General features: G+C 45.0%; 2 protein-coding genes and 1 non-coding gene across 3 annotated transcripts; 2 read left to right on the plus strand and 1 right to left on the minus strand.

Moving 5' to 3' along the window:
* The first annotated feature begins 40,238 nt into the window (after nucleotides 1-40,238).
* Nucleotides 40,239-93,565, plus strand: dram1 (DNA-damage regulated autophagy modulator 1). The gene is made up of 8 exons (XM_072267404.1): nucleotides 40,239-40,543; nucleotides 57,856-57,923; nucleotides 64,370-64,512; nucleotides 73,661-73,838; nucleotides 80,592-80,650; nucleotides 84,933-85,025; nucleotides 88,245-88,344; nucleotides 89,333-93,565. The coding sequence occupies exons 1-7, from the start codon at nucleotides 40,413-40,415 to the stop codon at nucleotides 88,329-88,331; spliced, it is 759 nt and encodes a 252-aa protein (XP_072123505.1). The 5' UTR covers nucleotides 40,239-40,412; the 3' UTR covers nucleotides 88,332-88,344; nucleotides 89,333-93,565.
* On the plus strand, nucleotides 46,356-46,519 carry LOC140203522 (U1 spliceosomal RNA). The gene has a single exon (XR_011887392.1). It is a non-coding gene; the product is annotated as a U1 spliceosomal RNA (small nuclear RNA).
* Nucleotides 93,566-103,992: 10,427 nt separating the features above from the next.
* washc3 (WASH complex subunit 3) lies at nucleotides 103,993-121,615 on the minus strand. Its single transcript, XM_072267405.1, has 7 exons — nucleotides 121,526-121,615; nucleotides 121,272-121,370; nucleotides 118,800-118,865; nucleotides 117,672-117,779; nucleotides 114,800-114,913; nucleotides 112,052-112,116; nucleotides 103,993-104,773 (listed from the first exon to the last, which is right to left on the minus strand). Exons 1-7 carry the CDS (start codon nucleotides 121,574-121,576, stop codon nucleotides 104,692-104,694), a joined length of 585 nt encoding a protein of 194 aa, XP_072123506.1. The 5' UTR covers nucleotides 121,577-121,615; the 3' UTR covers nucleotides 103,993-104,691.
* Between the last annotated feature and the right edge of the window lie 6,368 nt (nucleotides 121,616-127,983).

Raw genomic sequence — 127,983 nt, forward strand, 5'->3', positions numbered from 1 at the left:
AGGTTGGCAGAACAACACCTTATTCTGTTTGGGTAGCCTCCAACCTGATGTGAGCAGAATTATCTGCAGATTAATGTGAAAAAGACTAAGGAGCTGGTGCTAGACCTGAGGAGAGCTAAGGTGCCGGTGACCCCTGTTTCCATCCAGGGGGTCAGTGTGGACATGGTGGAGGATTACAAATACCTGGGGATACGAATTGACAATAAACTGGACTGGTCAAAGAACACTGAAGCTGTCTACAAGAAGGGTCAGAGCCGTCTCTATTTCCTGAGGAGACTGAGGTCCTTTAACATCTGTCGGACAATGCTGAGGATGTTCTACGAGTCTGTGGTGGCCAGTGCGATCATGTTTACTGTTGTGTGCTGGGGCAGCAGGCTGAGGGTAGCAGACACCAACAGAATCAACAAACTCATTCGTAAGGCCAGTGATGTTGTGGGGATGGAACTGGACTCTCCGACAGTGGTGTCTGAAAAGAGGATGCTGTCCAAGTTGCATGCCATCTTGGTCAATGTCTCCCATCCACTACATAATGTACTGGTTGGGCACAGGAGTAGATTCAGCCAGAGACTCATTCCACAGAGATGTAGCACTGAGCGTCATAGGAAGTCATTCCTGCCTGTGGCCATCAAACTTTACAACTCCTCCCTTGGAGGGTCAGACACCCTGAGCCAATAGGCTGGTCCTGGACTTATTTCCTGGCATAATTTACATATTACTATATAACTATTTATGGTTTTATTACTATTCATTATTTATGGCGCAACTGTAACGAAAACCAATTTCCCCCGGGATCAGTAAAGTGTGACTATGACTATGACAATGGCACGAACATCAATTTCTCAAGCTTCCAGTAGTGTCTCCCCCCTACCCTTCACCATTTCCCATGTCCCTCCCTCAGGTTATCTCCTTGCCCGCCCATCGCCTCCCTCTGGCGCTCCTCCGCTGCCCCCCTCCGCCTTTTTTCTTTGTTCCTTGGTCTTCTGTCTCTTTCACCAATCAACTCCCTAGCTCTTTGCTTCATCCTTCCCACTCCAAGTTTCACCTATCGCCTGATATTTCTCTCTCCCCTCCTCCCACCTTTCAAATCTATTCCTCGGCTTTTTTTTCCAGTCCTGCTGAAGGGTCTCAGCCTGAAATGTCGATTGTGCTTTTTTCCACAGATGCCGCCTGGCCTGCTGAGTTCCTCCAGCATTTTGTGTGTATTCCTCGGATTTGCAGCGTCTGCAGATCTTCTCTTGTTCATGACAGATCAGTGATAATAAACCAGAGTCTGACTCCGATTCGTCATATGTGAACGGGTCACAGTTCTGCATATCATAGAATTCTGTACATCTCTTTCTAGTCTATTATCAATGTTCCCTGCAAGGAGGACAGTGCAGGTCACTCTTGTATTAAGTTTCTGCCGAACTCTGCACAGAACCATTCATGAAAATCTTAAACACAAGAGATTCTGCAAACGCTGGAAATCCACTCAACAATTCAGGAACAGTTTCTTCCTCTCTGCCATCCGATTTCTGAATGGACATTGAACCCATGAACACTGCCTCACTACCTTTTTTATTTCCTATTTTTGCACTTCTTATTTAATTTAACTATTTAATATATACCGTCATAGCAGGCGATTTTAACTATGTGAACCTGAAGACAATCCTGCCTAAATTCCACCAGTTGGTTTTTGCTACCAGGGGTGAAAATACACTATAGCTGGTTTGCACTAACATACTGGCTGCCTATAAAGCAGTCCTTCCACCCCACATTGGACTGTCAGATCACTTATCTGAAAAATTACTTCCAGCATGCAGGCCAGTGTTCAAATGGGTCAAAGCAGTTCTAACGGTGGTGAAAACCTGGCCCGAGGGGGCAATCTTTGCACTGCAGGACTGCTTTGATCATACGAACTGGAGAACGTTCAGGGAGGCTGCTAGCTATGGAAATCATGTTAACATCAAGGAACCTGTGGATTCTGTGACCGGCTACATAGAGAAGTGTGCTGAGGCTTTTATCATCACCAAACTCATCCTGGTGAGGGAAATCAGGAGCGATGGCTCACCGCAGAGGGCCGTGCATGGCTGACTAATGGTGATGCAGCCTTTAGATCAGGGGATGCAGCAGCTCACAGGAAAGCAAGAACCGTGCTTTCCCACTCCATCAGAAAGGGGAAATGGAGCATTCCCAGAGAATTTACAGTCACTTCTGTGATACCAGATACACGAGGCACTTGTGGCAGGAAATTCAGAAGATTTTACAGTCGACCCTGCGTGTCAGTGACCAGGATGCTTCACTCCCTAAGAGGCTGAATATCTTCTACATCTAGTCTGATACAGAACAAAGTGCTGGCGAGGAAGGCACCCCTCCCCCCTGGGGAGCAGACACTCCGTCTGGCTGAAGCTGAGGTGAGGAAAACCCTGGTCAGAGTCAACCCACGTAAAACTGCGGGGCCCGATAACATACCAGCTCTGGTTGTGAAATACTGCACAGCCCAGCTGACAGAAGTGCTGACTGATATATTTAACATCTTTCTGGAACAATCCATTGTCCCCTCAGTTTTCAAGGCAGCAACATCATTCCGGTGCCATAGAAGATGACAGTAACCTGCCTAAATGCCTATTGTCCAGTGGCATTAACATCAACCATTATGAAATGCTTTGAGCAGCTGGTCATGGAGCACATTAAAGCCTTTCTCCTGGGTACACTGGACCCTTTCCAGTTCGCTTATCACTCAAACCGATCCACTGATGATACAATAGCCTCTGCCCTACACTCTGTCCTGTCCCCCGTGGAAAATGGGGTCTCATATGCCAGACTGCTGTTTATAGACTTCAGTTCAGCGTTCAACACCATCATACCCCAGAAACTGGTGGGAAACTGTCCTCGCTGGTCTCAACACCTCCCTCTGCAATTGGATTCTGAACTTCTTCACAGTAATGCCACAGTCAGTCCGTGTGAGCAGCAACGTCTCTGGCCCCATTATGCTGAGCACCGGCGCTCCCCAAGGCTGTGTGTTCAGCCCACTGCTGTTCACACTGGCGAAGCGTGACTGTATCACAGGATCCAGCTCATCGAGCTTGCGGATGACGCAACAGTGGTTGGCCTTATCAAGAATGATGAGGAGACGGAGCATGGAGGGAAAGTGGAGCGGCTGGTGGATTGTTGTGAGAAAACAACCTAAACCTGAGCAAAGGAAATCTTTGTGGACTCAGGAAGGGTCAGACAAGCCATCCCACTTTGCGAATACATTGCTCCTCGTAGAGAGGGTTAGGTGCACCAAGTTCCTGGGAGTTCACATCACAGGTGACCTCTGTTCCCTTAATATCACCTCCCTGAACAAGAAGGCACAGCAGTGCCTCCACTTCCTAAGGAGATTGAGACATGCAAGGCTCCATCCTCCCATCTTTAATACACTTACAGGAGCACCATTGAGAGGGTCCTGACAAGTTGTATCTCCATCTGGTATGGGAGCAGTCGAGCATCGGACCAGGAGTCCCTACAAAGGACTGTGAGAACAGCTGAGAGGATCATGGGGGTTTCTCTACCATCCATCAGGACATTTATCAGGAGCGCTGTGTACACAGGGCCCTTAGTATTATTAAGAATCCCACCCATCCATCCAGCATCCTCTTTGACTTTCTAACTTCAGGCAGGAGACTACGATGCATAAAAGCAAGAGCGGTCAGGAGGGAAACAGTTTCTTCCCTAAGGCTGTTAGGCTTCTGAACTCCCTGCCATTGGTTAATCTGTTCTGCAGCTTACAATATTTAATATCAATGCACAAACACGAGGAATTCTGCAGATGCTGGAATTTCAAGCAACACACATCAAAGTTGCTGGCGAACGCAGCAGGCCAGGCAGCATCTCTAGGAAGAGGTACAGTCGACGTTTCAGGCCGAGACCCTTCATCGGGACTCTTCCTGACGAAGGGTCTCAGCCCGAAACGTTGACTATACCTCTTCCTACAGATGCCTCCTGGCCTGCTGCATTCACCAGCAACTTTGATGTGTGTTGCTAATATTAATGCACTTGAGTTTGTTATTTATGTAGATTTTATACTTACCTTCATAAATTATCATGTGTTATGTGTGCTACTGCACTTTACACCCTGTAGAGACATATACTTACTGTAATTCACAATTTTCTCTTTCTCTCTATTTTCATGTAATGCTTTGTAGTGCTGCCACAAAGTTAACAGATTTCATGACATTTGCCATTGATTTTAAACCCGATTCTGATTCCAGAGTAACCCACACACAAAATGCCAGAGGAAATCAGCAACTCTGGACATGAATAAACAGTCGCTGTTTTCAGCTGCGACCCTTCATCAGGACGGGAAAGGAGAAGCCAGAATAAAAAGGTAGGGGGGGAGAAGGTGTACAAGCTAGATACATGACCGTGGTAGCGAGTCTGGGTGGGCCCATGGTCGGAGAGTCAGCGGGCAGCAGAGGTCACAGAGGGTGAGTAGACAGAGAATTCCCGTCAAAGAGAAGATTTAAATTTCATCTGGGTAGGCACCCCTTGAAGAGACTTCACAGTGGAGCAGCAAATCATAAACAAAAGAGATTCTGCAGATGCAGGAAATCCAGAGTAACAAATAGACAATAATTCCTGCAGCTCCTCTACATCTTCCTCATACCACCGCAGCCCAGTGGTGTCAGTGTTACTGAGACAAGTTTAAATGAAATGAATTTAAATAGTGAAAGAGAGAATGCCACAGGATCTTCCACAGGACCAGGGACATCAGATGATAGTAAGTTCCTCTAATGCTGAGCACTGGAGTGAAATATACAGCAAAGACCCGTGACTCAGACACACAAGCACTTACCACTAAACTGCGTGTGTAGCTACAATTTGGCTCAGGAAACATCATGGGAAATTCCTGACAACCAGCGTAACCCATGACAACAGGATGTGCACATACTGGAACGGTGGTTCAGTGAGTAACATTCCTAACAATTTGTGTCAGTTTTGTGTCAGAGATAGAGATAGAGAGAGAGAGAAAGAGAGATTAGATTATGAGGACACGCAGTCCTCGTTTATTGTCATTTAGTAATGCATGCGTTAAGAAATGATACAATGTTCCTCCAGAATGATATCACAGAAACACAAGACAAACCAAGACTAAAACTGACAAAACCACATAATTATAACATATAGTTACAACAGTGCAAAGCAATACTGTAATTTGATAAAGCAGACCATGGGCACGGTAAAAAAAAAGTCTCAAAGTCCCGATAGCCCCATCATCTCACGCAGATGGTAGAAGGAAGAAAAACTCTCCCTGCCATGAACCTCCAGCGCCGCAAACTTGCCGATGCAGCACCCTGGAAGCACCCGACCACAGCCGACTCTGAGTCCGTCTGAGAACTTCGAGCCTCCGACCAGCCCTCTGACATCGAACACTGAGCACCATCTCTGCCGAGCGCTTCAACCCTGCCCTGGCCGTCGAGCAACAAGCAAAGCCGAGGACTCGGGGCCTTCCCCTCCGGAGATTCTGGAACACACAGTAGCAGCGGCAGCGAAGCAGGCATCTCAGAAGTTTCTCCAGATGTTCCTCCGTGCTTCTCACGTCCGTCTCCATCAAATCAGGATTGTGCACGGCCCCTATTTAACAAATAACAGATATTCATCACCGGAGTGGCTGCTGCGAGCTGCGATGCATCAGAGAGAGAGAGAGAGAGACCCCCTTTGGCCTTCAAACACTGCGACAACATTCAAACATCTATTTCTACCATTCTACACAAAGTCATGGAATCATAGAGTACAGAATAGAAACAGGTCCTTCAGCCCATCTGGTCCATGCTAAAACTAGTTAAGCTGCCTACTCTCTTCGTCCTGCACCATATAACAATATAACAATTACAGCACAGAAACAGGCCATTTCGGCCCTTCTAGTTCGTGCCGAACTCCTACTCTCACCTAGTCCCACTGACCTGCACTCGGTCCATAACCCTTCATTCCTTTCCTGTCCATATATCTATCCAATTTAACTTTAAACATCAACATCGAACCTGCCTCAACCACTTCTGCTGGAAGCTCGTTCCACACAGCTACCACTCTCTGAGTAAAGAAGTTCCCCCTCATGTTACCCCTAAACTTTTGCCCTTTAACTCTCAACTCATGTCCTCTTGTTTGAATCTCCCCCACTCTCAATGGAAAAAGCCTATCCACGTCAACTCTATCAATCCCCCTCATAATCTTAAATACCTTTATCAAGTCCCCTCTCAACCTTCTACGCTCCAAAGAATAAAGAAACAACTTATTCAACCTTTTTCTGTAACTTAGAAGATGAATCCCAGGCAACATTTTAGTAAACCTCCTCTGTACTCTCTCAATTTTGTTGACATCTTTCCTATAATTCGGTGACCAGAACTGCACACAATACTCCAAATTTGGCCTTACCAATGCCTTATACAATTTCAACATTACATCCCAATTCCTATACTTACTGCTCTGATTAATAAAGGCCAGCATACCAAAAGCTTTCTTCACCACCCTATCCACATGAGATTCCACCCTCAGGGAACTATGCACCAGTATTCCTAGATCCCTCTGTTCTACTACATTCTTCAATGCCCTGCCATTTACCACGTATGTCCTATTTTGATTAGTCCTACCAAAATGTAGCACCTCAGATTTTTCAGCATTAAACTCCATCTGCCATCTTTCAGCCCACTCTTCTAACTGGCCTAAATCTCTCTGCAAGCTTTGAAAACCTACTTCATTACCCACAACGCCACCTATCTTAGTATCATCTGTATACTTACTCATCCAATTTACCACCCCATCATCCAGATCATTAATACATATGACAAACAACATTGGACCCAGTACAGATCCCTGAGGCACACCACTAGTCACCGGCCTCCAATCTGACACATAGTTATCCACCATTACTCTCTGGCGTCTCCCATCCAGCCACTGCTGAATCCATTTTACTACTTCCATATTAATGCCTAACGATTGAACCTTCCTAACTAACCTGCTGTGTGGAACCTTGTCAAAGGCCTTACTGAAGTCCAAATAGACAACATCCACCGCTTTACCCTCGTCAACTTTCCTAGTAACCTCATCAAAAAATTCAGTAAGATTTGTCAAACATGACCTTCCACGCACAAATCCATGTTGACTGTTCCTAATCAGACCCTGTCTATCCAGATAATTATATATACCATCTCTGAGAATACTTTCCATCAATTTACCCACCACTGGCATCAAACTCACAGGCTGATAATTGCCAGGTTTACTCTTAGAACCCTTTTTAAACAATGGAACCACATGAGCAAACGCCAATCCTCCAGCACCATCCCCATTTCTAATGATATTTGAAATACTTCTGTCAGAGCCCCTGCTATTTCCACACTAACTTCCCTCAAGGTCCTAGGGAATATCTTGTCCGGACCTGGAAACTTATCCACTTTTATATTCCTTAAAAGCGCCAGTACTTCCTCTTCTTTAATCGTCATACTTTCCCTAACTACTCTTCTTGTTTCCTTTACCTTACACAATTGAATATCCTTCTCCTTAGTGGGTACCAAAGAAAAGAAATTGTTCAAAATCTCCCCCATCTCTTTTGGCTCCGCACATAGCTGTCCACTCTGATTCTCTAAGGGACCAATTTTATCCCTCACTATCCTTTTGGCTATTTATATAACTGTAGAAACCCTTTGGATTTATTTTCACCTTACTTGCTAAAGCTGCCTCGTATCTTCTTTCAGCTTTTCTAATTTCTTTCTTTTTACATTCTTTATATTCCTCAGGCACCTCATTAACTCCAAGCTGCCTATTTTTATTGTAAATCCCTCTCTTTTTCTGAACCAAGTTTCCTATATCCCTTGAAAACCATGGCTCTCTCAAACTTTTAACCTTTCCTTTCAACCTAACAGGAACATAAAGATCCTGTACCCTCAAAATTTCACCTTTAAATGACCTCCATTTCTCTATTACATCCTTCCCATAAAACAAATTGTCCCAACCCACTCCTTCTAAATCCTTTCGCATCTCCTCAAAGTTAGCCTTTCTCCAATCAAAAATCTCAACCTTGGGTCCAGTCCTATCCTTCTCCATAATTATATTGAAACTAATGGTATTGTGGTCACTGGACCCGAAGTGCTCCCCAACACATACCTCCGTCACCTGCCCTGTCTCATTTCCTAACAGGAGATCCAACACTGCCCCTTCTCTGGTTGGTACCTCTATGTATTGCTGCAAAAAACTATCCTGCACACATTTGACAAACTCCAAACCATTTAGCCCTTTTACAGTATGGGCTTCCCAGTCTATGTGTAGAAAATTAAAATCTCCCACAATCACAACCTTGTGCTTACTACAAATATCTGCTATCTCCTTACAAATTTGCTCCTCCAGTTCTCTGTCCCCATTAGGTGGTCTATAATACACCCCTATAAGCATCACTACACCTTTCCTATTCCTCAATTCCACCCAAATAGCCTCCCTAGACAAGTCCACTAATCTATCCTGCCAGAGGGCCGCTGTTATATTTTCTCTGACAAGCAATGCAACACCTCCCCCTCTTTCCCTTCCTATTCTATCACACCTGAAGCAACGAAATCCTGGAATATTTAGTTGCCAATCACACCCCTCCTGCAACCACGTTTCACTAATAGCTACAACATCATATTTCCAGGTATCAATCCATGCTCTAAGCTCATCCACCTTTCTTACAATGCTCCTAGCATTAAAATAGATGCATTTAAGAAACTCTCCACCTCTTACTCTCTTTTTATCCTTAATGGAGCAAACAACTTTGTTATCTTTTTCTTCCTTCTCCCCTACATCTTTGGTCTGAGTGCTCCTGATCTCTGCCCTTAAACTTTTCACCTTTCACCCAGCCTCAGTGGGAATAGCCTGCTTACATTAACGCTATCTATACCTCTCATTAATTTGTATAACACTATCAAATGTCCTCTCAATCTTCTACGTTCTAAAGAATACAGTCCTAACCTATTCAATCTTTCCTTATAACTGAAGACCTCCAGACCAGGCAACTTTCAAGCTCGTTGACATCTTTCCTGTAGGTAAGTGACCAAAACTGCACACAGTACTCCAAATTAGGCCTCACCAATGTCTTATGTAACTTCAACATAACATCCCACCTCCTGTGCTCAATAGATTGATTTATGAAGGCCATTGTGCCACTTTCAATGAACTATGGACCTGTCTTCCCAGATCCTTTTGTTCTACCACACTTCCTCAGTGCCCTAGCGTTCACTGTGTAAGACTTACCTTGGCTGGCCCTACCGATGTCCAAAACCTTGTACTTGTCTGCATTAAGTTCCATCTGCCACTGTTCAGCCGAGGCAGATCTCTCTGCAAGCCACTGTCCATGACACCCCCAATCTTGGTGTCATCTGCAAACTTGCTGATCCTATTAACCACATTATCAAAAAGATCACTGATATAGTTGACAAACAAGGGACTTAGCACTGATCCCTGTGGCACACCACTAGTCACCACATTAACCTTGTTTAATCCTCCCCACATCTGTCAACTCTTGCCCCCACCCCAGGTTTTACAACTCGGTTTAGTTGATTTCACACCATTTTCAGCACAGATATTGTGCGCCAAAGAAGGAACAGGAGCCTCAGGACCTACACCACCAGGTTTAGGAACAGTTATTACCCCTCATCCATCAGGCTCCTGAACCAGTGGGGATAACTTCACTTGTCCCATCACTGAACTGTTCCCAAGACCTATGGACTCACTTTCAAGGAGTCTTCATCTCTTGTTCTTGATATTTATTGCTTATTTATTTATTATGATTATTTATTTTTGTAGTTGCACATTGGGTGCTGTTCATCCTGTCACATAGTTTTTCATTAATTCTGTTGTATTTCTTGTATTTACTATATATGCCCACAAGAAAATGAATCTCAGAGTTGTATTTGGTGACATATATGTATTTTGATAATAAATTTGCATTAATCTTTGAACTTCTGTTCGTGTTGAAAAAAGAGGAAAAAATAAAGAGCTCTACATGTGCTACAAGTCACAGTGGCCAATTAATCCAGCAACCCACACTCACTGGGATGTGGGAACATACATGGTCACAGAGGGAGAGTGTAAACTCCACACAGAGAGTGCCAAAGTCACAATCAAACGTGGGTCACTGGGGTTCTGAAGCTGTGCCTCTGCCTGCAGCACATCCAGGTCTCAGCCCTCGAACCTGTGGTTTGGTATCAGAACGGCAAACTTTCTGGTGTGAAATCTCCCCCCGTCATCTGTGCACTGATAACCCTCTCCATTCCCCAAGCCTTCCACTTTTATTTATTTATCTGTTTATTTACAGTATATTTATTTATCCACAGTATGTATTTATTCCTCAAGTATTATCAGCAGTGTTCTAGATAAAAGTTGTGAACCTAAGATTCATTTACCTGCAGTAATGTCATGAAGGATCCCACCCACCCTGTTAATGCCAAGCAAGAGAAAATATGCAGATGCTGGAAATCCGAGCAACACACACAAAATGCCGGAGGAACTCAGCAGGCCAGGCAGCATCTGTGGAGAAAAGCACAGTCAATGTTTTGGGCCAAAACCCTTCGGCGGGACTGGCAAAAGGTTCTGGCCCGAAACATTGACTGTACTCTTTTCCTAGGTGCTGCCCGGCCTGCTGAATTCCTCCAGCACTTTGTGTGTGTGTTGCTCAGATTTCCAGCATCTGCAGATTTTCTCTTGTTTGTGACTACTTTATCATTTCCTGTCAGAGTCACCTTATGTACCAACACTCCTGTGCCTAGTGTCACTTTATGGACAAACAATCAATCTATGAATATAAACTATCTTATGTATTTATTTATTGTGCTTTTTAGCATCACTGCCTGTTTCGGAAATTGCACCATCTCGGATCGCAAGACCCTGCAGCAGATAGTGAGGTCAACTGAGAAGATCATCGGGGTCTCTCTTCCCGCCATTACAGACACTTACACCACACGCTACATCCGCAAAGCAACCAGTATTATGAAGGACCCCATGCACCCCTCATACAATCTCTTCTCCCTCCTGCCATCTGGCAAAAGGCACTGAAGCATTCGTGCACTCACGACCAGACTATGTAACAGTTTCTTCCCCCAAGCCATCAGACTCCTCAATACCCAGAGCCTGGACTGACACCAACCTACTGCCCTCTACTGTGCCTATTGTCCTGTTTATTATTTATTGTAATGCCTGCACTGTTTTGTGCACTTTATGCAGTCCTGGGCAGGTCTGTAGTCTAGTGTAGTTTTTGTGTTGTTTTTACGTAGTTCAGTGTAGTTTTTGTATTGTTTCATGTGGCACCATGGTCCTGAAAAACGTTGTCTTGTTTTTACTGTGTACCGTACCAGCAGTTATGGTCGAAATGACAATAAAAAGTGACTTGACTTGATTTTACATTAATATCATAAGACCATAACTCATAGGGGTGGAATTGGGCTAATCAATCAAGACTGCTTTACCTGGCGTACTGTGCTCAGTTCTGGTCACCTCACTACAGGAAACTTGCTTTATGTTCTGACTGAACTCCATTCTTCTGCCTTTCCCACCTTGCAAATGGATTGTAAAACTCCTGAAGGATTGCACTCCTGCAGATCACCACGCAACTTTGCCATTTTTCTTCATCCTGTATCCTCAACAAACATCTGCTTCTTACAATTGCTTCTATTCCATCTGACCCAGCCAGTTAGATAAATAAAAGAGAAGGACCATGTTTTCATTTTGCTGCTATACACATAATACCTGAGGTCCCATCCTATTGATTCACAAAACACTGTGGGCCGAATGGCCTTTTCCTGTGCTGTATGGATCTACGTTCTGTTCTGTCAGAGAGTGCTGACCCTCGAGAGTTGCCTGACCCAGAGATACAGCTCAGTAACCTTCCAGCCCAACAAGCGCAAGCTGCCCAATTACACCCATATTCCTACGGATGAACTGTGGAGACCGTACTGACTTGTTGCATCACTGTCTGGTATGGAGGGGCCACTGCACAGTGAGGCAGGAGGCTACAGACCATTGTACACTCAACAGGATTCATCAGGGGCAAAACCCTCCTTGCCTTCAATGACATAGAACATAGAAAACCTACAGCACAATACAGGCCCTTCAGCCCACAAAGTTGTGCCAAACATGTCCCTACCTTAGAAGTTACTAGGCTTAACTATAGCCCTCTTATTTTTCTAAGCTCCATGTACCTATCCAAAAGTCTCTTAAAAGATCCTATCGTATCCGCCTCCACCACCGTTGCCAGCAGCTCATTCCACGTACTCTGAGTAAAAAACTTACCCCTGACATCTCCTCTGTACCTACTCCCCAGCACCTTAAAACTGTGCCCTCTTGTGGCAACCATTTCGGTCCTGGGAAAAAGCCTCTGACTCGTCGTGGTTATCCCTCGAGGTTGAGGATGATGGTCTTCGTTCTGTTGATTTACTTATGAGCTCTCAAGTGGCTTATGACTGTCTATCCACACAATCAATGCCTCTCATCATCTTATACACCTCTATCAGGTCACCTCTCATCCTCCGTCGCTCCAAGGAGAAAAGGCCGAGTTCACTCAACCTATTCTCATAAGACATGCTCCCCAATCCAGGAAACATCCTTGTAGATCTCCTCTGCACCCTTTCTATGATTTCCATGTCCTTCCTGTAGTGGGGCGACCAGAATTGAGCACAGTACTCCAGTGGGTCTGACCTGGGTCCTATATAGCTGCAACATTACCTCTTGGCTCCTAATTTCAATTCCATGCTTGATGCAGGCCAATGCACCGTATGCTTTCTTAACCACAGAGTCAACCCGCACAGCTGCTTTGAGCAGTCTATGGACTTGGACCCCAAGATCCCTCTGATCCTCCACACTGTCAGGTCTTATCATTAGTAGACAATAGACAATAGACAATAGGTGCAGGAGTAGGCCATTCGGCCCTTCGAGCCAGCACCGCCATTCACTGTGATCATGGCTGATCATCCACAATCAGTATCCAGTTCCTGCCTTATCCCCATACCTTTGATTCCGCTATCTTTAAGAGCTCTATCCATCTTTCTTGAGAGCATCCAGAGACTTGGCCTCCACAGCCTTCTGGGGCAGAGCATTCCACATATCCATCACTCTCTGGGTGAAAAAGTTTTTCCTCAGCTCCGTTCTAAATGGTCTCTCCCTTATTTTTAAACTGTGGCCTCTGGTTCTGGACTCACCCATCAGCGGGAACATGCTTCCTGCCTGCAGCGTATCCAATCCCTTAATAATCTTGTATGTTTCAATCAGATCCCCTCTCATCCTTCTAAATTCCAGTGTATACAAGCCCAGCCGCTCCAATCTTTCAACATATGACAGTCCCGCCATCCTGGGAATTAACCTTGTGAACCTACACTGTAGATTAATACTATAATCTGCCATCATATTTGACCCACCAAAATGAACCACTTCACACTTATCTGGGTTGAACTCCATCTGCCACTTCTCAGCCCGTTTTGCATCCTATCGATGTCCTGCTGTAACCTCTGACAGCCCTCCACACTATCCACAACACCGTCAACCTTTGTATCATCAGCAAACTTACTAACCCATCCCTCCACTTCCTCATCCAGGTCATTTATTAAAATCACAAAGAGTAGGGGTCCCAGAACAGATCCCTGAGGCACTCCACTGGTGACCGACCTCCATGCAGAATATGACCAGTCTACAACCACTCTTTGCCTTCTGTGGGCAAGCCAGTTCTGGATCCACAAAGCAATGTCCCCTTGGATCCCATGCCTCCTTACTTTCTCAATAAGCCTTGCATGGCGTATCTTGTCAAATGCCTTGCTGAAATCCATATACACTTCATCTACTGCTCTACCTTCATCAATGTGTTTAGTCACACCCTCAAAAAATTCAATCAGGCTCGTAAAATACCACCTGCCTTTGACAAAGCCATGCTGACTATTTCTAATCATATTATGCCTCTCCAAATGTTCATAAATCCTGCCTCTCAAGATCTTTTCCATCAATTTACCAACCACTGAAGTAAGACTCACTGGTCTATAATTTTCAGGGCTATCTCTACTCCCTTTCTTGAATAAAGGAACAACATCCGCCACCCTCCAATCCTCCGGAACCTCTCCTGTCCCCATTGATGATGCAAAGATCATCGCCAGAGGCTCAGCAATCTCCTCCTTCGCCTCCCACAGTAGCCTGGGGAACATCTTGTCCGGTTCCGGTGACTTATCCAACTTGATGCTTTCCAAAAGCTCCAGCACATTCTCTTTCTTAATATCTACATGCTCAAGCTTTTCAGTCTGCTGCAAGTCATCACTACAACCACCAAGGTCCTTTTCCATAGTGAATACTGAAGTAAAGTACTCATTAATACCTCTGCTTTTTTTTTTTACTGCTTTTTTGTTGTTGTTGCGTTGTAGAAACTTCTAAAAAAACGAATTAAAAAAAAGTACCTCTGGTATTTCCTCTGGTTCCATACACACTTTCCCACTGTCACACTTGATAGGTCCTATTCTTTCACGTCTTATCCTCTTGTTCTTGTACATACTTGTAGAATGCCTTGGGGTTTTCCTTAATCCTGCTCACCAAGGCCTTCTCATGGCCCCTTCTGGCTTTCCTAATTTCCTTTTTAAGCTCCTTCCTGTTAGCCTTATAATCTTCTAGATCCCTAACTTTACCTAACTCTCTGAACCTTTCATAAGCTTTTCTTTTCTTCTTGACTAGATTTATTACAGTCTTTGTACACCACGGTTCCTGTACCTTACCATAACCTCCCTGTCTCATTGGAAAGTACCTATGCAGAACTCCACACAAATGTCCCCTGAACATTTGCCACATTTCTTCCGTACCTTTCCCTGAGAACATCTGTTCCCAATTTAAGCTTCCATATTTCCTGCTTGATAGCTTCATAATTCCCCTTACTCCAATTAAATGGTTTTCTAACTTGTCTGTTCCTATCTCTCTCCAATGCTATTGTAAAGGAGATAGAATTATGATCACTATCTCCAAAATACTTTATACTTTATTGTCGCCAAACAATTGATACTAGAACGTACAATCATCACAGCGATATTTGATTCTACACTTCCTGCTCCCTGGATTAGAAATCGATAGTAAATATTTAAAATTTAAATTATAAATCGTAAATAGAAAATAGAAAAATGGAAAGTAAGGTAGTGCAAAAAAAACCAAGAGGCAGCTCCAGATATTTGGAGGTTACAGCCCAGATCTGGGTCAGGATCTCCCACTGAGAGATCTGACACCTGACCAGGTTCATTTCCCAATACCAAATCAAGTACAGTCTCTCCTCTTGTAGGCTTATCTACATATTGTGTCAAGAAACCTTCCTGAACACACTTAACAAACACCACCCAATCTAAACCCCTTGCTCTAGGAAGATGCCAATCGATATTTGGGAAATTAAAATCTCCCATCATGACAACTCTGTTATTATTACATCTTTCCAGGATCTGTTTCCCTATCTCCTCTTTGATATCCCTGTTACTATTGGGCGGCCTATAAAAAACACCCAGTAAAGTTATTGACCCCTTCTTGTTCCTAACCTCCACCCACAGAGACTCAGTAGACAATCCCTCCATGACTTCCTCCTTTTCTGCAGCCGTGACACTATCTCTGATCAACAGTGCCACACTTCCACCTCTTTTGCCTCCCTCCCTGTCCTTTCTGAAACATCTAAAGCCTGCCACTTGCAGTAACCATTCCTGCCCCTGAGCCATCCAAGTCTCTGTAATGGCCACCACATCATAGCTCCAAGTACTGATCTTCAAAAGATGATTCTTCAAGAGGGACTAAGGACCCTCACTATCCAAGACATGTATTTTTCTCATTTTCGCATTAGGGAAATGATACAGAAGCCTGAAGACCCACACTCAGTGAGTCAGGAACAGCTTCTTCTCCTCCAACTTCATATATCTGAATGGTCCACAAAGTCCTCTTACGCACTATCTGTTGTAACTTAAATGTATTGTGCTGTACTGCTGCCACAAAACAACTAATTTAATGTCATATAAATCAGTGACAGTTAATCTGACTCTGAATATAAATATTCTGGATTATCAGGTTACCAGCTAAACTAGCACCAACAATACCTGCACAGCCCCCATTCTTTAGAATAGAGTTCCATAAGAGTGCCCTGGTAGCATCGCAGTTAACGAGACACTATTAAAGCTCGGACGTCAGAGTTCACCGGTCTTCCGGAAGTAAGCTTGTACGTTCTTTCCCATGTGTGCTTGGGTTTCCTCCAGGTATCCTGGTTTCCTCCCACAGCCTAAAGATGTACTGGTTAGGAGGCTGACTGGTCATTGTAAATTGGGCACGGGGTAAATTGGTGGTTTGTTGGTCCGAGCAGCTCACTGGGCTGGAAGGGTCTGTTCCACACTGTATCTCTAAATAAACAGACAAATAGAACAAGAAAATGGGAAAACATGGGACATAATTCTCCGAAAGCTGTGGGCAGTTCTCGTTTGTATTACCCTGGGACTCAGTTCTTCATAAAGGCCATACCTCAGTCATGAATTAGGCGTTCTGCTCAATCATTAACCAATGTTGTTCCATAATTAGAGGACTTATTGAAGTTCAAGGTTAATAGATTACCAATTAAAACAGAAAATTTGGAGGTGCATTGTCAACAACAGTACTTATTAATAGATTCGGAGCTTACTCTACACAGGTGAGCAGAGATCAAAGTTTTTCCTAAGTTAATGATGTATTTTGAGAAACACAAGGTTCCACAGATGTTGGAAATCCAGAGCAACACACACAAAATGCTGGAGGAACTCAGAAGGTCAGGCAGCATTTATGAGAATAAGTAGCCAGTCGAGGCTTTGGGCCAAGACCCTTCATTAGGATTGGTAAAGAAGGGGCAAGATGCCAGAATAAAAAGATGGGGGGAGGGGATGGAGGACAGCTGGAAGGTGAGAGGTGAAGCCAGGTAGGTGGGAAAGAAAAAGTGCTGGAGAAGAAGGAATCTGAAAGGAGAGAAGAATGGACTATAGGAGAAAGGGTCCCTGGGGCAGGTGATGGGCAGTTGAGAAGAGTTAAGAGGCCAGAGTGGGGAATAGAAGAGTGAAGGAAAGGGAGAAAAAGGAAAAAAATTACCGGAAGGGGAAATGGATGTTCATGCCATCAGGTAGGAGACTACCTAGATGGAATATGGGATGTCACATGTCCTCCATTTCCCAAACATTTGCCATTACCTCATATTTCTACTGCCTTAACAGGGATAGAATGCCTCTTGTCCTCACCTACAGCTCCATGAGCCTCTGCATACAACACATCATCCTCCACAACCTCCGCCATCTTTAACAAGATCATACCACCGAACACATCTTGCCCTCCTCCCCTGTCGGAACCCAAGGGCAGAGGAACTATAAACTCTGATGTAGAGACAGTGACAAGAGTTTGTTCATAAGAATTCCAACAGAACATCGGGTACTCGGCCGAGTGACACTGTGAGATGTAAGATTCCCAACATGAAGACCCTCTCCACAATTAATGGGGCATCTGCGTAAATAACACATATAACACGGAATCCCCAGATCTATCAAAATAAACTTAACAAGTTTAAACTGAAGGCACTAGGAGACCACATTACAAAGAGAGGGTCACTTGAGAAAATCACAAAGAACTCTAAATGATTAATGACTCTAGTTAAATAACAATTAACCTATTCAAGTACTCCAGAAACCTTGGAGCCCAACGCCATCTGGCCCTGCACAAGCCTGAAGAGCTCTTTGGGTGACCTTATTGAAATCTATCGAATGGCGAAAAGCCTTGATAGAGTGGATGTGGAGAGGAAGTTTCTATGGTGGGAGAGTCTCAGACCAGAGGACACAGGCTCAGAATAAAGGGGCATCCATTTAGAATGGAGATGAGGAGGAATTTCTTTAGCCAGAAAGCGGTGAATCTGTGGAATTCGGGCAGCTTTGGAGGCCAAGTCTTTATTTATATTTAAGGCAGAGATTGATTGATTCTTGATTGGTCAGGGCATGAAGGGACACGATGAGAAGGCAGGAGATTGGGGCTGAGAGGGAAATTGGATCAGCCATGATGAAATGGCGGAGCAGATTCGATGGACCAAATGGCCTAATTCTGCTCTTATATCTTATGGTCTTATGATATTATTACACTCTCCACTCTCTGCTTTCTGCAGAGATTGCTCCTTGTCCATTAATCCCTCGCCACTATTCTCCCTCCTAGCACATACCCCTGCAAATGCCAGAAATGTTACACCTGCCATTCACTTCCTCCCTCAGCTCCATTCAGGGCCTTCCAGGTGACCCATTCTGAGGCCTTCATCTATCAATCAGTTGGGGTTGAATATTGTGTCCTCTAATCCTGATGCTAGTCATAAATTGGGAAACTGCCTTATCAAGCAATTCCACTCCTACCACCAAAAGCAGAATTTCCTGGTGGCCAACCATTTAAAACCTATCCCCATTTGCATTCCAAGATGTCGGTCCATAGTCTCCTCTTTTGCCGTGGTGAGGCCGTCTTAGGATGGAGGAGCAGCTCCTCATATAGCCTCCAACCTGATGGCATGAACGTCAATTTCTTCTTATGGTAATTTCCCTCTACTCCTTCCCTCTTCATCTATTCCCCACTCTGGCCTCTTACTTCTTCTCCTCACCTGCCTATCACTCTCCCCTCCCCCGATGGTACCCATTCTTATTCCCCTTTTTCCTATGGTCCACTCTCCTCTCCTATCAGATTCCTTTTTCTCCAACCCGTGGCCTTTCCCACCCAATTGGCTTCACCTATCATCTTCCAGCTATCCTCCTTCTCCTCCCCCCACCTTTTTACTTTGGCATCCTCTCCCTTCCTTTCCAGTCCTGATGAATGGTCTCGGTCTGAAACGTCGACTGCTTATTCCTTTCCTTGGTTTTTGAGATCTGGGAACACAGATGAATCATTCATTGAAAGTGGTGTCACAGGTCGATAGGGTCACAAAATAATAAAATTTATTATGAACTTTTAAAAAGATCTTTTGGTTCATTGTTTTTCCGAAATCAGAGGATTTGGATATTATGTACGTTGATGATTTGGTGATTGTACGTTCTAATACCAATTGTTTGGTGACAATAAAGTATAAAGTATGTTGGAATTGCATAAAACGTTATTGAGCCCTAATTTGGAGTATTATCTGCAGTCTGGTCACCTACCTATAGGAATGAAATTAATAAGATTGAAAGAATTCACAGAAAATTTACAGGAATGTTGCCAGGGCTTGAGGACTTGAGTTATGGGGAAGGGCTGAAGGGGTTAGAACTTTAGTCCTTGGAATGAAGAAGGTTGAGGGAAGATTTGATGGAGGTATACAAAATTATGAGGGGTAGAGATAGGGTAAATGCAAGCAAGATTTTCCACTAAAGCTGGGTGTGGCTAGAACCAGAGGTCATGGGTTAAGGGTGAAAGATGAGGGGGATCTTCTTCACTCAGAGGGTGGTGAGAGTGTGGACCGAGCTGCCAGCACAAGCGAAGGGTGCAGGTTCAATTGCAAAACTTAGGAGAAGTTTACATATGTGCTTATGATGGGTTTGGAGGGCTGTGGTCCAGGTGCAGGTAGATGAGACCAGGCAGAATAACAGTTCAGTTTTGACTAGATGGGCTGAAGGGTCTGTTTCTGTGCTGTAGCCCTCATTAACTCTATGTAAGACATGCTTTCAATAGAAGAAGGGAACTTTCTCAAGAAAATTGTTATGCATTTAATATTTCAGTAATATTTGAGTAATCTTGTGTGTATATATAGGTTGATTAAGCATTCTTGTTTGCTTACATAATTCATTACAGGTTATAATTATAAATACATAAATTGTATGCATCATCATGATACTATGTGATATGTGTACACCTCACCTGAAGTAAACACCAAGTTAGACACACATTTTGGACTCCCATGTCTTCCTTTGAATTAGTTTAATGTTTTGTCGCACAAGATGTTATAGAGACGGACTTGAGCTCATTACAGTCTTTGAGGAGTTGATCAAAAGACATACGTAACCTAAAACTGAAGTACATAGCTTCTTGTAAGTGGCTACACAGTTGATACGGTGGTTAAGAAGGTATATAGCATACTTGCCTTTATTAGTTGAAGCACTGAATTCAAAAGTCAGGAAGTTATGTTGCAGCTTTATAAAACTCTAGTTAAGCTGCATTTGGAGTAAAGCACACAGTTCTGGTTGCCCCATTATAAGGATGATGAGGCTTTGAAGAGGGTGCAGAGGAGATTTACCAGCATGCTGCCTGGATTAGAGGGCATGTGCTATCATGAGAGGATGGACAAATTTGAGTTGTTATCTCTGGAGTGGCCGAGGCTGAGGGGAGATCTGACTGCGGTTTGTAAGATCATGAGAGGCGTAGATAGTGTAGACAGACAATAGCTTTTTCCAATGGTTAAAATGTCTACTAACAGGTAGGAGGAGGTAATTTCAAAAGAGGTGTGAGGGACAAGTTTTACAACACAGAGAGTGGTGGGAGCCTGGAATTCATTGCCTGGGGTGAGGGTAGAGGAAGATACGTTAGAGATTTTTAAGAGATATTTAGATAGGCTCATAAATGTGAGGAAGTTGAAGGATGTGGACAGAGAGTAATAGTATAGTTGGCCATTTGACTCCTAATTTAATTATTTTGGCACATCATTGTGAGCTGAAGGGCCTGTTTCTGTGTGTCCTATTTGATGTTCTATTACACCCCAAAAATGGTTTTCAAAAAAACTTCTGCAAGGAGAGAGAAGTTTGGGAAACAAATACTGGAGAGTGGGATTAAAGAGAGAAATTTAGCATTTAATGACTTGTGAAACCTCAGGACCACCCGAAGCCAATGATATACTTTCAAAGTGGAGTCACCGGTGAAGATTATGGCAGCCAGTAAGCACAAAGGAAACTTGGACAAATACCCAATGAGATAATTGAGTTAAATTCGATCTACGTTTATTGTCTGTAGGCATCCATACCTAAGGTAAAATGCCAGGAAAATTAGCAGTCTACAGCAGCACAACAGTCTATTCTAAGTATAACACACTTAATGGAAACATAATTTGACATAACAAACATGAGAAATTCTGCAGATGCTGGAAATCCAGAGCAACAGAGACAAAAAGCTGGAGGAAGTCAGCAGGTTCTGCAGCAACTATGGAAGTGAATGAAGAGTCGACGTTTCAGGCCGAGACCCTACATCAGGGCTGGAAAAAAGAGATGAGAAGCCAGAGTAAGAAGGTGGAGGGAGGGGAGGAAGAAGTACAAGGTAATAGGTGATGGGTGAAATCGGGAGAGGGGGAAGGTTGAGGTAACAAGCTGGGAAGTCGACTGGTGAAAGAGATAAGGGGCTGGAGGAGGGGGATTCTGATAGGAGAGGACAGAAGACCATGGAAGAAAGGGAAGGGGGAGGAGCACCGGAGGGAAGTGATGACCAGGTAAGGAGATGAGGACAGAGAGGGAAACAGGAATAGGCAAATGGTGATGGGGGCAATTACCTGAAGTTCAAGAAATTGATGTTCATGCCATCAGATTGGAGGCTACCCAGACAGAATATGAGGTGTTGCTCCTCCACCCTGAGTGCGGTCCCATCACAGCAGTAGGGGAGGACGTGGACTGACATGTCAGAACAGGAATGGGAAGTAGAATTGGAATGAGTGGCCACCGGGAGATTAACATAATTTATGTACACAAGATGTCATGGGGCTGCAGTTTGCATTGAACTTGTGGCTCAGATTTATTTGTTTTTTAAGTCGATAGGTGTTGGATTTGGGGGTAGAGAGGGGAGTTAGGGCAGGTTCGGGATGTTGAGAAGTTAGACGTCCCACCTCGGCACTGTGCCCTGTGTTCAAAAGCCAGCAGCATGAACAAGTGATGAAGGCCATCTGTGAATGTCGCCCAACCCAGGACGATGCCTCCCAGGATCGGATCAGGGAGACTGAAGGACTGATCAGATGGAGCTCAAGCCTGGCGTTCAGGGTCATGTTATCGGCTGGGCCAGGATCAATACCGAAGATCGAAGCCCGAAGGTCAATCAGAGGTCCGGGAGTCAAGTCCCAGTGGCCTTGGTCTGCAGACTGGAGACCAGAGGCCTCCCCTTGGGTTGCAGGATTGTCCATGAATATGGGTGGGAAGGAGGGTGGGGGGGAGCTGAGAAAGGGGCTTGTTTTCCTGCTGTTGTTTTGTTGCTGTTGTGTTGTGTGTTATTGTGCTGAACATTGTGGACATGCCGTATTGGCGTCGGAATGTGTGGCAACACTTGTGGGCTGCCCCCAGCAAATCTAAAGCTTTAAAAATTAATTTACAATCTAATAAATTGACAGTTTTGTTCAGTATAATCCCTCAATATATTCATGGTATTTCTATATCAGATCAACATGTAATTGCATTTGTCACATTATTGGCCAGAAGGGCTATCTTATTGAAATGGAAAGACGTCTCTGCTCCCACTTTGATACAATGGTTCTCTCAGGTGATGTTATGTCTTGGTTTGGAGAAAATCAGAAGTCGAACTTTTGATCCTTGATTTGACTTTGGGAAAAGGTGGGGTTCTTTTGCCGGCTACTATCATCTGATTTGAGTTAATTAAGATGGTTTCCTTCTGATTCTTGTTTAAATGGATTTGAGTTGGTGGATTGATGTTTGTCTTTTATGGAAGCTTGTATGGCGTACAGCTCCGGGGTTGTGCTCCCAATGGGGTTTTTTTCTCTTTTTGTTTTTTTTTGTTAGCAGGGTTTTTTTTTTGTTTCCGTTAGTAGGGGTTCTTTTTATCCTTCTTTCTTTTTTCCAAAAAAATATTCTTGACTTTATTTTTTCTTCTTATTATTCATATATTGTTTAGCTTTGTTAATCAGTTATTTGGTAATTTAATTCCTCATTGTACATATTGACATGTTGACTGGATTTCTTTAATGTACTTTTTTTGTTGATCTCAATAATAATCAATAAAAGGATTTAAAAATGAAAAAAATATATATACTGGTGGTAAATAAATCTGAATTTGAATCTGACAGTTCCGGACTACCGGTCTTTGATATTGTGCATAAATTAAAGACTGACTAAATACACATAGCAAAATTTCTTGAAGTTCCGGTAATGGCCGCCCCTTCACCATTCCCCATCTCCTTTTCCCCCTCTTAGCTTATTTCCTTGCCCGCCCATTGCCTCCCTCTGGTGCTCCTCCCCCCTTTTCTTTCTTCCATGGCCTTTTGTCCTCTGCTATCAGACTCCCCTTTCTCCAGCCCTGTATCCATTCCAGCAATCAACCTCCCAGCTCTCTACTTCATCCCTTCCCCTCCCGATTTCACCTGTCACCTTGTGTTTCTCGCTCCCTTCCCGCCACCTTTTAAATCTGCTCCTCATCTTTTTTTCTCCAGTCCTGCTGAAGGGTCTCCACCTGAAATGTCGAGTGTCCTCTCTTCCATAGATGCTGCTTGGCCGGCTGAGTTTCTCCAGCATTTTGTGTTTTGCGAAGAAAGATACTGGATGATGCCACAACTGTCCCCATGCTGGGCACCATGACCCATTGCCCAACTGAGACAAGTGATGTCAGCATCTGTGCCTCTGGTTGGAGAGCACATTGGACCAAGGTAGAGCCGTGGTGCTCAGAGGGATTGTGGAAATGATGATAACAGTGGTCTGACTACAACAGTCTTTGTTGGCAACACTTCTGAGAAAGTTTCTGATATGTGAGTCAGGCAGTTGCAAAATGTGATTTGGTTTTACGCTGGAAAAGAGTTCAAGGGGCTTCAGGAAAGTTGCCAGCATTCAACTTTTGTGTGTATGAAGGACCAAAATCTACGTTGTGTGCATTAACGTCATTGCATGAACTGCAAGTGGGAGACAAAATGCTGCTGGTAAAAGTCGATGCCAAGACCAAAGCCCAGCTGGGTGAATGGAAGGCCAAAAAGAAAGGAGTCAATGGAGATATGAAAACAGAGGATTCATCAGATGATGTTGTGGATGCGGAAATGAAGAGGAGAGATCATATCGTAAAGGACTAATAAGAAAAAACCCCAGTGAACTAAATGCACCTTCCCAAGATCAAGTTGCACAAAATAGAAGTGACCACCGCTCTCAGAACCACTTCCTGCAGTCTCAGAGTCAACTGCTTCAACTACCACAGAGAAGGCGCCAGGACCTGAGACTGGTTCACAGCCACACCTGCCAAGCAGAGTGATCCCCCTCGTCAGGAAAGACGTTATCCCACAAGAGTAAGAAAGCCTTTGCAGTGGTTTAATGTTTAGACCTGAATGGAACAATTTAAAAATGACTATGCTGTGTATGTCTATATATAGTAGTTGTATTATATAGTATACTGTACTGTGTATATAGTTGAGATGCATTCTGTATTGAGTTGGTGTTTATAGCTAAGCAGGGAGGAATGTTGTGTATTTAAGTAGACTTTGCTTCAGAGAATACCATGTTCCAATTCTTGTGTGGTAAATTTTTCAAATTCCCCCAAACCCAGGGTTGTGTCATATTTTCTTGGCAGAGGCCTTGAATCAATCTGCCTGTTTAATAAGCCTGAAGCTTGAAAAATGAATGTTGAGCCCACATGCAGGGTCACATAAAGCCATGGTGACTCACTCTGAGCGAGGGGCACTCCCTCCATTGTGGGATGGTTTTAATTTATTTTTTATTCTTAATCAGAATCAGGTTTAATATCACTGGCATATGCTGTGAAATGTGTTGTTTTGTGGCCGGAAATTCAAGTACTTTTAAAAATAACCATAATGAAATATATAAACCACAAACAATGCTTAAGGCTGAAGGAGCACAGAAAAAATTTACAAGGATGTGGCCAGGTCCAGAGGACCTGAGATATAAGGAAGGGCACGGACTAGAAGGGCCGAGATGGCCTGTTTCCGTGCTGTAATTGTTATATGGTTGTTATATGGAAAGATTGAATACATTAGGACTTTATTCCTTAGAATGTAGAAGATTGATGGGAGATTTGATGGAGCTATACAAAATTATGAGGGGGTATAGATAAGCTGACCTTTTCCACTGAGGTTAGGTGGGACTACAACCAGAGGTCATAGGTTAAGGGTGAAAGGTGCATATGATCTCGTCTTCAATGTTTAAGGGAAGTTTGTGTAGGTACATGGATGGTTAGGGGTATGGAGGGCTATGGTTGATGGGGGGAGAAAATTGAAATGTTTTCAGCCTGGACTGGATGGGCAAAAGGGCCTGTTTCTGTGATGTACTTGCTATGACTCAATGACTTCAAGTTGCAGTGGGCTCTGCTGCCCTTTGTTCAGCTAGTAAAGATCAGCTTCACTTTGTAAAGTTCTGGCAACACACGGAAACTGAACTCCTTTTGGACTCAGGCTGAACTACAGAGGACGGGGTGGAGGTCTGGCCCCTGCACACGCAGCCCATATGTCCAATGATGTGTGCTCAGGCCCTGGTGCTCATCGACCAGATCCCTCACTCTGGGTAAACAGCCTCAGTGACTTGTGGGCAGCCTTGGAAGAGACGAAGGCTCCGGGAGTAAACCCAGACAGCAAATCCGGAGTGGAGCCCCGTAAGGCAGCTGGACATCACTGAACATCCTTCCGGCAGCTCCTGCAGCCAAGCTGGTGCCAAACGTATTGCTTCACAAGCTTTCCTTTGGACTGCACTGGTGAGGCCGAGAGGGGGATCTTGAGAACTGGGCATCTCAGGATCTCCATACCTTCTGCCCAGGCTTGTGATGATGAGGACAATCACCCACTGTCCTTCGAGACCGAAAGATGCCAAACAAAGGTCAACTGAATTCTTTGTTCTTGTTGTCACAGTCCAGAGGCAGTTGACAAGAATGAAAAGGCTAACATTTGAGGAGGATTTGATGGCTCTCGGTCTGTACTCATTGGAATTTAGAAGAATGAGGCAGATCTCATTGAAACCTATGGGATACTGAAAGGCCTTGATAGAGGATGTGGAGAGGGTGTGTCCTATAATGTGAGAGTCTTGGACCAGAGGTCACAGCCTCAGAATACAAGGACGTCCATTTGGAACAGATAGGACCAGGAATTTCTTTAGCCAGAGGGTGGTGAATCTGTGGAATTCATTATCACAGAGGGTCTTGGAAGCTATATGATTGGGTATACCTATTCAGGTGGTGGGGTGGAGATATGTCTCTACTAAAGGAGGCATAAGCCACTCTTTCCCTCCGCTAGTCTGCAGGTCACCTTTGAGCAAGGTGTTTCACCTGCTTAGCCCCCTGATCAGGATCACGTGAAGGTGATGGATAGTTGTATGAGCAGCTGATGGATATCACAGGTCCTGGTTATGCGACCACTGATGCCAGGCAGACAACCTCTGAAGAGTATTGATAATGGCTGGGGTCACCCGTCTTGTAAAGGCACTGCCCAGAAGCAGGCAATGGCAAACCACTTATGTGGAAAAATTTGCCAAGAACCAACATGGTCGTGAGACTGTGATCACCTGCGTCACATGACACAGCACATAATGATGATATGTAAAGGTATATCCAGATCCTCAGTATGACATACTTGCTTTATTATTTCCGGTCTCTTGAAATGAACGGTAACATTGTATTTGCCACCCACATTCAGGGGAAGTGAACATTGTCACTCCATCCCTCCATACATGCTGTGTGACCCAGTGAGTTCCTCCAGCTCTATTCTGTGATACCTAATATTCAGGCTACGTAGGTTCCAGCCACAGCAGCAGCGTTGTTTGTTACACTGCTGGCACTTAGGGTCAAAGCAATGTCCTCCATCTCTGGCCCTGTTCACAGCTTCCTTCATCGTGCCAGTACCTTCCTCTTGTCGGGTCAGACATGCAAATCCCGGGTGGAGGTTCAGGAATACCGTCACACTCAGATGTAGAAGGATTCTTCATTGCTGTTTCCATAACTATTTTGTTTTACGAGTCAGGGTTGTTAGCCCTGAGCTGAACCCTTGAACCTGGAGGACCAGTGGACCACTCTTAGTCTGGCCTCCAGCCTTTGACCTGTTTGGCAAGGGTGACCTTACCAGGGGTCAAAGCATAAAGCCCTGAGCTCTCCGGGTCATTGAGGCACACAAACCTCCAAACCACAATAAGGTTGTGACCTCTTAGAGGTCAAACTAGGTTGAGTCCTGTTAATTCATCTCACTTCATTTAATAACTGCAGTGTGTCCTGTTACCAATTGTTGTGGGGTGATGAAATTATGGAGAGCATAATGATGGATGAACGAAAATGAGAACCAGTTCTCAGGAAATGAAACTTGTTCACAATGTAATGGGACGTTCTCATTCAGTCCCACTGAAAAACAAGGGGAAACAACAGATGCATGTTCCTGCTGGTCGCCCGTTGTTTAAGATCTGCTTGTCATTTAACCTTCATTAAGTTCTATCTGTCATTTTTCCAGCTCGTCCACATCCAGCTATAAGCTTTGATAGTCTCCTTTGCTGTCCACTACACCCACAACCACAATATATTTCTTGTGTTCTTTATCTGATTGTATTTTTTGTTCTGAATCAGATCTGGAGTAACAATTGTTCATTAATTCCATTTAATATCAGAGAATGTATACAATATACAACCTGAAATTCAAAATCAAAGTCAAAATTATTATCAGAGTACATACATGTCACCACATACAACCCTGAGATTCTTTTTCTGTGGGCATACTTAGCAAATGTATAGAACAGTAACTGTAAACAGGATCAATTAACTGTGCAAATGTAAATATAAATAAATAATAATAAACAACAAAAGCATGAAATAGCAAGGTAAAGAGTTATTAAAGTAAGACCGTCTACTGTGGGATCATCAGAAATAGAATGAGTAGAGTTATTCCTTCTTGTTCAAGAGCCTGATGGTTGAGGGGTAGTAACTGTTCTCAGCACCAGCTGTTGAAGGCTTGCTAGAGATCGGTAATGAGCCTATCTGAGAGACTTTTAAATGCACCTGATGTATCTGCCTCTACCACCACCCCTGGCAGGATGTTCCATGCACCCACCACTCTGTATGTAAAAAAACTTCCTTCTGACTTCTCCCCCCGCCCCCCGATACTTTTTCCCATCTCCTTAAAATTATGCCTCTTGGTACTAGCCATTTCTGCCCTGGGAAAAAGATTCCAGCTGTCCACTCTACCAAAGCCTCCTATCATCTTGTACACCTCCATCAAGTCACCTCCCATGCTCCTTCACTCCAAAGAGAAAAGCCCCAGCTTGCTCAACCTCTCCTCATAAGGTGATATCCACATCACGAACCACTAGGAAAGAGAGAATGCAGGAGAATGCTAGAGAATATCACTCCGCTGACAGGTTTACAGAGACGAGGAGGAATTTATTTAGCCAGAGGGTGGTGAATCTGTGAAATTCATTGCCACAGGCGGCTGTGGAGACCAAGCCTTTGGGTATATTTAAAGCAGAGGTTGATAGATTCTTGATTGATCGTAGCGTAGACAATAGACAATAGACAATAGGTGCAGGAGTAGGCCATTCGGCCCTTCGAGCCAGCACCGCCATTCACTGTGATCATGGCTGATCATCCACAATCAGTATCCAGTCCCTGCCTTATCCCCATAACCTTTGATTCCACTATCTTTAAGAGCTCTAACCATCTCTTTTTTGAAAGCATCCAGAGACTTGGCCTCCACAGCCTTCTGGGGCAGAGCATTCCATATATCCACCACTCTCTGGGTGAAAAAGGTTTTCCTCAACTCCGTTCTAAATGGCCTACCCCTAATTCTTAAACTGTGGCCTCTGGTTCTGGACTCACCCATCAGCAGGAACATGCTTCCTGCCTGCAGCGTGTCCAATCCCTTAATAAACTTATATGTTTCAATAAGATCCCCTCCCAGCCTTCTAAATTCCAGTGTATACAAGTCCAGTCGCTCCAATCTTTTGACATATGACAGTCCCGCCATCCTGGGACTGAAGTGATACTGGGAGAAGGCGGGAGATTGGGACTGAGAAGGAAATGTGGAGCAGACTCGATGGACCAAAGAGACCAATTCTGATCTTATGTATGTTTTATACGTCTCCAGCACAAAGAGAACAATAAGTGATTAAGCAACACACACAAAATGCTGGAGGAACTCAGCAGACCAGGCAGCTTCAACAGAAAGAAGTAAACAGTTGACATTTCATGCCGAGACCCTTCATTGGGATTCTGTGAGTCTGGCCTGCTGAGTTCCTCCAGCATTTCGTGTGCGTTGCTCTGGATTTCCAGCATCTGCATATTCTCTTTGTTGTAATAAATGATTAAGTATGGTCTCAATGGCTACAAACATCTACTTAACATTAACTTTTGGAATCTAGTCAGGTAAATGTACAGAATTACATATTTACATTGGTAGCACATCCCAATAAATCCCTTTTGTAACAGTGTTGAAGGATGGAAATACCAATGTCGATGAGCAGAAAATCACACAAAAGGTAGTGAATTCAGGCCAGTACATCACAGGTAAAGCCCTCCCATCCGTTGAGGATATCTACGTGAATCTGCTTGTCATTTAACCTTCATTAAGTTCTATCTGTCATTTTTCCAGCTCGTCCACATCCAGCTATAAGCTTTGATAGTCTCCCTTGCTGTCCACTACACCCACAACCACAATATATTTCTTGTGTTCTTTATCTGATTGTATTTTTTGTTCTGAATCAGATCTGGAGTAACAATTGTTCATTAATTCCATTTAATATCAGAGAATGTATACAATATACAACCTGAAATTCAAAATCAAAGTAAAAATTATTATCAGAGTACATACATGTCACCACATACAACCCTGAGATTCTTTTTCTGTGGGCATACTTAGCAAATGTATAGAACAGTAACTGTAAACAGGATCAATTAACTGTGCAAATGTAAATATAATTAAATAATAATAAACAACAAAAGCATGAAATAGCAAGGTAAAGAGTTATTAAAGTAAGACCGTCTACTGTGGGATCATCAGAAATAGAATGAGTAGAGTTATTCCATCTTGTTCAAGAGGCTGATGGTTGAGGGGTAGTAACTGTTCTTGAACCTGGTGGTGTGAATCCTGAGGCTCCTGTACCTTCTACCTGATGGCAGCAGTGAGACAAGAGCATGTCCTGGGTGGTGAGGAGCTTTGATGATCAACGCTGCTTTTATACCTTGTCGTTTCACGTAGATACCCTCAACGGATGGGAGGGCTTTACCTGTGATGTACTGGCCTGAATTCACTACCTTTTGTGTGATTTTCTGCTCATCGACATTGGTATTTCCATCCTTCAACACTGTTACAAAAGGGATTTATTGGGATGTGCTACCAATGTAAATATGTAATTGAGAAATGGGTGTTCTGGGCAATGCCCAAATGTCAGGTTTTTCCAGCTTGACCTGAGAAAAAATAAAAATAAAAATAAAAATAAATTAATAAGCAATAAGTATCAAGAACATGAGATGAGAAGTCCTTGAAAGTGAATCCATAGGTTGTGGGAACAGTTCAGTGATGGGGTGGGTGTAGTTGAGTTATCCCCTCTGGTTTAGGAGCCTGATGATTGAGGGGTAATAATTGTTCCTGAATTTGGTGTGGGTCCTGAGGCTCCTGTACCTTATTCCTGATGGCAGCAGTGCGAAGGGAGCATGGCCTGGATGCTGGGGTCCCTGATGAATGACAATAAACTTGAACTCTTTCCAATGCTGTGACCCTGAATGGAGGTCATATGCTTTGGAGACATTGGCAGCCATGACAATAACCTTGTAAGAGATCTTCAATCTTTCACTGCTGTAGTAAGAAATCACCTGTTTCAAAAGGGCATCAATCATTGCAGTGCCCAAGAAGAGCAAGGTGAGCTGTCTCAACAACTGTAGCCCAGCAGAACTCACATTTACTGTGACAAAGCACTTTGAGAGGCTGGTCATGGCTAGAATTAAACCCTGCCTAGCCTGCTAGATCAGCTTCTTCATCCCCACCATCAGATTTCTGAATGGTCCATGAACACTAACTCACTATTTTAATCTCTTTTTAAAGCACTACTTATTTTAAAAATATTTCATGTTGTAACTTAACTTTTTTATGTCTTGCCCTGTTCTGCTGCCTGCAAAACAATATCAAAGTTCAGTTTATTATCACTTGCACAACTACGACCATCTAGCAGCTGGATTGCAAACTTCTCTTTCAATCAATAGCCGAGTTCTCTGATATCCGATTTGAGATCCATCAGAACATGTGGTCAAGCTTGAAAATACTTTCGATTCTGAAATACAGCTAACTTGAGATTGGTTTAGTTCCTTATAAGAAATGAATTGAAGTTTCAGGCTGAATTATTATTGTGAAACATCTTGTGACTTCTATGTGCAAAATAATCCAAGGTCAGCAGTGATGTGTCAAACTGGAATTTTGTATTTGAGCATATGCAGATTACACCAATTTCAATGATTCTTCCAGCATCTGCAGAATCTTTCATGTTTATGTTTTGCTACTCCGCTGAGGTCTCTTTGAGGGATGCCTACCCTGAAAAAGTTTAAATATTCTCTTCAACAAGGGTTCAATGAGTCCCTCTCTCACTGCTCCCCCTCTGTGATCTTGACTACCCTCCCAGTCTTCGATCATGTGCTCACCTATACTCAATACCACAGCCACGTTTCACTCCTGGGAATATCTCAACCACCATCTTGTTCCACATGGGTTCCAGCTCCATTTCTCTAACTGCCAATAATTTCTCTCTTTTTCCATTTCCCATTCTGATATCCATCACACCCTTTCTCTTCTGCTTGCCTGCCCATCATGTCCCTTTGGTTCCCCTCCTCGTTCCCTTTCTTCCACAGTCCAATGTCCTCTCTCTATCAGATTCTTTTTTCTTAAGCCCTTTACCTCTCCCACCTATCCCCTCTCAGCTTCTTTCTACATCCATCCATCCTCCCCCTCACCTGGTTTCACTTATTACCTACCAGCCTGCATTCCTTCCTGTCTCCCCACCTTCTTATTCTGGCTTCTTCCCACTTCCTTTCCAGTCCTGATGAAGGGTCTTGGCCTGAAACGTTAACTGTTTATTCCCCTCCATAGATTCTGCCTGACCTGCTGAGTTATTCCAGCATTTTGTGTGTGTTGCTTTGGATTTCAAGCACCTGCAGAATCTCAAGTTTTTGATTGGTCTGTTCAATTCGATCAACGATCATGTGGTTAACTTGTTACCTCCACCCAGGACGTTGCACCAGAAGCCAGCTGATACTTCATAGGCCATAAGGCCCTGAGAGCAGAATTGGTCCATCGTGTCACGGCCAAATTATTATCTCTCTCAATCCCATTCTCCTGCCTCCTCCCCATGACCTGACACCCTGGCTAACCAAGATCCTATCAACCTCCATTTTAAATATATCCAGTGATTTGGCCTCCACAGCCATCTGTAGTAATGAATTCCACAGATTCACCACCCCTATGGCTAAATACATTTCTCCTTATTTCTGTTCTAAAGGGACGTCCCTCTATTCTGAGCATATGCCCTCTGGTTCTAGATTCCCCCACCATGGGAAACATCCTCACCACTCCACTCTATCTAGGCCTTCCAATATTCGATAGGTTTCAATGAAATTCCACCCCCTCCCCATCTATAGTCTTTGAAACTCTAGTTATTTCAGGCCCAAGGCAAACACTCCTCTTATTTTAACCCTTTCATTTCTAGGATAATTCTTGTGAAACCTCCTCTGGACCCTCTCCAATGTCAGAACATACTTCCTTACATATAGCTATGCTTTTTTTAGCGTACAGGAGGGAGATTGAAAATGTAACTGAGTGGTGTCATAATAACAACCTCTCACTCAATGTCAGCAAGACCAAGGAACTGATTGTAGACTTCAGGAGAGGGAAACCAGAGGTCCATGAGCCAGTCCTCATTGGGGGAGAGGGTTGGCAACTTTAAATTCCTGAGTGTTACCACTTCAGAGGGCCTGTCCTGGACCTAAGTGCAATTGCGAAGAAAGCACAGCAGCGCCTCTACTCCCTTAGAAGTTTGTGGAAATTTGGCATGCCATCAAAAACTTTGACAAACTTCTATAGATGGGTAGTGGAAAGTGTATTGATGGGTAGTGGAAAGTGTATTGATGGGCTGCACTACGGCCTAGTAATGGAACACCAATGACTTTGAATGGAGAATCCTATAAAAGGTAATGGATTCAGTCCAGTGTATCATGGCTAGAGTCCTCCTAACCGTTGAGCACAGCTACATGAAACACTGTTGTGGGAAAGCAGGATCCCATCATCAGAGATCCTCATCACCCAGGCCATCAGGTCGAAAGTACAAGAGCCTCAGGACTCGCAGCACTATCAGTTACTACCTCTCAACCATCAGGTTCTTGAACAAAAGAGGATAACTACACTCACTTTCCATCCATTGAGATGTTCCCACAATCAAGTATCTCACTTTAAGGACTCTCTATCTTGTTACTTCACGCTCTGATTATTTATTGCTATTTATTTATATTTGAATTTGCCCAGTTTGTTGTCTTCTGCACTCTGGTTGAACTTTCATTGATCCTGTTATAGTTTCTATTCTATAGATTTGCAGAGTATGCCCACAGGAAAAAGAATCTCAGGTTTGTATGTGGTGACATATATGTACTCCAATAATACGATTTACTTTGAACTTTGAACATAAAAGGCCCAAAAAAATAGTCCAAGTGCAGTCTGACCAATGACTTATAAGGCCTCAGCCTTCTTACTGGTGTCAAGAGCTTTGCTGTGTATCACCTGTGTCATGCAAGCTGCAGAAATGTTGATGAGGCAGGGTCACAGTGCCCAGTTCAATCCACTGCCCAATGCAAATATCAGACATGCTGGATCACTCAAAAACCATCTGGAAATACCAAGCATCTACACTCTGTCCGCCGGAAGAAGCAGGAGCTCTCATTTTAATTCCACTTCCCATTCCCATTCCACTATGTCTATCCACAGCCTCTGCTACTGTTGCAATGAGGTCACACTCATGTAGGAAAACATCACCTTATAATTTGTCTGGGTAGCCTCCAACCTGATGGCATGAACATCGATTTATTGAACTCCTGGTGAAGCCCTCCCCCCTCTCCCTTTGAGGTGCAGCACTGTTTTCTCAATGAGGAGTAATTTCAGAAATCAGACTTGCTAAGTGACATGGGAGCCCTCGTGCAGGATTTCTTGAATATTAACTTGCAGATTGAGTCAGTAGTAAGGAATATTGAAAGGCTTAGAGTGTGAATGTGCCAAGAGTGTTTCCAATAATGGGGGAATCTAAAACCAGAGGGCACGGGCCTGAAATAGAAGGACATTCCTTTCAACAGAGATGAGGAGGAATTTCTTTAGACAGAGGGTGGTGAATCTGTGGAATTCATTGTCACAGACAGCTGTAGAATTCAAGTCATTGGGTATCTTTAAGACAGAGGTCGAGAGGTTCTTGATTAGTCAGGGCATCAAAAGTTATAGTGAGAAAGCAGAGAATGAGGTTGTGGGGGAAAATAAACCGGCCATGATCAAATGGTGGAGAAGGTTCAGTGCCCCATATGGGTTAACTCTACTTCTACTGTCTTATGTTCTTCATTATCAACACTGGGATTGTTATATACACCAAACTGGGTCTGCAGTTTTCTCTGATCTTCAGAAAGAAGATGAACAATCTCTAGTATTTGTAATGTAATACTTACACACAGACGTCACAAATTTATCAGTGGCCCACTCTTTGTTGCAGTATTTGATCTTTGGTCTCTCTCTGCAGGGATTGTGGTCTAACTGCCTGGCGGGTGGGACTTGGCCTTCTGTAGCCAGACAGCTGTTTCCTCCATTTTCTGCTCTGACTTATGGTTTTGTCTTCCGTTGTGCTGAGATCAGTTCTCCCACAGTTAAACCACAATCCAACCTCTCTACTCTTGCCAGCCTTGCCTTGCCCTGCCCTTCCTGATCTAAGGATAGACTGAGTGAGTGACAGGGAGCAAGCCAAGACTTGATGCAATTGGTAGCCTCCTTCTATGTCATCAGAAATTATGTATTTTTCATTTAATTGAGAAGACCATAAGACACAGGAGCAGAATTAAGCCATTTGACCCATCGTGTCTGCTCTGCCATTTCACCACGGCTGATCCAATTTCCTCTCAGCCCCAATCTCCTGCCTTCTCCCCGTATCCCTTCATTCCCTGACCAGTCAAGGATCAACCAACCTCTGCCTTAAATATACAGAAAGATTTGGGCTCCACAGTTGCCTGTGGCAACAAATTCCACGGGTTCCCCTCTCTCTGACTAAAGAAATTCCTTCTCATCTCTGTTCTAAAAGGATGTCCCTCTATTCTGAGTGTGTCCTCTTTGGTCTTAGGCTCTCCCACCAAAGGAAGCATCCTCTCCACATCCACTCTATCAAGGCCTTTTACCATTTGATAGGTTTCAGTGAGGTCACCTCTCATTCTTCTGATAATTGAAGGCTGGTTTATTATTGCCACATACACAGTGAAAGGATTCTGTTTGCATGTCATCCAGTCAGATCATTGCATAAAGTGCAGGAGCCATGGTGAAGTAGACTCAAATAAACCTAACCACAGAGACTATTTTCCAAATGGAGAGAAGATTCAAAAATCTGAGGTGGAAAGGGACTTTGTGCAGCATTCCCTAAAGGTTAATTTGCAGGTTGAGTCGGAGGTGAGGAAGGCAAACACGATGTTAGTATTCATTTTGCAGGACTAGAGTACAAAAGCAAGGATGTAATGCTGAGGCTTTATAAAGCACTGGTGAGGCCTCACTTGGAGTACTGTGAGCAGTTTTGGGTCCCTTATCTTAGAAAGGATGTACTGACATTGGAGAGGGTTCTAAGGAAGCTCAGGAAAATGATTCCAGGACTGAAAGGCTTGTCCTGTGAAGAGCACTTGATGGCTCTGGGCCTGTACTCACTGGAATTCAGAAAACTGAGAGGTGACCTCATTGGAACCTATCGAATGATGAAAGGCCGATCAGACAATAGGTTACGTAGATGAGGGGAGGCTGTTTCTTATGGTGGGAGAGGACGTGGCCTCAGAATAGAGAGGTGTCCTTTTAGAATGGAGATGAGGTAGAATTTCTTTATCCAGAGAGTGATGAATCAGGCAGCTGTGGAGGCCAAGTCATTATGTATACTTAAGGCAGAGATCGATAGATTTTTAATTGGTCAGGGCATGAAGGGATGCGGGGAGAAGGCAGGAGACTGGGGCTGAGAGTAAAATCGGATCAGCCATGATGAAATGGTAGAGCAGACTCGATGGATCAAATTGCTTAATTCTGCAGAAGCCAGGATAGGAAGGTGGGGGCAAGGGGAGGTGTCCAAACTGGCAGGTGATAGACAATAGACAATAGGTGCAGGAGTAGGCCATTCGGCCCTTCGAGCCAGCACCACCATTCACTGTGATCATGGCTGATCATCTAGGTGTAGTTAGGTGAGGGGGAAGGGTCATGAAGTAAGTAGCTGGGAGGTGATAGGTGGAAGAGCTAAAGGGCTGAAGAAGGAGGATTTTGATTGGAGAGGAGAAGACAAGTCAAAAGCAGATGCCATTTCATTGGCTCTTCACTCAGCACTGGAACATCTGGACAGTGAAGATGCATACAGCTGGATACTCAGCTCAGTATTCAACACAATCAAATGCTCAAAACTGATCAGTAAACTCCTAGACCCTGTTCCACTTGCTGCACTTTATTCTGCAGTTTTGATTTCTGCTTCACTGCCTCAGTGTACTGTGTAATGCAATGATCTGTATGGAAGAGAAGCTTTTCACTGTATCTCGGTCACTAAGGCCCACTGTTGGTCGGGGTCAACCATGGATATTGGGTCCAAGCTATGATGTGCAAGCCAGGGCAGTAGGATTTGGAGAGCAAGCTGTTGTCCATGCAGCTTTGGGACTCCAGCTCCCGATTTTTCCTCAGGCTTTACTCCTGCAGCCTTCCCCAAGAGTGGGTAGAAACATAGAAACATAGAAAATAGGTGCAGGAATCGGCCATTTGGCCCTTCGAGCCTGCACCGCCATTCAGTACGATCATGGCTGATCATCCAACTCAGAACCCTGTAACTGCCTTCTCTCCATACCCCTGATCCCTTTAGCCACAAGGGCCATATCTAACTCCCTCTTAAATATAGCCAATGAACTGGCCTCAACTGTTTCCTGTAGCAGAGAATTCCACAGATTCACCACTCTCTGTGTGAAGAAGTTTTTCCTCATCTCGGTCCTAAAAGGCTTCCCCTTTATCTTCAAACTGTGACCCCTCGTTCTGGACTTCCCCAACATCGGGAACAATCTTCCTGCATCTAGCCTGTCCAATCCCTTTAGGATTTTATACGTTTCAATAAGATCCCCCCTCAATCTTTAGACTGATGGTGGTGAATCTGTGGAATTCATTGTCACAGACGGCTGTAGAATTCAAGTCATAGGGTATATTTAAGACAGAGGTCGACTGGTTCTTGATTAGTCAGGGCATCAAAGGTTATAGTGAGAAGGCAGAGAATGAGGTTGTGGGGGAAAATAAACTGGCCATGATAGCCACATGGCAGTGGAACTTTGATATCAGAGTTTTCCTTCTCCTTGGTGAACTGACAACCACAGTCAATGAGCCCCATCTGCCCGAAATAACTGGTTTTGAGGCCCCAGTAATCCACCTCCGCCCCTTCCTCTGTCAGCAGGAATGGTTCTGCTGGGCTTGGTAGCTAAGCCCCACATGAAGGCCAAGAGTCGGACCTGGCTGTCAGGGGCTACTTGATACGCATGGCATTCATTCATTCACTATATGCCATGTCATATGATGTGGGTGACCGTGATTGCGGTGGGTAAGCAGGTGCTACACCTTGTCCAAGGGTGACCTGCAGGCTAGCAGAGGGAAGAAGTACCTTACACCTCCTTTGGTAGAGACGTATCTCCACCCTGCCACCCACTGGGAGCATTTAATAGGTAGTGGGAATTTATTTGCATTACATTCCCACCCCATCGTTCCCCCCCCCACCCCCGGTATGACAGCTTGGTGCTTGTGACAATAATGAATTAATTTTCCAGTTTAATTAGTGAATGGGAAACAACAACTGCAGATGCTACGATCCTGAAACAAAGATGGAAAACACTCAAACACGAGGAAATCTGCAGATGCTGGAATTTCAAGCAACACACATCAAAGTTGCTGGTGAACGCAGCAGGCCAGGCAGCATCTCTAGGAAGAGGTACAGTCGACGTTTCAGGCCGAGACCCTTCGTCAGGACTAACTGAAGGAAGAGACAGTAAGAGATATAGATGCTGCCTGGCCTGCTGCGTTCACCAGCAACTTTGATGGAAAACACTCAGTAGGATTGGTAGTGACGGTGGAGAGAGAAACGAGGGAGTTGACCCTTCATGGGAACTACGTTGAAGCAGTCAGCTCTGTCTCCCATAGATACTGCAAATTTCAGCAGGATGTGTTGTGGTTTCAGCTTTTCTGTCAGCTGTGGTAACTTGCCTGAATGCATGAAGTTTGCACTTTCTCCCCAGAACTGCACTGGTCTCTTAAACCCCACCCCCCATTTCCTCCCACAGTCCCATCGATGTGCAGGTCAGTGGCTGAATTAACCAGGGTAAACTGACTCTGTGTGTGTGTGCGCGTGGTGTGTGTGTGTGTGTGTGTGTGTGTGTGTGTGTGTGTGTGTGTGCCTCTGTGTGTGTCTGTATGTGTGGTGTGTGTGTGTGTGTGTGTCTGTGTGTGTCTGTATGTGTGGTGTGTGTGTGTGTGTGTGTGTGTGTGTGTGTGTGTGTGTGTGTGGTATCTGTGTGATAGAATATGGACTGACAGGACTATAGGGAGAGTTAAGGGGGGGGGTCAGTGTAGATAGACGTCCTAATTCTGTCCCCTGTACCTGATGGTTTCTCCAGAATCCCTTGTACAGATGAGGCTCTAGGGGGATGTGTGGGGAAAGTTAATGTCACTCATCAGTACAAGTTGTCACCCCGTCATTACATATATTTAAATTTGCTTATTCCAATACAGTACCCAACAGGCTGAGTAGCAACATTCCACTCTACGTCTCAGAGGAAGAGGCCACTTGGCCCACTGGTCTATGCTAGGTCCCAGAACAGCAATCCCATAGGACCCAGTTCACCCTCCGTACTTCTGTCCAATTCTCCAATATTTTCTCACGTGAAAATCAATGTAAATGTATTATCATAGTAGGTATATGTCACAGTATACAACTCTGAGATTTGTTTTCTTGCAGGAAAATAAAGAAATGCAATAGAATTCATGAAAATGAATTCATAAATAAAGACTGCCAAAAGAAGAAACCAGTTGTGCAAAAAAAATAATGCAAACATGAGTTGTAGAGTTCTGTTTATTAAAGTCATCCGTTAGTCTTGCGAGACCATGGATCTGCGCCTGGAAAGTCTTCACTCTCCAGGGCACAGGCCTGGGCAAGGTTGTATGGAAGACCAGCAGTTGCCCATGCTGCAAGCCTCCCCTCTCCACGACACCGATGTTGTCCAAGGGAAGGGCATTAGGACCCATACAGCTTGGCACCAGTGTCGTCGCAGAGCAATGTGTGATTAAGTGCCTTGCTCAAGGACTCAACACGCTGCCTCGGCTGGGGCTCGAAATCACGACCTTCGGGTTGCTAGCCCAATGCCTTAACCACTTGGCCACGTACCAACTCTGTTTGTTACTCTATAGATTTATTGAGTATGCCCACAAGGAAATGAATTGAATATGGTGACATATATGTACTTTGATAATAAATTTACTTTGAACTTTGAGTCCTTGAAAGTGAGTGTGTAGGTTGTGGAATCAGTTCAGTGTTGAGGTGAGTGAAGTTATCCACACTGGTTCAGGAGCCTGACGGCTGAACCTGGTGGTGTGGGCACCTCCTTACCCGGTGGTAATGCCAAGAAGAGAGCATGGCCTGGATGGTGGGGAATCCCTGCTAATGGACGCTGCTTTCTTGAGGTAGCACTCTTTGTAGGTGTGCTCAATAGCAGGGAGGGCTTGGCCTGTGATGAACTAACTATACTCTATCTACCTCTTTCTGTCGGGTTTCCGTTCCTGGGCATCGGCGTTTCCCCGGGCTGCTGAAGACAGTGACGGGAAGAGAGGTGTCCTGAACGGTAAGGGTCTTTAATTCATCACACGCTGCATTGAGGTACTGCAGTATACTGAAATCGATCCGCCCTTTCAACTGGCAATCCATAAAAGACACGAGCAGAATTAGGCCGATCGGCCCATCCAGTCTGCTCTGTTATTCCATCATGGCTGATTTATTATCCCTCTCATCCCCATTGCCCTGTCAGTTCCGAAGATCTTCGGCAAACCTAGAGCTTTGCAAAGACGGCGGGGCTGCGCGGAACACAGGGAAATCTTTACCGGTACGATTAAATCACGCGAGAGCCGGCAGGAAGTTGCTAAACTCATTTGTGTCTCTCTCTCGAATCTGAAGCTGTCTTGTGGTGAGCAGACCCGTTTAAAGTTTTAATCCATGTGAACGCGGTACCAGACCCGGAAGAAGAGGCAAGGAGGGAGAGCTGCTGCCAGCGAACACCGCCCCGGGGCAAACACAGGCAGAGCAGAGGAGATGTGTCGTTGCCGGTGGGATATCTCCTGCCTGCCGATCGCGCTGGTCATCTGGTCATCCGCCGCCTTCATTATATCATTCATCATAGCCGTGTGCGACGGGCACGTTGCTCCGCTCGTACCATTTATTAGGTAAGTGTCTCCCTTCGGGAGAGACGGTAACACCTTTGGCCTCACTCACGGGGTAGGATGGGGTTATCCTACCGGGAGGAGGGTAAAGACAGCACTTGGGGCGATCTCTCCTCCCAGCCCCTGGGGCCCCAGTGACAACCCCCTCGCTTCCCCTGAGGACCACTTGCTGAATGTGAAGAAACGGGAGTCCGGAGTTAACTCTGCTTGGAGCGATGATCCCTCCCGGAAATTGCCCTGATCACATTCCGCTGTTAAACATTAATTAGACGGGGCCCCATTCCAGCCAGGGACAGAAATTGGTTCCCGTTAGCTCAATCCCTTCCAACATTCCTTTGTTTATGAGAATGTCGGAAAGTGTCTCAATTTACACCGCGTTTTCTGTTACTTTCTTTTTCCAAACAAAGAGACCGATTTCAACGCCGAGCGAAAGTTAGAACAAAACGGGGCCGTTCGTGCGGCCCGAGTAAGCGACTGCGCTCGGAAAGGGGCAGCATCAGTGAATGCTGGGTCCATTATCCCGGAGACACCCCCGGGAGGCCAGGAAATTCTCTCTCCCCACCCTCAACTTCTTGTCAACTTCCCAACGTCAACGCTCGCGGAAGCAGAAAGAGAACCGATTCCTTAACTCTGCCCTTCCGAGCTTGTGACAGTTCGCATTCGTGTAGCCCTGGTACCAACCGGTGACAGCTTGCATTTGTGTCTCAATTCCACTCCATCTTGTGTCAGTTTGCATTTATGTAGCGCCTGTAACCTATTGTCTGACATGCTGCATTTATGTAGCACCTTGAACCCAATGCTGTTGGAAATCCGGAATAAAAACGGGGAGTGCTGAGCAGGTCGAGCAGAATCTGTGGGAGGAGGAATGGTTAATGTTTCTGGATTGTGTTCCTTTGTCAGAGATGGGGTAGAAAGGAGAAACACACACAAAAAATGCTGGAAAAACTCAGCAGGTCAAGCAGCATCTATGGAAATGAACATCTTGGACCAAGACCCTTCATCAGGATTGGAAAGGAAGGGAGGGGAGATGGAGAACAAGCTGATGGGTGGATGGGTGGGGGAGAAGATTTAAATTTCTTCAGGGAAGGCATACATTGAAGAGACGTTGCAGTGGAGTAACAAATCGTAAACACAAGAGATCCTGCGGGTGCTGGAAATCCAGAGCAACACACACAGAATGTTGGAGGAGCTCAGCAGCTCAGGCTGCATCCATGGAGAGGATTAAACAGTCAACGTTTCAACTGTCTATTCATTTCCACAGATGCTGCCTGAGCTGCTGAGTTCCTCCAGCATTTTGTGTGTGTTGCTCTGGGATTTCCAGTACCTGCGGAATCTCTTTTGTTTTTACACTAGCCCCATGTCCCTTCTCATGATACATACCTCTCCGTTCCCTGTATGTTCATGGGTTTTACAGCCTCTAAAACGCCAATATCATATCTGCATCCACTACCACGTCGGGCAGTGTGTTCCAGGAACCGCCACTCTTCTGTGTTTAAAAGTAAAACCTACAGTGAAAACCTTCTTTGAACTTTTCCCTTTCCCCCCTCTAGCTGGGTTCTCTAGGTGTCCAGTGTAGGGAAAACACTCTGACAGTTACTCTCTCTATCCGATGCATTTTCCAACATTGTATTTCATTTACCACATTTTAACCATTGTCCTAATCTGTCTAAGTCCTTGTGCAGCCTCTCTACTTCCTCAACACTACTTGCCCCCCCCCCACAATCTTCATATCCTGCAAACTTGACAAAAAAGCCATCTATTCCATTACCTAAATCACTGATATACAGCATAAGAGAAGCAATCCTTCTTGAGGCATCGTCTTTTGCAGATGCCTTTGATGCTGGGTGTGGTAGTACTGATGTAAAAGCTGGTTGAGTTTACAATCCTCTGCAGCTTTTTCTGATCCTCTACATTGAAGCCCCCACACCAGACGGTGATGCAACCAGTCAGAATGCTCTCCACAGTACATCTGCAGAAATCAGCGGGTCAAACAGCATCATTTGTTATGGGTGAGGATAGAGAGAGAGAGAGAGAGTTTTTTTTTGTTTTTCACACCATCCTCTGTAAACTTTAGAGGCTGTTGTGGGTGAAAATCCCAGGAGATTAGCAGATTCTGAGATACTCAAACCACCCCATCTGGCACCAGCAATCATTCCATGATCAAAGTCACTTAGATCACACTTTTTCTCCATTCTGATGTTTGGTCTGAACATCAACTGAACCTCTTGACCATGTCTGCATGTTTATATCCATTGAGTGCTGCCACATAATTGGTCAATTAGATATAATGAGCAGGTGTACAGGTGTACCTAATAAAGTGGCCACTGAGTATATGATTTTTTTTCAAAGTTCAAAAATTCAAAGTTAATTTATTATCAAAGTACGTATTTATCACCATGTACAACACTGAGGTTTGTTTTCCTGTGAGCTTTCACAATAAGTACAAAGAAACACAATAGAATCAGTGAAAAACGACAGAAGAAAGAAAAATAATACTGAGAACATAAGTTGTCGAGTCATTGAAAGTGAGTCTGTAGGTTGTGCAATCAGTTCTGTGTTGGGATGAGGGAAGATATTCACACTGGTTCAGGAACCTGATGGTTGAGGGGTAATAACTGTTCTTGAACCTGGTGGTGTAGGACCAAAGGCTCCTGTATCTCCTTCTGGATGGCAGCAGCAGGGAGAGAGTATGGCCTGACTGGTGGGGGTCCTTGACTGTGGATGCTGCTTGCTTGTGACAGCGCTCCTTGTGGATGTGCTCTGTGGTGGAGAGGGCTTCACCCGCGAGGGCTGGGCTGAATCCACTACCTTTTGTAGGCTTTTCTGTTCCAGTACATTGGTGTTTCATTGCCAAGCCATGATGCAACCAGTCTGTATGATCTCCACTGCATATCAGTAGAGGTTTGTCACTTTTAGATGACATGCTGCTGAATCTGTGCAAACTTCTCAGAAAGTGGAGGTGCTGCCACACCTTCTTTGTAATGGCACTTGCATGTCGGCCCAGGATAGATCCTCTGAAATGGTAATGTCGAGGAATTTAAAGTTACAGACCTGATCCAGCTCGGCACACATGGGCGCACAGTGCACACGCACATAACAAGGGGTAATAACTGCTCCTGAACCTGGTGGTGTGGGTCCTGAGGATCCTGTACCTCTTTCCTGATGGCAGCAGTGAGAAGAGAGCATGTCCTGGATGGTGGGGGTCCTTGATGATGGATGCTGCTTTCCTGCATCAGCACCCCTTGTAGATGTGCTCAGTGGTGGGGAAAGGCTTTATCCGTGATGGAAGATTCAGTCTGACCAAGCTTTTATTTTGAGGAAGTTTAAATGTTATAATTTGGTGATATCCTACCCTTCATTGCCAGATGCTGAAATGAGATACTGTTTTGGGAAGCGGAATCTAGTCATAACATTTTGGAGTCATGACCTGTATCAGTAGGGATGGGTCAGAGGAAGTGACAAACACCTGGATTAGGAGGAGGAGGAGGAGGGTATCTGCCCTCTCAGATCTCATCCTCTGTAGCTGATCTGATTTTAATCCCAACACCCAGTACCCGCCTCACCATTAGTACTTCATTAAGATGTTTAGAGCATTATGCCACACACAAGACAAGTACGCGCGGCACATTGAACGCGGCTGAGTTTGGCTGGAAGGCCTGTGACCATACCGTAAGATACTGTGACTCTCAGCCCCTCTCTCATTCAGAATCTGGCAACCTCTGGAATAATGTTACTGTAAGAAGTATTTTTTCATGGTCTCAGAGGGCATATTTCTTTGAGGAAATAACAGACAGGATAGACAAAGGAGATTCAGTGGATGTTGTTTACGTGGATTTTCAGAAGGCTGCTGCACATGAGACCATGGTATTACAGGGAAATACCAGCACGGATAGAGGATTGGCTACTTGGCAGAGGGTCCGGGGGCGGGGCGGGGGGGGAAGAGTGAGAATAAAGGGAGCCTTTTTGCTGGTCAGTGTTGGACCGTCTCTTTCCACGTTACACGTGAATGACCTGGATGAACGGAATTGATGGCTTTGTGGCCAAGTTAATGGATGATAGGAAGATAGGTGAAGGGGAAGGTAGTACTTATGGAGAAGAAGAACTTAGACAGATTCAGAGAGTGGGCAGAGATGTGCCAGATGGAATATAGTGTAGGGGAGTGTATGGTTGTACACTTTGGGAGAAGAATTAAAGGTGTGGACTATTTTCTAAATAGGAATTGGAAGTCCTTGTGTAGGATTCCCTAAAGATTAACTTGCAGGCTGAGTTGGGAGTAAGGAAGGCGAATGCAATATTAGCATTCACTTTGAGAGGAATAGAACATAAAAGCAAGGAGGTAAATCTGAGGCTTTAGGGCGGTGTTGGTCTGACAGCATTTAGAGTATTGTGAGCAGTTTTGGGCCTGTAAGAAAAGATGTGCTGGCACTGGAGAGGGTCTAGAGTAGGCTTACAAGAATGATTCTGGGAATGAAAGGGTTAACTTATGAGAAAACTTTGATGGCTCTGGGTCTGTAATCGCTAGAGCTTCGAAGAATGAGAGGGATTCTCATTGAAACCTATTGAATATTGAAAGCCATAGATAGAGTGGTTATGGAGGGGATGTTTCCTGAAGTGGGCGAGTCTTGAACCAGAGGGCAGAACCTCAGAATAGAGGGGCATCCATTTAGAATGGAGATGAGGAGGAATTTCTTCAGCCATAGGAATCTGTGGAATTCATTGCTACATACGGCTGTGGAGGCCAAGTCATTACGTGTATCTGAAGCAGAGGTTGATAGGTTTTTGATTAGTCAGGGCATCAAAGGCTACAGGGAGAAGGCAAGGGAATAAGGCTGAGAGGGTTAATAAATCATTCATGATGGAATGGTGGAAAAGAATTGATGGGCTGAATGGCCTAATTCTGCTCCTATGTCCTTTGGTACAAGATGATTAAGAGGCATAGACTGAGTGGACTGTCGGCGACTTTTCCCCAGCAATATGAAAGGGCATAATTTTAAGGTGATTCAAGGAAAGTATAAGGGGAAGTCAAAGTTAAGGTTTTTATACAGAGAGTAGTGGGTGCATGGAAAGCCCTACCAGGGGTGGTGGTAGAGGCAGATACATTAAGGACATTTAAGGAACTCTTATATAGGCACATAGATGATACAAAAATGGAGGGCTATGTGGGAGGGAAGGGTTAGATTAATCTTGGGGTAGGTTAAAATGTTCTTGGGCTGAGGGGCCCGTTCTATGCTGTACTCTTGTTCTACGTAAATATTGAGAAACCACATTGTCCTGTGGGGAAGGAGAGTTCCAAAGCACCGCAATCCTTGGAGAAAAATTTAATTTGATTAGATTCAGATTTATTTGTCACAGGTACAACAAAACTTACAGTGAAACGTATCATTTGCATTAACAACCAACACACCCAAGGATATGCTGGGGGCAGTTTGGCAGTGTCGCATTCTGGCGCCAACAGAGCGGGGCCACGATATTCAGCAGAACAACATGTAGCCAACATAACAACGAGCAAAAATAACAAGGCAGAAGATCAGGAGCAAAACAAATCCCCTTCCCTCACTCCCACCCACACACACAGTCACGCCTCCAGGCTTAGGACAGGCCACTCCAGGCTTCTGACCTTCAGTCGTTGCCTCTGCTAATCTCTGCATTATTACTGACATACGACACAGGATCTATGTCTTATAGATTCGTCCTATCGAGTCTGCTCTGCCATTCCATCATGGCTAATTAATTATCCCTCTCAACCCCATTCTCCTGCCTTATTCCCATAACCTTTGACACTCCGGCTAATCTAGAACCGATCTATCTCCACTTTAAACTTGCCTGGCAGGGGGATCATCAGTGATCAAGTGGGCTGAGATTTCGGGATGAGACTATCCCATTGCCCTCGGCTCTGTTGACACCTACCATATCCCCCAATGCAGGATACTCCACTGTGTAATTTGTGATAGTGCTGGACTGCGTTCAGGCTCGCTGGGATGCCACGGTAGCTATTACAGCTCGGGATGTCAGAGTTCAGAGTCTACGCCCGGCGTCCTCTGTAAGAATGTTTGTATGTTCTCCCCGTCGACTGCGTGGGTTTCCTCCGGGTGCTCTGGTTTCCTCTCACAGTCCAAAGACGTATCGGTTAGTGGGTTAATTGGTCTTTGGAAATGGTCCTGCAGTTAGGCTAGGGTTAAATCAGTAGGTTGCTGGGCAGTACAGTTCGAAGGGCTGGAAGGTCCTGTGGAATCTCTGAATAAATAAATAAGCAAACCCGATGACTTACCCTCTACAACCGTCTGTGGCAATGAACTCCACGATATATTGCAGCAGCATCTTCCAGTTCTAGATTCTTCCCTAAAGATTGAAAGATCTAACTGAAAGAGGGCATGCATTTAGATAAGGGGTGGGAAAATTTGTGCAGGGCAATTTTTTGTGCTCTGCCCAGACTGATAGGTGTCTGGAATGCCAGGAGTGGTGGTGGAGGCAGATGTGAGAGAGGCATTTCAGAAGCACATGAACGTGCAGGGAAAGGAGGAATATTGCCATGTCCAGGCAGAAGGGATTGATTAGATGTTGTCAGCTTGAATAGTTCAGCATTAGCTTGTGGGCTGTAAGGCCAGTTCCCATGCTGTACTGTCCTAGTTCTAGGAGGAAACCACAACTCCTTATCAAATTTAAGATAAGGTTATGATGGTGCTGGTGAACCTCAGTGATTTCAAGCTGGTGGCTATCGAAACAAGGAAAGCAACTAAATACTTGGTGAACCATACCTTATTCTGGCAAATGAACATCGCAAACAATAGTGTGTAACTTCCCTTTGGACTTGGAAGCAATTCGATGTGGTGGAACTGAGGCGAGGTGAGGCAACCCTTTGCTGAGAGCAAGGAAGACCCAGGATTTCAGAGACTTAAGCGCTGGGCCAAATTGGAAAGGTTGGCTACAGGCAGAATTGAGGGAGTGGGGTCCAGGCACTGGAGCATATTGGAGCGACTGAACCCGATGTTTGGGTGATGATTTAAGCAATGGGCCAGATTGAAAAGGTCAGGGTGTTGGGGCATGAGGTGACGGACAAGTCAGTTCAACTCACTGCTCAGCTCTGTGCTGAACCAAGGGTCTAGGGATGGTCCTGTGTGAACCAAGGGTCTAGGGACGGTCCTGTGTGAACCAAGGGTCTAGGGATGGTCCTGTGTGAACCAAGGGTCTAGGGACGGTCCTGTGTGAACCAAGGGTCTAGGGACGGTCCTGTGTGAACCAAGGGTCTAGGGATGGTCCTGTGTGAACCAAGGGTCTAGGGACGGTACTGTGTGAACGGGGGGTCCAGGGACCGTCCTGTGGACTTCAGTTCAGAACACTATTTGCTTGTGTTTGTTGGTTATTCTTTCTCAGCACATTGGGTGTTTGAAGGTCTTCTATTTCATGGTCTTTTGTGTTTCTTTGTTTCATGGCTGCCTGTCAGGAGATGAATCTCAAGGTTGTGCAGTGTTTACGTATTTGATAATAAATGCACTTTGTGAACTTTGAAATTTGCTGTAACCACTTGCATACGGGAGTGAAGGGAGATTTGATAGAGGTATACAAAATTGTGAGGGGTATAGAATGGGAAATGCAAGCAGGCTTTTTGCACTCAGTTCGGAAGACTGAAAGTTGAAGTCCAAATGGCCGAAGTCTAGAAACGGGAGGCTGGAGGCCTGGAGGTCTATCCTAGAGATAGAGGCTGGATGCCTTTCCTGGAGTTGGAGTCTGGAAGCCGGTCCTGGAGTTTGAGGATGGATGCCTGTACTGGAGTTCGAGGATGAAGGCCTGTACTGGAGTTCGAGGATGAAGGCCTGTACTGGAGTTAAGGCCATAAATACAGGAGCAGAATTAGGCCATTCAGACCATCACATCTGCTCTGCCGTTTAATCATGGCTGATCCAATTTACCTCTCAGAAAGTCTTGGCCTCCATAGTGCAGGTGGCAAAGAATTCCACAGATTCACCACACTCTGGCTAAAGAAATTCCTCCTCATTTCCATTCTAAAAGTACGCCCCTCTATTCTGAGGTTGTGTCCTCTGGTCTTAGACACTCCAACCATAGGGAACATCCTCTCCACATCCACTCTATCAAGGCCTTTCACCATTTGATAGGTTTCAATGTCGTTACCCCTCGTTCTTCTGAACTCTAGTGAATACAGGCCCAGTGTTCTTCATATGACAAGCCATTCAATCTTGGAATCATTTTTGTGAACCTCCTTTGAACCCTCACCAGTTTCAATACATCCTTTCTAAGATAAGGGGCCCAAAACTGCTCACAATACTCCAAGTGAGGCCTCACCAGTGCCTTATAAAGTTTCAACACTGTTATATCCCAGTCCTCTTGAAATGAGTGCTAACATTGCATTGGCCTTCGTCTTTGTTACCACTGACCTAATCTGAAAATTAACCTTTAGGGAATCCTGCACAAGAACTTCCAAGTCCCTTTGCATCTCTTTTTTTTTGTATTTTCTCTCCATTTAGAAAATAGTTAACCCTATTATTTCTTCTACCAAAGTGCATGACCAAACACTTCCCAGCACTGTGTTACATCTGCCATTTCTTTGCCCATTTTCCTAATCTGTCCTTCTGTAGCCTCTCTACTTCCTCAAAACTACTGCCCCTCCACCTATCTTCATATCATCTGCAACTTTGTAACAAAGCCTTCAAATCCATCATTCAAATCATTGACATATAACGTAAAAAAATCAGTCCCAACACAGACCCCTGTGAAACACCACTAGTCACCAGCAGCCAGTCAGAAAAAGCTCCCTTTACTCCCACTCTTTGCCTCCTGCCAATCAGCCACTGCTTTTTCCATGCTAGAATCTTTCCTGTAACACCATGGGCTTGTAGCTTATTAAGCAGCCTCATGTGTGGCACCTTGTCAAAGGCCTTCTGAAAATCCAAGTACACAATGTTGACCAACTCTCTTTTCTCTATCATGCTTGATATTTCTTCAAAGAATTCCAACAGATTTAGAAATGTAGAAAACCTACAGCACAGTACAGGCCCTTAGGCCCACAAAGCTGTGCCAAACATGTCCTTACTTGAGAAATTATCTAGGGTTACCCATAGCCCTCTATTTTACTGAGCTCCATGTACCTGTCCAGGAGTCTCTTAAAAGACCCCATCGTATCCGCCTCCACCACCGTCACTGGCAGCCCATTCCACGCACTCACCACTCTCTGAGTAAAAACTTACCCCTGACATCTCCGCTGTACCTACTCCCCAGCACCTTAAACCTGTGTCCTCTTGTAGCAACCATTTCAGCCCTGGGAAAAAAACTCTGACTAGTCACACGATCAATGCCTCTCATCACCTTATACACCTCTATCAGGTCACCTCTCATCCTCTGTCACTCCAAGGAAAAAAGGCCGAGTTCACTCAACCTATTCTCATAAGGCATGGTCCCCAATCCAGGCAACATCCTTGTAAATCTCCTCTGCACCCTTTCTGTGGTTTTCATATCCTTCCTCTAGTGAGGCGACCAAAACTGAGCACAGTACTCCAAGTGGGGTCTGACCAGGGTCCTATATAGCTGCAACATTGCCTCTGGGCTCTTAAACTCAATCCCATGATTGATGAAGGCTAATGCATTGTATGCCTTCTTAACCACAGAGTCAGCCTGCGCAGCAGGTTTGAGTGTCCATAAGACAAGACAAAGACAAAGGAGCAGAAGTAGGCCATTCGGCCCATCGAGTCTGCTCCGCCATTTTATCATGAGCTGATCCATTTTATCCTATTTAGTCCCACTGCCCCACCTTCTCACCATAACCTTTGATGCCCTGGCTACTCAGATACCTATCAATCTCTGCCTTAAATACGCCCAATGACTTGGCCTCCACTGCTGCCCGTGGCAACAAATTCCATAGATTCACCACCCTCTGACCAAAAAAAATTTCTTCGCATTTCTGTTCTGAAAGGGCGCCCTTCAATCCTGAAGTCATGCCCTCTCGTACTAGACTCCCCCATCATGGGAAACAACTTTGCCACATCCACTCTGTCCATGCCTTTTAACATTCAAGATGTTTCTATGAGGTCTCCCCTCATTCTTCTAAACTCCAAGGAATACAGTCCAAGAGCGGACAAACGTTCCTCATATGTTAACCCTCTCATTCCCGGAATCATTCTCGTGAATCTTCTCTGTACCCTCTCCAACATCAGCACATCCTTTCTTAAATAAGGAGACCAAAACTGCCCACAGTACTCCAAGTGAGGTCTCACCAGCACCTTATAGAGCCTCAACATCACATCCCTGCTCCTATACTCTATTCCTCTAGAAATGAATGCCAACATTGCATTCGCCTTCTTCACCACCGACTCAACCTGGAGATTAACTTTAAGGGAATCCTGTACGAGGACTCCCAAGTCCCGTTGCATCTCAGAACTTTGAATTCTTTCCCCATTTAAATAATAGTCTGCCCGTTTATTTTTTCTGCCAAAGTGCATAACCATACACTTTCCAACATTGTACTTCATTTGCCACTTCTCTGCCCATTCTTCCAATCTATCCAAGTCTCTCTGCAGACTCTCCGTTTCCTCAGCACTAGTGTCCTATGGACTCATCATATTTGACCTACCAAAATAAACTACCTCACACTTATCTGAGTTGAACTCCATCTGTCACTTCCCAGCCCAGTTTTGCATCATATCAATGTCCTGCGTAACCTCTGACAGCCCTCCACTCTATCCACAACACCTCCAACCTTTGATCCAGGTCATTTATAAAAATCACGAAGAGTAGAGGTCCCGAAACAGATCTCTGAGGCACACCACTGGTCACTGGCCTCCATGCAGAATATGACCTGTCTACAACCTTCTGTGGGCAAGCCAGTTCTGGATCCATGAAGGAATTTCCCTTGGATCCCATGCCTCCTTACTTTCTCAATAAATCTTGCATGGGGTACCTTGTCAAATGCCTTGCTGAAATCCATATACATTACATCAACTGCTCTACCATCATCCATGTGTTTAGTCACATCCTCAAAAATTCATTCAGGCTCGTAAGGCATGACCTGCCTTTCACAAAGCCATGCTGACTATTCCTAATCATATTATGCCTCTCCAAATGTTCATAAATCCTGCCTCTCAGGATCTTCTCCATCAATTGACCAACCATTGAAGTAAGACTCACTGGTCTATAATCTCCTGGGCTATCGCTACTCCCTTTCTTGAATAAAGGAACAACATCCGCAACCCTCCAATCCTCCGGAACCTCTCCTGTCTCCATTGATGATGCAAAGATCATCACCAGAGGCTCAACAATCTCCTCCCTCTCCTCCAACAGTAGGCTGGGGTACATCTCATCTGGTCCCGATGACTTATCCAACTTGCTGCTTTCCAAAAGCTCCAGCGCATCCTCTTTCTTGGTATCTGCATGCTCAAACTTTTCAGTCCACTGTAGGTCATCCCTACAATCATCAAGATCCTTTTCCGTAGTGAATACTGAAGCAAAGTATTCATTAAGTACCTCTGCTATCTGCTCCGATTCCGTACACACTTTTCCACTGTTACAATTGATTGGTCCTATTCTCTCATATCTCATCCTCCTGCTCTTCGCATACTTGTAGAATGCCTTGGGGTTTTCCTTAATCCTGCCCGCCAAGGCCTTCTCATGGCCCCTTCTGGCTCTCCTAATTTCTTTCTTCAGCTCCTTCCTGCTAGTCTTATAATCTTCTAGCTCTCTATCATTACCTAGTTTTTTGAACCTTTCATAAGCTCTTCTTTTCTTCTTGACTATATTTACAACAGCCTTTGTACAGCACGGTTCCTGTACCCTACCATCCTTTCCCTGTCTCATTGTAATGTACCTATGCAGAACTCCACACAAATATCCCCTCAGCATTTGCCACATTTCTTCCATACATTTCCTTGAGAACATATGTTTCCAATTTATGCTTCCAAGTTCCTGCCCGATAACCTCATATTTTCCCCTGCTCCAATTAAATGCTTTCCAGCTTGTCTGTTCCTATCCCTCTCCAATGCTATTGTAAAGGAGATAGAATTATGATCACTATCTCCAAAATGCTCTCCCACTGAGAGATCTGACACCTGACCAGGTTCATTTCTCAATACCAAATCAAGTACAGCCTCTCCTCTTGTAGGCTTATCTAGATATTGTGTCAAGAAACCTTTCTGAACACACCTAACAAACTCTACCCCACCTAAACCCCTCGCTCTAGGGACATGCCAGTCAGTACTTGGGAAATTAAAATCTCCCACCACGACAACCCTGTTGTTATTACACTTTTCCAGAATCTGTCCCCCTATCTGCCTCTCGATGGCCCTGTTACTATTGGGTGGTCTATAAAAAACACCCAGTAGAGTTATTGACCCCTTCCTGTTCCTAACTTCCATCCACAGAGACTCAGTAGACAATCCCTCCATGACTTCCTCCTTTTCTGCAGCTATGACACTATCTCTGATCAACAGTGCCACGCCCCCACCTCTTTTGCTTCGCTCCCTGTCCTTTCTGAAACATCTAAAGCCTGGCACTCGATATAACCATTCCTGCCCCTGAGCCATCCAAGTCTTTGTAATGGCCACAACATCATAGCTCCAAGTACTGATCCACCCCTAAGCTCATCCGCCTTGTTCATAATACTCGTTGCATTAAAATAGACACATCTCAAACCATCGGTCTGAGTGCGTCCCTTCCCGATCATCTGCCTATCCTCTCTCTCGCTCTGTCTCCAAGCTTTCTCTATTTATGAGATTTGTCAGGGAAGATTTTCCCTTGAGGAAACCATGCTGACTATGGCTTATTTTATCATGTGCCTCCAAGTACCCTGAGATCTCATCCTTAACAACCAACTCCAACATCTTCCCAACCACTGAGGTCAGACTAACTGGCCTATGGTTTGTTTCTGCCTTTCTCCCTTCTTGAAGAGTACAGTGACATTTGCAATTTTCCAGTGTTCCGGCACCATTCCAGAATCTAGTGATTCTTGAAGGATCATTATTTATGCCTCCACAATCTCTTTGGCCACCTCTTTCAGAACTCTGAGGTGTACATCATCTGGTCCAGGTGACTTATCTACCTTCAGATCTTTCGGTTTCCCAAGAACCTTCTGTCTAGTTATGGTTATTTCACGCACTTCATGACCCCTGACTCCTGGAACTCCCACCATACTGCTAGTGTCTTCCACAGTGTCTCTCCATTCATTACCTTTCCAGCATCATTTTCCAGTGGTCCAATATCTGCACTTGCCTCTATTTTACACTTTATGTATCTGAAAAAACTTTTGGTATCCTCTTTAATATTATTGGCTAACTTACTTTCATATTCCTTCTTTACCTTCTTCGTGGCCTTCTGTTGGGTTCGCAATCCACCAACTTCCCATTAATTTTTGCTCTATTATATGCTTTCTCTTTGGCTTTGACTTCCCTTGTTAGCCACAGTTGTGTCATCTTTCCTTCAGAATACTTCTTCCTGTTTGAAATGTATATATCCTGAGCTTTCTGAATTGCTTCCAGGAATTCCAGCCGTTGCTGCTCTGCCGTCATCCCTGCCAGTGTTCTTTTCCAATCATTTCTGGCCAACTCCTCACTCATGTCTCTGTAATTCCCTTTACTTCACTGTAATATTGATACATCTGACTTCTGTTTCTCCTTCTCAAATTTCAGGGTGAATTAAATCATATTATGATCACTTTCCCCTAAGGGTTCTTTTACCTTGCGCTCTCTAATCAGTTCTGGTTTCTTGCGCAACACCCAATCTGGAATAGCTGATCCTCTAGTAGGCTCAACCACGGGCAGCTCTAAAAAACCATCTTGTAGGCACTCTAGAAACTCCCCTCCTGGAATCCAGCACCAACCTGATTTTCCCAATCTATCTGCATATTGAAATCCCCCATGGCTATTGTAACATTGGTAAGCATTTTCTGTCTCCCATTATAATTTTTAAACCACGTCCTTACTACTGTTTGGGTGTCTCTATACAACTCCATCAGTGTCTTTTTACTCTTGTAGATCTTTGGCTCTAACCACAGTGATTCAACACCTTCTGACCCTATGTCACCTCTTTCTAATGATTTGATTTCATTTTTTACCAACAGAGCAACACCACCCCCTCTGCCTTCCTGCCTGTCCTTTCAATACAATGTGTCTCCCTGGGCATTAAGCTCCCAGCTATAATTTCACAGCCATGATTCCGTGATGCCTACAACGTCATACCTGCCAATCTGCAACTGTGCTGCAAGTTCATCTACCTTATTCTGTATACTGCTCACATTCAGATACAACACCTTCAGTTCTGTATTCATCCTTTTTCGATTTTGTCACACCATGCTCAACCTTTTGATTCCTGACTTTGTCTGAGGTCTCACCAACATCTGCCTCCACAACCTCTCCACTAACTGTTCTGGAACTCTGGTTCCCATTCCCCTGCAACTCTAGTTTAAACCTCACCGTGCAGCATTAACAAACCTTCCCACTAGGATTGTTGCAATGGAACGGGGCAAATGCAAACGCAGGACACAGACACATAGGTAGAGTAATCTAAAGTGTTTATTAACGGTTACGGGGAAGGCCAGGAGCGAGGATTAGGCAGAGGAAAGCCGAGGAGCGAGGAAGGCTTGGCCGGGGATCAAACCCAGTTCGCTACAGTGGGAATGCAGTGTTTAACCACCGAGCCAGCAGAGAGTGTAGGCGGGCGGCGGAACGAGGCAGAGCAGGGATGCAGACCAGGGTGCGAACGTGGCTTGCGGAGAACAGCAGGCGGCAGGATGAACAGGAAGACAGGCGGCATGCAGTGCTCCTATTAACACAGAGAGACAGAGTTAACACAGGCAAACAGCGTGGAAACAGAACTTAGGATACTCAATTCTAAGCGGTTGAGAGACAGAATTAACACAAGTAAATAGCACAGAAATAAAACTTAGAATACACAATTCTAAGCGGTCAAGAGACAGAGTTAACACAGGCAAACAGCGCAGGTGAATGGAGGAGCAGGAGGCAGGCAAAACTTTTCTTGACACAGGGCGTTGCTGGAGCTGAATGGCAAACAGGAGATAGGCAGCAGGCAAAACTTAATCTTGACACGGAGCGTAGAAAGGCAAGCAGCAGACAATACTTCTTAACATGGAGAGACAGAGTTTCACAGGTAAACCTCGGTACTGAAGAATAACATTCTAAGCGGCTGGGAACGTGAATTACCGCACTGGCTGAAGCAACAGTCTGGCAATGAGTGGATGCAAAGCCGGAGTTGTCATGCAGCAGGTTTAGAAGAGAATCAGGTGCCATAATCAAGGAGCCGGGAGAACACGGGGAAAAGGGAATTAGGATAATAAGAAGAATTAACGGTCGGGACAGTGACAAGGATATTAGTCCCCTCCAGTCCAGGTGCAAACCTTTCTTTCTGTACAGGTCCCACCTTCCATGGAAGAGAGCCCAATGCTCCAAAAATCTTCTGCCCTCCTCCCTACACCAACTCCTTATCCACATATTAAATTGTATAATCTTCCTCATTCTGTCCTCACTAGCATGTGGCATGGGTAGCAATCCTGAGATCACAACCCTGGAAGTCCTGCCCTTTAACTTTGCACCTAACACCCTGAGCTCCCAATGCAGAACCTCGTCACTCATCCTACCCATGTCATTGGTACCTACAGAGACCACGACCACTGGCTGTTCACCCTCTTGCTTAGGAATGCTGAGGACTCAATCCAAGATATCCCAGACCCTGGCATCTGGGAGGCAACATACCATCCGGGTATCTCGTTCACTCCTACAGAACCTCCTGTCCATTCCCTACCTAATGAAACCCTTATCACCACAGCATGCCTCCTCTTCTCCTTCCCTTCTGAGCCATAGAGGCAGACAGCACCACAGACCCGACCATTGTGACCCCCCCCCACCCCACCGACTGTGTCCAAAGGGATACACTTATTGTTGAGGGAATGGCCACAGGGGTATCTTGCATTGGCTCCTTAACTCCTTTCCCCTTCCTGTCTGTCACCCAGTTTCCTGTGTCCTATAACTACTTCTCTATATGTCCTACTTATCACCCCCTCAGCCTCCTGAATGATCCAGAGTTCATCCATTTCCAGCTCCAGCTCCTTAACGTGGTTTGTTAGAAGTTGCAGCTGGATTCACTTCTCGCGGTTGTAGTCGTCAGGGTCACTGGAGGTCTCCATGCCTTCCCACATCCCGCAAGAGAGGCATTGCACTACCCTGCCTGGCATCTCTACTGTCCGAGCTGCGCAGACATAAAGAAGAGAAGGAAAAAAACTTGAGCTTTTCTTTGCTTTCTCTGACTGAAGCCTCAAGAAGCTAAAGCCTTAAGACCATTCACTCTGACAACGGCCATTGTGCAAACCCCTGCTTTCCTTTAATTTGCTCTTACTAATCAGTCCCAAACGCCGATGGACGCTGATCAAAGCCCTTACTATGCTGCCACGAACTGCTTCTGCCCTTTATCCTCAGGCAGTGGACCTGTCTGAAGTCCCGTCCTCTCCAACGTCTAATGTCTGATTGGCCGTTGGTCAAAGCGTTGGGGGCCGAGGGCCTGCCCTGGAGTTGGAAGACTGTGTGTGTGTGTTTGTGTGTGTGTGTGTGTGTGTGTGTATGTGGGTGTGTGTGTGTGTGTGTATGTGGGTGTGTGTGGGTGGGTGGGAGGGAAGAAAGGGGCTTTAATTATTTTATTTTGAGATTCTATTCTGAACAGGCCCTTTCAGCCCAAAGAGCCGCACAGTCCTATAATGCACTGATTTAACACTAGCCTAGCCACATGAAAGTTTACAACGACCATTTAACCTGCGAACTGCTATGTCTTTGGACTGTGAGAAAAACTGGAACATCCAGAGGAATTCCACACGGTCATAGGAAGAACATAGAAACTCCATAATTAAATTCCAACCTCCGACACTCCGATCTGCAATAACATCGCACTAACCACCCGGCTACCTTGTTCTGTTGCTTGTTGTGTTCGGTGTTGTTCTCCTGAGCATTGTGGAATGCTACGTTGGTGCCAGAATGCGTAGTGACACTTACAGGCTGTCCTCAGCACACCCTCAGAATGTGTTGGTCATCAATGCAAATGGCACATTTCACTGTATGTTTTGATGCACATGTGATATACAAATCTGAATCTAGGATAAACAGCGCGATCTCACTGCGATTTACATCCAAGGTTTTGGCCACAATGGAATGGGCCTTTGCATACTTTTGGGAAAGGGCTCGTGGTGAATTCTGGTGGAAAGGGTCAATGTCGAGATCATAATCAGATCACGGCCAGGATCAGGAGGAATTCATTTAGCTACTGTGATGTTCTTTCTGTGATTTTCATCTTTTTTTTCTCACTATATTTCTTTGTAGTGATACCGGGGCAACCCCTCCAGAGAGTTGTGTGTTTGGAATAATGGTAAATATCTCCGCCTTTCTAGGTAAGCACAGAAACCTCTCATTCTTTTACAGAAGACGTGGGATGGATTGGAAATTTTCTGCAGGATCTCCTTCATCTTGGCCGACCTCTTTATGGCTTCCTTCTGGATTCTTCCTTCCTTGCTGTTTCTACTCAGGGCACGCTGCTTTGGGGAGGCTGGAAGTCTTGTCAAGGATGTCTGCTACTCTGGCTGCTCCCTCTTCTCTCTCTTATGTTCAGTCAGAAGATAGAGGAGTCTGAAAGTCCGGACAAGTAGATTCAGGAACAGCTTCTTCCCCACTGCTGACTTCTGAACCAATCTCTTCTTTCACATCCCCTTTCCAGTGGTTTGACAATGTTCTTGAACTCTTAATTCTAACTCAGCATTGTACTGCTGCTGCAAGACAACAAATTTCAGGTAGCCTCCAGCCTGATGGTGTGAACATTGATTTCCCCTTCCAGTAATTTTCCTCTCCCCATTCCTCCTTCTTCTATTTCCCACTCCGGGTTCTTACCTCTTCTCACCTGTCTATCACCTCCCCCAGGTGCCCCTCCTCCTTCCCTTTCTCCCATGGTCCACTCTCCTCTCCTATCAAATTCCCTCTTCTCCAGTCCTTGAGCTATCCTCTTTCCCTTCCCTCCTCAACATTCTTATTCTGGCATCTTCTGCTTTAATCATAGTTTTTCCAATCCTGAAGAAGGGTATCGGCTGGAAACATCGACTGTTTATTCATTTCCACAGGTGCTGCCTGACCTGCTGAGTTCCTCCAGCATTTTGCCTGGGTTACTCTGGATTTCCAGCATCTGCAGAATCTCTTGTGTTTAACAAATTTCACAAGATATATTGGTGAAAATAAACCTGATTTTGTTTTGTATTTGTCACTACAGTATTTCTTTCTTCACGTCATACTTTATACCATTCCATCTTTCTTGTGCTTGACTTTGTGTTTTGCATTACTGTGTTTACTGTTACACTGCAGGCTTTCTGTCAGCAAGGAATTTGATTGGCTCAAGGACAGCTTCTACACCACTGTTATTTATTCACTGAGATAGACAATAGACAATAGATGCAGGAGTAGGCCATTCGGCCCTTCGAGCTAGCACCGCCATTCACTGTGATCATGGCTGATCATCCACTATCAATATCCAGTTCCTGCCTTATCCCCATAACCTTTGATTCCGCTATCTTTAAGAGCTTTATCCATCTCTTTCTTGAAAGCATCCAGAGACTTGGCCTCCATAGCCTTCTGGGGCAGAGCATTCCATACATCCACCACTCTCTGGGTGAAAAAGTTTTTCCTGAACTCCGTTCTAAATGGCCTACCCCTTATTCTTAAACTGTGGCCTCTGGTTCTGGACTCACCCATCAGCAGGAACGTGCTTCCTGCCTGCAGCGTGTCCAATCCCTTAATAATCTTATATGTTTCAATAAGATCCCCTCTCAGCCTTCTAAATTCCAGAGTATACAAGCCCAGTCGCTCCAATCTTTCGACATATGACAGTCCCGCCGTCCCGGGAATTAACCTTGTGAACCTGCGCTGCACTCCCTTAATAGCAAGAATGTCCTTCCTCAAATTTGGAGACCAAAACTGCACACAGTACTCCAGGTGTGGTCTCACCAGGGCCCTGTACAGCTGCAGAAGGACCTCTTTGCTCTTATACTCAATTCCCCTTGTTATGAAGGCCAGCATGCCATTAGCTTCCTTCACTGCCTGCTGTACTTGCATGCTTGCTTTCAGTGACTGATGTACAAGAACACCTAGATCTCGTTGTGCTTCCCCTTTTCCGAACTTGACTCCATTTAGATAATAATCTGCCTTCCTGTTCTTACCACCAAAGTGGATAACCTCACATTTATCCACATTAAACTGCATCTGCCATGCATCTGCCCACTCACCCAACCTGTCCAAGTCACCCTGCATTCTCATAACATCCTCCTCATATTTCACACTGCCACCCAGCTTTGTGTCATCGGCAAATTTGCTAATGTTACTTTTAATTCCCTCATCTAAATCATTAGTATATATTGTAAACAGCTGCGGTCCCAGCTCTGAACACTGTGGTACCCCACTGGTCACCGCCTGCCATTCCGAAAGGGACCCGTTAATCGCTACTCTTTGTTTTCTGTCAGCCAGCCAATTTTCAATCCATGTCAGTACTCTGTCCCCAATACCATGTGCCCTAATTTTGCCCACTAATCTCCTATGTGGGACTTTATCAAAGGCTTTCTGAAAGTCCAGGTACACTACATCTCCCTTGTCCATTTTCATAGTTACATCCTCAAAATTTCCAGAAGATTAGTCAAGCACGATTCCCCTTCGTAAATCCATGCTGACTCGGACCGATCCTGTTACTGCTATCCAGATGTGTCGTAATTTCATCTTTTATAATTGTCTCCAGCATCTTTCCCACGACGGACATCAGGCTAACTGGTCTATAATTCCCTGTTTTCTCTCTTCCTCCCTTCTTGAAGAGAGGGACAACATTAGCCACCCTCCAATCCACAGGAACTGATCCTGAATCTATAGAACATTGGAAAATGACTACCAATGCGTCCACAATTTCTAAAGTGTGGAATAGGCGTCTACACCGCTGTTATTTATTCACTGAGATACAGAGTGGGACAGGTCCTTCCTGCCCTACGAGCTGTACTCCCAGCGAACCCGGAATTAATCTTAGCCTGGTCACGGGACAATAGACGCTGACCAATTAACCTTCCAACCCGTACATCTTTGAAATGTGGGAGGAAAGCAGAGCACCCGGAGGAAACCCACATGGTCACGGGGAGAACATACAAACACCTTACGGACAGTGGTGGGGATTGGACCTGGGTCACTGGTACTGTGAAGGATTGTGCTAAACACCATGCCATTGTGCCCCACAATTTAATAAGACAATCAAACGTTTCCTTATTATAAGATGGACTCTTGACCTCACAACCTACTCGTTACGGTTTTGCACCTTACTATCTGCGTGCACAGCACGTTCTCTGTCGCTGTTACACCCTACTCTACATTCTGTTGTTGTTTGGCCTTGCTCGGCCTCAGTGCACTGTGTAGTGATCTGATCTGTATGGACAGTTTGCAAGAGAAGCTTTTCATTGTACCTCAGTATGTATTATCAATAATCAGTCAATTCTAGTTCCACGGAGGGTCTGGGCTGGATGTGGGTTGAATGTAGGGCACTGGGACAACGTAATTGGTATGGACTGGTTGGGATGAACAGCATTCATCTGTGCTGAATTGCTTCAAGATTCTATGAAGCCCAAGTATTATTCCTCACTATCTCACACTCAAAGTCCTGTGTACTCCATAGAAACCCAACATCGTCCAGATTAGGGTCCGGTCTCTCAGGGACTGCCCACCTTCACCCATGACAACCCTGAAGCTCAGCCCAGGAAGGGGTGATGCGGTTCTGGGGCAGCAGGACCACAGGCATCGGGGGAAACATCTCCGCGGTAGCCCGGCAGCCCTCTCACCCGCCTCCGTGGGTCGATGTCTGCTGGAGTGGAGAGGGCTGACGCCCAGCAGAACTGGTGGGGGAGGGGGGGTGGTCGTGCAGGCAGAGGCTCTTTCCCATGGGCGACAGCGCCATGCGACATCAAACGCAAGCCCCTCCCCTGCCTCGTAGGTCACAACCGGGGAAGTGGTGTGACTGTGGAACAGTGGGCAGGGGGGGTTGTTTTGAAGCTGCACCTGTGTGGAACTTGGCAGACTTTGGTTCATCCATCCAAACAAAGTTCAAAAGTACATTTACTATCAACCTTGAGATTCGTCTCCTTACACGCAGCCACAAAACAAAGAAACGCTAAAAAGAATCACAAACACCAGAAAATCTGCAGACGCTGGAAATCCAGAGCCACGCACGCAAAATGCTGGAGGAACTCAGCAGGTCAGGCAGCATCTATGGAATAGAGTACAGTCAACGTTTCGGGCCGAGACCCTTCATCCGGACTGGAAACGTCTCCCATAGGTGCTGCCTGACCTGTTGAGTTCCTCCAGCATTTTGTGTGTGCTGCCATGAAAAAGAATACCATCAAAAAGAGTCCTGCAAACAATTGTGGAAGCAGATAGCACTGTGAGTTGGTCCACAAAAAGAGTAGGTGTTCTGATTTACCGTTGCCGTGGATCCACCCATCCTGCTCACATGAGTTAATGGACTCATGTTTCAAATGACTGCAGAGCACAGAACTTTGGATGAGAAGAAGAGAAAGTGGTATTTTGCTAGCGATGTGGATAGTTTAAGGCAAAAGGAACTGGGAGTCCTGGTTATATCTGGATTAGCAATCTCAGGTTACAAAGATTATAGATGCTGTGTTAAAGGTTAGCTCAATTGAGCCAAATGCAGGGGAAAGCACTAGATTACAAGGCCATGTTGGTCAGCATGGACGAGTTAGGCCGTATGGCCTGGTTTCCGTGCTGTGTTCCTTTATGACCCGATATTGTAGAATACAGAAGTTTATAGAAGGCCTCTTGCCCATCATGGCTGCAGGCTGAATTCTCTAATTGGACCCATCCTCCACCGCACATAATCCCAAACTGGTCTTTGTTACTTTTAATATTCCAATGAAATGTGACTCCATTGCCATTCTAGTGGGTAACTTCCTGCATGAAGAAACATTTCGCCATTGCTTCCTGTATGATCAGAGTCTTGACCCAAATCCCAGAGGAAGTGGTTTCTACTTGATAGTTCTATCAGAACCCAGGGTAATTTTTAATGTCCTGTAAGATACCCCTTACCTTTCTCTGCAGAATATGGATTTTCAGCAGATTTAGCCCAGTTTGGCAGACACATTGTTGGTTAAAGGGATGGTTACTGTGCTCTCCTCGCACTCTCCCATTACAACATGGACAGGTTCCCATCCATACTTATTGATCACAAGTACGTGGAAGCAGAGAGTGAAATCCATCATTTCCATTAACAACCCACACAGTCTGCGGATGTGCTGGGGGTGGCCCATGTGTCGCCACTCTTTCCAGCACCAACATAGCACGTCCACGATGTTCAGCGGAACAACACAAGCTGCAGCAACGATAACAGCAAAACCAGCCCCTATCCCCCCTCCCACCACCCACCCAACCTCTGCAACATGGGAAGAATACACAGGAGAAACCCACACAGTCAGCGGGAGACCGTACAAATAGCACACGGTCAGCGGGAGACCGTACAACTACCACATGGTCAGGATGGAACCAGGTCCCTGTAGCAGCTGTACCAGATGTTCCTCTGAGCTATTCACATTCATATTGTCCCCCTCCCTCACTCCTCCCTCACTCCTCCCTCAACCCCTTCTCCCCCATCCTTTTCCCTCTCCACTTGTCCCACCTCTCCCTCTCCCTTTCTCTCTCTTCCCTTCCCTCCTCACTTGTCCCACCTCTCCCTCCCTTTTTCTTTCTTCCTTGTCCCACCTCTCTCCCTCTGTCGCCTCTCTCACTTACCCCTCTCTCTCTTCCCACCATCCCCTCTCTCTTCCCACAACCCTCTCTCTTCTCACTCCCCCTCTCTCTTCCCACTCCTCGTCTCCCTCTCCCCTCTCTCCCCTTCCTCTCTCTCCTCCCCCCCTCTCTCCTCCCCCCTCCTCCCCTCCTCTCTCCACCCCCCTCCCTTCAACCGCCCTTCAACCCTCGTCTCTTCACCCCTCCACCCCCTCCTCTTCACGTGTCTCATCCCCTCCTCTCTTCCTCCCCTCCTCTCTTCCCCCCTCTCTTCCCCTCCTCTCTTCATCCCCTCCTATCTCCCCAACCCCCTCTCTTCCTCCCTTTCCACTCTTCCCCCTCAATCCTTCCCCCATCTCCCCCTCCCCCTCTCTTCCTTCCCATTTCCTCCCGTCCTCTCTACCCCCTCCACTCTTCCCCTCCACTCTTTATCCCTCCTATTCATCTTCTCCTATCGCCCCTCCCTCTCTTCCCCCTCTCTTCCCTTCCCTCCCTCTTCCCCCCCTCTCCCCTCTCCCCCTCTCCCCCTCTCCCCCTCTCCCCCTCTCCCCTCTCCCCCTCTCCCCCTCTCCCCCTCTCCCCCTCTCCCCCTCTCCCCTCTCCCCCTCCCCCTCCCCCTCCCCCTCCCCTCCCCCTCCCCCTCCCCCTCCCCCTCTTCCCCCCTCTTCCCCCCCTCTCCCCCTCTTCCCCCCTCTCCCCCTCTTCCCCCCTCTCCCCCTCTTCCCCCCCTCTTCCCCCCCTTACCTCTCTCTCCTCTCTGATCTCTCTCTCTCTTATCCCACTCTCTCTCCATTTTTCTCTCACTCTATTTCTCACCACCTGACTTCCATTGTTCCTGGGCCCATCACTTTTAATGGTCTAGATAACCATCTGCAGAGCAATCGGATTTCCAGTGTTACATAAAAACTTCCTCCTACCTGCATAAAGAACTCAAAGATCACAGTTGTTAATGAAAAAGCTTTTTTTTGAATACGCCATTTTGTTAACTTGTCACTTGAAGCCACCATTTGATATTCTTTGTATTCTTTTCCAGGTGCCTTCACCATGTATGTTCAATACAAGATGCTGCAAGCAGTAAATGAGGCAAATCCCATCATTTCGCCCCACTGGAATCGTGCTGCACTTGTACTCGGTTTGCTGGGTAGTCTTGGGATGTGCATCGTGGCAAATTTCCAGGTAAACGGCATCACAGACACAGAGCATCGGGTAAACAGTGTCACAGACACAGAGCATCGGGTAAACAGCCTCACAGACACAGATCGTCGGGTAAACAGCGTCACAGACACAGATCGTCGGGTAAACAGCGTCACAGACACAGATCGTCGGGTAAACAGCCTCACAGACACAGATCGTCGGGTAAACAGCGTCACAGACACATCTTCGGGTAAACGGCGTCACAGACACAGATCGTCAGGTAAACGGCGTCACAGACACAGATCGTCGGGTAAACGGCGTCACAGACACAGATCGTCGGGTAAACGGCCTCACAGACACAGATCGTCGGGTAAACAGCGTCACAGACACAGATCGTCGGGTAAACAGCGTCACACACACAGAGCGTCGGGTAAACGGCGTCACACACACAGATCGGCGGGTAAACGGCGTCACAGACACAGAGCGTCAGGTAAACGGCGTCACACACACAGAGCGTCGGGTAAACGGCGTCACAGACACAGAGCGTCGGGTAAACGGCGTCACAGACACAGAGCGTCGGGTAAACAGCGTCACACACACAGATCGTCGGGTAAACAGCGTCACAGACACATAGTGTCAGGTAAACGGCGTCACAGACACAGATCGTCGGGTAAACAGCGTCACACACACAGAGCGTCAGGTAAACAGCGTCACACACACAGAGCGTCGGGTAAACAGCGTCACAGACACAGAGCGTCAGGTAAACAGCGTCACACACACAGATCGTCGGGTAAACAGCGTCACAGACACATAGTGTCAGGTAAACGGCGTCACAGACACAGATCGTCGGGTAAACAGCGTCACACACACAGATCGTCAGGTAAACGGCGTCACAGACACAGATCGTCAGGTAAACAGCGTCACAAACACATAGTGTCAGGTAAACAGCGTCACACACACAGATCGTCAGGTAAACGGCGTCACAGACACAGAGCGTCAGGTAAACGGCGTCACAAACACATAGTGTCAGGTAAACAGCGTCACACACACAGATCGTCAGGTAAACGGCGTCACAGACACAGATCGTCGGGTAAACAGCGTCACAGACACAGAACGTCAGGTAAACGGCGTCACAAACACATAGTGTCAGGTAAATGGCGTCACAGACACAGATCAAAGTTGCTGGTGAACGCAGCAGGCCAGGCAACATCTCTAGGAAGAGGTGCAGTTGACATTTCAGGCCGAGACCCTTCGTCAGGACTAACTGAAGGAAGAGTGAGTAAGGGATTTGAAAGTTGGAGGGGGAGGGGGAGATCCAAAATGATAGGGGAAGACAGGAGGGGGACGGATGGAGCCAAGAGCTGGACAGGTGATAGGCAAAAGGGATACAAGAGGATCATGGGACAGGAGGTCCGGGAAGAAAGACGGGGGGGGGGGGACCCAGAGGATGGGCAAGAGGTATATTCAGAGGGACAGAGGGAGAAAAAGGAGAGTGAGAGAAAGAATGTGTGCATAAAAATAAGTAACAGATGGGGTACGAGGGGGAGGTGGGGCATTAGCGGAAGTTAGAGAAGTCGATGATCATGCCATCAGGTTGGAGGCTACCCAGACGGAATATAAGGTGTTGTTCCTCCAACCTGAGTGTGGCTTCATCTTTACAGTAGAGGAGGCCATGGATAGACATGTCAGAATGGGAATGGGATGTGGAATTAAAATGTGTGGCCACTGGGAGATCCTGCTTTCTCTGGCGGACAGAGCGTAGATGTTCAGCAAAGCGGTCTTCCAGTCTGCGTCGGGTCTCGCCAATATATAAAAGGCCACATCAGGAGCACCGGACGCAGTATATCACCCCAGCCGACTCACAGGTGAAGTGTCGCCTCACCTGGGAGGACTGTCTGGGGCCCTGAATGGTGGTGAGGGAGGAAGTGCAAGGGCATGTGTAGCACTTGTTCCGCTTACATGGATAAGTGCCAGGAGGGAGATCAGTGGGGTGGGATGGGGGGGACGTATGGACAAGGGAGTCGCGTAGGGAGCGACCCCTGCGGAAAGCAGAGGGGGGGGGTAGGGAAAGATATGCTTAGTGGTGGGATCCCGTTGGAGGTGGTGGAAGTTACGGAGAATAATACTGCGTCCGGTGCTCCCGATGTGGTCTTTTATATATTGGTGAGACCCGACGCAGACTGGGAGACTGCTTTGCTGAATGATATACTGCGTCCGGTGCTCCTGATGTGGCCTTTTATATATTGGCGAGACCCGACGCAGACTGGGAGACCGCTTTGCTGAACATCTACGCTCTGTCCGCCAGAGAAAGCAGGATCTCCCAGTGGCCACACATTTTAATTCCACATCCCATTCCCATTCTGACACGTCTATCCATGGCCTCCTCTACTGTAAAGATGAAGCCACACTCAGGTTGGAGGAACAACACCTTATATTCCGTCTGGGTAGCCTCCAACCTGATGGCATGAACATCGACTTCTCTAACTTCCGCTAATGCCCCACCTCCCCCTCGTACCCCATCTGTTACTTATTTTTATACACACATTCTTTCTCTCACTCTCCTTTTTCTCCCTCTGTCCCTCTGAATATACCCCTTGCCTATCCTCTGTGTCCCCCCACCTTGTCTTTCTTCCCGGACCTCCTGTCCCATGATCCTCTCGTATCCCTTTTGCCTATCACCTGTCCAGCTCCTGGCTCCATGCCTCCCCCTCCTGTCTTCTCCTATCATTTTGGATCTCCCCCTCCCCCTCCAACTTTCAAATCCCTTACTCACTCTTCCTTCAGTTAGTCCTGACGAAGGGTCTCGGCCCGAAACGTCGACTGTACCTCTTCCTAGAGATGCTCCCTGGCCTGCTGCGTTCACCAGCAACTTTGATGTGTGTTGCTTAAATTTCCAGCATCTGCAGAATTCCTGTTGTTCACAGACACAGATCATTGGGTAACCAGCGGCACACACACAGAACATCAGGTAAACAGTGTCACAGACACAGAGTGTCAGGTAAACAGCCTCACAGACACAGAACGCCAGGTAAACAGCGTCACAGACACAGATCGTCAGGTAAACAGCGTCACAGACACAGAGCGTCAGGTAAACGGCGTCACAGACACAGAGCGTCAGGTAAACAGCGTCACAGACACAGATCGTCAGGTAAACAGCATCACAGACCCACAGCATCAGGTAAACAGCGTCACAGACACAGATCGTCAGGTAAACAGCGTCACAGACACAGAGCGTCAGGTAAACGGCGTCACAGACACAGAGCATCAGGTAAACAGCGTCACAGACACAGATCGTCAGGTAAACAGCATCACAGACCCACAGCATCAGGTAAACAATGTCACAGACCCACAGCGTCGGGTAAACGGCGTCACAGACACAGAGCGTCAGGTAAACGGCGTCACAGACACAGAGCATCAGGTAAACAGCGTCACAGACACAGATCGTCAGGTAAACAGCATCACAGACCCACAGCATCAGGTAAACAATGTCACAGACACAGAGCGTCAGGTAAACGGCGTCACAGACACAGAACGTCGGGTAAACGGCGTCACAGACCCACAGCGTCGGGTAAACGGCGTCACAGACACAGAGTGTCAGGTAAACGGCGTCACAGACACAGAGCGTCAGGTAAACGGCGTCACAGGCCCACAGCGTCGGGTAAACAGCGTCACAGACACAGAGCGTCAGGTAAACAGCCTCACAGACACAGAGCGTCGGGTAAACGGCGTCACAGACACACAGCGTCGGGTAAACGGCGTCACAGACACAGAGTGTCGGGTAAACGGCGTCACAGACACAGATCGTCGGGTAAACAGCGTCACAGACACAGAGCGTCAGGTAAACGGCGTCACACACACACAGCGTCGGGTAAACAGCGTCACAGACACAGATCGTCAGGTAAACAGCATCACAGACCCATAGCATCAGGTAAACAATGTCACAGACACAGAGCGTCAGGTAAACGGCGTCACAGACACAGAACGTCGGGTAAACAGCGTCACAGACCCACAGCGTCGGGTAAACGGCGTCACAGACACAGAGCGTCAGGTAAACGGCGTCACAGACACAGAGCGTCGGGTAAACGGCGTCACAGACACAGAGCGTCGGGTAAACGGCGTCACAAACACATAGTGTCAGGTAAACGGCGTCACACACACAGAGCGTCGGGTAAACGGCGTCACACACACAGAGCGTCGGGTAAACGGCGTCACACACACACAGCGTCAGGTAAACGGCGTCACACACACAGAGCGTCGGGTAAACAGGGTCACAGACACAGCGTCGGGTAAACAGCGTCACAGACACAGAGCGTCGGGTAAACAGCGTCACACACAGCGTCGGGTAAACAGCGTCACACACACACAGCGTCGGGTAAACGGCGTCACACACACAGAGCGTCGGGTAAACGGCGTCACACACACAGAGCGTCGGGTAAACGGCGTCACAGACACAGAGCGTCGGGTAAACGGCGTCACACACACAGAGCGTCGGGTAAACAGGGTCACAGACACAGCGTCGGGTAAACAGCGTCACAGACACAGAGCGTCGGGTAAACAGCGTCACACACACACAGCGTCGGGTAAACAGCGTCACACACACACAGCGTCGGGTAAACGGCGTCACAGACACAGATTGTCGGGTAAACAGTGTCACAGACACAGAGCGTCAGGTAAACGGCGTCACAGACACAGATTGTCGGGTAAACAGTGTCACAGACACAGAACATCAGGTAAACAGCGTCACAGACACAGAACGTCAGGTAAACGGCATCACAGACACAGATTGTCGGGTAAACAGTGTCATAGACACAGTGTCATAGATACATCAGGTAAGCAGCCTCACAGACACAAAGCATCAGCATCAGGCGTCACAGACACAGAACATCAGGTAAACGGCGTCACAGACACAGATCGTCAGGTAAGCAGCGTCACAGACACAGAACATCAGGTAAACAGCGTCACAGACACAGAACATCAGGTAAACAGCGTCACACACACAGATCGTCGGGTAAACAGCGTCACACACACAGAACATCAGGTAAACAGCGTCACAGACACAGAACATCAGGTAAGCAGCCTCACAGACACAAAGCGTCAGGTAAACGGTGTCACAGACACAGAGCGTCAGGTAAACAGCGTCACAAACAAACATAGTAATAGCATACTCAGGAAACTAAATTAGTAGCTGGGAAACAATGCTATGCGGTGTCGGACAAAGGAATATAAAAGCCAAAAATCCAAGGTGGCACCTCTGAAGTATCCCTTACTTATATAGATAAGATAAAGAAACTTCCTTAGATAGAAATGAGGTTGTTAATAGGCTACATAATTCAAACAATTATACCACCTGGATAATGTGCTAATAATTAGCCAATGAGTAATGAGAAAGGTGGTCCTGACGAAGGGTCTCGGCCTGAAACGTTGACTGCACCTCTTCCTACAGATGCTGCCTGGCCTGCTGCGTTCACCAGCAATTTTAATGTGTGTTGCTTGAATTTCCAGCATCTGCAGAATTCCTGTTGTTTGCGTTTAAAAAAAGGTGGTATATCGTTAGTTTAGCTGCTATACCACTTTCTGCGATTTCCAACCTACCAAAATGATGCTATTACCTGTTATGAAGTGAAATCAGGCAACATAGGTGACAACAGGGCTTCGCTTTCAAATGAACTCAATGCGTTCTCGGCGGTTTTTGACCGTCAAAGCATGGAATAACCTTCAGGAACTCCCACAGCTGCTGCTGGCCTTATGATTTCAGTCTCTGATGCTGACATGAGAGCGTCCGTCAGAAGGGTGAACCCACGGAGAGTTTTCGGCCCAGATGGGGTACCTGGCTGAATACTAAAGACCTGTGCTGATCAGCTGACTGAAGTTTTCACCACTATCTTTCACCCCTCGCTTTGGCAGTTGACGTACCTACCTGCTTCAGTTATACCGGTGCCTATGAGCGTGGTAATTTGCTCGTTGGCTATCGTCCAGTGGCATTTACATCCACTGTAATGAAGTACTTTGAGAGGTTGGTGATGAAATATATCACCTTCTGCCTGAGAAGTGACTTCAATCTGATCCAATTTGTCTATTGGCACAGCGGATGTCATTTCAATGGCTCTTTGCTCAATCCTCTCAACAGCTGCACAGCAACGATGCATGTATCAGGATGTTCTTTACAAACAAGCTTGGCATTCAATACTATCATCTCCTCAAAACTGATCAATAAGCTTCAAGACCTTGGTCTCAACACATCCTTATGCAAAGGGATCCTCAATTTCCTTATTTTTACGTCCCAGTCTGTTTGGACTGGCAACATCTCCTCCACAATCTCCATCAGCACAGGTGCACCACAGGGCTGTGGCCTTAGCCCCCCTGCTCTACTCACTTTATACTTATGACTGTGAGGCTAACATGGCTCCAATGTCATATTCAGGTTTGCTGCTGACACCATTCTCATTGGCCAAATCAAAGGTGGTGACGAATCAGCATGTAGCTTATCATCACGTTTGCTGTTGTGAGCTGGGGCAGCAGGCTGAGGGTAGCAGACACCAACAGAATCAACAAACTCATTCGTAAGGCCAGTGATGTTGTGGGGATGGAACTGGACTCTCTGACGGTGGTGTCTGAAAAGAGGATGCTGTCTAAGTTGCATGCCATCTTGGATAATGTCTCCCATCCACTACATAATGTACTGGGTGGGCACAGGAGTACATTCAGCCAGAGACTCATTCCTCCGAGATGCAGCACAGAGCGTCATAGGAAGCCTGTGGCCATCAAACTTTACAACTCCTCCCTTGGAGGGTCAGACACCCTGAGCCAATAGGCTGGTCCTGGACTTATTTCATAATTTACTGGCATAATTTACATATTACTATTTAACCATTTATGGTTTTATTACTATTTAATTATTTATGGAGCAACTGTAACGAAAACCAATTTCCCACGGGATCAATAAAGTACGACTATGACTATGACTATGTAGGAGGGAGACTGAATTTTGGCTGAGTGGTGCCACAACAACAACTTCTCACTCAATGTCAGCAAGACTGAGGAGCCAATTCTTGAATTCAGGAGGAGGAAGCAGAGGCACATGAACCAGCCCTCATCGAAGGATCAGAGGTGGAGAGGGTCAGCAACTTTAAATTCCTTGGCATTATTATTTCAGAGGACCCGTTCTGGGCCACCATGTAAGTGTTCTTACAAAGAAAGCACGGCAGCACCTCTACTTCCTTAGGGGAAGTGGACATTGTTTTGTGACAGCAGAAAGGGGCAAGACATACCTGGAGAACTGAAGAATTTCAGAGTTGTATACTTTCATAATAAAATGAACCTTTGAACTTTTGAAATAAAAGTTACAACAAGAAATATTAAAAAAATAAATAGTGCAAGAAGAGATTAAAATAGTGAGATAGTGTTCATGGACCATTCAGAAATCTGATGGTGGGGATGAAGAAGCTGATCTAGCAGGCTAGGCAGGGTTTAATTCTAGCCATGACCAGCCTCTCAAAGTGCTTTGTCACAGTAAATGTGAGTTCTGCTGGGCTACAGTTGTTGAGACAGCTCACCTTGCTCTTCTTGGGCACTGCAATGATTGATGCCCTTTTGAAACAGGTGATTTCTTACTACAGCAGTGAAAGATTGAAGATCTCTTACAAGGTTATTGTCATGGCTGCCAATGTCTCCAAAGCATATGACCTCCATTCAGGGTCACAGCATTGGAAAGAGTTCAAGTTTATTGTCATTCATTAGGGACCCCAGCATCCAGGCCATGCTCCCTTCGCACTGCTGCCATCAGGAAGAAGGTACAGGAGCCTCAGGACCCACACCAAATTCAGGAACAATTATTACCCCTCAATCATCAGGCTCCTAAACCAGAGGGGATAACTTCACTGACCCCGTCACCGAACTATTCCCACAACCTATGGATTCACTTTCAAGGACTCTTCATCTCACATTCTTGATATTTATTACCTGTTTATTTTTTTTCCTTAGTAACTGCACAGCTTGTTGTCTTTTGCATGCTGGTTGTTTGTCTGTCCTGTTGTGTGTCTCTTTCATTGGTTTTGTTATGTTTCTTGCATTTACTGAGTATGACTACAAGAAATCAAATCTCAGGGCTGTATATGTACTTCGATAAGAAATTACTTTGAACTTTGAAGTGGTCAAAGGGTTGCTTGTCATGAAAGGAATCTCAGGTCTCAGGGTTGTACATGTGGCATGTATGTGCTCTGATAATAAATTTTACTTTGAACTCTGAACTTTAAACCATAGAGGTTATGGTTATACTGGTTGGTTCAAGAACCAAACAGTTCAAGGGAAGTAGCTGTTCTTAAAGCAGCTGGTGTGGGACTTCACTCTTCTGTTCCTCCTGCTTGATAGTAACTTCCAGAGGTGACATGGCCTGGATGGTTGGGATGCTGCTTTTTTGAGGCAGCATCTCCCATCGATATTACCGATGGTGGGGTTGGATGTGCCTGTGACACACTGGGCAGAGTTCACTACTCTCTGAAGCTTCTTATGTTCCTGCACACTCAAATTGCCAGACTAGAACATGATGCAACTCGTCAGCATACTTTCAACAGTACATCTGTAGATGTTTGTTCGAGTGGTCAGTGACATGCCAAACCTCAAGTTCAAGTTTAATTCTCATTCAGTCTTATATAACAATACAGCCAAATGGAACAGCTTTCCTCTGGGGCCATGGTACAAAACACAGAACCAACAAGGCACAGATAGTTATGATAGCAGTGAAATATACAGTTACAAAAAAAATAAAATTCTTGCGTGTTATGGCCTGTAGATTGGTGGTGCATGGGATGTTGTCCTGGAGCCATGTTTCTGTAAGAACAAGCATGCAACAGTTCCTCATCACACGCTAGGTCAGCTGCAGATGAACGCAATCCAGCTTGTCTTCCACCGAGCAAACACTGGAGGGCAGCACCAATGGGTGGGACCAGCACCCAATCCAGCACAACCGACCATCCTTAACTTCCTAAGAAAGTAAAGGCACTGACACAGCAGATGGGAAGTAGAATTAAAATGGCTGCCACCAGGGGATCTTGGCTGGTACGGAAGATACTTTTGTGTCTCTAGTATGAATATTGCTCTTCTGTATGTTGGTTGAATAATTTCATTTTTATTGACAATGGGGACTTCTCATTTCCAACAATTTTACACTTTCTACTTTCTGTCTTGTGTTTAGGAGACCGCTGTGAGAGTAGTCCACGACATTGGTGCTTTGCTTACCTTTGGCATGGGAACTCTATATCTCATTTTGCAGACCCGTATTTCCTACAGAATGCAGCATCTGTGTAACAATCACACAGTGTTTCTCGTTAGGGCAGTACTGACGGGAGTGTCAATGGTGGCCTTCGTCATCAGTATCCTTTCTGTTGAACAATCTGGTCAATCTCCCACATAACGACGCAATCGCAGGTGAGGGGTGATAGGGAACTGCTGATGATGTACGAGACCAATCTCCCACATAATAAGAGTTAAAGGGCAAAAGTTTAGGGGTAACATGAGGGGGAACTTCTTTACTCAGAGAGTGGTGGCTGTGTGGAACGAGCTTCCAGCAGAAATGGTTGAGGCAGGTTCGATGTTGTCGTTTAAAGTTAAATTGGACAGCTATATGGACAGGAGAGGAATGGAGGGTTATGGGCTGAATGCAGGTCGGTGGGATTAGGAGAGAGTAAGAGTTCGGCACGGACTAGAAGGGCTGAGATGGCCTGTTTCCGTGCTGTAATTGTTATATGGTTATATAACGATACAATCGCAGGTGAGGGGTGATAGGGCAGTGCAGATTCTGAACACTGTGGAACAGCACAAAGGGCTAAGGCTAGAAGGGTGAAAGGTGAGTTGATAGAGCTGTACAAGGTGATAAGAGGCATTGATGACAGGATGACTAGACATATAATTTCAGTTCCAGCTGCCCTGCATTGGCTTCCTGTATCATTTAGAATTGATTTTAAAGTTACTTGGTGTTGAAGCTCTTAATAGTCTGGGACCAGAGTACATCATAGAATTGTTTTCATTTTATAATCCTGCTCGAGTTTTCAGGTCTTCTGCCGGTGTCTTAAATTTAAACAATCTTCCTCAAAATTGGCAGGCCAGCTTTTCTGAACTACAGTTCTCAACTGTGGAACTAAACCCCTAAGACTATAAGGGATGCAGACTGAGTTGACACTATTAAACACCAGCTCAGAGCCTATTGATTTCACCCTGCCATTAACCAACATCTTTTTGTGTTTTATGTTTATGCTTATGTTTACTTTTTGTTTTATTTTTATGTTTGCAGTTTATCCCACTGTAAAGCTCTCTGAACTATATCGTCTGCATGAAAAGTACTCTATAAATATTTATTTATTTGTCAGTCTATCTATCTAATCATGGGACACTTTACAATGACCAATTAATCTACCAACGAGTAGGTCTTTGGACTGTGGGGGGAAACCAAAGCACCCAGGGGAATGCGACACGGTCCTGGGGGAATGTACAAACTCCTTACAGACAGCAGTGGGTCACCTGTACTGTAAAGTGTTGCGCTACCGTGCCATGGTAATAATAATCATTATTATTATTATCATTACTGATAGAGTGAACAGCCAGTGCCTTTCTTCAGTCTACATATAGTGGTGAATACAGCCCAGTCCATCACAGACAAAGCCCTCCCCACCGTTGAACACATCTGCAAGGATCGCTCTCACAAGAAAACAGTGTCCATCACTCACGACCCCCACCATCCAGGCCATGTTCTCCTCTTTAGCTACAGGAGCCTTAGGTCCCACACCACCAGATTCAGGAATTGTTATTACCCTATAACCATCAGGACCTGGACCAGTGTGGATAACTTCACTCACTTCAACACTGAACTAATTCCACAAACTACAGACTCACTTTCAAGGCTTCTGTAGCTCATGTTCTCTGTATTATTTATATTTTTTAGTTTTCACAACTTGGCTTCTTTTGCACATTAATTGTTTTTCTGTTTTGATGTATAGCTTTACATAAATTCTATCATATTTCTTTATTTTTCTGTAAATGCCTGCAAGGAAATGAATCTCAGGGTTGTATATGGTAGCATATGTGTACTTGAGTAATAAATTTACTTGGTCTTTGACTATTTTAAGGTGACTGGAGGAAAGTATAGGGGGCAGTGGTGTGTCAGAGGTAGTTGTTTCACACAGAAAGCGATGACTACGCGGCATGTGCTGCCAAGTGGTGGTAGAGGCAAATTCATCAGGGACATTTAAGAGACTTACAGATAGGCACATGGATGGCAGAAAAACGGAGGATGCTTTGGGCGGGAAAGGTTAGATGACCTTGAAGAAGGTTGAAAGTATAGGAGGGCCTCTACTGTGCTTTAATGTTCCAGGTTCTAAAGCTACACCTAAGGCAGTTGTATAAGTGAGGCTGTTCACTTCAGAGTCTTATAGAGAAACAGCACAGAAAGATAGGAATAGACCCTTGAACGCACTTTCAATCCTACACTGATCCCATTTTCATCTCAAGTCCATTATTGTATTTCATTTTTCCCAATTCCCGTCAATTTGCCCCAAATTTCACACTTCACCCACACACTGGGAGCCATTTACAATGGCCAGTTGACCTACCAGAGCATGTATATAGAACGAAATGCAAGGATGTAATTCTGAGGCTTTATAAGTCATAGGTCAGACCACACTTGGAGTATCGTAAGCAGGTTTGGGCCTCTTATCTAAGAAAAGATGTTCTGGCATTGGAGAGGGTCCAGAGGAGGTTTGTGAGAATGATCCTGGGAATGAAAGGGTTAATGTATGAGATGCCTTTGATGGCTCTGAGCCCGTACTCACGGAAGTTTAGAAGAATGAGGTGGATATCTCATTGAAACCTAACGAATATCGAAAGGCCCTAATAGAGCGGATGTGGAGAGGATGTTTCCCATAGGGGGAATCTAGGACCAGAGGACACAGTCTCAAAATAGAAGAATGTTCTTTAGAATAGAGCTGAGGAGGCACCTCTGTAGCCAGATGGTGGTGAATCTGTGAAATTCATTGCCACGGACAGCTGTGGAGGCCAAATAATTGGGTATATTTAAAGCAGAGGCAGATAGATTCTTGATTAGTTGGGGCGTGAAAGGTTATGGGGAGAAGACAGGAGAATGGGGTTGAGATGATCAAAAAAGCAACCGTGATGGAATGGAGGAGCAGATTCAGTGGTCAACTGGCCTAATTCTGCTCCGATGTCTTATACAAACTGCAGCACCCAAGGGAAAGAGATTGAAGACAGTTCAGTTTAGTTGTGATTTTATCCAGCGGAGGAGAAGGCTGAAGCCTGATGCTCCTCTAATTTTGTTTTCTTTCTCTTCAGTACAGAATGGAGGAGGTTCCCATCACTGGAATTGGAATTAGTTTAATACTGTCTCAGGTACTGAGATACAGTGTAAAGCTTGTCCAGTGTACTGTTCATACACATCAGATCATTACACAGTGATGTAGAACAATAGTTATCCAGATAGTCATTGGTTAAGACAATGTGAAATTCAATAACCTGGCAAAGTTCAAGGCAGAAACTTGTAGCGTTGAACAGGGATCAGTTATTGTTGCGCTAAATCTCAACAGGTTACATCAACTTGACTGAGGATTTGATAGTGGAATTGGTTTATTACTGTCACATATACTGAGATAGAGTGTAAAGTTAGTCTTGCACACCGTTCATACAGATTAGTGTATTGAAATAGAACAAGGTAAAACAATAACAGAATGCAGAATGAAGCATAACAGCTGTCAAAGCATTGCAGTGCAGGTAAATATTAAAGTGCGAGATCATAATGAGATAGGTTATGAAACAAAGAGTATATCTTATCGTACAAGTCGTCTGTTCAAGGATCTGATACCAGTGGGATAGGAGTCTGCTGGTATGTGCTTTTGGGTTTTTGTATCTTCTGCCTTATGTGAGGGAGGAGAAGGGAGACTGTCCGGGGGGATGGGCTCTTTGATTCTGCTTGATACTTTACTGAGGCTGTGAGAAGTGCAGACAGAGCCCATGGAGGGGAGACTGGCTGCTGTGATGTGCTGAGTTGTGTCCAGGCTAAACAATTCTGTCCAGGAGGGAAGTGGGTTTATAGCTTTGCAGCACCTTTCATGATCTGAAAGTGACCCCAGACTGCTCTACCTCAATGCAACGTGGCAGCTCATGCACAGCAAGATCCCACGGACCACAATAAAACAATGTTCAGATAGCTGCCATGACAAATACTGTCTGGGATACTTGAGGTTTAGGAAGCAAGGATCAGATGGGTCTATTGAGGAATATAGGGAAGCAAGAAAGGAGCTTAAGAAGGGGCTGAGAAGAGCAAGAAGGGGACATGAGAAGGCCTTGGCGAGTAGGGTAAAGGAAAACCCCAAGGCATTCTTCAATTATGTGAAAAAAAAAAGGATGACGGGAGTGAAGTTGGACCGATTAGAGATAAAGGTGGGAAGATGTGCCTAGAGGCTGTGGAAGCAAGCGAGGTCCTCAATGAATACTTCTCTTCGGTATTCACCAATGAGAGGGAACTTGATGATAGTGAGGACAATATGAGTGAGGTTGATATTCTGGAGCATGTTGATATTAATGGAGAGGAGGTGTTGGAGTTATTAAAATACATTAGGACGGTTAAGTCCCCAGGGCCTGACGGAATATTCCCCAGGCTGCTCCACGAGGCGAGGGAAGAGATTGCTGAGCCTCTGGCTAGGATCTTTATGTCCTCATTGTCCACGGGAATGGTACCGGAGGATTGGAGGGAGGCGAATGTTGTTCCCTTGTTCAAAAAAGGTAGTAGGGATAGTCCGGGTAATTATAGACTAGTGAGCCTTAAGTCTGTGGTGGGAAAGCTGTTGGAAAAGATTCTTAGAGATGGGATCTATAGGCATTTAGAGAATCATGGTCTGATCAGCGACAGTCGGCATGGCTTTGTGAAGGGCAGATCGTGTCTAACAAGCCTGATTGAGTTCTTTGAGGAGGTGACCAGGCATATAGATGAGAGTAGTGCAGTGGATGTGATCTATATGGATTTTAGTAAGGCATTTGACAAGGTTCCACATGGTAGGCTTATTCAGAAAGTCAGTAGGCATGGGATCCAGGGAAGTTTGGCCAGGTGGATTCAGAATTGGCTTGCCTGCAGAAGGCAGAGGGTTATGGTGGAGGGAGTACATTCAGATTGGAGGATTGTGACTAGTGGTGTCCCACAAGGATCTGTTCTGAGACCTCTACTTTTCGTGATTTTTATTAACAAACTGGATGTGGGGGTAGAAGGGTGGGTTGGCAAGTTTGCAGACGACACAAAGGTTGGTGGTGTTGTAGATAGTGTAGAGGATTGTCAAAGATTGCAGAGAGACATTGATAGGATGCAGAAGTGGGCTGAGAAGTGGCAGATGGAGTTCAACCCGTAGAAGTGTGAGGTGGTACACTTTGGAAGGACAAACTCCAAGGCAGAGTACAAAGTAAATGGCAGGATACTTGGTAGTGTGGAGGAGCAGAGGGATCTGGGGGTACATGTCCACAGATCCCTGAAAGTTGCCTCACAGGTGGATAGGGTAGTTAAGAAAGCTTATGGGGTGTTAGCTTTCATAAGTCGAGGGATAGAGTTTAAGAGTCGCAATGTAATGATGCAGCTCTGTAAAACTCTGGTTAGGCCACACTTGGAGTACTGGGTCCAGTTCTGGTCGCCTCGCTATAGGAAGGATGTGGAAGCATTGGAAAGGGTACAGAGGAGATTTATCAGGATGCTGCCTGGTTTAGAGAATATGCGTTATGATCAGAGATTAAGGGAGCTAGGGCTTTACTCTTTGGAGAGAAGGAGGATGAGAGGAGACATGATAGAGGTGTACAAGATAATAAGAGGAATAGATAGAGTGGATAGCCAGCACCTCTTCCCCAGGGCACCACTGCTCAATACAAGAGGACATGGCTTTAAGGTAAGGGTGGGAAGTTCAAGGGGGATATTAGAGGAAGGTTTTTTACTCAGAGAGTGGTTGGTGTGTGGAATGCACTGCCTGAGTCAGTGGTGGAGGCAGATACACTAGTGAAGTTTAAGAGACCATTAGACAGGTATATGGAGGAATTTAAGGTGGGGGGTTATATGGGAGGCAGGGTTTGAGGGTCGGCACAATATTGTGGGCCGAAGGGCCTGTACTGTGCTGTACTATTCTATGTTCTATGTTCTTCTACTCCAGACACACCCCAGAATGGCAGTTCTAGACAAGATCCTCCTTCAAGCATTTCAAAGTACACTCAGTGGCCACTTCACTAGGTACATCTGTACATCTTGATAATGGAAATATCTAACCAGCCAATCACGTGGCAGCAGCTCAATGCATAAAACCATTCATGGTCAAGAGGCTCAGTTGTTGTTCAGACCAAACATCAGAGTGGGGTAGAGATGTAATCTAAGTGACTTTGACCGTGGGATGACTGTTGGTGCCAGATAGGGTGGTTTGAGTATCTTAGAAACTGCTGATCTCCTGAGATTTTCACACACAACAGTCTCTAGAGTTTACAGAGAATGGTTCAATAAACCCAAAAAAAAAAAAAAATCCAGTGAGCAGCAGTTCTGTGGGCGAAAACCTCTTGTTAATGAGAGAGGTCAACTGCTTCAAGCTGACAGTAACTCGAATAACCACACGTTAGAATAGTGACGCGCAGAAGAGCATCTCTGAATGCATATCCTGGAAGTGAATGGGCAGCAGACCGCATCAGGTTCCACCGCTGTACCTGATAAGGTGGTTACTGAGTCCAGCAGAAGTCATTCTGCTCAGTGAAGCCTTTGGTTTGGAATCAAGATCACGTTTACTGTCACTGACAGATGCTGTGAGATGTGTTGTTCTGCAGCATAAAACTTACCATAAATTACAGAATTAAATAAGTAGTCCTCGATGCTGGGGGAGGGGGGTGGTGGGGGGCTTGTGCCCGTGAAGGCTCAGCCTACAGCCCTCCTCTTTTCCCAACCCTCTGCAGTGACTCCTCGATACCAGGTGGTGATGCAACCAGTTAAAATGCTGTCCATGGTACATCGCAGGTATGACATGGGCCCGTTTAGATTCTAATCCTCGATGAAGTCACCTTAATTTCTTACAGACATGTGGTTGACCTTCCTTGACCTTTGCCTATTCCAGTGCTCGTCTGCTACTTCTTAAGTGGACAATCAAATTTCAACTGGAAGCCAGCGGACAAGGTAAGGATTGTCATCGGTGGGAGTTTGGAGGGAGGGGGCACGGGCTTTGGGTTGCTTCCCAGCAGTGGTCTGGTGGGAGGGGCCATCCACTTGAACAAACCTCCCCCAGCGCTCTCAGGAAACAGTGAATCCTATGACCAAAGCCAGTGCAAGGGTATGGGTAATATTACTCCCTGGGGCAGCATGGTAGCCTAGCGGTTTGGGGTTTGATTCCTGCCGCTATCTGCACATTCTCCCCATGACCGTGTGCGTTTCTGCGGTTTCCTCTTACATCCCAAAGATGCTAGGGATAGAGTTAGTAAGTCATGGGCACGGCAACACTTGTGCGCTGCCTCCAGCTTATCCACGGACTTATTGACTTCAATGTACTGTACATAGAGTCGTTGAGTCACGGAAAAGTACTGCACAGGCGCATCTAGTCTGTGCTGAACCATTGAAACTGCCTACTCCCATCGACCTGCACTGGCACCATGGCTCTCCCTACCCGTACCATCTGTGTACCTATCCAAGCTCTCTTAAACGTTGAAATCAAGCCCGCATGCTTGTGTGTGTGTTGCTCTGGATCTGCAGAACCTCTTGTGTTTGAATCTTTGTCCCATTACTAACCCCCCCACCCCCGCACTCTCTCCTACCTCCCCTGATATCACAGGCCTTTTTATTGCCCACCTCCCACCCAACCCTATGCAAATCAAGTCACATTTTTATCTCTGACTTGGGGACACCCAAACTATCCGTTGGCCTTGGTCTGCGAGCTTTAAAAACCCCATTCCCAGACATCCCACCCTGCAAAAACTCATTTCAGGGAGGTAGCACCATCAATTTGCAGGAGACTTCCAGGGGAGGTGGGATGTCTGCAATAGAGTAGCTCCTTAGCAGCCAGCCAGCTAGTTTAAATAACGTTAGCTATGCTAATGAACGAATGACACCTGTTAAACTCACCTCAACACGTCTTTCACAGTCTTAACCCACCATGGGCAGTAGAAAAGTCACTGTTGCAAACAGTGCAGCGAGCAACACCGTCATTATTTTTCACCCCTATTAGGCAGGGGTACACTTTAGTGTAGTCTGGGGTGACGTGCGTTTTATATTTTCTTTTTTTGGAACACTCTACCACTCTGACTTTTTTTCGAATTCTCTCGCTCTTGCTCTTGCTCTCGCTCTCGCTCTCTCTCTATCGCGCGCGTGCACTCTCTTGCTCGTGGTCGCTCTCTCTCGCACTTGCTTTCTTGCGCTCTCTCGCTCTCGCGCTCCCTCTCTCGTTGTCGCTGTCACTCGCACTCGCTGCCTCGCGCTTGCTTTCTTGCTCTTGCGCTTGCTCTCTCACTCTCTCTGGTGAGTTCCTTCACGCTCGCTCTCAAAAAAAATCATTTTCTGGGTCATTGTATATAATTTGCGGGCATCAGGGAGCCACTATTAATTTGCGGGAGACTCCCAGAACTTCCGGGAGAGGTGGGATGTCTGCATTCCCCACCGTACTTGCCACACAAGGCATCCCATGTGGAGCAACTTTCTTTGCAATCTCTCGTGTCTGTGGGGGGTTGAGACCGCGGAGGAGATATTAGGAAGTAGACGAAGGGGGTTGGGGAAGGACGAGTGGGTGGACTGCTGCAACACACACAAAATGCTGGAGGAATTCAGCAGGTCAGGTAGCACCTATGGGGTGGAATAAACAGTCGATGTTTCAGATTGAGACCCTTCATCGGGACTGGGAAGGAAGTGGGAAGAAGCCAGAATAAGATGGGGGAAGGGGAAGGAGGACAGGTGATAGGTGAGAGCAGGCGAGGAAGAAGGTGGGTGGGTGGGGGAGGAGAGTGAAGTAAGAAGCCGGGAGGTGATAGGTAGAAGTGATAAAGGTCTGATAGGAATCTTGATAGGAGAGCACTGTGGACCATGGCGGGGAACCAGAGGGAGTTGATGGGCAGATGAGGAGAAAGGAAGGGGTGAGAGGGGATCCAGAATGGAGAATGAAAAAAGAGTTAAGGGGAGGGAGGAGACATCACCGGAAGTTGATGAAATTGAAGTTTATGCCATCAGGTTGGAGGCCATTAAATGGAAAATGAGGTGTTGCCCCTCCAACCTGAGAGTGGCCTCATTGTGGCCGTGGACCAACGCGTCAGAATGGGAATAGGAAGTTGAGTTGAAATTCGTGATCACCAGGGGGTCCCTGTCAGTGTTTTATCTAGCAACATCCCAAAGCCATGCTGGGAGGTGAAACACTGTAAAGTTACCCCTCATAAGGCTGGCAGGCGAATCGGGGAGGGGATGGGGTTTGACACGCATGTGTGAGAGAGAATAAGTTGCTAAGCCTCCATGTGAGAGATTGATTGTTGTTCCAGATTCCAGCATCTGCTGTCGCTTGTGTCTCTGGCGAACGTGCTAATATTCATTAAAGTGTTTGGTTAAAGTGAGTCACCTGAAGAACAAAGTTTAAAAACCTCTGCTCTAAAGTAAATAGTAACAGAGCAAAGCAAAATACCACAGAAGCTGAAAACCTGGAATAAAAACAGAAAACTTTGGGTAAAGTCAGGTCAGGTGGTGTCAATGAAATGTCATTCTTTCAGATCGAAAACATTTGATCAGAAGCTGAGAAAGTTAGAGGACGGTGCCTAGACTTAGAGATTCTTGCCTGTGGCACTTCCATTAAGCTACACCCTGCGTAGAAGCTCACAAAAACAGCATGGAAACAGGCCTTTTGGCTCTCCCAGTCTGTGCTGACCATGATTTATATCCTGTATTCTCCATTCTCCTGATATTTTCATCAACCACTCCCAGACTCTACCCATCACCCACACACTACCCACATGAGAGGAAACGGGCGCAGTCGGGAAACCTACAGTCATAGGAGAACGAGCAAACTCCACAAGTGCGCACACGCTGCACACACACTCTCCTTCGGTTGTCCATCGAAATCCGATGACGGTGTCCACTCCTTTAACAGTGAGATCTTTGATGACTATACAGTCCTATCCTGGACCCACAAGCTCTATTGCAGACGGGACATGTATATGTGGTAGTGGTGACAACCATGGCTGCATTTCTCCTGGTTCTCTTCTGCTGTCTTCTGGTTGTTCTTTCCATCTCCAGAATACGAACCCCGTCCCTACACAGCCGTCGCCAAGTGGTACGGTCAGCAGCAACATCCTCCAGGTCCTCCGGTCTGATCTTGCACTTCCTTAAAGCATTCTTCATCTGATCCTTATAGCGCTTCTTCAGCCCTCCAGCTGAGCCACACACACACACACACACACACACACACACACACACACACACACACACACACACACACACACAGCCATGGATCAGGACTGAACCTAGGACCTGCGAGGCAGTGGCTCTAACAGTTCCATTATGAACCCACCAACTTCCACTTTATTCAATGACTTGGACTCCACAGCTGTCTATAGTAATGAATTCCACAGATTCACCACCTTCTGGCTAAAGGAAGTCTCTGTTCTGAGGCTGTGCCCTCTGGTCCTAAACTCCCCCACCATAGGAAACATCCTCTCCACATCCTCTCCATCTACGCCTTTCAATATTTGGTTGTTGACACATTTCACTGTATGCTGCAATGTAGACGTGATAAATAAACAAGTCTAGAGTGCAGCCTATAAAACCACACCATGACTTCCCAACTTATATACTCTGTCTCTGACTGATGAAGACCAATGGGCTAGAAACGCCACTTGTTTGTGCTACAAATTCAGTGCCTACATTTTAGGTACACCTGTACACCTGCTCATTAAAGCAAATATCTAATCAGCAACTCAATACATAAAAGCATTCAGAAGTGGTCAAGGGGTTCAGTTGTTGTTCAGACCAAACATCAGAATGTGGAAGAAATGCAATCTAAGTGACTTTGATCATGGAATGATTGTTGACGCCAGACAGGGTGGTCTGAGTATCTCAGATAGGGCTGAGATTTTCATGTACAACGGTCTCAAGAGTTTACAGAAAATGATGCGAATAACAAAAAAAATCCAGTGAGGGGCAGTCCCGTGGGAAAAATGCCTTGCTAATAAGACAGTTCGAGGAGAATGGTCAGACTGCTTCAAACTGACAGGAAAGTGACAGTAACTCAGATAACCACACATTACAACAGTGGTGTGCAGAAGAGCGTTTCTGAACACACAGTATGTCGAACCTTGAAGTGGATGGGCTACAGCAGCAGAAGACCGTGAACATACAGTGGTAGGTACAGGACGTAGTTGATAAAGTGGTCACTAAGTAGGGTTAGGCTAATGGAATGTGAGTTTAAGTCTTTTTCTCTCTTCCTTTTCCCCAGGGTTATGGCTGCCACGTAGCCAGTGCAGTTTGTGAGTGGATCGTTGGCTTCTGCTTTAACTTCTTCTTCATGACCTTTATCAGAGACTTTCAGGTATGGATTGTGTCAACCAACCCTGCCAATTCACCCCTCCCCACTTCTACCCCCCCCCCCCACTTTGTTCTCAGCTTCACACCCACAGCTGGTGAACTCATTTCAAACTCCATACCCTCATACGAGTGTTTGTGACTCGAGGGAACACAACCTGCTTCTCCTGCTCTGTCCCACAGTGGGAAATATTCAAGGATTCCTGATGAAGGGTCTGGGGCTGAATCGTTCACTGTTTACTCCCCTCCATAGATGCTGCCTGACTTGCAGACTTCCACAGAACGCAGAACATTACAGCACAGTGCAGGCTGTTGGGCGCACAATATTTGCACTTCCTCTCTGTAACAGGATGAGTTTCCCACATCCCACCAAGCTTGGTGGAAATTGGAATTGGTTTATTATTGTCACATATTGTCATATGGTCAGGGCATGAAGGGATGTGGGGAAACGGCAGGACACTGGAGTTGAGAGGAAAATTGGATCAGCCATGATGAAATAGCAGAGCAGACTCGATGGGCCAAATGGCCTAATTCCGCTCCTATATCTTATGCTCTTTTCTTATGAACTAAGGTAAGTTAAAAAACTCATCTTTCATGCTGCTCATGTCGATAAAGTCATTGCAATAGTGCATTGATCTAGTGGAAGGGAAAACGGAATGCAGAGGTAAGTGTAACAGTTATGGAGAAAGTGCAATGCAGCTAAACAAAAAGACGGACCCTTGACTCTCACAATCCACCTCATTATGGAACATAGAACATAGAACATTATAGCACAGTACAGGCCATTCAGCCCACAATGTTGTGCTGACCTTTTAACCTACTCCAAGATCAATCTAACCTTTCCCTCTTACACAGCCCTCCAGTTTTCTATCATCCATGTGCCTATCTAAGAGTTTCTTAAATGCCCATAAAGTATCTGTCTCTACTACCATCCCTGACTGGACGTTCCACACACTCACCACTCTCTGTGTAAAGAACTTACTTCTGACATCCCCTTATACTTTCCTCCAAACACCTTCAAATTATGCCCCATCAGATTAGCCATTTCTGCCCTGGGGAAAAGTCTCTGGCTGTCTACTCGATCTATGCCCCTGATCTGTACACCTCCATCAAGTCAAGAGATAGGTGGGATGGGTCTTTACCTCGGGCTGAAGAAGGTGGAATTGATAGGAAAAGATAATTAACTGTGGATAAAAGGAGGAGGAGGAGAACCAGAGGGATGGAGGTGGAGGTCAAGGGCAAGTCATGAGGCTATTCACACTCTGGAAAAAAGACTATTCACTCAGTCATGTCTGTTATCATCTTGTACAACTCTATCAAATCAAAATTCCAGCATCTGCAGCATCTCTTGCATTTAAAATATTCAAAGCTATTTGGTTTTGGTTTAAATAGTTGTCAGGATGTGAGGATAATTGCTGGCTCTCGTCCCTGTTATTCAGCTAGGAGTACAGGTATTTTCTGTGAACACTTCAGAGCACTTTTGCCAACACAGAACCCCTCGGTGCTGCTCTGTAGCAGAATCTGAACTCTGTTAAAAGTCCCTGAAGTGGGACCAGAGCCCCTTCTGGAGAAGGACTTGTTGAATCATAGACAGTTACCCGGAGATCTTCTAAGGACTGTCTTGTCAGTCAATACACTGCACAAAGTACACAACAATTACTCATTAAGACTTACACTATAAAATGTAGGAGCAGAATTATTGTAGGCCATTCAGCCCATCAAGTATGCTCCTCCATTCAATCATGGGCAATTTTTTGTGTTTTTTATTTATTGTATTTTTGATTCTTATTGTGCTTTTTATGCTACATCGGATCTGGAATAAGAATATGAGAATAATTTTGTTCTCCTTTACATTCATGTAGTGAAGAATGACAACAAATAATCTTGAAAACAAACAATGATTTACTTCCCCTCTCAACTCTATTCTCCTGCCTTCTCCCCATAATCTTCAATATCCTTCATAGTCAAGAACCTATCAACATCTGCTTTAAATTACCCAGTGACTCTCTATTACTGTTCTTGGCGATGAATTCCACAGATTCACCACACTCTGGCTAAAGAAATTCCTATTCCTCTGTTCATGAGGGATGCCCTTTTATTCTGAGGCTGTCTGTCTGGTCCTCGACTCACTCACTATTGGAAGCGCCTTTGACAGAGCCTCCTAAGCCTGTAATCTCCAGCTCCTAGTGGTATGAGAACACCTGGCACATTGGAACGCCACCAACTGCAGGTTCACTAGAAACGACATTTCCTCCTCCCGCAACAGATGTCACTCAACATCCCCAGCTCCTTTGGCATACTGATTGCTTCTCCCCAGAGTTACAAACTTCCCTGAATTTGAAACAGACCCAGTGCTGATGAGTCTGAATCCGGCAATTACCCCACTTTAGTCTGTAACCTAATGTTCAACATACTGTCGGTTGAGTGAGCTGGGGCTTTTCTCTTTGGATCAAAGAAGGATGAGAGGTGACTTGATAGATGTATGTAAGATGATAGAGGGCTTTACCAGAGTGGACAGTCAGAGAGCTTTACCTAGGGTGGAATTGGCTAATATGAGAGGGCATGATTTAAAATTGAATGGACAGGGGCAGGTTTTTTTTTCTCTCACGTAGAGAGTGGTGGGTGCATGAAATGCAGTGCCGGCGTGGTGGTAGAGGCAGACACATTAGTGGCATTGAAGGGACTTTTAGACACAGGGATGATAGAGAACTGGAGGGTTATGTGAAATTCTGCAACTGCTGTATCTCTTAGCAGCACACACAAAATGCTGGAGGAACTCAGCAGGTCAGGCAGCATCTATGGAGGGGAGTGACCACAAAGGAGAGCATAGTAGCAGAGCAGATAGTGTAAACTTTTACCATGCCAGTGATCACCCATTTCCACAGCTCCTGTAGGGAGTTTGTATGTTATCCTCCAGGTGCTCCTGTTTCCTCACACATGTGGGTAGGGGTCAGTGAGGTGTGGGCATGCAACGTTGGCACTGGAAGTGTGGTAACACTTGCGGGCAGCCCCCAGAACGATCCTTACTGATTTGATTTGACGCAAATGATGCACTTCTCTGTATGTTTCAATGTACATGTGACAAATAAAGCTAATCCTGTCTTAAACAGTTGATGTTTCAGGTCAAGACCCTTCATAAAGACCATGGCCTGTAGCCACACTGCTAACTTTGGCCTAATTAGGTCAAAAAATGTTTTCTAAATCAATGTTTCTTTCACTTCAACAGAAATTTTCTCTACGTATTAAAACGGAGATAATTGATTCTGATGATGAGATAAGAACTCCTATTCTCCACAGCTACCGATGTCAGTGACCTCTCTGAGACGGTAAGTGTCACAACCTTGGGCCGTCAGTAGAGTATTCTGAGAGCTCTGAGTTTTTTGTATTCTCTGCGTTTCATTAATTATAATTATCCCTATTGTTGCGCTTCAGACTTTTTATGTGTTATTGTTGGGTTTTCTCTAGTTTTCATTTGTTGCAATTGCCCTTGATCACTTCCAATTAATTCTCTGAGACTTTGCAGGTGTCCAATTAAGTAACCTTGGACTTTTGTCTCTTATTAGGACAGTTACTTGTAAGCTTGTAATTAGTCTGGGGTTTTATCAGCTGGGCCCACATTCTTTCATGCCCTGCAGTGTATTTAAAGAGGCAGTGCTAATCCTGCCCTGGCTCTGTTGTCCTGATCCTTGCCTGGTGAAGTTCTGGCCGAGTTATCAAAGACCTTGTAAGTTCTACTGTTTAGGTTTAGTCATAGTCATAGTCATGGTCATACTTTATTGATCCCGGGGAAAATTGGTTTTTGTTACTGTTGCACCATAAATAATAAATAGTAATAAAACCATAAATAGTTAAATAGTAATATGTAAATTATGCCAGGAAATAAGTCCAGGACCAGCCTATTGGCTCAGGGTGCCTGACCCTCCAAGGGAGGAGTTGTAAAGTTTGATGGCCACAGGCAGGAATGACTTCCTATGATGCTGTATGTTGCATCTCGGTGGAATGAGTCTCTGGCTGAATGTACTCCTGTGCCCACCCAGTACATTATGTAGTGGATGGGAGACATTGTCCAAGATGGCATGCAACTTGGACAGCATCCTCTTTTCAGACACCACCGTCAGAGAGTCCAGTTCCATCCCCACAACGTTACTGGCCTTATGAATGAGTTTGTTGATTCTGTTGGTGTCTGCTACCCCCAACCTGCTGCCCCAGCACACAAAAGCAAACACGATAGCACTGGCCACCACAGTCTCTTTTGTTAATAAAATTCCTAGTTTTGTTTAACCCTTCTGAATCTCTGTGTGATCCTGTGCTTAGGTCTGAAGATGTGGCGTGGCAGAGAGGAATCAGCATAATTATCATCGGTATCTTTCTCGTATTTTAAGATGTTTTGCACTTCCAATACAATGCACTTCCAGACATTCCACATGGGCAATACTAAACTCCGGAAATAGGCACAGTACTCTGAATAAACATGACCAACCAGCTCCAGGAGGACACAGAAACAATTTAAGGACCTTCTGTAAGTATCATCAAAAACAGACTAACACCCACACCAACTGGTGGGAGTTACTGGTCCATCGCCACTGATATCATCATAGGAGCAAATAGGGAGGATCTAAGAACAAAGACTTTCTTCAACAGAGGCACCAGAAGCCTTACCTAACAGAAAATGGAGCCTCTAGCAATCCAAACAAAAGATTAACTTACACAACCAACACACATCAAAGTTGCTGGTGAACGCAGCAGGCCAGGCAGCATCCTGACGAAGGGTCTCGGCCCGAAACATCGACTGTACCTCTTCCTAGAGATGCTGCCTGGCCTGCTGCGTTCACCAGCAACTTTGATGTGTGTTGCTTGAATTTCCAGCATCTGCAGATTTCCTCGTGTTTGCGTTTTTAAAAGATTAACTTTATTTGTCACATGTACATCAAAACATAGCGTGAAATGTGTTGTTTGTGTCAACGAGCGATTCAGTTTGAGGATGCAGCCCGTAGGTGTTGCCGACACAGCGCGTCCACAACTCACGAACCCGAACCCGAACCCGAACTCGAACACCTTTGGACTGTGGGTGGAAACTGGTCCATCTGAAGGAGAGCAACGTGGTCATGGAGAGAACATACAGACACAGGCAGGAATGAATGCAGGTCACAGGTGCTGTTAAAGTGTTATGCTAACCTCAATGCTAAAACTGTAATCCCACCTGGCCTAGCCGTGCTCTAGTCTACGGATCCCAGCACAGCTTGGAGACAGAGATGCAGGTCGTCCCACAACACACTGGACTGCTCAGGAAGAAATAATCCCAAAACTATGTAACACCCTTAAAGTTGTAAAACACCTAGAAAGTTCACAAGAACAACATTTTTCACAAGATATCTTTATGTGGCTATCAGTTTGGAGAAAATGTTAAGTCATAACGAGTGAGAAAGTGTTAGGATAGGAAATTCCCAAACGTTTCTCAGCGAGGCAGCACAGGAACTTTTACCTCACAGCTTCTAGGGTATGGCACTGGCTGGATGGGGTCTGCACGTTCTCCCTGTGACAACATTCGGCCCACAATGTTGTGCTGAACCAAACTAATTAGTAATCAAATGGCCAATTAAATTAAGCTGTTCTGTCTACACAATGTCAGTATCCTTCCATTTTCCTCACGTTCATCTGCCTACCTAAATGTCTCTTAAAAATCTCTGATGTTTCTGCCTCTAATATCACCCCAGGCAGCGTACCCCAGGCATCCACCACTCTCTGTGCAAAAAAAAACCTGCACCTCACATCTCCTTTGAAATTGCCCCCCCCATCTTAAATGCATGCCCTCTGGTATTAGATATTTTGACCCTGGGGAAAATATATGGTGCATCTATTCTATCTATGCCACTGATAATCTTATAAACTTTTTCTCAGACTCTGCTGCTCCAGAGAAAAGAACACAGGTTTGACATCCTCTCGTTCTAGCAGATGCCTCTAATCCAGGCAGCATCCTGGTAAACCTCTCCAAAGCCTCAACATCCTTCCTATAATGGGCCGATGCGAACTGTATGCAATGCTCCAGATGTGGCTTAACTAGAGTTTTATAAAGCTGCAACATAACTCAGTGCCTCGACTGGTAACGGCAAGCATGCCATATGCATTCTTAAACACCCTATCAACCTGAGTAGCCACTTTCAGGAAGCTATGAACATGGACCCCAAGATCTCTCTGCTCATTAACTCTATTTAGGATCTTGCTCTTGACAGTGTACCGTCTCTTCACATTTCATCTTCCAAGGTGCAATTTGTCACGTGCCCTGTGGTTCGTGTATGTTTCAGTATGGTCACCTCTCATTCTTCTAAAACTCTAAAGGATATTGCTCTAACTCCTCTAATCACTTGTTCTCCCCGTGACAGTACTGGTTTCCCTCCAGCTGCTCCGCTTTCCAAAGGGATGAGGGTTCGAAGGTTAACTGGCGGTTGTAAATTGTTCTGTGCGTGATGGTGGGGGCAGGGGACATTGACGGCAATGTAGCGAGAATGAAAATTAGACTAGTGTAAATGGTTGTTTCATAGTTGGCAGGGATTTAAGCAGAACGAACCGTCTGTATGGTGCATCAGTCCATAGCAGTCTGTCCACCACCAGTGGACTATCCCAGCAGAAGTACACTGCAATTGTGCTACAAAACATGCACTTTCAATGAGGAATGGACTTTAAGAAGATATAGTGTGTATCAATGAAAATCATGCTCATTTTTGAAACGATAAAGTAATAGGTGAATAATTATCAGCAGAGTCACTGAAACCCTGTTTGTTACTCCCCATTATAAACACAAGAGATTCTGTAGATGCCGGAAATCCAGAGTGACGCACACTATTTTTTTAAAAATGTGGCACAGAAAGAGTTGAAGACCATTACCAAGAAAGGCTTGGAACATGGACTGTTCCACGAAGACAACAAAAAGGCAGGCACAGCTGAAGCCCACACAAGTACCCCTGCTTACAGCTTGAGTTTAGAGGAAGTTGGAGAAGCTGGAAGATTTTAAAATAATGTAGCACAGAAAGAGTTGGAGAGTATTACCAGGGAAGCCTTGGAACATGAACTGTAACATTTTGTGTGTGTTACTCCCCACCCCTGTCCCATACAATTACTGAGTAATGCTTGTAAAACAAAGTCATTACAAATACTCCCATGCAAAAAAGTACACATTTTTGAACACTTAAGAGTTTAAATATCCTTAATTACAATGCAGCAGTAGCATAGCAGATACACATAAAGACTTTTTTGTCAGTTCCTCCTAAGACTGCAATCTCTATCTTCCAGTGGGAGAAGGGTACCAGGCAAATGGAGACTACACCACTTGCAAGTTCTTGCTGAAACTGCACACTTTCTGACTGCAAAACAGCACTCAGTTGGGATCTGAATCCAGTAACACTCCAGAAATATTAAATATGAAAGATTAGCATAATTTGTCAAATGTATATTGAAACATACAGTGAAATGTGTCATTTGCATCAACAACCAACACAGTCCAAAGATGTGCTGGGGGCAACTGACAAGTGTTGCTATGCATCTTTGCCAACATAGCATGCCACCTTACTAACCCTAACACGTATGACTTTGGACTGTGGGAGGAAACCAGAGCACCTGGAGGAAACCCATATGGTCTTGGAGAGAATGTACAAACACCTTAGAGGCAGTGGTGGATATTGGTGGATATCCCTAATCACTGGTACTACAAAGCGTTACACTACGCTACTGTGCTGCAGAGCATAGTTATCAAAGCTCTTTCTAAATTCCTGTGATCTCCTCCAGCCCTACATCTCATCCAGATCTCTGTGCTCCTCCAATTCTGGCTTCTTGTTCATTCTGGATTTAATTGCTCTCCATCGGCACTGTGTCTTCAGCTGCCTAGAAGCCCATCTCCAGAAATCCTTTGCTAAACCTCTCCCCCATTCCTTTAACCAAGCTTTTCATCAGCTCCCTTAATATCTCCCATGGACCTCTGTCAGATTTTGCCTTCCAGTGCTCTGGCAAGCACATGTGAGGATTTTAGACCATAAGATATAGGAGCGGAAATAGGCCATTCGTCCCATCGAGTCTGTGCCGCCATTCCACCAATACTGACTTATTAACCTTCTCAAGCCCATTCTCCTGCCTTCTCCCTGTAACCTTTGATGCCCTGACTAATCAAGAACCTGTCAAACTCAGCTTTAAGTATACTCAGTGACTTGGTCTCCACTGCCGTCTGCAATGATAAATGTGTGTGTATATATATATATATATATATATATATATATTTCTGTAACCGTTCAAATCAGATTTTCTCACAGAAACCTCAGATTTGGTTAATCCCAATGCTGGTTTTTTAAGACACATCAATACCAACAGAAAACTGAGTTGAGTTCAATAGGAATGCAAATCTAACAAAGAAAATTAATTGAAATATTTTATGATTTGACTTATAAACCAGTTGGTGAAATTTTGATAGAACTTTATTTGAAATGGTTATGAGAATTTATACATATGTCTATTTTACAGTACTGAAGTTTCATTATTGTTTGTTACAGATTTTTATTAATAAACAATATTTTATCAAATTGTGTTTGTGATTTTATGTTCACACATCCCCACTCCTGTCCTTTTTCCATGAGTCCCTGATCTCAGAGGGTCGTTGCCATTCTCCTGATTCTGAAACAATGGCAGCTTATTCAGCTTGAGGTCCATCACCTCTCGACAAGTCTGCAGGTTGTAGAAGCTGACCACATGGTTCGTCCCGATTTCCTGTGTTCAGCCGATGGATGTCTAAGCCCTACCCCTTCATGTACAGCCCACCACGGCACATTACAGGCCGTTCAGCCACAATGTTTGCCAGCCTTTTAACCTACTCTGACATCGAACCCTTCCCTCCTACATAACCCTCTTTCTAACATCCATATGGCTATCTAAGAGTTTCTTAAAACACAAACGAACACAAGAAAGTCTGTAGGTGCTGGAAATCCAAAGCAACACACATAATATGCTGGAGAATCATGGGATGTTAGTGGTGAGCACGTGGAACACACTGCCAGGGAAGGTGGTAGGGGCAGATAGTTTAAGGACATTCAAGAGACTCGCACAAAATGCCTGAGGAACTCAGCAGGTCAGGCAGCATCCATGGAAAAGAATAAACGTTCGACATCCGACAGAAGGAAGAGGGGAGATGCCTGAATTAAAAGGTGGATCCACTCTCCTCTCCTATCAGATTCTTTTTCTTCTCCAGCCTTTGACCTTTCCTACCCACCTAGCTTCACCTATCACCTTCCAGCTCCCCTCTTTCCCCTCTCCTACCTTTTAATTCAGAATTCTCCCCACTTCCCTCTCAGTCCTGAAGAAGGGTCTCAGCTCAAAATGTTGACTGTTTATCTTTCCCACAGATGCTGCCTGATCTGCTAAGTTCCTCCAGCATTTTGTGTGAGTCTCTTGAATGTCCTTAACGTATCTGCCTCTACCACCACCCTGGCCGCGTGTTCCACACATTCACCAGACTGTAAAAAACTTACCACTGACATCCCCCCGCCCCCATACTCTCCTCCAATCACCTCAAAAATATGTCCCCTCTATGCCTGTTCACTCTATGCCTCTTATCATCTGGAATACCTCTCACGTCATCTGCCATTCTCGTTTGCTCCAAAGAGAGAAGTCCTGGCTTGCTCAGCTGTTCAATTAATGATTCCTGTTGTACCTGCCTCGGCCACTTCTTCTGGCAGACTGTTCCAAAAGAAATGATTACTCCCTGCTCTGTGTAGTGGATGGTCTCACAGGCAGCTCAGCCTGTGGGTTGTGGGCACAGTGCCAGCACCCAATTCAGCCATCTGACTTGGCGGTATGGGAATGTTGGTAAAGGAAAACAAGGCAGCCACTGCAAGTATAGCAAGCTGGGTACAGGGTGAGGATGAAGGCCTTGGAAGAAAGGAAAGAGGGAAGGAGCACCAGAGGGAGGTGATGGGCGGGCAAGGAGATGAGGTGAGAGAGGGAAAAGGGGATGGGGAATGGTGAAGGGGAGGGTACCATTACCAGAAGTTTGAGAAATCAATGTTCATGCCATCAGGTTGGAGGCTACCCAGATGGACTATAACGTCTTCCTCCTTCACCATTCCCCATCCCCTTTTCCCTCTCTTACTTTGTCTCCTTGCCTACACATCGCCTCCTTCTGGTGCTCTTCCCTCCTTTTTTTTCCTTCCATGACTTGCTGTCCTGTCCTATCAGACTACCCCTTCTCCAGCCCTGTATCTCTTTCACCAATCAACTTCCCAGTTCTTTACTTCACCCCTCCTCTCCTGGTATCACCCATCACCTGCTGTTTCACCCTCCCCTCTCTCCAACTTTTAACTCTGCTCCTCATCTTTTTTTTCTCCAGTCCCGCTGAAGGGTCTCGGCCCAAAATGTCGACTGGCCTGCTGAGTTCCTCCAGCATTTTGTGTGTGTAGCTCCGATTTCCAACATCTGCAAATTTTCTCGTTCCCGCTCACGGGCTGCTTGTCCCACTCCCATCAGGGAGAGAGCTACGTAGGATCCATGCCAGGACCACCAGACTCAAAAACAGTTACTTTCCCCAAGCAGTAAGGCTGATCAACACCTCCACCCACTAACCCACCCCTCCACACCCCCAGCCACCACTTTATCATTACCTTCAGTCACCTTGTGTACAGACACTCCTGTGCCTAGCGTCACTTTATGGACATACAGTCAATCTATGTATATAAACTATTTTATGTATTTATATTTATTGTGTTTTTGTGCTGCATCGGATTGGGAGTAATAATTATTTTTGTTCCCATTTATTAATGACATTACTAATCTTCAACCTGATAGCAATTTTTATGCCTTTGCACTTGCTTCTGCTGAACACAACAAGTTTCATAGCATATATTGAATTGAATTGACTTTATTACTTACAACCTTCAAATACATGAGGAGTAAAAATCTTTACATTACATCTCCATCTAAATGTGCGATGTGCAAATTATAGTAATTCATAATAAATAGTATGTACAACAGGATAGTCAATATAACATAGAAATACAGTTGTGTCAACGAGTTAAGCAGTTTGATGGCCTGGTGGAAGAAGCTGTCCCGGAGCCTGTTGGTCCTGGCTTTTATGCTGCGGTACCTTTTCTCAGATGGTAGCAGCTGGGATAGATTGTGGTTGGGGTGACTTGGGTCCCCAATGATCCTTCCGGCCCTTTTTACACACCCGACTTTGTAAATGTCCTCAATAGCAGGAAGATCACATCTGCAGATGCGTCGGGCTGTCCGCACCACTCTCTGCAGAGTCCTGCAGTTGAGGGAAGTACAGTTCCCATACCAGACATTAGTGCAGCCGGTCAGGATGCTCTCAATTGTGCCCCTGTAGAAAGTTCTTAGAATCTGGGGCCCCATACCAAACTTCCTCAACTGTCTGAGGTGAAAGGTGTTGTGCCTTTTTCACCGCACGGCTGTTATGTACAGACCACGTGAGAACTTCGGTGATGTTTATGCCGAGGAACTTAAAGCTGTTCACCATCTCAACCCCAGATCCATTGATGTCAATAGGGGTTAGTCATAGTCATAGTCATAGTCATACTTTATTGATCCCGAGGGAAATTGGGTTTCGTTACAATTGCACCAACCAAGAATAGAGTATAAATATAGCAATATAAAACCATAAATAATTAAATAATAATATGTAAATTATGCCAGGAAATAAGTCCAGGACCAGCCTATTGGCTCAGGGTGTCTGATCTTCCAAGGGAGGAGTTGTAAAGTTTGATGGCCACAGGCAGGAATGACTTCCTATGACGCTCTGTGTTGCATCCCGGTGGAATGAGTCTCTGGCTGAATGTACTCCTGTGCCCAACCAGTACATTGTGTAGTGGATGAGAGACATTGTCCAAGATGGTATGCAACTTGGACAGCATCCTCTTTTCAGACACCACTGTCAGAGAGTCCAGTTCCATCCCCACAACATCACTGGCCTTACGAATGAGTTTGTTGATTCTGTTGGTGTCTGCTACACTCAGCCTGCTGCCCCCAGCCTGCTGCCCCAGCACACAACAGCAAACATGATCGCACTGGCCACCACAGACTCGTAGAACATCCTCAGCATCGTCCGGCAGATGTTAAAGGACCGTCTTCATTCCTCCTGTTTTCCACAGCCAGTTCCTTTGTTTGATGGTGGTATTAAATCTGACACTGTGTCCCACAGCCATATTCCGTGTGCCTTCACCTGTCACGTCACCATCATCCATGGACTTAAACAGCCCTCCTAGATTAGACAGAAGTTCATTTGGGCCTTGTCTGTTTCACTCAGTGGTCCTGATGTGATCTTCTCTACAATGGTGAAACCACATTGCAGATCACCTGAACTCTCCCTGAGCAGCCATCTGGAGCTTCTGGGCAAAAGTTATTTTAAGTCTCCTTCTTCTCACACACTGACTTTTTGGCCTTTTCCATGCAGAGTCCAAACACCCTGTATTCACTAGGGTTCTTACAACCCAATGGAATGAACAACAATTTTTTTAATGTCAGATGTCCTCCAACGCGTCCATCTGGGTGTGTCCCCTTTTCATACACCTTTCTTGTAGACTTAGCCAGTTCCATCATGGGCTTCCCAAGATTACATTAGGTTAGATTATTAGATTAGATTATGAGGACACTCAGTCCTCATTTATTGTCATTTAGAAATGCATGCATTAAAAAATGATACAGCGTTCCTCCAGAATGATATCACAAGAAAACACAGGACAAACGAAGACTAAAACTGACAAAACCACATAATTATAACTTATAGTTACAGCAGTGCAAAGCAATACCATAATTTGATAAAGAGCAGACCATGGGCACAGTAAAAAAAAGTCTCAAAGTCCTGATAGCCTCATCATCTCGCGCAGATGGTAGAAGGGAGAAACTCTCCCTGCCAAGAACCTCCAAGCGCCGCCAACTTGCCGATGCAGCACCATTGGAAGCACCCGACCACAGCGGACTCTGAGTCCGTCCGAAAACTTCGAGCCTCCGACACAGCCTCTCCAAGCACCATCCTCTGCCGAGCACTTTGACCCCCACCCCGGCCGCTGAGCAACAAGCAAAGCCGAGGACCCAGGGCCTTCCCCTCCGGAGATTCTGGACTGCACAGTAGCAGCAGCAGCGAAGCAGGCATTTCAGAAGTTTCACCAGATGTTCCTCTGTGCTCTCACGTCCGTCTCTATCAAATCAGGATTGAGCACGGCACCCTACTTGACAAATAACAGACATCACCACCGGAGTGGCAGCTGCGAGCTGCGTCGCACCGCCATCTTCTCCTCCCGCCAGATCACGAACATCTTCAAGAGATGGTGCAACAAGAAAGAGGCATCCATCTTAACTTTGTGATTCACCGATGTAGGCACCAAAATCTACCCAAACAGCAACACTTAACAGATGGTTTGAATGCAAAACAAAGACACTTTTCTGTTCCTCTTCCCAAAGTGAGTAACCTTACTGTTTCTCCCCAGGTTAGGTATGCCTAACGTGGACAGCCCAAACATACCAACGAGCGTTTGGGAGACGAGTGGATGAATTTTCTGACCACTGCAGGGCTACAGACATCCCCTATCTGAGGGGAACAGGGCACTTCTGTGTACAACCCTCCCTACCTTTGAAGACATCTTCAAGAAATGGTGCCTCAGGAAGGTGACATTCATCACTAAGGACCCCTATCTCCCAGGATATACTCTCTTCTCAAGGAAGAGGTACAGGAGCCTGAAAACCCACACTCAATAGTTTATTCCCCTCTACCATCAGATTTCTCAACAATCCCTGAACCTATGAACTCCTTGCTATTTCTCTTTTGCACTTTTTAAATATTTTATTGTAAGTTATGGTAATTGTACAGCACCCACACCAAGGTGAAGCCGTACCAGAGCTATGATCTGTCCATTCTCTTCTATGGGTCAGAATGGTGGCACATGACAGAGAGTGACCTTCCCAGGCTGTCATCATTCCACACCACAAACCTCCAGATCCTTCGTGTTTTCTGGTCAAGAAAGATCTCCAGTCATGCCCTACTCCTTCAGTGTCATTTAGAGGAAATGGCCGCAATAATCATGAGGACACGTTGGAAATGGATTGGGCACATGATGTGAAGAGAGGTGAACTCCACCATTAGGACAGCACTTCATTGGACCCCTGAAGGGGCAGAGGAAACACAAAAGACCAAAGACAACTTGGCACTGTACCACAGAGTCAGAAATGAGGACAGTGAACCATACCTTGGGTACAATAGAGAAGACGGCCAAGGACAGACAGAGATGGAGGACCTTCATTGCTGCCCTAAATGCCAGTGATGTAATGAGCAGTGATTTTTGTTTGGCACTGTACTGCTGCCACAAAACAACACGAGTGATAATAAACCTGGTTCTGATTCATCCCCACCTAACTCCAGCTACCAACATCTTCCTCCTTGGTTCACCTATCAGCCACCAGACTCTGTCCCATCCCGTCCTCATACTCCTGGACAATCTATTCTCTTTCAATCCTGACGCAGGTTCTCGACCCGACACACCAACATACACCTTCTACCTCCACAGATGCTGCACAACTTGCTGAGTTCTTCCAGCATTCTGTTTGTTTTTTGAGGAACAGAACATTCAACACCTCATGTTCTGTCTGGATAGCCTCCAACCTGATGGCATGAACATCAATCTCTCCAACGTCAGGCAATTCTCCCCCTCCCCTTCCTTCTTCTTCACTTCCCCTCTCTGGCCCCTTTCTGTGCTGTAGTGTTCTATGTCCCTATGACTCTTAAAATATTTGGAAAGGGGGGAAAAGCAGGTTTTTGTCATCATACAAGTAACAAATTGCATGATGCATATGGTAATATTAAATCTGATTCTGATTCAACAAATCACATTAAAATCTGAGAGCTGTTGGGAGCTGGGATGTGTAAGAGAGCCATGTCAGCATTGTTAAAATTAAACCTATTCAGCCCAAAGCTTCCTGGCATTTAACTTCATCTCTGGGCACTTCGTGTTCCCTGTATAATGAGATACTGAGAACATAAAGATTTTATTTTCAGTAACATACTAAATCTGAATTAGAATCAGGTTTATTATTACTGGTATGTGACATGAAATTTGTTAACTTAGCAGCAGCAGTTCAATGCAATACATAATATAGAAGAAGAGGAAAATAATAAAAATAAATAAATCAATTACAGTATACATGTGTTGAATAATCGTGCAAAAACAGATATAATGTATATTTAAAAAGTGAGGTAGTGTTCAAGGTTTCAATGTCCATTTAGGAATCAGATGGCAGAGGGGAAGAAGCTGTTCCTGAATCACTGAGTGTGTGCCTTCAGGCTTCTGTACCTCCTACCTGATGGTAACAGTGAGAAAAGGACATGCCCTCGGTGCTGGAGATCCTTAATAATGGATGCTGCCTTTCTGAGACACTGCTCCCTGAAGATGTCCTGGGTACTTTGTAGGCTAGTGCCCAAGATGGAACTGACTAGATTTACAAACTTCTGCAGCTTCGTTCGGTCCTGTGCGGTAGCCTCTCCATACCAGACAGTGATGCAGTGTCACTATGGGGGGCGGGGAACAGACCCAAATGCAAGACACAGACACTGAAGTACAAGGAACAGGACTTGACTAGAGTAGGGACGTGACAGGATTCAGGCAAGGAGCTGGGACAAGAATGCAGAGTTGGGCTAGGGAAAGCGGGACCAGGACTAGGAACCATGGACTAGGAGACAATGCTTGGACTCCAAGCCCAAGACTGGACAAGGACCCAGAACCTGGGTCTTGCCTCAGGCTCAGACCCCGGAACCAGGCAAGGACATGACATGGCTTCAGGACAGGACGTGGCTGGGATCTAGAGTCTTGAGCTTGGCTTGGGGTCTTGGGTCTTGAGCTTGGCTGCAGGCTGGGGTCTTGGGTCTTGAACTTGACTTGGGATCCTCGAGGCTTGGGATCTTGGGTCTTGAGCTTGGCTTGGGATCCTTGAGGCTTGGGGTCTTGGGTCTTAAGCTTGGCTGCAGGCTGGGGTCTTGGGAGTTGAGCTTGGCTTGGGATCCTCGAGGCTTGGGTTCTTGGAGCTTGGCTTGGGTTCTTAGAGCTTGAGCTTGGCTTGGGATCCTTGAGGCTTGGGGTCTTCATCTTGAAATGCAGAGGCTGATAACTCGTAGACTGAAGCTGAGAGACAGACTGGGAACTGAACATCAACATAGAGCCGGGACTTATCCTTCGACAAGCCAGGATTAATCTTTAACACAACACAAACATGAGACAGGTCAGAACATAGACATAGAGTTGGGACTTATCCTACGACAATCTGGGACTCAACTTCATCTCCACACCAAGGTGGGACATGTCTCTCCGTCAGGTAATGGCAGAACGGCTGGACATACCCAACAGAGGCAAGGACAAGACAGGTTCCGCCCCCCCCCCCAGGGCAACGGCAAAACGGCCTGGCTTACCCCACAGAGGCAAGGACAAGAAGAGACAAACACTAAAGAACGACAGACAGTTCCATCTCTGCTCCAGGGAAGCTCCGTGTCTCAGTTCGGCCAGCAACCTCAGCTGGCTACAGAAACAGCCTGATCCCTTCCTAGCTTGGAGTGGCTGGCAGCCTCTCAGCTGGCCCGGGAAACAGCCAAATCCATACCACAAAGACCACTCCAACGAGTGGCAACAAGGCTCCATGAAGCAGTGGTCCTCCAACCAGGCCTAGAGATCACAAATGGTTTCACTAGCCTTCCATCAGCAGGTTGCTCCAAGGGGGACTGACAAGACAATCCAGCAGCCCACACTCAATCCCAAGGCTACATATTTTGCAAGCCCAAAGCTGGGAATCAGGTGCCTTTGATTTAGTCAAACAAGGGACAGCAGGAAGACCCGGAGTCCTGAGTCCATGGACCGGACCGTGAACCGGAATGCAGACTTCATGGACTGGACCATGACATGCAGTCTGTCAGAATGCTGTCCACGGTACATCTATAGAAGTTTTTGAGTGTATTTGTTAACATGCCAAATCTCCTCAAACTCCTAATGAAGTATAGTTTCTGTCTTGCCTTCTTTATAGTTGCATCCATATGTTGGGACCAGGTTAGATCCTCAGAGATCTTGACTCTGAGGAACTTGAAGCTGCTCCCTCTCTCCACTTCTGATCCCTCTATGAGGATTGGTATGTGTTCCTTCATCTTACCCTTCCTGAAGTCCACAATCAGCTCTTTCGTCTTACTGACGTTGAGTGCCAGGTTGTTGCTGCGACACCATTCCACTAGTTGGCATATCTCACTCCTGTTTGCCCTCCTGTCACCATCTGAGATTCTACCAGCAATGACTGTATCATCAGAAAATTTATAGATGGTATTTGAGCTATGCATAGCCACACAGTCATGGGTATAGAGAGAGAAGAGCAGTGGGCTAAGCACACACCCCTGAGGTGCACCAGTGTTGATTGTCAGCGAGGAGGAGATGTTATCACCAATCCGCACAGATTGTGGTCTTCCAGTTAGGAAGTCGAGGATGCAGTTGCAGAGGGAGGTACAGGGGCCCAGTTCTGTAACCTCTCGATCAGGATTGTGGGAATGATGGTGTTAAATGCTGAGCTATAGTTGATGAACTGCATCCTGACGTAGGTGTTTGTGTTGTCCAGGTAGTCTAAAGACATGTGAAGAGCCATTGAGATTGTGTCTGCCGTTGACCTATTCTGGCGATAGGCAAATTGCAGTGGATCCAGGTCCTTGCTGAGGCAGGAGTTCAGTCTAGTCATGACCAACCTCTCAAAGCATTTCATCACTGTCGATGTGAGTGCTACCAGGCGATAGTCATTAAGTTAGCTCACATTTTTCTTCTTAGGCACTGGTATAATTGTTGTCTATTTGAAGCAGGTGGGAACTTCTGACCGTAGCAGTGACAGGTTGAAAATGTCCTTGGATATTCCCACCAGTTGGGTGGCACAAGTTTTCAGAACCTCACCAGGTACTCCATTGATATTACCACAATCTGACCGTTACAGCTCCATGCAGTAAGAAAGAAAAATTTTAAACGTTCAAGACACAAGAGTAATGAACTTATAAAAGTAAAGACAGAAATATCATTTACCTGCAGGGGCACTCAGAGTGAATTGATACCGTACTTGCAGACACAGCGGCAAAATATTTTGACTTATCCTGGAACGTCCCAAGGACCTTGGCAGAACTGCTTGTTATAAAACCACGAAGATCTGATCAAAACCCGGGAATCTGAGCCAATTGGCACTGAGCATTCAAAGTCACTTAAATCACATTTCTGAAGTTTGAGCTGAATAACAACTGAACTTCTTGACCATGTCTGCGTGCTTTCATGCATTGAGTTGCTGCCACATGATTGGCTGATTAGATATTTCCATTAATGTGTTGGCACGTGGCCAAGTGGTTCCCCTTAAACATTTCACCTTTCACCCTTAAGCCTTGACCTCTAGTTGAAGTCCCACTCAACCTCAGTGGAAAAAGCCTGCTTGCATTTACCCCAGCTATACCCTTTGTAATTGATTTGTATCAAATCTGTCCTCAATCTTCTACATTCCAGGGGTGCTCCAGTTTCCTCCCATATTGCAAGGACGAAGAGTTAGTGAGTTGTGGGCACGCAAGTCCCTACCTTAGAACTACCTAGGCTTTACCCATAGCCCTCTATTTTACTAAGCTCCATGTAGCCATCCAGGAGTCTCTTAAAAGACCCTATCGTTTCCACCGCCAGCAGCTCGTCCCACGCACTCACCACTCTGCATAAAAAAACTTACCCCTGACATCCTCTCTGTATCTATTTCCAAACACCTTAAAACTATGCCCTCTCGTGCTAGCCATTTCAGCCCCAGGGATAAAGAGAACTTTTTAAATCTCTCTCCTGAAAAAGGATCTTGGCCCAAAATGATTGATTGACCCGAGTTCCTCCAGTGTTTTGTGTGTGTTAAATCTCCCTTAGCTGCTTTTATTAATGAAGCTGATATCAATAAGTTTAGTCTCAGTCTTTCTCAGGGTAATAAGGTTTTTAATAAAAAGGTTAATACAGCACAGTAGTGTAGCATAACGCTTTACTGCACCAGTGATCAAGGTTCATTTCCCACCATTGTCTGTAAGGAGAATGTACATTTTCCCTGTGACTGCGTGGATTTCCTCCAGGTGCTCTGCTTTCCTCTCACATTCCAAAGACGTACTGGTTAGGGTTACTGAGTTGTGGACACGCTATGTTGGCGCCAGAAGCATGGCGACACTTGTGGGCTGCTCCCAGTGCATCCTTGGACTGTGTTGGTTGTTGACGAACCGCTGCATTTCACTGGACGTTTCAATGTACATGTGCTAAACAAAGGTAGACTTATTACGAGCACAGTTTCCCACACATTTACTCACGAGCGAATACAATGAAAGGGATAAGAGAAACAACATGGCTCCAGGCCCTGAACTGTGCGGAGGAGCAGGCCAAAAGAGTTTCAGAATTACAGAAAAAGTGATGGTAACATAATATACACATGAGAATTAAATAACAGACTGTGACTTGATTTACACTGGCTGAGAGTGTTACAGCTACACAGCCCTATGCCAGTGACACAGCTGTAATCAATAAGAGCACGTTAAGTTTTCAAATATAGGAAAGGAAGTGGCACTAATACAACAAGCACAATCCTTTCCCACTATTCTCCATCAAGTTCAGCATCCACACGCTCAACGTTCAGTCACTGAATGACGACTCGCTGCCAGAACCGTCTCCCTCATCCTCCTTAACTCCATCTGGGACCAAGGCATTTGGGGTCCTGTAGAAAAAGCGAGACATATACAGAACGATTAGAGCGCTCAAACCTCATGCATCATAAGTAGCGCTAACCTGAGACTTGAGATATTAATGTTTGAAGGATATTTCATTTTAAATAGAAATTTGGTTTACAGCAATTTAATAAATACAAAGGAATCTGCAGATGCTGAAAATGCAGAGCAACACACACAAAATGCTGGAAGAACTCAACAGGTCAGGGAGAATCTTTAGACAGGAAAAACTGGACTTCATGAGTCCTGATGAAATGTCTCAACCCAAAATGTTGACTATCTATTCCCCTCTGTAGATGCTGCCTGAGCTGCTGAGTTCCTCCGGTATTTTGTGTGGGTGTTACTCTGTATTTCCAGCATCTTTGATCATAGCAGTTTGTGGATTGGACTCATTTTTAGAGGACTCTGCAGTTCAAGTTAGGACATACATGGTAAATGGTAGGGCATTGAAGAATGCAGTAGAACAGAGGGATCTAGGAATAATAGTGCATAGTTCCCTGAAGGTGGAATCTCATGTGGATAGGGTGGTGAAGAAAGCTTTTGGTATGCCGGCCTTTATAAATCAGAGCATTGAGTATAGGAGTTGGGATGTAATGTTGAAATTGTACAAGGCATTGGTGAGGCCAAATTTGGAGTATTGTGTACAGTTCTGGTCACCAAATTATAGGAAAGATGTCAACAAAATTGAGAGAGTACAGAGCAGATTTACTAGAATGTTACCTGGGTTTCATCACCTAAGTTACAGAGAAAGGTTGAACAAGTTGGGTCTTTATTCTTTGGAGTGTAGAAGGCTGGGGGGGGGGGACTTGATAGAGGTATTTAAAATTACAAGGGGGATAGACAGTTGACGTGGATAGGCTTTTTCCATTGAGAGTAGGGGAGATTCAAACAAGAGGACATGAGTTGAGCGTTAGGGGGAAAAAGTTTAGGGGTAACATGAGGGGGAACTTCTTTACTCAGAGAGTGGTAGCTGTTTGGAACGAGCTTCCAGCAGAAGTGGTAGAGGCAGGTTCGATATTGTCATTTAAAGTAAAATTGGACAGCTATATGGACAGGAAAGGAATAGAGGGTTATAGGCTGAGTACAGGTCGGTGGGACTAGGTGAGAGTAAGCGTTCGGCATGGACTAGAAGGGCCGAGATGGCCTGTTTCTGTGCTGTAATTGTTATATGGTTATATGTGTTTCTGGTTACACCTTTTTTATTGCCATGCGCGGTTTTCATCGGGGCACCTCGACAGGTACTGGTGCTGCAGCCTGCGGTCAGTGAACGACATAGCTCTAAACTGAGCTGAACTACACTGAACATTCCTAGACTGTTTCAAGGACTCTGAGGTTTGATATTTAATATCAAACTGTGCGTTTTGGTGCCAGACTCCCTCACTTTTGGAAACCCCTCCACGTCAAGGACTCACCGAGTACCTCCACTAGTTTAGTTTCTATGTTTGAGCATCAATGTTTCGGTGACTGGGTGAGAATCTCTAATGAGTCATTGAGAAAGGTACTTTGCAACTGAAGAGAAAGCTGGCAAAAGAAGAAAATGTCAGCTGAGACAGGACAGACTTCAGCTCCAACCCATCCACATAAAGCCCAATTTCCCAGTGGCCAACCACTTTAATTCCTATCTCCATTCCCATTCTGACATGTTGGTCCATGGCCTCCTTCCTCTTGTGCCACAACGAGGCCACTTGCAATACCTCATATTTTGTCTAGGCAGCCTCCAACTGATGGCATGAACATCGATTTCTCCTTCCAGTAATCTTTTCCCCTTCACCCTTCTTCTATTTCCCACTCGGACCTTTTACCTCTTATCCTGACCTGCCTATCACCTCCCCAGTGACCCTCCTCCTTCCCTTTCTCCCATGGTCCACTCTCTTCTCCTATCAGATTCCATCTTCTCCAGTCCATTACCTTGCTTCATTTATCACCAATTACCTCCTCCTCCTGCCCCCCACTTTTATTCTGACATCTTCCCTTCCAATCTTGATGAAGGGACTCGGTCTGAGACATCAACTTGTTTATTCATTTCCACAGATGCTGCCTGACTTGCTGAGTTCCTCCAGCATTTTGTGTGTGTTGCTCTGGATTTCAAGCATCTGCAGAATTTCGTGTCAGAAAATGCAGATGCTGGAATCTGGAGCAACACACAATGGAAGAACTCAGTGGGTTGAGTAGTGTTGGTGGGAGGAAAGAAACTTACCGAGGTTTTGGAACTTGTAAAGAAACATAGAAACATAGAAAATAGGTGCAGGAGTAGGCCATTTGGCCCTTCGAGCCTGCACCGCCATTTATTATGATCATGGCTGATCATCCAACCCAGAACCCTGCCCCAGCCCTCCCTCCATACTCCCTGATCCCCGTAGCCACAAGGGCCAAATCTAACTCCCTCTTAAATATAGCCAATGAACTGGCCTCAACTGTTTCCTGTGGCAGAGAATTCCACAGATTCACCACTCTCTGTGTGAAGAAGTTTTTCCTAATCTCGGTCCTAAAAGGCTTCCCTTTATCCTCAAACTGTGACCCCTCGTTCTGGACTTCCCCAACATCGGGAACAATCTTCCTGCATCTAGCCTGTCCAATCCCTTTAGGATTTTATACGTTTCAATCAGATCCCCCCTCAATCTTCTAAATTCCAACGAGTACAAGCCCAGTTCATCCAGTCTTTCTTCATATGAAATTCCTGCCATCCCAGGAATCAATCACTCAGAACAGAATCCACAAGAGTCCACTAGGGGGAACCATTTGTCCATTCACCACACACAGGAAACTAGAATGATGCAGCACACACAACCCAAAGCTGCCAACTCCAGTTCCTTTGCATACCAGTTAGTCTGTACTTTGTCCAGTCTTCTAAATATTTCCTTTGTTTTTATCTAAATTAACTTTGAATGTTTTTAAATATACCTGTTCTTGAGGGAGGTGGTACAGGGGGCTCCACAACCTACAGACTCACTTTTAAGGAGTCTACAACTTGTGCTCTCAGCATTTATTGCTTGATTATTTATTATTATTTTCCTTTTTTCTTGTATCTGCAGTTTGTCTTTTACACATTGTTTCCCCGCCTCTGAAAAGTTCAAGTAAATATATTATCAAAGTACATGTACGTCACCATATAAAATTCCGAGATGCATTTTCTTGTAGACATACTCAATAAGTCCGTAATAGAATAATAACCATAATAGAATCAATGAAAGACTGCACCAACTTGGACATCCAACCAGACTGTAGAAGGCAACAAATGGCAAGCACAAAAAGAAATAATAATCATAAATAAGCACTAAATATGGAGAACATGTGATGAAGAATCCCTGAAAGAGAGTCCATTGATGTAGGAACATTTCATTGATGGGGCAAGTGAAGTTGAGTGATGTTACCCTCTTTAGTTCAAGGGCCTCATGGTTGAGGGTAATAACTGTTCCCAAACCTGGTAGTGTGGATCCTGAGGGTCCTGTACCTTCTTCCCGATGGCAGCAATGAGAAGAGAGCATGTCCTACATGCTGGGGGGCGGTGGGGGGTCACTGTTTCCTGTGACAGCATTTCAAGTAGATGTGCTCCATTGGTGGAAAGGCTTTACCTATGATGGATTGGGTTATCTCCACTAGTTTTTGTAGGATTTTCTATTCAAGAGCATTGCTGTTTCCATACCAGGCTGTGATGCAGCCAGTCAATATGCTCTCCACTACACATCCACAGAAGTTAGTCAAAGTTTTTGATGCCATGCCAAATCTCCACAAAATCACAAGGAAGTAGAGGGGCTGCCGTGCTTTCTTTCTAATTGCACTTACGTGCTGGGCCCAGGACAGATTCTCCAAAATAATAACACTGATAATGTACTTCGATAATAAATTTACTTTGAACTTTTAGCAAACTCCTACAGACATAACACACACGCACACACAAAATGCTGGAGGATCTCAGCATCTACGGAAATGAATAAACAGTCAACCTTTTGGGCCAAGGTGCTCCTTGTAACCAGCTGCATTGTGGTGTGCTGTACCACAATTCTAACACACAGTAATGTAAGGATCTGTCTGTGAGAATTGGTGGACGGGTGGGAGGGAGGGTGGGAAAGTAGCTCGTTTTGATGTTGTTGTTCTCCTGAACATTGTGAGAATGCTATGTTGGTACTGGAATGTATGGCCACACTTGCAGGCTGCCCTCAGCACATCCTTAGGTTTAGAATGCACTGGATTCTGAGATGGGTTGAGGGCTGCCCACCAGTATTCACTTGGAGGAAGATGACCTGGATTGTGTTCATCTGTGGGTACACTAGTGTGTGATGAGAAACTGCTGCAGGCTCGTCCTTGCAGAAATATACTCCAGGATAACATCCATTCGACAGGCTACGACGCTCCGGGGCTTGGGCTAGGTTATTTTGGTAACTATGTTTTTCTACCATAATTCGATGTGCTATCTGTGCCTTGTGCTGTGTGTGACTGTTGGTTCTGTGTTTTGTACCTTGGCCCCTGAGGAACACTGTTTCACTTGGCTGTATTCATGGGTATGGTTCAATGACAAGTAAACAAGTGTGAGGGTGTGTTGGTTGTTAATGCCAATGCCACATTTCACTGTGAAGCAGTAGGCCAGGAGTTAAATACGGCAGCAGACCCAGCTCTCCAAAGGAACAGAAGCAGAAGACAAAGTACTGTACGAGTACCGCACTGTGTGCACTGGAAACTGGCATCACCTCTTCCCATCATCTTGTACCCTGATCTAAGAAAGACTACCCGAGCACAAATACTCAGAATCAGGTTTATTATCACTGACATACGTTGTGAAATTTGTTGTTTTGCAGCAGCAGGACTGCGCAATAGGGCTTTAAACTAAATAGTAGGGGGGGGTGGGTTCAACAGATGGGAGAAGTATGGATAAGTAAAGGTGGATAAAGATTAAAGAATAAGCTAAAGATAAAAAGGAGAAAAGTAAGAGTGGAGTAAAGAAAAGTCTTTTTTCTTTTTCAATCTTTTTATTAGTTTCATAAAACTAACAGAAACATAACAGAACATAACATCACTTTTCATAACAGAAAAGTCAACAGCAAATGAGAAAAAGATTATAAGATTTTGAAAGCACAATGAGGGTCAGGGCACTTTATCTGAATGCCTGTTGTTTTTAAAATAAGGTCAGTGAACTTGTGGCACAGATCCGTACAAAGGGATATGATTTAATGGCCATTACAGAAATGTGGCTGCAGGGTGGAGAGGATTGGGAATTAAATATCCAAGGATATCAAGTAATATGGAAGGATAGGTACGCAGGTAAGGAAGGTGGGGTAGCGCTCTTAATTAAAGATGAGATCAGGATGACAGTGAGAGACAATACAAGATCTAAGGAGCAGAATGTTGAATCCATCTGGGTAGAAATTAGGAATAGTAAAGGGGAAAAAAAAATCACGGGTGGGAGTTGTCTTTCGGCCACTGATTAATAACATTACAGTGGCACAGGCAATAAACAGAAATATCGGAGGCATGTAAGAGTGGAACAACAGTTATCGTGGGGGACTAACTTGCACATAGATTGGGTGAATCAAGTTGGGCAAGGCAGTCCTGAGGAGGACTTCATAGAAAGCATGGTTTTTTAAAACAGCATGTTACTGAACCTACAAGGAAACGTGCCACCTTGGATCTGGTCCTGTGCAATGAGACAGGTAAAATTAGTGATCTTGTAGTTAGGGATCCTCTTGGAAAGAGTGATCACAGTATGATTGAGTTTCTCATACAAATGGAGGGTGCAATAGTTCAATTGAAAACCAGTGTATATCTAAACAATGGAGACTACAATGAGATGAGGGAGGATTTGGCTAGTGTAGACTGGGAACAGGCTATATGGTGAGATGGCTGAGGAAAAGTGGAAGATTTTCAAAGAGATTTTTCATGGTGCTCAACAAAAATATATTCCAGTTAAAAGCAAGGACAGTAAGGGTGGGGAGAGTCAGCCTTGGATAACTAAGGAAATAAAAGAAGGCATCAAACTAAAAGCTCATGCAAACAAAGTCACCAAGACTAGTGTGAAACTGGAAGATTGGGAAAACTTTAAAAAGCAACAAAGAACCACTAAGCGAGCAATAAAGAAAGGGAAGATAGGATATGAAAATAAACTAGCACAAATATAAAAACGGATAGTAAAAGTTTTTATAATTATATAAAGTGGAAAAGGGTGCCTAAGATGAATGTAGGTCCCTTGGAGGATGAGAAGGTGTAATTGATATTGCGTAATGGGGAAATAGCAGAGGCTTTGGAAGACTATTTTGTGTCTGTCTTTACGATGGAGGACACATCTAACATGCCAAAGAGAGATGTTATGGATGCAGTGGGAGTTGAGGACCTCAATACAATAGCTGTCACTAAAGAGGTAGTGTTGAACAAGCTTGTGGGCCTGAAGATAGGCAAGTCCCTGGTCCTGACAGAATGCATTCCAGGGTAATGAAAGAAATGGCAGAGGTTATAGTAGAGGCTTTAGTGATAATTTATCAAGATTCTCTGGAACCTGCGCAGGTCCTGGTGGATTGGAAGACGGCAAATATCATGCCACTGTTCAAAATAAGGATGTAGGCAAAAGGCAGGTGACTACAGGCCAGTTAGTTTAACATCTGTAGTTGGGAAAATGCTTGAAGCTATCATTAAAGAAGAAATAGTGAGGCATCTAGAAAGAAATAGATCCATCAGGCAGATGCAGCAAATGCAAGTCCTGTTTGACAAACTTGTGTTTGTAGGTTCTTACATAATACATTTAAAAAAGTATATGTTACAATAAGCAGCGCCTCAAGCTAGAGGGCCCTAAATTTAAACTAAGCTATGCGAATGAGGCAGCATAGCAACTAGCATGACGTTATTACAGCGTGGGGCGCAGGAGTTCCATTCTGACATCATCTGTAAGCAGTATGTACATCCTCCCCATGGAATGCATTGGTTTCCTCTGGGAGCTCCGCTTTCCTCGCAGTCGAAAGACTGTATAGTAGGATAATTGGTCATTGTAAATCGTCCTGTGACTAAGTCAGGGTTAAATCGGGGAATCCTGGGCAGCGAGGCTCAAAAGACCATAAGGATTTATTCCATGATGTATATCTAAATAGAACTTGTTGTTCTGTGGCAGCAGGAGAGTTCAAGACATTAAAATTACTACAACTTACAATTAAAATAAATAGCATCCCAAGCTGGAGGACCTGAAATTTAAACTAACCCATAAGGATGAGACAGCTGAGACCCACATAACTACTTAGCAGCCACAAAAAACTAAGAAAAATATCTAGCAGTAGTTAATAAAAACTCACTCCAATAGATCTGGGTTGAGTCCTTCAGAAATCATCTTGTTCCTTATTGCCATTACAGGAACACCCTGAAAAAGAGAATACGAAGTCCTCAGTTACCATAAGACATAGGAGCAGAAGTTGGCCATTTCGTCCATTGAGTATGCTCCGGCATTCCATCTTGGTTGATTTATTATCTCTCTTCACCCCCATTCTCCTGCCTTCTCCCTATAACCTTTGACACCCTTACTAATCAAGAACCTATCAGCCTCCACTTCAAATATACTCAATGACTTTGCTTCCACAGCTGTCTATAGCAATGAATTCCATGATTTACCACCCTCTGGCAGAAAAAAACCTTCATCGTGCTGAATTTCTTAGAGGCTGGGGATGAATATCAACAGGAAATTAAAAATTCTAATTGTCAAGAATGCAAATCCTCAAATTTTGAAATAGTAATTCTCTCTCCTGCTAATCTATAGAGGGTGGGGATTAAAAAAACGCACATCAGTTCTTCACTTTTATTATATTATTTGTTTTGTACTATTTTTAAACTATTTAATATATATATACTTACTGTAATTGATTTACTATTCTTTCCATATTATCATGTATTGCATTGTACTACAGCTGCTAAGTTAACAAATTTCACGACACACACCGGTGATAATGTGATTCTGATTCAACAAGGCTTTTTGATGCACCTTACAAGCCTCAGATCTCCACCACAAGGCCAGGTGGTGTGTGGAAACTGCTCCGTCTGAAGGTAACCTTCAAAGTCCCACATCACGCACAATTGGAAGTATGGGATTGTTCCTTGATGCCCAGCGCTTTTTTGTTTTTAAGTAAACACAGGGTGGTGTGGCTGGAACTCGTTGCCAGGGCAGATAGAAGAAGCAGACACAGAAGCGTTTAAAAGGTATTTCTACAGGTATGTGTACAGGCACGGATAAGAGCAATCAACCATAAAAGAGCAAAGCCCCTTCGGCCCTCAAAGTTGTGCCGACCCTTTAAATCATTCCAAGATGAATTTAACCCTTCCCTCCCATAGCACTTCATTTTTTTCTTTCATCTATGTGCCACTGTAAGAGTCTCTTAAATGTCCCTGATGTACATGCCTCAACCACCAATGACCACGTGTAGGTAAATGGTCAGCACAGACATGAATGGCCGAGGGTTCCTGCCATCATTGCTGGATGTAAACTACTTGCACTCTTCCCGAACACTTCACCACACTATACATCAATGGTTCACCAAGCAGCACAGTTTTCAAGTTTTGGATGGGTAGTAAATGCATTGATTTCTCCATCTTTTGGTAATTTCTCCTCCCTCCACCTTCTCTCTTTTCCAATCCCCATTCTGGTTCCCTCTCACCCCTTCTCCACATCTGTCCATCACTTCCCTCTCATTCCTCTCCTTCCCTTTCTACCATGTTCCACTGTCCTGTTCAATCATTTTCCTCTCCCTTTAGCTCTTTACTGCTTCCAATCACCTCCCATCTTTTTACTTCACCCCGCCCCCCCGCCATACCATCTACCTTCCCACGTCACTTGGTCTCACCTATCACCTGCCAGCTTGTACTCCTTCCTTTTCCCATACTTTTCATTACTGGCTTCTCCCCACTTCCTGATAAAGAGTCTCGACTTGAAATGTTGTTTCGTTTATTCCCCTCCATAGATGCTGCCTGATTTGCTGAGTTCTTCCAGCATTCTGTGTAAGGTACAAAGGGAAAAGGGGTGCAGTTTAGGGGTGGGTGTTTGAGATAACCAAGAGTCAATGAGAAAGGAAATAGTGGAGCTGAAAAGTAGGCACTTTTGGAGGGGTGGAGGGTATGGGGCCAGCTGGGTTCTAAAATGCAGAGGGCAAATTAGTGGGTTGGGAATACAGGGGTAAAAGGGGTCTGTCACACTGGGGTGAGAGAGGCAGAGGGTATGGGAGGCTGTATTGAAAGCAGGAAGGTGTTTGAGTAGTGAATATGGAGAGGACAGGTTAGAGGCAGAAGCCACGGATTCGGTTGAGGCTAGAGTTACAGCAACTGTCTGTGGCAATTTAAATAAGAAATTGTATGCCTTTGAAAACTTTTACAATCTCGATAGACCCATGCACTTTATGAGCTTCCAGCACAGTAGTATAAACATCATAACAACCTGGGCACTTCAAGCTCTGTCAATAGGCATCAGGATAGGATGGTAATCAAAGTTTACTTATTATTTTGAAGATTTTTTAAAATTAGCTTAATGTGTCACATGTACATTGACACTGTGAAATGTGCCTGTGTTGTCAACAACCAACACAGTAAACCCGCACATCTTTGGAATACGCGGTCACAGGGAGAATGTACAAACTCTTCACAGACAGTGTCAGGAATTAAATCCTGAATTTACAGCTACTGTGATGTTGGGCAAGGGATAAATGTTGCTCAGCACATCAGCAGAACTTTGTCCTTCAAACAATGCATAGATTGTTTCACAATCATCTCGGCTGGCGGGAGCTCTAATCAATCTCTCATCTGACAAAAGGTCAGTGCTCCCTTCGTGCTACACATATAGGATTGAGAAGGGTTGTGAAAATAACACAAACCCCTCAACTGGGGAGGAAGGGTATATAACAGACACACAAAATGCTGGAGGAAATAGCAAGTCAGGCAGCATCCACAGAGGGGAATAAACGGTCAACATTCTGAACCGAAGCCCCTCATCAGGGTACGTAATGACTGGGCCACAGCTGACATCCTACGACAGAGTCATGACAGAGAAACAGAAATTCACACACCACTTGCACCATTTTCAGGTATCGTGCGTATCGAGGGTCTTTCGCTACAGTAATAGCATTTTCTGTCGGTGAATCTGCTTTAACTTGAGCTGAAGATTCCACATTTTTTTGGACCTGAAAGATAAATACAACTGCAATTAAAGATGTAACAAATGCATTAAATTCTTAAATATTTGATGCTCAGGTTCAAATCTATTAGGGATCCCAATGCAAAACAGAGATAATAATGAGTCAAATCATCTCATAATAAGAAATCCCACATTCAAGGGGAAATTATACCAGGGGAGGATTTAATAATTTTGTAACAAGTATACCTTAGGGTCATCTCACACCAACTTTTAGATGTGGTCCTTGAGCCTGGTGGTACATCGAGTGTTTACTGAGCTCTGGGTAAACACACTCTGTGCACATGCACATTTACACACACAAACATTGCCTTGTCTTTCTGCTGCTGTCCTTGCGTTGAGTGTGCACACTTCAACATCTCCCCCCAGTATATCCTTATAACCGGTTTGGCTTTATGGAGCCTTCCCCGCCATACACTTTGGAACATTCCATTTCTTTAGCAATGGGGATGTGTACATGTTGTTTGTAAACTATTTAAGATAGGTATTTCTGTTTATTTTGTAAAATGATTCTAACTACATTGTGGGGTGCATCATATTCTGATTTATGTGCTGTCTTAAGTTAACTTTGTGGATCATTATGGATGGTATGTCCTGGTGCCTAAAGAAACAGGGCGGATCGCTCTTAGAGACAGAGACATAGCTGCAAGTAGTTCACATTGGAGAAAATAGTATGAAGCTATTGTTGTGCTTTCTGGTAGGTAGTTTTTTGTAAATATTGACAGTTTTCCTTTCGCTAATGTCAGTGATTTTTGTAAGATTGATTTTTGATGCACCTAATAAACACCCTTGCACTAAAGTGCTAAGCAACTCCAGGCATCTTTCTTTTGCGGTAACAGACATGCTTTCAGGCTTTGTATCTCCTGCCTGACAGGAGCAAGAAGAATGTCCAGGATGGCCAGGATCTCTAAGCCAGCACTTTACCAAGAGGTGTAGACGAAGTTACACTGACAAGGATACAGCCGTTGTAAAATGTGCCCAATTTATTCCACTCAACCTCCCTCTCTCTCCAGCCAAAGGAAGTATTCCTTTGTAAGAATTTTCTGGAATTCCCTTCCAAGATTTTCTTTTGCATCTTCTTCCATCCCTCTTTCCGATTAAGATAGTCTAAATCAGAATTGGATGTCAAGTCCAAGATATCGTTGGTCATGAGGTGTCGAGGATTAGGGGTAATAGACTGGAAAATGGAGTCAGTCGGAATAATCAGAATCAGGTTCAACATCACTGGAGTACGTTATGAAATTCATTGTTGCTTGTTCAATCAGCCAGGAGCTAGTTATTTAAATATTTACAGATACAACATGAAATAAGCCCTTCTAGCTCTTTGAGCCATGCCACCAGCCCCAGCCTAATCACAGGACAATTTACAATGACCAATTAATCTACTACATAACCATATAACAATTACAGCATGGAACCAGGCCATCTCAACCCTTCTAGTCCGTGCCAAACTCTTACTCTCTCCCGGTCTCACCGGCCTGCACTCAGCCCATAACCCTCCATTCCTTTCCTGTCCATATAGCTATCTAATTTTACTTTAAATGACAATATCAAACCTGCCACAACCACTTCTGCTGGAAGCTCATTCCACACAGTTACCACCCTCTGAGTAAAGAAGTTCCCCCTCATGTTACCCCTAAACTTTTGCCCTTTAACTCTCAACTCATGTCCCCTTGTTTGAATCTCCCCCACTCTCAATGGAAAAAGCCTATCCACGTCAACTCTATCTATCCTTCTCATAATTTTTAAATACCTCTATCAAGTCCCCCCTCAACTTTCTATGCTCTAAAGAATAAAGACCCAACTTGTTCAACCTTTCTCTGTAACTTAGGAGATAAAACTCAGGTAACACTCTAGTAAATCTTCTCTGTACTCTCTCAAATTTGTTGACATCTTTCCTATAATTCGGTGACCAGAACTGTACACAATACTCCAAATACATCAAATAACCATATGTCTTTGGACTGCGGGAGGAAACCGGAGCACCTGAAGGGAAGGCACACATTCCACGGGGACAACATACAAACTTCTTACAGAGGACGCGGGAATTGAACGCTGAACTCCAACACTCCAAGCTGTAATAGCATTGCACTAACCGCTACGTTACGGTGGCACCCACAAATCTGAATGGTCTGTATTTCCTCTGAACTTTTATGGTCAGCGTGCTCCTTCATTTTATCCAAAGTATGGTCAATATCTTACCTCTGTTGAACTCCGCCATGGATGGTCCTGGACCCAGCCGCAAAGGGAAGGTTGGGCATGGGGTTAGTAACCCCGTTCCATAAAAAAACAGCGCTACAGAAGCTCCAAAGTCCTCATTCCTAGGAGAGGAAGGATCTTCAAAAATGGGCTACACTGGCGTCAACTTGAAAGACTGGTCCAGGACAGAGGACTCTGGTGAGCTGCTGTTGGTGGCCTATGATCTAGTAAGGATCATGAGTTTTTAGTTCCAAGTGCTTCTGCCACGTTTTGTCACCCTGCAACCTTATCCTTCAATCTCTTTGAATTGTGGAGGACAGCATGTGTATAAATGTCTCTCTCCAGCAGACTTCATCATGATCATCATGACTCCAGTATTTGCACTATTTTTTAATTGTACATATGATTTTTTTTGTGTTCTATCGCTGAGCAGTAGTGAACCATCTGATTAGCCTGTCAGAGTTCTCCTTGGGAATTAGTTGACTTGATCAGCATTTCTGACCTGGCTATTGTTCACGATTGCACTTAATAAAAAGTAGGTAAGTTACCTCCATTGGGGATGGCTGCTGTTGGTCAGAAGGTGGGCCGTTTGAAACATGCTGACTCTGGCTCGTCGCCTCTACTGTGACATCTTCCAGGCCAGGTATTGACGAAAGCTGCAGTACGCAAACACACAAGTTACAGTAAAATTCCTACTACCCTCACTAGCACCAAAGACACCTTCAAAAGGCAATGACTCAAAAGGGTGACATCCATCATTAAGGACCCCCATCACCCAGGACATGTCCTCTTCTCATTGCTACCATCAGGGAGTTAGTACAGGAGCCTGAAGACAGACACTCAACGTTTCAGGAACAGCTCCTTCCTCTCCACCATCAGAATTCTGAATGGACAATGAACCCATGAACACTACCTCACTATTTTTTCTGTTCTATTTTTGCACTATTTATTTGTTTTTATACATATTTCTTATTGTAAGTTATAGAATTTTTATGTATTGCAATGTATGCTGCCACAAAACAAATTTCACATGTGCCAGTGATATTAAACCTGATTTCTCAGCACAGTTCTGCATCCTATTGATTTCCAGCTGTAACCTCTGACAGCCCTCCACACTATCCACAAAACCCCCAACCTTTGTGTTATCAGCCAACTTACTAACCCACCCTTCCACTTCCTCATCCAGGTCATTTATAAAAATCATAAAGAGTAGGGGTCCCAGAACAGATCCCTGTGGAACACCACTGGTCACCGACCACCATGCAGAATATGAACCTTCTACAACCACCCTTTGCCTCTGTGAGCAAGCCAATTCTGGATCCACAAAGCAATGTCTCCTTGGATCCCAAGCCACCTTACTTTCTGACTGAGCTTCGCATGAGGAACTTTATCAAATGCCTTACTGAATATACACATATATAGTCTATGTGTATAAGCTAATTTTATATATATATACAACCATTCAGCAGTTACTTGTACATTGTGTTTTATAAGATTGCTTTTACATTTATATTTACAGTGGTCCATAAGCTGCATTGGATCTGGAGTAACAATCATTTGTTCTCCTTTACACTCATGTACTGAAAATGACAATAAAAATCTTGAATTTTGAAATGATTTACAATTACCTATGCATCTACCGAGATTCACCCCGGCCAGAGTCAGCCTCAACTCACCTTTGCCTCCAAAATATTAAGTGTAGTTTCAATTTGCTGAATCCGATGGGAAAGTGTAGCCAGTTTCTGAAACGGAGAGGAAAGAAATTTGTGTATCAAGAAACTGGGATACATTCACAGGATATAGGAGGTTTCCTTTACATGTTCAAAGACGGACCAGTATTGATTAACAGCTCGTTAAATTCAGGATTAATAATGATCTCCTAAATCAGAGGGAGTAATGAAGTCAGATGAAGGGTCTCAGCTCGAAACATCAACTGTCTATTCCCGTCCATAGATGCTGCCTGACCTGCTGAGTTCCTCCAGCATTTTGTGTGTCACTTACCACCTCTGTCAAATTAGGAACTTCATAAAGAAACAGAACAGAACCGAATCACAACTCGTATCAATTTTTATCGATGCATCACAGAAAGCATTCTATCCAAATCCATCAAGGCTCGGTATGGTAACTGCTCTGCACATTACGTCAAGCAAATGCAGACCACAGGAACCACCCTCCCCTCCAAGAGCTCTGTCTACACTTCTTGCAGCCACAGTAAAGCAGCCAGTATAATCAAATATCCCACCCACCCCAGACATTCTCTCTTTTCCCATTGATCAAAATTCAAAGTAAATATATTATCAAAGTACATTAATGTCACCATATACAACCCTGAGATTCATTTTCTTGCAGGCATTAACAGTAAATAGAAAGAAACAAAAGCAGATACAAAAGCCTGAAAGCCATGTACCACTAGGCTGAAAGACAGCTTCTGTTCCACTGTGATCAGATTCTTAAATGGATATTGTGTTGTACGATAAAATGGACCCACAATCAACCTTAAGATCATCCACTTATTTACCCGCACTTCGCTTTCTTTTGGGAGCTGTTACATTTTATTCAGCATTCTGTTAACATTTTACCTTTGTCCAGCTCTCTGCACTGTATAATGATCTGATCCGTATGAACTGTTTGCGAGACAATCTTTTCACTGTATCTCAGTACATGTGACATTAATAAACCAATATCAAAAAAACGCAGTACTAATATGTTGTGCTGAACTAATTAAACTGGTAACTTAGCCCAGAAAATGTGCATTCTCCACCTCTATAAGGGCCTTTTAAAAGCCTCCATTGTATTTGGCTCCAGCACCAATGGCGACAGCACATTCTAGGTATCTAATACTCTGTATGTAAAAATCTGCCCCAAACATCCCCTTTGAACTCAACTTCAATGCAAGCCCTCTGGTATTAGATATTTCAACTGCAGGGAAAAATACGGGGTATCTACTCTCATCTATGCCTCTCATAATCTTACAGACCTCTATCAGATCTCTCAACCTCCGTGGCTCCAAAGGAAACAACCCAAGTTTGTCTAACCTCTTGTTATAGCCCATGCCCTCTAACCCAGGTTAGTCTCTTGTCATCTGCACCCTTTCCAAAGCCTCAACATCTTTCTTGTAATGAGGCAGACAAAACTGAATCCAATACTCCAGATGTGGAACATCTAAGAGTTTTATAAGAAGAAACATAACTTCCCGAGCCTTGAACGCAGTGCCTCAACAATAAAGTTTAACATATCATATGCCTTCTTGACCATCGTATCAACCTGCGTACCGTTGTCAGGGAGCTATTGTCTTGGACACCAAGATCCCTCTTCTCATCTACACTGTTCAGTCTTGCCCTTAACAGTGTACAGCCTCCTTGCATTTGACCAACCAAAGTGCAACAGCTCACATTTGGCTAGGTTAAACTGCATACGCCATTCCTCTGTCCATATCTGTAACTGATCTATATCCCGTTGGTAGACTTCTACACTACCCACAACACTACCAATCTTTAATCTTTGTATTGTCTGGAAACTTACTCACCTATCCATCTACATTTTCATCCAGGTCATTTAAATACATCATAAACAGAAGTCCTTTAAAAATCTCTGTGGAATACCACTATTGACAGACTTCCAGCTAGAATAAGCCCATCAGGCACAACCCTCTCTCCTATGGGCAAGCCAATTCTGAATCCAAATGGCCAATTCACCATAGATCCCATGGATCTTAATCTTCTGGAGGAGCCTCCCATGAGGGGCTTTGTTAAACGCCTTACTAAAATCCATGTAGACAACATCCACAGCTCTACCCTCATCAATCACCCTTATCACCGCATCAAAAATCTCCATCAAGTTAGTAAGACACAACTTGCCGTACAAAGCCATGCTGTCTCTGCCCAATTAGAGCATGGTTTTCCAAATGCTCATAAGAATCCTCTCCAGTAACTTCCCTCCCACTCACATGAGACTCACTGGTCTAAGGTTTCCAGAATTATCCCAACTTCCTTCTCGAAGAACATTAGATACTCACAGCTAAAAGAATAAAGTATGATATGAATAAACTATGTAGTGCAGACTATGTAAATTATAAACAAGGTCAGAAAAAATGGAAGTTATCCGTAACGAGAACAGCTCTCTGAAGCAAAGGAGGAAGAGTTTGTTACCTCTTCGCAAACGGTTGAGAACCGATTCAGGAACTGAACAGTGTGGGCAATGAATTGGTTCAGAAATGCCACCGTTCTCTTCTGCTGAATAGCTGGGACCTGCAATGAAGGATCCACCGATTTAATCAAACATCCTATCCAGCACAGCATTCTTGCGTTTGATTTACTATGGGATGGGGAGGGCGGAGGGACGGGGGTAGGGACGGTGACGGCCCGGCGGTGCGCCAGCGCCCCGGTCGATAACGCTCCCTCACCCGGGTCAGGTCGATCCCGGAGCCGACCAGCGGCAGCCCGTCCGCGTCCATTCTCCCCACCGGAAGCGGCGCCGCGCGTGATGGCAACGGCCGCCTGCTAACCCGGAAGATGATAATGACGAATCTGGGTGAACAATGATCGTGACAAATCTGTGAGGGTGAACGATAGTGACAAATCTGTGAGGGTGCACAATGATAGTGACAGATCTGTGAGGGTGAACAATGATAGTGACAGATCTGTGAGGGTGAACAATGATAGTGACAAATGTGGGAGGGTGCACAATGATAGTGACAAATCTGTGAGGGTGAGCGATAGTGACAAATCTGTGAGGGTGCACAATGATAGTGACAAATGTGTGAGGGTGCACAATGATAGTGACAGATCCGTGAGGGTGAACAATGATAGTGACAAATGTGTGAGGGTGCACAATGATAGTGACAGATCCGTGAGGGTGAACAATGATAGTGACAAATGTGTGAGGGTGCACAATGATAGTGACAGATCCGTGAGGGTGAACAATGATAGTGACAAATGTGGGAGGGTGCACAATGATAGTGACAAATCTGTGAGGGTGCACAATGATAGTGACAAATCTGTGAGGGTGAGCGATAGTAGTTTCAAATCTGTGATAGTGCGCAGTGATGACACATCTGCGAGAGCGAGAATCGTCAGAATTTCGGTGGTATGAATGATGTGATGCTCCTGGACTAGCCGTTTGCTATCGATGTGCACTAGATGACAGTAACAATACATAAATAGTGATGGTGGAGAATGGTTGTGAGCTGTAATTGTGGAAGTGAGCAATGTACACAATTATCAGTGATGTACGACCTGTGATAGCGTACAGTAGCAGTGAACAAGTTTTAGTGAGCCATTATAGATCTTAGTACAGGCCCTTCGGCCCATAATGTTATGCCAACCCTTCTCTCCCACATCCATGTGCCTATCTAAGAGTCTCTTAAATACCCCTAATGTATCTGCCTCTACCACCAGCCCGGAAGCACATTCCATACACTATTTAACTAATTATTTATGGTTTTATCACTATTTATTATTTATGGTGCAACTGTAACGAAAACCAATTTCCCCCGGGATCAATAAAGTATGACTATGCAGACATCCCACCTCTCCCGGTAGTTCCACGAGTCTCCTGCATATTGATAATGGCTCCCTCATGCCCGCAAATTATATACAATATCCTGGAAATCGATATTTTTGAGAGCGAGCGAGAGAGCACGAGAGCGAGAGAGAGAGAGAGAGAGAGAGAGAGAGCGCGCGCCATGGCAGAGTGTTCCAAAAAAAGAGAATATAAAACGTATGTTACCCCAGACTACACTAAAGTGTACCCCTGCCTAATAGGGGTCAAAATAATGACAGTGTTGCTCGCTGCACTGTTTGCAACAGTGACTTTTCTATTGCCCATGGCGGGTTAAGACTGTAAAAGACATGTTGAGGTGAGTTTAACAGGTGTCATTCGTTCATTAGCATAGCTAACTTTATTTAAACTAGCTGGCTAGCTGCTAAGGAGCTACTCTATTGCAGACATCCCACCTCTCCCGGAAGTTCTGGGAGTCTCCCGCAAATTGATGGTGCTACCTCCCTGAAATGTTTTGCAGGGTGGGATGTCTGACTATGACTATGACTAAAAGAAACTATTCCTGGCATCCCCCCATACTTTTTCCCAACACATTAAAGTTGTACTGCCTTTTATTATTCATTATTATTCATTAATGAGGTGACTAGAACTGGACATAATATTCCAAGTGTAGTCTAACCAGGGTTTTATTAGAGCTGCAGCATTACTTCACAGATCTTGAACTTAGTCCCCCAACTAATGAAGGCCAGCACACCATATGGCTTCTTAACCACCTTATCAACCTCACTACAACTCTGAGGGATCCTCAAGGGAAAATCTCGCCTGACAAATCCGTTGGAATTCAAGAAATAACAGGCAGGATAGACAAAGGAGAATCGGTGATGTGTACTTGGATTTTCAAAAGGCCTTTGACAAGGTGCCACACATGAGGTTGCTTAACAAGATAAGAGCCCATGATATTACAGGAAGGATACTAACGTGGATAAAGCAGTGGCTGATTGGCTGGCGGCAAAAAAGTGAGAATAACGGGAGCCCTTTTGGATTGGCTGCCGGTGACTATTGGTGTTCCACAGAGTTCTGAGTTGGGGCTGATTCTTTTTACGTTATATGCCAGTAACTTGGATGATGGAATTGATGGCTTTGTGGCCAAGTTTGCGGATGATACGAAGGTAGATGGAGGGGCAGGTAGTGCTGAGGAAGTAGAGAGGCTGCTAAAGGACGTAGATTAGGAGAATTGGCAGAGGTGGCAGTGTTGGGATAGACTATTTTCTAAACGGAGAAAATTCAAAAACCAGAGGTGCAAAGGAATTTTGGTGTCCTCATGCAGGATTCGCTAAAGGTTAATTTGCAGGTTGAGTCGGTGGTGAGGAAGACAAATGCAATATTAGCATTCATTTCAAGAGGATTAGAATATAAAAGTAAGGATGTAATGTTGAGGCTGTATAAGGCACTGTTAAGGCTTTACTTGGAGTACTGTGAGCAGTTTGGGGTTTCTTATTTAAGAACAGATGTGCTGACATTGGAGAGGATTTAGAGGAGGTTTGCACGAATAACTCCAGGAATGAAAGAGTTATCGTTTGAACAGAGATTGAAGGCTCTGTGTTTGTACTCGCTGGAATTTAAAAGAATGAGGGGGGAATCTCATTGAAACCCATTAAACGTTAAAAGGCCGAGATAGAGTGGATGTGAAGAGGATGTTTCCTATAGTGGGGGAGTCTAGGACTAGAGGGCACAGCCTCAAAATAGGGGGATGTCCAGTTAGAACAGATCTGAGAAGGAATTAATTTGATGCCAAATGGCTGCCTCATCAAGCTCATCTGCAGAAACAGCTTAAGTTCCTCTCTTTAAGGTCTCTTATTCACTTTTTAAGGGGGTTTGGGTTCTATCGAGATCCTGATCTGAAAGTGGCACTTAAATTGCGTTTTTGTTTACGGCAGGTGAGTTCCCATTCCTGGAACTCATCAGTCGACCATTTTCCGTCATTCTCCAAGGTGGCAGCTCTGGGGTGAGGCCCTGTGGACAGCCGATCCCAGGTCGGTGTTGCCAACTGAGGCCTTGCGGCAGATAGAACATCAGGATTTTACCGTGGTACTTGCTCAACAAAAGACCAACCAGTTTCCCTCTACCACCATCTCTCTTGTGTTTTTGAGACACTGACTTTCTCCCCTATTTTATGTACCTCTCCCTTGTCACCTTTCAGCCTTATTTTTTCAGGGAAAAACTGATTCAGCCTATCCAATCTCTCCTGCTAACTCAAGCCCTTCATTCAGTGTAACATCCCTTTGAATCCCTTCTGTAGCCTCTCCAGAGTGGCACGCTAGCATAGAAGTTAGCAAAACTTTTTACAGTGCCTGTGATCAGAGTTCAATTCCTGCCGTTGTCTGTAAGGAGTTTGTATGTTCTCCCCGTGACTGGGTGGGTTTCCTCCAGGTGTTCCAGTATCCTCCCACAGTCCAAAGACGTACCGGTTAGGGTAAGTAAATTGTGGGCATGCTAGGTTGGTGCCAGATGTATGGTGACACTTTTGGCTGCTCCCAGCACATCCTTGGACTGTGGTGGGCAATGATACAGAATGACAAATTTCAATGTTTCAATGTACACTTGACAAATAAAGCTAATCTTTAATCATTAATCACATTACTGCAAAAGTGTGATGCCCAGAAGATGCACTCAATGTATATTCAAAGTTCAAAGGAAACTTATTGTCAGTGTCACCTTTACTGCCCTGAGATTCATTTTCATGCAGGTTCAGTATTCACAGTAGAATAAAGAAATACAATCGAATCAGAGAAAAGTTATGCACAAAGACTGACAAGTGTAAAAAAGAAGGCAAACTATGCAAATACAAAACATACAAATAATAAATAAACAAGTAAACACACACACACAATAAACAAGCACACACACAAATAATAAATAAACAAATAAAACTGAGGACATGATCATATTTTGTACAACTGTAACGTAATGTCCCAATGATTGTGCTTAGTGCCTGGACTGATGCAGGCAAGCAGACCACACCCTGGCTGCCTGTGTTCCCATTGTCAGGGAACTGTGTATTTGTTCACCTAGGTCCCCTGTTCAACAACACTCCCCAGAGCCTTGCCATTCACTCAAGTCCTGTGGGGACGTGCCTTATTCGGATTGTTGAAAGTTGCTTCCATTGTGATTGGTTAGTTGAGAAGCTGCTGCTTTTCCCATTGGATAGATCAACACTCACAACACGCTGGAGGAACTCAGCAGGTTGGGCAGCATCCGTGGAAACGATCAGTTGACGTTTCGGGCCGGAACCCTTCGTCAGGACTGAAGAGGGAAGGGGCAGAGGCCCTGTAAAGAAGGTGGGAAGGAGAAGGCTGGTAGGTTCCAGCTGAAAAACCAGTAAAGGGAAAGATAAAGGGTTGGGGTAGTGGAAGCAGGGAGGTGATAGGCAGGAAAGGTCAAGAAGGAATAAGGGAAAACACAATGGGTAGTAGAAGCAGGCAGAACCATGAGGGAGGAGATAGGCAGCTGGGAGAGGGGGCAGAGTGACATAGGGATAGGGAAAGGGAGGGAGAGGGAATTACCGGAAGTCAATGGGGAACATACTGAGGGAGTGTCACACTGTCAGAGGGGACACACTGAGGGAGTGTCACACTGTCAGAGGGGACACACTGAGGGAGTGTCACACTGTCAGAGGGGAACACACTGAGGAAGTGTCACACTGTCAATGGGGAACACACTGAGGAAGTGTCACACTGTCAATGGGGAACACACTGAGGGAGTGTCACACTGTCAGAGGGGACACACAGAGGGAGTGTCACACTGTCAGAGGGAACACACTGAGGGAGTGTCACACTGTCAGAGGGTCACACTGAGGGAGAGTCACACTGTCAATGGGGAACACACTGAGGGAGTGTCAAACTGTCAGAGGGGGACACACTGAGGGAGTGTCACAATGTTGGAGATACTGTATCTTTAGACTCCCAATTTCAGACTGGACATTTTTAACTTTTGACAATCTCTCTGTCAGTCCAAGTACATTTTTCTGTGTGATTTTCCCTGTCTGTTTGACCCCACATGTAATATAATCACTGTGACCCTGGGATAGTGTGTTGGAGTTCATGTTTTTTGCTTAGCTGGCAATCCAGTTGGAAGTGCTGATGTTTTTTGGAGAGGTTCAAGTCCCACTCACACTCACTCATAGATAAAAGCTGTAAAGTCTTCCAGGTTCCATTAAACAGTCTGTGAAATATAATTGTTTTTTTATTTCTCCTTTTAAAAGAACAAATATTTCTTGATGTTCTTGAGAGCATTTTTCATAGTGCAGTGGAAAATTACTTCATTTATAAGAAAAATATGCACTCTTACACTGTGTCCAAGGTCCACCCACAAACAGCTCAGTTTTAAATCTTCACTGCTTAACTCATTGAGTACTTCAGAAACTGTGTACAGTGCCTCAAAGTCAAGTTTATTGTTATGATAGGCATAAGTAAACCATTTGTAAAAGCCAGAATATTCACTTTCACAACAGCAGCACTGTATATTACAACATGAGGATAACTATTAATTAACATAAATTAAACATAACCAATGTCTGCAACGTAAACAACAAAAACATAACGTTCATGGTGTGACACTGAGAGACAGTGAGACATAGTCTGAGGTAACGTTAATGTCAGAAAAGATGTGCTGGCATTGGAGAAAGTCCAGAGGAGGTTCAGAAGAACGATTCCAGGAATTAAAGAGTTATAATATGAGGAGCACTTGATGGCACTGGGTCTGTACTCACTGGAGTTTAGAAGAATGTTGGCGGGGATCATGAAAACATATCAAACATTAAAAGGCCTCGAGTGGATGTGGAGAGGATGTTTCCAATAGTGGGTGAATCCAGGACTGGAAGTTACAGCCTCAGAATACAAGGCTATTCCTTCAGAACAGTGATGAGGATGAATTTCTTCAGCCAGAGGGTGCTGAATCTGTGGAATTCATTTCCACAGATGGTTGTGGAAGCTAAGTCATTGGGTATGTTTAAAATGGGGGTTGATAGGTTCCTGTTTAGTCAGGGCTTTAAAAGTTATGGGGAGAAGGCAGGAGAATGATGCTGAGAGAGAGAATAATTCAGCTATGATAGACTAATAACCTAATTCTACTCCTTTGTCATTATCTTATGATAATGTTAACATTTTTCAGGTTGATTCAAGAACCTAATGGCAGTGGGGAAGAAGGTGTTAGAAGGTAGAACATAGAAGGTTACAGCACAGTACAGGCCCTTCATCCCATGAATCAAGGTAGTTGAAACTTGAGTTGTGGGTATTCTGGCTCCTGTGCATCCTACTTCATGGCAACATTGAGAAGAGGGCATGATCCTTAATGATGGATGAC

This window comes from Mobula birostris, chromosome 9, assembly GCF_030028105.1.
Source record: "Mobula birostris isolate sMobBir1 chromosome 9, sMobBir1.hap1, whole genome shotgun sequence".
NCBI classification, from domain to species: domain Eukaryota; kingdom Metazoa; phylum Chordata; class Chondrichthyes; order Myliobatiformes; family Myliobatidae; genus Mobula; species Mobula birostris.

Coding starts and splice junctions, on each gene's coding strand:
- dram1 (XM_072267404.1), top strand. CDS start 40,413: ATGTGTCGTTGCCGGTGGGATATCTCCTGCCTGCCGATCGCGCTGGTC. Junction 57,924..64,369: donor AAATATCTCCGCCTTTCTAG/GTAAGCACAGAA, acceptor ATTCTTTTCCAG/GTGCCTTCACCATGTATGTT. Junction 73,839..80,591: donor AATGGTGGCCTTCGTCATCA/GTATCCTTTCTG, acceptor TGCCTATTCCAG/TGCTCGTCTGCTACTTCTTA.
- washc3 (XM_072267405.1), bottom strand. CDS start 121,576: ATGGACGCGGACGGGCTGCCGCTGGTCGGCTCCGGGATCGACCTGACC. Junction 121,371..121,525: donor CCGGGATCGACCTGACCCGG/GTGAGGGAGCGT, acceptor CCTTCATTGCAG/GTCCCAGCTATTCAGCAGAA. Junction 104,774..112,051: donor CTCAACCCAGATCTATTGGA/GTGAGTTTTTAT, acceptor CTTTTTCTACAG/GACCCCAAATGCCTTGGTCC.